Source organism: Watersipora subatra, chromosome 1 (assembly GCF_963576615.1).
Source record: "Watersipora subatra chromosome 1, tzWatSuba1.1, whole genome shotgun sequence".
In the NCBI taxonomy this organism is placed as follows: Eukaryota; Metazoa; Bryozoa; class Gymnolaemata; order Cheilostomatida; family Watersiporidae; genus Watersipora; species Watersipora subatra.
The window spans coordinates 63,682,565-63,826,743 of NC_088708.1; the positions used below are offsets into that span (position 1 = coordinate 63,682,565).

A 144,179-nucleotide genomic window follows, 5' to 3' on the forward strand; every position below is an offset into this window, starting at 1 on the left:
TTTATTTATCATATGGCCAAACTGTACCATTACAACTTTTACAAAATAAATGATAACAGTGTAACAAAGAAAGCCACACATTAAAAACAATATTTGACTCAACAAATCACTGTAATTGAAAGACTCAATTGCAAATCAGCAGATGTTAGAAAGATAATGGGAGTTTACGAGGAAATTTGAAATTATTAGTCAGTCAGTTAGGATAGTTTAATTATATTTCAAACATTTTGTCTAGATGTGATCATGGCTATTTCCTTCATTTGCAGCTTACCTATGACCAATGATTGCAGCTGTCTGCATGATGTAAAGATTGAACGCATTAAATTTTAGCAACCCTTTATTTTTCTAATCTCGTTGCACCACTGATTTCATTTATTCATGTCAATAAATCATCAGGACAACCTGCTACTTGATTGAATTAGTTCTCAAAATTGATGGGAAGATGCGTAAGTTACCCTAGATCTTATTCTGTGCTCCCTGTTGAGACAATAATGGTGTGTGGCAACCAGACTATTTTGAGAAAATTTATGTTATTGAAACTTTATGTTATAAAAAGCGTAAAATGCCTTCAGTAGTCTAATTATTTTATAGATTTTCCTAAACACACCCCATTTAAATTTCAACAAAAAAGCTAAAATTTATTTCCAAATTTAATTACTGTTTACTGCACTTTAACTGTGGTACAAGTATTTATCATTGGTTTAAATTGGCAGTTTATTTTTTTATCAATTTCACTTGGTTTAGGTTTCATGGGTACCATAATTTAAGATAATTTAAGTGGAACACAAACTGTGAATGTTGATTTAAATTCTTTTTTTCAATTTCTTTGCTACACAATTTGGTCTATGCTGCGGATGAAAAAAAAGCATGTTTATTTGTCTAAAATTAAGTCCAAAAAATTCCTTGAAAGTGCTGTTAGTTGATACATTTGTCGGATGACAAGGTTAGAGATTAGGATAAAAAGATGCTTCCAACGAGACTCCAATTTATGACATTCAGATTTGTAAACCTACTAGTAGACACTCTAACACTCTCTAGTTGACCATTGTTATGTATTTCTGAATATTTGTGCACCCACTTTTTCTTTTTGCTTTATCATTACACTTGATGGTTTATCTTGGCATGCTAGACTGGGAGATTACTGGTTTACTATATAATAAAGTATAAAGTATTTATACATAATAATTTCCTTTCCTAAATGCAACAGAAGAAATTTTTATTAAAAAATTAATAGAAAAATATTTTTAGGCTAACATAACAATGAGACTTTCGTCTTTTTAAAATCAAATTTCAGAACTCGTAATAACTCGACACTTTATGTTATTTGAAGTTTCCTATGTAACAATGCAAGAACTTTACATATATTCATTACGTTATGTAGAATTGAGGTAAAAGGTTTACATTATTGAGGTATTTACTGTATTTAACAGCTTTCATTAAATTGCGGATGTATTGCAGTCAAACAATTTGATCACTGAATAATTTGTGGCCCATAGTGTTTGTAAATAAACCTTGTTTATAAAAATACCAAGCATGATAAGTTATAAAATCAAGAATGTTTTACTTAGCTACGCTGCTTATCATGTCATATGTATGCTGTTGGCTAACACACTAGGCATGCTCTTGTTGACTTCACTTTCAGCTTTTATGACAGAAATCTGACAATGAACAGAGAGTATGCTTGTTATTGTCTATGAATTAGGTTACGATAGAGGTACTATTGAACCACCTTTATATGAAACAATTATCTAACACCATGTTGTCCAGCTGAACCTTGTATAGTCAAACATCAACATATGATGCTATTAAATTTATTCAAGTGTACTGCAAAGTTATATAAAGTACTAAATCTAAACTGTGTTTTGCATAAAGGATGATACAAATAGGACAGTGTAAAAATATATATTTATGGATACTTTTCATAACATCAAGAACTGATGAAACAAGACCATTAACCTATGACTAAAACACCTAACTATTTTGGCTAAAGTGTATGTGTAAATGTCGGAATAGAGATCATGATCTCATCAAACTTAGATTATGCGAACTTTAAACTAGCACAATCTACCTACATGTATTTATAATTACATTTGTTTTTGAACCTGATTTTAAATTTTTCTTACCGTTTATCATCACTTTCATTTGCTCTAATCTATTTTTCCCTGTGCCTCATAATCTCTTTATGTTCCTTGATAATTACTAGACCTTTTAGAGGATGAATAAAGACTCGCTCCAACAGTGTTTACCGGTTTTTCCTGTTACTTTTTCTTATCAGTGTTTGCGTGATGGTTTTTTCTCTTTTTGACAACTCCCAGGGTTACATTAATTCATATCAATAGTATCCATGATTTTAGAAAAGACAAGTCTAAAGTATTATTTATTGTTTTGTGAGGGACATTATACTCAGCTCTCCAAACAAGTATTTAATACCTGTATGGTATATGCCTATAATAGTATATAAATAAATTTCAGTGTGTGTCTGTTTGTTGGTCTGTTGTTTGTGTGTCCAGGGGTAGCAATAAAAAAAGAAAAAGCTGTGCACTAGATTTGAGTTCGCACCCTCTAAGTTTGCAGACAGGTGTGCTAAACTCCTAGGTCAAGCGGCTAAATTGCTACACAATGGAACAATTGTTGTCATTATCGTTTGATCATAACTATGCAAAACGTTTGAAAATATGCATAACTATGTTGTGCAATGCATAATGGTTTCACGGCTCACGCTGTACACCACTTTTTATAGCAAGTTTTACAATATAGGCAAGTTTAAATTACCGGCTTAACCCTTTTGCTGCCTTCTAAGTACAAATTTAGCTATCAGCCTACTGCAAGCCATTTAACTGAAAATTGCCGAATTTTAATTCATTATACGTATAAAAAGATTTTCAACTTCAAAATCTATATAGAATATTTTTGTTACAAATTTTATTTTGTAAAGATGTTAACAAACAGTACTATGCAAAAATTTCAATATATCTATACTTTGTGCATTGCTAGAGCTATGCGAAGCTACAACCGCTGCAAAGTGAAATCGGTCCTCTACAATGCTCCTTACTCTTACTAAACCATTATATTCACCACCATCAGAGTTAGTGCTGCTATATTAATTATCTGTGCAACTATTAAAGTCTGAAACTAAATTGGCTATTATGTCAACCCAAGATAAGTAATTCTTTGTTTTTTTAAGTCGGGAGGTAATTACGAAAGCCATAATCACACTAAATAGTGCGATTGTCAAAAAGAACAAATGCTTGTTTTTGAGTTGGAAATTCCCAAACGAAAATTTTAAGTTGCTCTGTGAATTTTGTATATTATTATAGATAAATCTTTGAACAACACTGTCACTACCATAAAAATACTAAAGATTGTTGATTATTTTGTCAACAAATAATATGATTAAGCTACTATGCAACTGCTAGGAAATTCGTCAAAATGTGCATACGGCAGTCAACCATAGATTTCTCATAAATGGGCATGCGGCAGTAAAAGGGGTAAGTTACTCAAATTGGCCACTTTGCAATTTTTGTCATAGGCCTGTTAGTTTATCTAGCCAATGGCAATCACAATATTGGCAAATGTTTATAATCTGTTTTTGTTATCCGTGCAACGCCATGCATTCAACTAATGCTATAAATGTCAAACAATTGTTTCGTAAAATTTTGCGTTACATGCTAAATAATTTTCATGCGGAAGTAATCAGAATAAGATTTTTATCTATACTTACACTCTGCTAATTTCAAGACATATGAAGCATTAATTTTGTAAGTTGCTAAGATTTACATAAAAATCTGGCCATGACTTGAAACGAAAAGCTAAAATAAAGTCTCAACCAGCTAGTCAATAGTGAATGTTTACTCTTACAATACAATTGTTGCTGCTTATGGATGGTGGTTGACCAATCAATCAGCAGCGGTGATAATCTCATGTTTGGAACATTTGCGTGAAACTGATCGTTCCATAAAATTTTAAGTTATAAGGATTTTACTTTATACGAAATGTAAAAAACATGTAAATTGCACAAGCTGTTCCAAAAGTTTTTCAAACTAATTCTTTTGGCCAAACAAAATAAAAAGCTAGACTTAATTTTTTTATGTGCTGGCTGCACTGTAGCTGCAGTTCTATTGGTTTGCATCAACAACTTTTCATATACCTTTTTTGCTTTTTCAATGTCAACTTACAATGATTTAGTTTTTTTAGAGGGAAAAGCAAGGTTTTTCCTACAAAAGTAAAATAACAAAAAACATTTTAGGTGTCTGAAATAAAGTAAAGCAAAAATAGATTTTTACTATAATAAGATTAGTTTGTAACTGTTCGATGTCTATCTAGGCGATCAAGGTTAAGAGAAGAGATAATTTTGGCAATACTCCAACGCCTGACATTCAGGTTGGTGGATGGATGCTGTAACATCTTCACCAATTGATTGCTTTTAAGAATTTCTTCTACATACTTGTTCTTTATGTTTTGACAACACAAATGACTGTCTATCACTGCAAGCTAAAATGTCATAGAATTTGTATGCAAGTGGGTACTTGCAGATACAAAAATAAAGACTACGTTATATGTACGTCATTAATTGACATAAATTTGAGACAAAACTTTTATCTCAAAACTGTGGCAAGAAAAGGAAAATAAAACTAACAACAACATTATCATTACTCAAGTCGAAATTGATAGCTTGTACGGATTAAATATTGCACATTATATGGACTTTTTATGTAGTACAAAGCAAAAGCTTTGCATACTTTTTTTACGTAATTTTACATAATTTGTTATGCCATGTGCAATTTATTTTATAGAAGGTCTACATCATAAGAGCATCTAATTTATTTCTTAACTTATGGGCAGCTACTTATTTTCAACATACTCGATGATCTTTGGTGGCCTAGACTGCTACGGTGATTGTATATATATATATATATATATATATATATATATATATATATATATATATATATATATATATATATATATATAATAGACAGTCAAATGCATAGTGTCTTCTCACAAATGTGACAAGAAAAAAGCAATATTTTTAAAGCAAACTACTGTATTCTCCTTACTCAATTCAAATTTTAGAATTTTCACCGACTTGAAGTTTTATGTTATGTAGAATTTTTTACGCTGTACAAACAAATAACAAACATACATAAAACCCTTTCTTGAACGCTATGGGTCTCTATTTTTCAACCTTTTACAGTGAATTTTTATCAGAGGTGACGTTCAAATAAAGGGTGGTGCCTTATTTTTCAAGCACTTTGTCAGAACTTTTGGATAATAAAACTTAACCTTTTCCCATGTGAAATACATGCCACATTTATTTGGCATGCCTATTCGAGCAGAGGAACATTAACCGTTTACGACCCAAAAGGTTTTCTAGCTTTTGGGTAATCCAACTTTTTTTAGAACTCCATGAGGAAGCTGACACATGTCTCTACCGGTTGATATACTTTGTTTAAAATTAACCTACAAAGATCTTACAGTTTGTGTTGCAATTTTTAGAGCTTTCAAGTTTTGTTATTTTATTCTAAATTTGAAGGCATATTTTTATTCTATAACAATTTTTAACATTAAAACTCTTTTTACCCATTGATATGTTAGCTACAGTTGCAGCTAAAGTTAGCTCTTTATGCACAATAGAATTACGAATTTAGATTACCGCAATTATGCTATCAAATAACAACTATAAATCTCCAAATTTATAAGTTACCGTAAGACCCCTAATTGAACACCATCTCTACTTGAACACCACCTCTATTTGACTGCCACTATGAAAGAAGGCTTGAAAAATAGAGTATCATTCTCTATTTGAACGCGACCTCCTTTTGATTGCCACTTCGACCTTGATTGCCCATTTGACTATTTAAATAGAGGTTGGCTGTGTATTTTTCCAATGGTTCGCCAGAGTTTTCAGAAAATAAATTTAGCCATATATTTGGAAAAGCGAATTTTGCCTATATTTTGTTCGATTTTTCCGGTGGAGCGGTGGGCTAACTTACCTCCAACTTATTAAAAATCTCTTAATAGCTATGCATTGAGAAATCAAAATATTATCCCTGCCAGCTGATATATATTGCTTGCAATTGACCTGCAATGATATTTTTATCTCAGTTTTATATTTCATTCTAAACTTGAAAAAATTTTTATTTTGTATTTATATTTAAAAATTTTCCATAAATTCTCATTGCACTCATTGATATGTTTGGTACAGTTTGCAGCCAAAACTATCTTTCTAATCTTATTTTAGAATACTTTGAGATATGATTTTATTGAAACACTAAATCATGCTTAATTTTTAGCTTGCTTTACGAGACAGTAGATGTTTTTTTCAGGTTGTGTGGCCAAGTAGATATGCAAGCATTTGCAAGTTACAAAAGAATTACTGCTTCAGATTGCCTGAAATTTAGTCACTTCATGTGAATAACTGCTGTATAACAAAATGTTCATAAACTATTTTACATGAACTTGCAAACTTGATTCAAGAAAACTTTAAACATATCACACTATATAGCATAAATTCTTTGAACCATTTACTTCACTTTGTTTTGTGAATGAGTAAGAGTTTGGCTTTAACCTTGAATAGACATAAAATCCTGGTGAGAGATTTGTTCTTGAATCGTGTAAACATATTCTAACGATATATACTGTATGATATCAGATTATCCGTATTGTTGATAGTTACTCATTGATAATTACCTACCATTTTTATTGTATATCAACAGATCACAGTCTGAGCCAAGAAAATGTTGCACTTTACAAAAGTTGTTCTTCGAGCAGCCAATTGGATAGCCAGACTGGATGTGAAAAAGCTGTAGATGGACTCGTTACTACTAGCTTCAGTTCTCAACAAAAAGCTGAGCAGTGGTGGAAAGTTGATTTAGCTGGAGAATACTCTGTGCACAGAGTCAGAGTCTGTCAGCCAAGTGTACCAAGTAGGTTTAACTGACTAACTTCAGATAACATCAAATAAACTAGTGGAAGGGCTGTTGAAAAGTTCATGTAGAAAACTAAACGTTACATAGGTGTACATTTTTACCTGCTTCTATTAGATAGTATCATATTTCTTAATTGTTAATGATTATGTAAAGGTAAAACTTATGTAAAATTTGATTAGCATTTTCTACTGATACGGATTTGCGTACTAAATTTTGTTGCTCATGCTTGCCATATCTTTCAGCGCCCCTATGAACAATGAGAGATTTTGTCTGATTATCTGTTTGTATGTAACTTAGAGTTAGTAAATATTTCTCAGGTATTAAACTAATAAAGATCAGTATCTACTATATACCCAGGCACACTTGCCAATACTCTCATTTGGTTAAAGGTTCACTTGGAAAAAATCATGTTACAGTTTTTTGGTATCAAAAGCTTCACCATGTCTTGCTCTGCTGTGTTGTAGATGTAAAATATGTGGAAATGTGATCAAAAGCTGTTAAAGATGTGGTTGCGTCAAAGTTGAGTTGATCTTAACAGAAATCATTCTTTTTTTCTCAATCAGTTGATATGTGGTTTTTTTTTGTGTTAGGCAATCTTATTGCCAACATATTTTAATATTAAAATCTAAAAAATCTGATCACAGTAAAAGCGCTCAGGCTTAAAAAACATGCCCAGGCTAGCCCAAAATGATGTCACGCGTGATATATCTGTCAATATATCTCGTACTCACATCAGCTATTTGCAATAAAAGTCTAATCCTACACGGCTCTATTGGCACATATTTTATTTTGTATTTGTTCATGTTGACTAAAATAAAATTTTAAATCAAGCTACAGAAACATCATTATGAATGTTTCTAAGGCCTCAAAAAATGATAACTAAAAAATTGTCTTGCTCACTTTCTCCAAATGCTGTGTAAACATTTGAGTACCGACTACCAATTATACCGGTCTACGGTAATACTGTCAAGCAAACTATGTAGAATAAGGTCTTTGTATCGACACAGTTCTGTCGCTACCCACACTAACAATATACAGCCTCCCAAAAGTCTCCCAGCCCACATTGCTCACAAGCCCAGCCCACATGCCCGGCGCCTATCCTGGGGCTGTATATCATTGTCCACACCAAAAACTAGTTTCTTACAACCGTGGGCAAAATAAGCAAGCTGCGTCTTTGAAAAGAATATACATAGGGATAGAGCTTTAAGGATGAGAATTCTGCTGCAAACTGGATTTGAACTCACATTTTCCAGTTCTGCGGACACCCATATACCGTATCCAATTCACTACAATATTCTGCAAATCATGTTTTGCATTATCTACAACAATTTTATTATATAATTTTACATAGTTTCAGCTCATACAATAAGAAAATTTCATCTACTGCAGCAAACTCAAACAAAACATCATGGTTTATGCAGCACACATTCAAGTCTCTTTTTCCCATTTGTGGCAGTTTCTACACTGACAAAGCTTCTTTGGCGGGTGGGACCACATAAACATCCTGTAATCAGTAAAACAAATGCAATAAATTAATGTCATTCATAGATATGTCATTCTACTGCGTATCTACTGAAAGCTTTCAAATTGGGAGTTAGATAGATTGCCAGTGTAATTTAAAAAACGAATAAATGTTTAACAAAGGCATAAATACGCCAAGCCAACAATTCGAAGCTTTGGTTATGAAAGTTAAAGATTTGCAGTGATCAATCGATTTTCTTCACTTTTTACAAATGAGAAGTGAACATCTAAAATCAAATCATAAATCTAATTTACTAGATAAAACTGCCACAGAAAATTTGAAACGAATGTAGCTAGGTGAACCGGAAAAAAATTATAAAACGGTGATTGGTGATAGCAAAAGTTATAATTCTAATAATTAGTACATGTATTAATGAGTACTAAAAATATTACCTTTAGTATATTCATCAATTTAAGCCATTGTATCGCTAGATGCTATGGATTAAAGAGAAGCCGTAAAGAACTCACTGTACATACGTATCTCGCACGCGCAAGAAATTAAATTTTAGCCTCAAACAGGGAAATATAATCTGAATGTAAACTCAACAGTACATCTATAGGAGACTCAAAGTAAAAGATAAATTTACCTTCATTCTCCTATCTTCCTCCGTAGCACTTTAATCACCTGCTGCTCAGAAAACTCAAAGTCAACTTCGCAGTAACGCTACAGTAATTTTTACTGTTGTTCGTCTATAAAACGTGTCAATCGATTAATTCATTAAAGTAACGATGTTAAGTAATTTATTAAATATCGATGTCTATGCGATTTAATAATATACTAAAATCTCTAAATTTGAAATCACAGACAACGTGTTTTACGAGTGATAACATTTATTACGACCTATGTAAAAATTTTGCGTTGATGATTAGCTAATGAAGCAGCCTTATATTTATCGATCGTGGTTTCTTTTCAGATGTATCACTAGTGACGTCACCAAAGAAGCACCCGCTGGAACTTGAGCTTGTTAAAAGGGGGCCTCATTTGAACGCATATATTTCTGGACAAGGTTGGTCTACAAAGACAAAAATGGCCTTAAATTGTAGCTGACGTTTTAGCCTTTTATGGGTTTTAATTTCATTAAATTGACTTTTTTGACGCAACCACAGATTTAAAGGCTAAAAAATGAACAGTTAATCTCCGTCAAAACCGTCATAGTTTAGAATATATTTTCAAAACGGCTCAAATGGGGCGGAGATGAACAAGATGGCTTCTGTTTACACTTTCACGCTAACTCATTTGTCGAAATATTCATGCATTCAATAAAACTATGTCTATTGTTGTTTTGTATCTAGTTCATTTATATTGTAATGCTGTCTCTTTCAGCACCTATATCTTATAACCTACCGTAAAAATTGGTTTATTTTTTAGCTTTAGCTCAAATGAGTACATATCAGTGTCTGATAAACAGGACGAGCCTGTTGGTCACCTGTGATAACTAACATATGCTGCAGAAATTATTCGCGCTGTTTGGCAGGAAGTATGGGTCACATGATCAGATTACGACTAAACGATTAGACCCAAACAAAACTGTAAAGTAGCGAGCATCAGTATTTCATATGGGGTCTTCGGTAAAACCGGAAGTGTTTGTCGTAAACTAGTGCTACGAGAAGTTTTATATTGATTCTTTTATTGGCTTTTCAATTCCTGTGAGAACATCACGTGTCAAAAAAATAACCAAATAGATTAACTAGATCAGAGAAATAAACTGATTCCGATCTACGACGGTTACAAGATGGCGGCGATTAAGTGTTTGTTTTTGAGCTTTTAAGAGTTTGTAATCAAATTTCCAGATATTTTGCACCTTCAACACAGCAGAGTAAGACATGCTGAATCTATTGATACCAAATATTTGTAATGTGAACTTTGTTGCAAGTAAACCCTTAACCAATTCATCAAATTAATGCAAATCAGCTAAGGAATGCTGAATATACAGTACAGTTAGAATTTTTAAGTGGCTCACTCAGAGCTTAAATATAGCTGTATTAATATTTTACCGCATTCATTGACTCACTTGTTTTATTTAGTGAGTTTTATAAATAAGCAAAACTTTCTTAACAGAAGTTGCTCTACAATATTAGCTATTAAATAGAAAACACTTAAGCATTAAAAGCAATCCATCAGCTAATGAAAGCATTTCTAAGTGACAACTAACAGTTAGTGCTTACATCAAATGATAGGCAGTATTGACATACAGGACTGAAAAAAGTTTTATTCATAACTACTGCCAAATGATTGTATTCCAAAAGTTTTGATACGTGAACAATGTTGTATTATCTGAATACCCTCATCATAGACTTTCAAGTAGATGATCGTTAGTAAAGTAGATCTATAGCTCATCTATCTATACAGTACAAATGCTCATGATGGCTGCTGAGAGTCGTTTATTCCCCTCTCAGAATAGTTGTTTTCAATGTTGGAGCATTAAGCTCAGATATGTCTTATCTGAACTCGATGCCTATTATATCTGTCTTTTTGAGAAGGCTTTGGAATGGCTTCTTTGTATGACCTTTGTATGGCCTTTGTATGACCTTTGTTTGACTTTTGTATATTGGTTGATTCTAACATTTGTTTGCTGTTATGCTTTTTTTCATAAATAGAGAAATTCAATCATTATTCCTGGCTTACTAAATCAATTTAAAAACAATTCCATTCGTTTTATCACTTTGCATAGTTAAAAATACGACCTAGCAAGTGACAGGCAACTCTCATTACCTCTCATTGTTTATAAGCCGACTTTTAACACTCGGGCAATGCCGAGTTAAGTTTTAAGCAGTTTCAGTTTAAAGCAAATAAAACTGTTCACTGCTGCACCTTTATCATTACTAAGTTTACATGCAATGGATATCTCAGTCATGCCTCAACATAAGACTTAAATGCGTTCTGGGGTTAATCTCGAAAGTCAATTTACTCGTATATCAAGGCACTATTTCCTAAATAAAATAACTTAATGACAATTGATCTGCTGCCATACTACGAAAAAAACAAATAAAACAAGATATTACGGTCGAGAAACATGTTTTCAAATATTTTAATTCAGTATTTACAATAAGAAAGTTACAAACACGTATTTAGTTGTTAAAATCTGTCACAAAATGTGACATTAATATATACACTACTGTAGTTTTTCACTTTCCAGACAGACATAATGGCCAACAGCAATCTGGGAGAGACTTGGCAGATACACATTCGGTACACTACACTTTTGGGCTGCTACGTAACAGAAAATTTAAATTTAAATTGAATGCAATTAGCTTACTAAATTTTAATTTTTTATAAGCTCGCTTTAGGTTTGTCATTTTGCTCAAAATTCTGCTTTTCTCTTGAGTTTCTCGTGTTTTGGGGCACTAGTATATTGAGGTACAACTACAGTGTTTGATTTGCTATTCAAATACATCCCAGCGTGTTTAAGTTTTATTCCTTCTTAACTCCGCTTTAAAATGGTACTTGCAGAACATGAATGTAGATACTGGCATACATATGTTGTAGCCTTTAAAAGAATTTGTCTGGTTCAACAATTTTGCCCCATATAAGCAAGGTAAAATTTATTGACATTAGATGGTTTCTCTGTGAGCAAAGTTGTGCCTTGGTTGCTAGCCTTGAAGGATTTTATACATTCCAAACACTTTTACAGATCAAATTGTACTTTTAAATTTAAGTATATTTGTAAATTAGTGTCGATATTTCATAATCTGTTTCCTTTTTCACAGTCTACCAACAACCAGCAAACTGCACAAAGGGTTCAATAGTAGAATACATTCGGTAAAGAAAGACATCTGATAAATTAATATACGTGTGATGCATATAAGGTACAAGCAGATAATGTTCCTGCGGTTCCTTTTTCACTCCTGGAAGTCATACCATTTATACAACCTCGGTGTAAATTATTAGCAAATGTGAAAGTTATTAATTCAAAAATGTAAGTCATTGTGAGGAACTTCACTTGTCCAAATCATGTGTTCAACTTTTATAATTTTTTTTATATATCAATCACTAAAACACTTACTGTATATAAATTTCCAAAGTGTAGATGTTATTATAATTTGATCGGGTCAAAATGTGTCCAATCAAAGTTTAAACTTTAGAAAACAACTCATTTTATCAAACATAACGGTTTCCAGTACTTTTTATGATAATGTTTTCTTTGTTTTTTAGTTTTTCATACCTTCGTTTATGAAAGTTACCAACGTAGATCTTTAATAGGATCAGTTTGAAAAGGTTTTTTATGGAGTTTATATTTTATATAATATAAGTGAACTTGAAAGTTTTAGCACAGCCTGAAAGAATGCTCACCTTTGCATACTGTACATTCAAGAAGTGGTTCATACCTACATTTTTAGCCTTATCAGAAGCTTTTGTCACAGTCAAGCATGAAAGAACTGGTTGACTATGAGCTCACACGTTGTAGCAGCTACAATGTCTATTATCTGTGGCTACAGAGCTTTGTGACTTTAAGTGATGTAAACCAAAAACCTTTGAATGAAATTATTTCTTTATTCCATTTCATTCTGCTAAATACATTTAGACTATTAGGTTATTACTATATGAGAACCAATGTAGTTAATTAGTAAACTAGCATTAGTGTAATGGAGAGGTCAGGAACCTTTTTGACTGAGAGAGCTAAAAAACCCCTTGTTTCAAATTTAATTCTAGACGATACATATGTATATTTTGAATCTCTAAACCATGCAATTAAAAATAAAACCCAAAAACTTGCGTCTGTTTGAGCACTTCTAGAGTATAAAAAACTGGCTTTCGTTGAACAACAATGTTCAAATAACACTTTTTTCTTATAGCCCTTTTTTGATGTGAAGGGTTTACCTTTTGATCTAAGAACAACTCGTGTTGTTCCTGTGCAACTTGAGTAGAGCAAGGTACAGACAGCACCAAAACCTCTTTTGCTGTGCACCACATCAAAAAGTTGCATGTGATTATATACTTCTATTGAACCGATGTTATTTTTTAACTTTGCTCATTGTTACTGTAACCTCAACATTAATTTTATTATTTTGGTTATTAAATTACCAGCTAAATTATGGATTATTTTTCTTTTGATTTATCAAAGAGCCAGATGCAATTATCAAAAAAGTCACAGATTGCTCTCGAGCCATAGGGTCCCTACCCATTTTTTAATGAGTGAACCAATTATATCGGACTGTGCTGTTCTATTTCAGCCCAAAACTATGTAGATCACTTTGACCTGAATTTTTAGCAAGTAATTAGCTTGAATTAGCTCAACTTCATGTAATAGTTTTCCTATGGAGTCTTGTTTTTATAATTTAAAATACTGCCATTCTGTTTTGATGAATCGTGATAAAAGAAAATTTCTTTCGCAGAAAAAAAGCTCTTTTTGCAGGGTTGAACATTAAATTTTTATGCACTTCAAATCATTGTGGAGTTTTTTAATTTTATACAGAACAATTAATTTCTATGAAATTCAAATAAGTTAGATCGCATGTTTAAATACTGTCAAATAGCACAAAATCTAAACACTTTTGATAGATTTCAAACTTTAGACACTTTCCAACGTACATAAAAATTATCATAAGAAAGTTATAATATTATCAAATCTTTGAGTGTAGGCCAATTTCTCACTGATTATGTTATGTACTCCAATAGTCTCAATAACAATGCAAAACATCATATGAATCTTCTATTTAGCTAATTTTAGCAGACACAGGTATTTTTGATGAACCTCTTAATGAATCATGTTTCATTAAAACATCTTATCACAATTGCACTAGTTAAATTTGTAACAGATATTCAAAGACATGAAACTGCAGTGCCTGCAGTGGTATTCCTTTAAAGACTGCAGTTGTAGAAGGTAGTGGTGAAGACTGCAGTGGTATTGCTTTAAATAAACATGGAATACTAAAGCATGTCAGATATTCTCACTGTATTTTTAAATACAAACATATGGAATTGATCTAAATGAGGCTCCAAGCATTGAATGCTTTAGTATTTAACTGTTGATTTTAAACATTCCAACTATATCTCTTTAAGGAACACAGAAGCAGTCAGCAATAGTTCTACTGTCAGACCAGCAGTTACCTGTTGAGCCATGTCTCAATAGTTCTTCCCAGTGGACACAACTTTTAGGATCTGCTTCCTGCAGAAGAAGTTTCTACAGCTGCCAAGAATATAGTCCACAGAGGAACTCTCTGTTAAGTCTGTTTACTCCTGTAGCAAGGCATATTGCTCTTTACAGTATAACACCTAATAACCTGATGATTGGAGAAGTGGAGGTGATTGGCCATAGTAAGTAAAAAGTGGTACACATGGTTTTTAAAGGTTTTTTAGATTTTTTGTATAGCAGCCAATATTTTTTTCTGTATATATAATTCTTGCATGCTATTAGGCTTTTATTCTCTGCAAATACAGAGGTCACGGTTTTGAGTATATAATCATACCAGGTTTGAACGTTTGCGATATAAATTTTGCAGCATGACAGCTCATGCGACAGTTAGTAGAAATATAGGAGAATTAGGTTTTGAATTTTTCTGCTGTTTGTATAAACATATGTTGTTTAGTTGGTTTGGTTTTGTGAGCATGTGTTGTTTATTTTACCATAACCATATTCGTATTTGCTAAAGCTGGTACCATCGCCCTTAAAAATGATTCGGCAGAGAAGACTATTTATGACATTTTTGATGCTAATATTAACAACAGCTTGCTACAACAGCACTCTACACCTTCATAATACATAAAAAAGAGAGTAAATGCAAGCATCCTTGTGAGTTTATTCATCTGCAGACCTTATGAGATACAGAAGCATTATGGATTTTTATAGTGTTAATAACTTTTTTAATGTTAAATTTTAGTTACAAGTAAATATGCTGTATAGTACATATAGTTATTAGGGAGTTGTAATATAAGTAACAGTAGGTTATAAACATTTTAAAGGGCTTGAATAGATTAAATGTTTTTACTTTATTTTAAATGGGAAACAATAGTTTTTAATATAAGTTATGTGGACTATCCTAGCTCGTGTCTGGAACAAATTAAACTTGTATCTCAAAGTGCTACCTTTCATTTTTATTCAATATTAATCATACATCAGCATAAAAATATTTTATTGTAAAACATGAACTATGTGCCATTCTAAATACTGCATAACAATGTATTACCGTGCATCTCAATGTAAAATTTAGCTACCATTTAAAGCTGATGCATTTTATATTAAAGCATGAGCGATACTTTTGTGGTCTAAAATTTCAAAAAGTATGCTAGGGAACTTCTGACTCTGATAGAAAAAATGTAATGTAAATTACTACTTTTTATATCGACAGAGAATGATACATTTGTACATAGAAACGTGCATTTATTTTAGAGGAACTTTAATTACCTTGAAAAATTGAAAACATCTACATACCAAATTTAGACATTAAACTTGCCAGACAAAAGGTCCTGTGTCAACTCATCTCATTCTGGTACTTCAAGATAATTGCGCTTATAGTTATTCTCTGTACTTTATCAGCACACCTGATGGTCTCCTACAGCACAATAGACTACCAGGGTACTAGTAATAATAATTGTAAGGATGCCTCTTATTATGCACCAGTGATACTTTGCTTATACCTATTAGTATGGTAACAAACTAAGACACTCAGGCACCCTTTATCAGACCCACTTGTATTGGTAATCTCATACAAATAAACATCATAACACATTGTTATTGGTCGAGTCTCTCATAAAAGAAAAATAATAAAAAATCTTCATCATTATCAACAATCACATCCCTAACTGCAACAACTTACTAATAACGGTTTTACTGTTTTCTATTGGCTATAATAGTGAGGGTTAGCAATAGATGCTGTGTTGAATGTGCTTTAGTTTCTAAGGTTGGTGTCCGACTGTAGAAAAACAATAGAAACCTAATTAACACTGTTGCACACTGTAGAGAAAATTGACAATAGCTTTAATAAAATTGTGAAAATCGTCACTGCGTTGAATTCACAAAAATATTGTTAAAAATTTTCACGAAGGACCACTATCTTTATAACTTGGTTATTTTTGTAAAATCGTTGTGTTGATACGTTTCCTAAAACATACCTAGAGCTAAAGATTTTTACCACAGAACTTATGGCATGCTTTAAGTAGCTTCGGTCTTTATTTATGACTCACTTTTTCAAAAATAACAGCTGTTTCAAAAGGTTTTAAAGTTTTGAACTACATGTAATATATGTCAATGCAAACTAGTCTATTTGTAAAGTAATCTGTAATTCGAGTTAGCCGTGAAACTTGTCATATAATTTATTTTCTTAATACTGCGTATATCTGTAATTATGTTTTGATAGCCAAAATTTAAGATTTCTGCAGTTCTTGTGATCTTATAAGCATCAGTGTGAATAAATATGTTTTGTAAACACTCCATTTTCCACCTTCCCATAGTCAGCTCAATAATAATTTCTTTCTAATTTTATTTAGTATTGAATCTTTTCCACAATTATTATCTCTATAGAAGACATTATTAGTATCATTACATAGGAAGATACCATGTCAGCACGCAGCAGATAGATGTGAACACCCAAGTACAGAGTGGGCAGTCTACAGAACATAGAGAAGCTGGTGGAGCCACATATAAGGTTAGCATGTGCACCAAAGATTGTTAGTCACTGAGTACTCATGTCTATAATAACTTACAATGCCTACCTGTCTAAAACCAGTTAGCACTATAGTTTAACACCCGTTTATCATTCTCTCCACAGCTCTCTGCTTGGCTTTAAAATTGTAAAATCTCAATTTTGCCTATTTCAATTTCACGAAAGCATTAGTTTTTATGCTGACTTTCAACTTTTCTTTTCTACTGAGTTAATTTCTATAGTTTTGTTATTATAATTTGCTATCAAATGCTACTTTACATATGTATGTATATTCTTAAGGGTGCTTGTCATGTGTTAAATATCATAATCATGTTAGTATAAACTGCTACCTAATACTAATTTACATATGTATATTATTAAGGGTAGCTGTCTTGTGTTAGATATCATAATCATGTTTTTATAATCTGATACCAAATACTACTTTACTTAATGTAAAACTTCTATTTGAATGCCACCTTTATTTGAAGGCCACCTCTATTTAAATGCCACTATAGGAGAAAGGTTAAAAGATAGAGTGTATCATAGGTGTATTATTCAATTTTCAACTGTAAACATTTAATTACTTATCAGTATTCACACTGTTAGTTTGTATTATATGTCTTGTATCATATTTCTTGTAAATATTATAATGGTATAATGATTATTAGTTTATCGTTCACCATTTGTTACATCATTTTGTATTATAATTTATGCGGGTTGTTATTTTATCGTTTATTATTCATTAACCCTTTCACTGCCGTATGCGCATATATGTGAAATCTATGGTCGACTGCAGTCTGTGCTTTTTGGCAAGTTTCCCAGCACAAGCAAAGTAACTTAATTTTATTATTCGTTGACAACCTGACCAATAATGTTTAGTACTTTTTTGGTATTGACAGTGTTGTTTGAAAATATCTCTATAAAATTAGCCTAAATTTATGAGACAATTTTAAAAATTTGTTAGGGAATTTCCAATTTAAAAACCAAGATTTTTTCTTTCTGACGTTCAAATTATTTAGTGTTACTATGGCTTTTGCAGGTACTTCCCAAGTTAGAAAACAAAGAACTACTTATGTTGCTGACATTAATGCCAATTTTCATTCAGAATGAATAAAATACTCAGAAAATAAAATAATTGGACTGATTATGATGGTGGTGAAAGTAATAGTTTTGTAAGAGTAATGAATGTTTTAGTGGGTTGTTATAGCTTTGTAGCAATCGTAGCTTCACCTAGCTTTTGCAATGCACCTGTAATAGCTATGTTAACTTTTGTGCAAGGTTCTGTTTGTTAATATATTGGCAACATAAAATTTATAATAAAAATGTTCTAGAAAAAGTTTATAATGGAAAAACATTGCATACATATCATGCAGCCAAATTGTCAATTTTTAGCGAAATGGCTGGTAGTATAAAAAAAAGCTAAATGTGTACATGCATGGCAGTGAAAGGATTAAATTATTTTGTATAAAAATTTTATGCTGGATTTTATGATATTGCTTGTTGCTTGGCAAATTAAATTATACTACAAATTCATGTTGGGTGTTATGTTATAGTTTGTTGTTCGTTAAATGAAACTTAAATTTCCAGTCTTGGGCAGCTAGTTAAAAAATTGAACGCCGTCCTTTTGTGGAACCTCATCTCTAAGTAAACGATATCATCAAATAAGGGTTAAAAATAGAACGGCATGGCTTTCAAATAAAGGTTTTGCAGTATATATATATTTTTATGGTTGATTTTACGTGTTATGGATCATATTATCTTATGATAAACTGTTTGCTTGCACCGGTTTAATTTTCAGAGTTTCAACAAACAGATGTTAAAAATATACAACATTCGCAGGGTAGTAAGCTCAATAAACTTAATGTGATAAAGTAAAACATTTTTTGTTGAAGGCGCCAAGTCAACATAATCAAGAATTTTATGCTGGGCATGCACAGAAAAGAAAATTATTCCAAGAAGAAGTGATACCTAAAGTGAAGAGAGCTGCAGCTGCTGCAGTAGACATCAATAACTGCACAGGTTAATCTTATAATAAACAATTTGTATTACCTTTAGATATTATTTTTAACTCTCGAGATTATTATATTTGATACAACCAGAAGATATTGGTAAGCTTCTATAAATGCATATATTTACTTTGGATACTGAATGCAATTTTGTGATATACACTGAGTACAATTGATGTGTTTATGTAGCACCATCAATGCCAAGAAACCTTTTGAATGGCAAGCCTACCATTGTATCTCACAGTGGCAGACAAAGATTCAAGTATACGGCGAACTGGGAGGTATGTGTCTTACTGTTTGGGTTCTTTTACTTCACTTCTTAATACTCCTTTAGATATTTGACTGTTTTAGCTGTTGAACTGAGCTGTTGAGCTGTTCATAAATAATGAAGGGACATTTACAGTTATTGTCTTGGCTTTAAGCTAATATAAAATTTACTTCTTTAAAAATAGTAGTACAGGAGCTATGAAGTGCAAGATGCGTAAATGATGCGACATCACACAATTTTCCAACGTTTACGCATGTTGCACTTCATAGCTCCTGTACTACTATTTTGAAACCAGTAAAATTTATATTATTTGAAAGCCAAGAAAAATATTGAATTGATTAATTCAAAAAAGTGCTATAATGGGAGCTAATGTGCATGTGTAGTTGGCATCAAATAACTCTAAATGTCTCATCACTATTTATGAACATGCCCTGTTATTACCCTGTTTGTCTAAACCATATTGGTCTAATAATACCTGCTAAGATTTTAACTGACTTGGATAAATGTGCCGTTTGTAACTAGTGAAGGTAATTAATTCATAGCTTTATGATTGTTACTTATTTATCTCTAGAAGCCTGCGGACACAGGATGTAACAGCATAACTCACTATCAGTTCAGATTTCCTACTACTACATCTGATCATATTAATGTTACTACTACTAGCTACACGATCTATGAAGATGGAGATAAGGACTTTACAATTTCTGTAGCAGCTGTGAATGATGCAGATAAGATTTCTGATCCAATAATATCATTACCAGACCATACAGCTGAACTAAGTGAGTTAAATTCAGATTACATGCAAAGCAAGTGTAGGAATGTTTCACTTTATCATTGGCCATATATTTAAGATCAAGCACTCGAATGCCACCTGACTGATAGTTATGACGTTATAACTTTATGGAACTGATGTTGTTAGGACCTGGGTGAGAGTTTAGAATATAATTCAATAATTTAGTTTAGTATTATATCATAATAAAGCTACAGTAATATGATCATGCTCTATTATATGAATAGCTATTTTATACATGTATAGAGTGTTGTCAAGTAGTCAACCCTATACAGAAGGTTAGTCTGTTAGATTAGATAAGAAAGTTTTACGGTCTGAGACAGCACATGTTCCAACTTTAAGTGATGAAATTAATTGGTTAATATTAATTATTTTTAATGTTCTTATTGAGTAACCATGCATTACCTTCCCTTATCTTAAGAGTTCATTTATAAAACCAGTTACTTACGTATTTTGTTAAATTTAAAATGTTGGCTCTAAAACAATGATCTAGCCTAAGTTTTAACAGGAAACAGCTTTTTAAACTCAAATCAAGTCTTCTCCGATATGGAATCCTACCGATTTCTTACAATAATGTTTGGTCTTGAAACACCGGCGTTGCAAAAAAATTACATTAAAGATATGTCATTTCAATTCGATTATGATTATCACACCATCAGCGTTGTTTTAAAATGATCCCGGTCTTCAACTTTAACAATGAACAAACGACCTATATACATGTACTTTATTTGCAAATTGGATTATGCAGATTACTGTAGAAAGTATCTCTGTACAATGCTTTCCATCAGTTTCAATAACATAGACTAGTTTATGCCTTTTTGAATATAGTAATACTGAAAAGCGTATATATGAGCAGGAATGATTGTCACAGTTACTACTTTTTAGTGTAAGTATAACTACATTTTCGTAAAGGATTTGTATTGTAAACAAATACCTTGACTGGTAGCTGATTATTATGGGAAAAAAGATTTTATATTATACATTGCAGACTATGTGCTAGTCTTAACCTAATGATTAGGTTAATGTGCTTTTAAAATACTCTTGTGTATTGTTTTTTTAATAATGATCCTCGATAGATATTCAATGGTAAGATTGTAAATAACAATAAAGCAAACATAAAAACAATATTTTTTTGTTTTTAACGCTAATTTTGTTAAAGTTTTATCATTTCTAAATAATGTTTTCATTTTTAAATGAAATTGAAATAATATGTTAAATATAATATCTAGCAAAGTATTTTTTGTTTAGTATATAGTTTACTACATTATACTAATTGTTTATTTGATTTTAAACTAATTATGATTTACACTTACCATCTAGATACTAATTATTATATTAAATATAATATTTAAAAAAATGAATAATTCTAGCAATATTACTATTAACACTAAATAACCATATTAAAATATCACTTAGGCTCACCTTGGGTCAGCACAGCCCTACTACCCACTCGGCTGGTTTGGCAGGTGCATATTCTATTTGGCAGTGGCTTTGCTTGAACCAGGATGGTTAGCCGACAAGTCTTTGGATTCTCTATTACTGGCTGTGGCAAGGGTAGCTGGTTTCACCACCTCCAGCTAGTCACAATCTTTTTGGATCTTTGGTGCCATGAAATTGGTTCGTGAGGGTGAACTGGCACAACTTGAGGCTTCTACTCCTAAGGGTACTCTTCTATCCCTGGGCAAATTGTTCAACTATAAGAAACGGAAACTTATATTAAAAATGTCTTAATACACTCATCATTCATGATATTTGGTAAAACACTCGTGAAAAATTCGGCAACACGCAGCAAATGTCAAAAAATGAAAAAAACATATTCTACAGTTCTTAGGTATACCAGTGGCTGGTATAACTAGTGCAATGGGTGTGATGTCGTTTAGGTAGAGCTACAGCATTCACCAATGAATGCTGGGCAGCACTCGTTCAATAACCCTTTGAAAGGTGGCTGGGGCAGAGGTTGGCCGAAAGGGTAAGACACTCCATTTTTAGAAACCTGAAACAGATCACGACTGCTGACTTCTTTTGTGCATTGACATTCAGCAACCCTTGTTAGTAGGCACTGACCAGATCCAATCTACCGAAAACTTTGCTGCCAAAAACGGCACTGGGACTGTCTTCATTCGAGGCAGGAAATAGGCATTATTGTTGGCAGCTGCGTTTAGTTGCCAATAGTTGACACAGAATCCTCATATCTCATTCATTTTGCACCAACACCACAAAAGAGTTTCAAGCTTCTCCGCGCCCTTCAATGAGCCATTTTGCAAAGTATTATACCTAAAGCTCGACCTAATATTTTGGTCCAAGCCTGTGAGGGATCGATATATTGGCCAAGCTCTTTTTTAATAGAATAGAGTGGTCCACCTCAAAATTTTAGCCATCATCTTCATTTCCTGTGCTAGACATGGTCTAATACCGTGAAAGGAGTTTGGTCAATCATTAGGCTTGTTTCGGCTGCTTGCAAATTTTCGTGACTCTTAACAGGTCCTCCAGGTGGGTAGGCTCTCCTTGTTTTTTGTGCCTTTGCATCCCAAGTCATTTAGCCCAGTTCAAAAAGGGGCTGATCCTTATTCACGTAGTGGTCTTTTATTCTCATATCGTTACCGGTCGTTTCCCCAGCTTGGAGTGTTAGTGGCTGAATAGTGAGATAAAGCACCGCGTAGCTACGCTTCCTTTTGGCCCAAACCAGTCCAAGCTACTACCTAGCAAAGAACTCTCTGAGCAGCTATCTATTAGTTCTAACATGAATTAGTTCTGGATGATGACCCGGCATGGCATGGCCCTTTCAGTTCAGATTAGTGCCAACCAAGTTCATTATCACCCGCAACTTGCTCAGCAGCAGCCGCCTGTGTCTATCCAAGTTAGTGGTCTTCTGTCCACATAAGTTAAGGTATATTAAAACTCCATAGGACACTGGTGAGCCAACAAGAATGCCATCATCAAAATTATGTTTTCACTGATGAGCCCACCACAAAGACCTCGTTGGTCTTGACATTCTAGAGCCATGATATTGGTGCCTAAATTATCTTGTGAAACAGTCACCATGTTATATCCACTAACAGGTGTGACTATCGCTCTTTTACATCTGATCTTGTCTGCCTTGAGTAGTCGGTCAATAATTCTCTCACTCAGCAAATTTATAGCGCACCGCATCAATGGATAGATCGCGGATTTAGCTTTTTTTGTAAGAAGAAACTAATTAAATGAAGCTGATCAAAAGCATGTGTCCTGGTCAGTTCTGCCCCGCTCTCACCTCAAAGAGTCGTGGAGCTTTTTTGAGCTCGCTACGTCAAAACCAGGCTTTTGGTAGAGCCATCTGGTCTTGAGGTGGCTGTGCCTGTTTTTGCAACTTTGTAGGTAGGCTTCCAGCAAACCACTGGTTTGGATTTTTCCATCTCCTGTTGGTCCAGTACATTCCGGGCAGTCCCTTCTGGGGTGGTATGCTTTGGCTCTGGCAGCTCATTTTCTTTAGCAGGGGTAGTGTCTAGGGCATACACTTCAATGTTTCCAGAGGCTCATGGAGTTGTAGTTGAGAATGGCTACATCGGTTGGTTTCGACACTACTTCACCCTTGCTCCTAAAAGTCTTTCGGACCAGGTTTCATCCTAGATTCATGGATTTGGCTAGTTCGGTCATGAGTGGCTGGAGCTTTTGTGAAACGAATAGTCAGCATGACAGTGGCGGCTCCTAGCTGCTTCTCTAGTTTCTTGCATTTTTCGTTTGGGCAATCCAATCATACATGTCCTGTCTTCCACAGTCCCAGTGTAGAATGGGCTCTGCTGAGACTGCCTTATCAGTGTTGTGCTGCTTGTTCTGCAGTTGTCAGACTTGTTTGGTTAGATGTAAAAGTGCAAGTTGGCTAACAGTTTGGCTCTGTTTTACCAAGATTTGCCTAGCTGGTTCCCCCACCACATACCTGATTTGCAATTGCTAGCATTGTCTGGTTTTGATCTAAAAAACCTTTTGTCAGCCCGCATTGCGTTAAGCAGATGACATTGCATGCATAAATTGTTCAATGTGATGCTGGACATCTATTTCACCATGTTGGTTTGGTAGGGTTCTAGCTGATTATCGTCAGTCACTCAGGCTATTCGTTTTACATAGACAGCATGCTTCTAGAGTATGGATGGTACACTTCTCTATATAATTTGGGTTCTGTATGAGCCTGCCTAAAATATTCACCGAGCCAAACCCTAGGCACTTCAAAGACAGCTTTGTTTTTATCGGCCTGATTGCAGTTTTCTACTTCCACATTTATTCTTCCTTGAGGGGCAAGAGTATGGTGACCTCAGGCCACCAGTTGACTTCGGTTACTTTTTGTCGATAACTTATGATGTATTCTACAATTTTGATAGCTATGTATTGAGGCACTTTAAACTAATGAGCCTGAACCAGAGTTTGAGACATCATCATCAGCTTTTTCAATTTATTGGCAAAGTGGTGCCTGATGTCCTTCCTTTACGAGCTTACCCTTACTAGGTTTAAGGCTGAGCTGCCTTACAACTGGTCCGGAAGATGTGTTGCCTTGGGTTATTCTTTTTTTGGTTTTTCTCCTGCTGCCACTTTTAAGGGAGTTGTGAAAAGTACATCCAGGAATTTTCTTGTGTTGAATTGGGATTTGAGTGATTCCAGTGTTGTCACCAGTGTAAAGATTTGCCATAAAGTTTTACTGCGTCTTTTAGAACCAGCTACTTTGCTCAAGAATAAATCATATATTTGTATATAAATATATTATTTCAAACACAATCAAATGTGTGCGCAATTCAATCAACTGTTTGCTGTAGGGCTTTCTGCTGTGTCGATGCCAGGTGGTCTCCTTATATAGCAAGAAATCCCTACCTTGTTCTTTTTTTATCACCTATCAGTCAGCAAGCAGGTATTGTCAGCCGGTCTTCTCAGTGCTACCATACTCTCGGCCAGGCCAGCAAATAGTTTGGTTTTGCTCATCATCATAGTATGTCTATTTACATTGTTGTTTTCAATTCTGCGTGGACCACACTATTCTAGAAAAAGGCTTTCAAAGCAAATATTTTTGTAATTTTAATCACTTTGGTTATTTAAAGGACCAAGGATTGGGGTCAAATATATTGCAATGCTTCAATATGAATTTTCAACCGTTTGACTTTGGTTGTACATAAATTACGCTAGTTAATCTTTTAAATCATTTCATGAACAAGTAGGCTTTTAGTCAAACCTTTATTCTAGTAGCAAATTTTTATAAAATTAAAATACTTTTGTGGTTTACCAACATGCTAAATTGGTACAATATGTTTTTAAAGCTTTTGTCAGCTGTGGAATTTTAGCAATAAAAATATATTATAGTCAGCTCCATTTTATGGAACTTTTTTACCACAATAACTGTCAATTAATATTGTCTTATTTTATTAGACCCAAACTATCTTTACCTATTTTGTATAACAGAGCCACAAATAACTCCAACGAAAGTAGCTATTACAACAGATAACTCGTCTTGCATTAAAATAAGTTGGGAGCCGCCGCTATGGCCAAATGGAGTAATCACAGGCTATCAGGTTGGTGTACATATACGTACTTGTGTTTTCTAAGTAATTTTAGTTGTACTGATCAGGTTAATATGAGACATCAATTGACGGTTATTGATAATTCTACGTGACAATTTTTATTATTTTTATCAGAAAATAAGGAGTGAGTAAGAGCATTGATGTTGTTTTTCAAGCTTGATAAATATATTTTACATTGTTATCAGGTCCTTTACAAAAACCTTTTCATGAAACCTCTACAAACATTTGGTATTCATCTATTTAAATTTCTCAAAGGTACCGCTGATATGCACAATGTATTGCATATGCATTCACGATACAGAAAATGAGTTTTTAGTAGTTTAATAGTGTTTATTCATTGCATTTATAAAGAAATTTTATTTATTAGTATACGTATACTATCAGCCATAACCATACTCATTTTTTACAAATATATAGCATTGTTGTTGTTAGCATTCACATGCAACACTGGATCTGTGATCAGTTTCATAAGATATCAAGAAAATTCTTTCATATTCTTTCTATGAACAACTTGATTCGGTGTCAGTTTTCTAAGATATCAAGAAAATTCTTTCATATTCTTTCTCTGAACAACTTGATTCAGTGTCAGTTTTCCAAGATATCAAGAAAATTCTTTCATATTCTTTCTACCTACAACTTTATTTGGTGTTAGTTTTCTTTTCAGACTAAGAAGCCCAGGATGCATGTTTGGTAGCACTGTTAATAGTTGTAATTTAAAGTTTTGTTTAAAAAAGTTTCACTTTTAATACTTCATAGTTATTAGTTTACTTCATCTTCTCTGTGATATATTTTCTTTGATACAGTGTGATTATAAAATGAGATTAATACTATAGTGCAGTATACTATACAAGTACAATACAAGTCCACATTACAAGTACAGCTCAAAGAGTTATTTACGAAGCCCTCCATCATTGCATTCCACAAGTTATTATTTGTGCCACTTAGTTTATTATTTTGACTTGGAGAAAATATAAACAACACCAACTACTATGGCAAATTTTAAGGTGCAGCCCCACGTAATGATTTTTGTTTGTTCTGACTGGAATCACAAAATGAACGAAGAACAGCATTATTTGGCCTAAGTTCACAAAATTATCTGAGCTGCGCATGGCCACCAAAATCGTCAGTGAAATGTTTTTAATTGGCTAAACAAATTATTAGCGAGCAAAATTCTAGCAGCTTTTTGCAATTTATCTAATCCGAGGCACATAATGCGACACACAAGAAAATATTACAGCAATTCGCCATAGTAAATATGATGCATCTGTCTTGATTGTGCTAAAGATAGCAACTCTTTTTACCACATAACTTTTGCTGCTAAAAAAGAAATTGCTATTATTAAAAAAAAACATTTGTAGGCATAGCGCCCAAATAATAAAATCCACAATAGCGCAATCTAAGCAGTTGCATGGCGTGTACTATATTGAATTGCACTGGTACTTTTATTGTGTGTCATAATACGTGTCTTGGTCTATACCATTTTTAAAAGCTGCTAAAATCCTGCTTGGTAATAATTTGTTTACCCCATTAAAAGTGTTTCGTCCAAGAATACGGTGGGCGTGCACAGCTTAGATAATTCTGTGAATTTTGTCGAATAATTTTGGGTTTGTCGTTCATTTTGTGATTTCAGTTAGAACCAACAAAAAAGTCGACACATGTGGCCGTACCTTTATGCTAATAAACACACTGCCATTTCAGTATAAACCCAACACAGAGAGTAGTACTACATGGACTGACATTGGGGATGTGAGGAGTATGCAAATATGTCAATACACACCTTATGAAAAAGTCCTGTGTCAGATTAGAGCTAAGAATCGTAAGGGGACGAGTGATATAGCAACTACGAAAGAGATAAGAACCCTGTGTGCAGGTAGACAACTCTTACTAGCAACATAAGGTTGTATTGCAAGCAGGTTTAATAAGCTTTAAATGGTCAACATCATAAAACAAAAAGTATAACTGATTATAGAATTTATACAATGTAGATATCAGTTGCAGTTGAGAATAGTATTTATTTGTTGTTGTACCAGCTGCTAAATGCATTTATTTGTGACAGTAATAGCGAAACAAAAAAGTAGGTGTCTATTAGCTGACCAGCCATTATGGTAATTGACTAATGGTATGCAAGTATTATTCACTGTTATAAACTCAAAATGCTTATGTCATTCTTTTTTGTTTAACATGCATTTTGCAAAAGGTTATAATACACATAGTCAGCAAAAACTATAGTGAGAGCAATTTTATTTGTATTTCCAGCATCATCAAAGCCAAAAGAACTATCATTTGGAGAGCCTTCAAATGTTACACAAGCTGGTAGGAGAAGACTTAGGTATACTGTAACATGGGTGGTGAGTTGCTTCATCGTCTGCTTCTCAGCCAATTTTTATTGATGTATTATAACCTACTTGAGATCATGCCACAGTTTCGTTTTACTTCAAGTATAGATAGTCATCATTAAACCATATTCTCTCTTAATGATGTGTCGAAATTATTACAGCGTGTTCAAAATTGTGGAGATTTTCCAACGTATTCATAAATAAGTTGATTAAAAGAAATATGTTTCATAGATGATTAATTTAGCTATGAATGTATAGATATTACAAATGTGTGCTAACTATGTCACTGTTTTATGCATTAACAATATCAGGTGTTAGGTAATACCTGCCATCTAGGCGCATACGGTCCCGATGTTGTAGTGGAGACATTATAATACTAGATTATATTATTGTAATTATATATAAAATTTAGGTACATAAAAATACTCGATGGAAGTAGCAAAGCCAAATGAGTAAACATAGAGAATAGGTTAAAATACATAACAATTACCTCTATGTATTATACTGTAGCCGAAAATGTGTTTACTACTTATGCCAACTCAACAGCCAAATTGAATAGAAAAACTTAAAACTTGTATTTGATAAAAGTTTACATGTATTAATAATAAAACCCAGTGGAGATTATAAAAGAGAAAAGGGGAAAAATTACAATACAGAGTAAATAACCTATATGTATGAAATGGAGGTTCAGAGGCACGTTTGTTTAATACTGGAATATACGAGTGAGAAGGTCTTCAGAGTATAACCTCCTAATTAAGTAAGAACTACCTCTATAACAAATTGTGCTATATCTCAGCATAGTTCTATGATATAACAATATACTGAATATGCAAAGAACTAAATTTGTATAGTATTGATACACGTAGATTTTCTCTACAAACAACTTCTAATAACAAGTTCTTCAAGTTTAACAAAATTAGTAACAGGAAGTAACAAGATTAGATTGCTTGGTGATTAGAACTAGCACCAGTAACTGAAACGTTATATATTTTTTGACTACCTACATTTTATAGCCTCAATAACAGGTAGTCTCAATAACATGTAGCCTCAATAACATGTAGCCTCTATATGGTATAGCCTCAATAATATGTAGTTTCTATAATATATAGTCTCTATAATGTATAGCCTCTACAATATATAGTCTCTACAATATATAACCACTATAATATATAGACTCTATTATAATGTGTAACCTCTGCAATATATACTCTCTACAATATATAACCACCATAAAATATTGGTCGTATAATATGTCACGCCTAAAATTTATGGCCTCTATAATATATAGTCTCTACAATTATTATTATTAACAATTATTATTAATATATATTGCCACAATAATATATAGCCTCTATAATGTGTCAAGTCTATAATGCATGGTCTCTATAATTTATATCATCTATAGTGCATAGCGCTTGCAATATATAGCTTCTATAATATATAGCCGTTTTACTATATATGTAGCTTCTATAATGCTCAGGGAAATAATATATAGAATATAGATACCCTTATATTTTGTTTTCTCTCCGAAGTGCAGCAAACTAGGAAACATCATTTTAAGACTAACTAAAGGACCCTGGTATTTAAATCAAGTTTGGGAGCTTGCACCGCCTTGGCAATTAATTTTTTGCATAATAAAGCAAAGCATTTACCTAAATCATCTATGTTATTTAGAATTTACACCAAAGGGTGTTTACATTATAAGATCATCTGCTGTGTTTTATATTTCCAACATAATTTTTTTTTTTTTTATCTACTAATCAGGACCATATAGGAAAATAAAAGAGAGGTTGGTTTATAAATCTCCATTAGTAAATTGAAACTCCAATCTGAATTTATGATTATATTGATATATTGCTGAGAATTTGCAAGACATCACTAACTGTTGCTGCTAGTTTCCTTCATGGTCGGTCATGTTACATGTTTTATATTATGTAGAAGTTAATATTTTTCTAGTACTTGATTTTCTGTTAATCAACACAGGAGCCAAGTGAGGCAAACTGTGAAAGTATATCATCATACAATACCAAATACCCAGCATCAGGCTCTCCTGTAACACCCAGACCAGTTGCCAGCAGAAATGTATATGCAGAGGGCAACAGACTAATAGAGTTCCATGTAACAGCTGTAAATAATGAAAAATTTGAGTCAGCAGCTTCTCTCATTTCCATTACTACTCCAGTAATACGTGAGTTACATTATAATCACAAACCTTTTTGGAACTTATTTATATAGTGCAGTTGTGTCCTGTGAGCCAGCTCACAGCAGAATGCATACCAAAATAAACTATCATGGAAGTTGAATCACCTGTTAGCTTGGCTTAAATTTGGCATTGTCTAATTTCAGGTCCACAGTTGTCTCCAGCATCTTTTAGCATCAGAGTTGATAGTCCACATTGTGTGACCTTTTTATGGAATCCTCCACAATGGCCTAATGGACCAATCACAGGCTACCAGGTAGATTATTGTGACTGAATCAGGCAGTCAAGCATTTTAATCTCTACATAAGTCGACATAGTTCTGATAACTAATTATCGATACACTACTTATATATTACATATTACTGTATTCCATGTTTATTGTGTTGTAACCTCCTCACCTCAGCTCTATCAGATTTGCGCTATTGCAGATTGATTCTTTTTACTGCAGCTGGTGGATTGCTTTAAATTGCCATCAATAACACACACACTGTATATCCTTGCATATAAGCTGATTCTAGAATGCAATAACGTTATTAAACTAAGGGGAACGGCTTATACACTCATAACCCTGATTAAAAAAGTAAATATGTTTTACGCTAATTTAATTTAAACAGCTACAACTCGAACCATGCTAAGCAGGTAGATTTACTTGAAGTTAGTTTTGTACAGTAGTGGCTGCTTGCAATTGAAGAATTCAAATGTTCATTGAAGAAACATAAAACAAATCTGGTTCATTTAGCCTTTTTTGCCCAGCTCTTTTCCTCAGAGTAAGAACATGTGATTCCAAATGTACATTGTAGCTGCTCTTGTTTGAGGATAGTTCATTATGATGGCAATAACAGTATGTGGTTGGCTATACACATGATCGCTTGTGGATTAAGTGTGTAAAATTTGTCTGGTATCACCCGTAAATGTCTCACATTGTTTACTTGCAATTTAAAGCAAGGCAATAGAGGCATGAAATGACAATAATGGTTACCACTACCATTAACTCATTTGCAACTAAATAAATTGTTTACCGACAATTGAATATTTGGTAAAAAAATATTGGACATTCACATGCATAAGCTGTCATAACATTTGACTAAATTAATTACCAGAAGATTTTATATCATCTGATGTCACAAATTTGTTGCAGAATGAACTCGGACACTTTTTTGTCTTTTCCATGCTATTGTGGTTGACAAGTTGAGCTAATGACACTGTTTAACATAAATACCGATTGTCACAACTACTATTTCCCAATAGATAATCGACAGCAATGCAGTGATCTACAATTTTTAAACTCACATAGCTGTGATGAGTGTGATCGTTGTGAGGAAATAGCTATAAAAAGTGTCTTCGCAATATTAAATGCCAGCCTTAGGTTTCAACATGCTTCCCATTGGCTCAGTGTAGAAGAATGATTGTTTCATGTTGATTAGGTGGACACGCAATGCGATAGGCTAATTATACAACTACTCATCAACCAGAAAAGTTTTGTTCTGAGCTAAAAACAGTTGTTTGACTTTCGTAACCATTCATTTTGATAGGTGTGTATGGCGTGTTACGATTTGTAGGGTGTCTTATATGCAAGCATATATAATTTCTCTTATTTCAGGGCTGTTTTCTATAGTCAGCTTTTTATTCAAGATACATTTGTAGGTTGGCATGCAGGGGCATATTTTACAGTCACACCCTGGCTGTCAAATGCTTTTGATAACATCCAAACCGTTCAAAATTTTTACATCTCGACTTGACTTTTACATTTCCGACTTGACCAAAATTCTAGTTTATAGCTAGAAGAACCTGCTGTACTTTAATACAATGATATTATAATTATGATATAATTGGTAAAAATGAAAAAAAAATTAATATGCTCTGCTGTTTTATTTCTCAGTTTTTGGTAAAATAAATTACTGTACCCTTTCCACTAAAGTTTTTGTGGCCAAAGGCTACTAAGATGTCGATATGTTGTTGAGCAAAATATTTCCACAATGCATGATAGCAATATGATATGCTACCTAATGTTTACCTGGGCTAAGTAAAGAATTGACAGTTGGTTACATCATTTTATGTCATGATAGTGTTTTTGATAGCACATTTAAGTTGTGCTTTGTAGTTTTTATATCAAACTGTTATTTGTTAGTGCTACATCCTATATTGGCTAGTGATGGTAAGGGCAATAAAAAAATTGTTTACTATAGAAATAGGTCCGAAAATAACAGAATAAATCAAAGACAGGTGAGATAGAAGAAACGTCATTGGCAGAAACAAGGAAAGCTATCGGTTGGTTTAGAAACCTATATCGGCTTACAGTCGATGAAATCAAAAATGTAAATTATATAATGTTTTTAAACAAAAAACTCCACCATCCTCCTTTCCATTGTTTTTACTTCAGTCTCAGTAATAATATTATTGAAAACATCCTATGTTAGCCCCTTTTGTTTTTCATAAGTTTTATACTGCCTAATCAATCATCAAATATTGCTTATTGATATGTTCTGAAAATCTTTTGATTTTGATCAATAATTTACTTGCACTTCTCAATATGTGTTTCTATCTGTATCATATTTCATATTATAATATTTATTATGATAATTTTTGATAAACGGCCTTGTCATTTTGTTCATTTTACTTATAAACTGCTAGCGGCTAAATGATAACTCATAACTAAGTCATAAACATAAGCCCAACACATTTGTAGTGAACACAACCCTGTTGTCTTGCCAAAAAGGGCAGATAAATAATGAAACTTGAAAAAAGTAAACAGCTATTAAGATGAATCTCCGGATTATGTCTCAAAATCGTTACTACCCATAATATTCCTACATTAGGCACTTTTCCCTTTTATAATAGTAGTACATCAATTGACAGTACAAGTCATTAATTTCTGACTGAGACTTCTGTTATCTTTACAGTGACAGTACAAGTGTAATGAAGAGGATATATGCAGCGCAAGTTTATTCATAAAAAAGAGTACTGTCCAAAATAATCTTATTGTGACAATATATTGAGCACATTTCCTTTTTGTCATTGTAGTACAAGTGTAATGATGAGGGTTCATGGACAGACATAGAAGACTCTGTAGAGAAGAGAGAGTATCAACTCTGTCAATTCTCTCCATATCAAGTAGTAGAATGTGAACTAAGAGCAGTGAACAGTGCCGGAAATAGTAACTCAGCTACTGCTCCTTCAGTTACTACTAACTGTGATGGTGAGTCACATCACCTAACTTTTATAACGTTTCAGAGATTTTTTATCTTGCGCAGTGTAGACAAAATTGCAAAATATTCTACCTTAAAAAATGTACTGAAGTATAAAAATATATCACTTCAGTTAACAATATACAGATCAATTTTTATGAAAATTAAAATAGCCATGAGCATAATTGAGCACAAGTCAATGCAATAATAAATAATGCAACACATAAATAAAAGTGAATCACTGCTTAGCACTTTATAGCATAACTTTTTACAAAATTACTCTAAGGAAAAATCAAGTTGGGTGAGAATTAATTAGAGATATTAATCAATTGATATAATATTATTGGTGTTATGAGTAATTACCAGCATATCAGCCTTTCATTCATAAATAGAGTCATTTTACCCCATAGATATATATACCTAGATTGGCCAATAGGGAAAAAGCCTGTCAGACCAAAATAGCACGACGCAACGTCACTGTATCACTATGTTTCCATGATGCGCAGTGCTTCGGAGTTGCGCTATCTCCGAATCATGGAAACAGCGTCTTCGCACTGAAATCACTGCGCACTGATCAGTGCGAAGCCAGTGCAAATTCGCAGCAAGGAAACAGCGACTGCGCAGTGGCTGCGCATAGCTGTAATGTCGTGGAGACGGATTCTTCGAGAGCCATAAACTAGTACAAAGGTTGTCCTGCTAATCTTGTTTTTTTACTATTCTTTCGATCTTCTTTCACCTAAATTTAATTATGATCTGCATTCACGACGATGATGAGGTGATTACTTTCCTGGACTTTGTTATCGATGCCAACACTTTTCGAAAAATAGGTGGCAAGTCCTAAATTAACGTTTAAATAATATATTACTTAAAAATACTTATTAAAAATATAATACTATGTAAAAAGTGTGTTAAGATTTGTAAAACCTTGTGAATGTGTATTGTAAATAAAAGTATAATGACGACAGAATCATAAAAAGACCGTTTATGACATTCGGTATCCGTGATCATTTCTATTTCTCCATCAGGCGATTCGATTTATACAATTTCTCTTCTCTGGCTAATTTGCGGTATTTGCTGAAATCCACTGCGCAGTATGGAAACGTACAATCCCCTCGACTTCGGAGGGGGCTGGCTTCGCAGTACTGCGCACCATGGAAACATAGTGAATTGTACCTCACGCTTGACTGCACTGCTGTTTACAATGAATCTAATGGGAAGAAGGTAACAAAATTACATTTATTTTCACATAAAAACCTTCTTGTATACATAATCCAGTAAACTAAAGCAATTCTGTGATAATATCTGATAACCACCATAGATTAAAACTATAAAAGCTATGAATTGTTGCACACAAATCATGGGCCATCATGGCTTTATTTGCAACCCTCTCTTATCCCCATTCTCTCTTTTCCCCTTCTCCAAAGAATAAGTTAGAAGGGGAAAAGAGAGAAGGGGAATGGAGAGGGGAGGGGAAATAGCCCACCCACTCAAAGAGCCAGACCTTGGCTAGGTAAATAGACTAATATGCTGAACTAAACATGACTAAATATGATGAGTATGCAAGTATGTCTGAAGTCAAAAATGAGACAGAATGATGATTTTACAGCTGGCTAGGTCACCAAAGCTGAAGTGTAATGATTGTATCACTAGCATCGTGGATGTTACCAACGTTGATGTAAACCAAGCAACGAATTCCCTAATTACAGTTAAGAATCAGGGTGGTTTGACTTTGTCTTCGCCTGTGGTGATTGAGGTTTGCAACCACAGCGAGAAAGCGACAAGAGTGTTGCTTAGTAGCGCTGGATTGATAAAAAACTTTGCCAGGCTAGCTCTAATTGCCACCACTAAGAAGCCAGTCACGAAATGACAATACCAAGTTATTTGTACAATATTCATAAGCAAGTTAAAGGTTGACTTGCAACAAAATTCACATTACAGTTATTTGGTATCATAAGATTCACCATGCCTTACTCTGTTGTATTGTAGGTGTGAAATATATGAGAAGGTGATTACAAGCTCTTAAAAGCTAAAAACTTATACAGTCATACTTCAACTTACGAGCTTAATGCGTTCCGAGACTGAGCTTGTATGTTAATATACTCGCATGTTGGTGCAATTTATTTATATATCGAACAATTAAATATATATTGCTTGGTTTCCATACTCTAAAAATGCAAATAAAACACTCAAAACAAGATATTGTAACAGAAAGAAGATGTTGGTTATTGTCATAATTTACCACATGCTTTCAAAAAGCAACAATCAAAAAATAATACAAGGAAATGTGATTATTTAAAATGTAAAATTAAATACATACAATAGCAGCTAATGCTAGCATTTGCGAGAGAGGGAGATATAAGTTATCCTCCATTACAACAGTTGTCTTTGATAAATTTGAATTTTATCAATGTCTTAAAAGACAAACTCTAATGTTGGTATGGTATTGGCCTTCAATCTAGCTTTTTTCCCAATACCAGGTGATACTTGGTAGCTTTCACTAGTGAAGTGGTCTGAACAAAGTACAGAAGATTTACTTGGGGTCCACTGTTCTCGTCTCACTGCTTTAATCCAGGCATCCTTGCGATCAGCAGCAGTAGGAAAACTTAACAAGTAATAAAAGATACATACAATTAGTGGTGTTTTTTGCTCATTGGATTATTGATTTTTTGTCTTTGAGAAGTGTAGCATTAACTTTGTCAAATAATGGAAACTTTTAAGCCTGATTATAGCCAAAGATAACCATGCTCCAAGTCATGCTCATGTAGTATGTTCATGAATTCTCCCAACGATTAGCAGGGTGAATGTTTGTTATATTGTCCTACCTGTGGAAGCTTTTCTCTGGGCATTTTCTTGGATAATTGGAACATCCAAAAGCAACGCAGAAATTCTTACTAGTCCTTTCAGATGACTGTGAGCTTGATGAATAATGGTGAGATCGCTGCCAAAATAGCAATGAATATGAATTCCATTCTGACTTAGTGATTTATAGCAAGATGGTATCCAAATTAATGACTCAAGCATCACAAAGTAGCAGTATTACACAAGCAGCTCCTTGGGCAAAGTTAAGGAAACCTTCCAAGAGAGAGTCAATCAGTTAATGAATCAAACAAGTTGAAGTTGATAGTAACTTGACAAACAATGATGTCTGCTGATTTGATTGTCTTCAATAATTTTTTCAAAGTGTCAAATATGGGGAAAATATGTCCACTATTGGTATGAAAACTGTTCTAGTTTTTACTATAAAGCCTTACAGCTGATATTTAGGAGTTCCAAGCCTATCTTTGATATTAAAAGTAGTAAAAATCTCACCTTAGTAGCAGCTGACACACCCTTCTCAGCTTCAGCCATTGTAAACTAATGATGAATCTTGCGGTCAGTCAAGCGTAAGGTACAATATGATTACGTTGCGTCATGGCATTTAAGTCTGACAAGGCCACCAATGGGGCTAGCTATTATTGGCCAATCTAGGTATATATATCTATGTTTTACCCAGTATCATACTATTGAAATTGTGTTTTGGTTATTGACTAGAATGAACTTCCCTGACAGGTTTTCTACTATCTTATTAGTTTAATACTGAGAGGGACTATTTTAATTTTCAAGGATCTGTTGTACTTTTCTTTGCTTATAACGTTGATTTTAAATATTGAGTGATGTCAAAAACAGAGAAAGAAATATTTCTATGTTAATGCTATGCTAGGTTCTAAGCTTATGCTCAGTGTTTTTATTGATTTTACCCTGATGTAGTTTTTTGATTTTTGCTACAACTTGCATATCTTTTGCAAGTTTGTATTTTTGTATTTGGGTAATTGTATTTGTGTATTTGTATATTTGTGTGTGTGTATTTGTGCATTTTTGTATTTGTGTATTTGTGTGTTTGTGTATCCGTGTATTCGTGTATTGGTGTATTTGCGTATTAGTGTATTTGTGTATTTATATTTGTGTATTTGTCTTTTGGTCTATTTTTTGTATTTTTGATTTTTTGCTACAGCTTGCATATTTCTTGCATATCTCATAGCTTTTGACTCATTGCAGAGCTAACAAGCTTCTTAACCATTTTGAAAAGTTGCATCTCAAACACTTATCATTCTTTTGTTAACTGAATTGATGAGCGCTTTTAAAAAAAATCTCCATTCACTATAAACAATGACTATTTGTTAATATCAGACTATATAATCATGCAATGATTAAACGGTCATGTGAATTTTAGTATTTTGTTTACAGCTTCAACAGCACCACGCGACGTAAAGTTTAGTAATCCTGAAGAGAAATACAATGGAAACAGATGGAGACTTAAGTACACAGTGACATGGGAGGTAGACTTCTATTTTTACTTACAGTATAATGATAATGTGTTTAGTCCGAGTCTAACCTATTTTATAGTATCAACTCACAACATGGCTTTTATTGTTTGTAATGTCAGTATTTTGGCTTATTTAAAACAATTTGACATTTCTTTCAGCTCTTTAGTGCTTCTTTAGCGGCTCCTAATAGTTTAAAGGTAATGTTTCAAAATTAATGAGCTTATAACCATTCCTTATTTATTAGAACATCATGGAAGTCAAATCACGCTCCCTTAATATGATTAAACTGTATTTTGCTATTAAACACTCACAAAGAAAGTCTTCATACAAAATAATAAAGAGGCATAAATAAAGTCATTAGGTTTTCAAATCATTCACCGGCAGTTGAAGTAAATTTGCTTTGTTATGTCATTAAATATAAGGTTACAAAAACAAAGTGAAAACCTTTTTGTATTCACCGAACATTAAATGATGTATAATAACAAAATAAACCTAAAAATGGGCTATATATAAATTTGCTCTATAAACATGTAACATTTAAGCAGTGTCTTAGCTTTATAAATACTATATATATGCGTAACTCAGAAATTAACACTTGTTGTGAAATGTGATCCACTGAGAGTTGAGCCTAGGGATGAGCTAAGCCACAATATAATATATCCCGGATTGTGCCGCTATAGCGTATCCCTTGCACCGGCTGACTGCAAAGGAAGAAACGTTGAGATGGATGGAGGTGATAGATTTAAGAAGTGTCTTAGCCTTATAATAACTATATTTGAGTCATGATTAGACTCATATATATATATATATATATATATATATATATATATATATATCATAGACTATATACATATATATATAATTTTCTCTATAAACATGTAACATTCAAGCAGTTTCTTAGATTTATAAATACTATATATATGCGTAACTCAGAAATTAACACTTGTTATGGAATGTGATCCACTGAGAGCTGAGCCTAGGGCTGAGCTAATCCGAGCCGGGCTGTGCTCAGTCAGGCGGAGTAACAAGGTGAGAGTTAAACCAGTCAGAGCCAAACCGAGGCGAGCTGAGTAGAGCCAAGGGGAGCTAAGCTGAGTAGAGCCAAGCCAAGTTAAAGCCGAGTTGGGTCAAGCCCAGTCAAGTAGAACGAGAGGCGGGGCCTACTCACTATATAAACCTGAACATTTATGCTAGAGAGCAGAGCTGTTCTGGGCATGTTCATTGCCTGTTACTTGAGCATTCTTGTACAATTTATGAACTAAGCAGAAAATAAATGTATGAACTCATGCACCGAGTCTTGTACTAGTGGAGGAAAGTGAAGGTCACACAAAACCTTTACACTGGTGGCAGCGGTGGGATAATTACGATCACAAGAAACACACTACCACGAACCTCGTACTAGATCGCTGGATTTCTGGATGAACTTTCTACTGCCTTAAAAGCGGCAGCAGAAAGAGACCCAGGCAACACGAGGCAAGGGCCTGCTCAAAAAACGGCAGCACTTCTCCTACTGGAAGAACTTTCTGGCAACAGGAAGAAACCCAGAGAGAGCTGTTTAAAACCCTACAAACAAGAGCGGACTCAGAAGATGCAATGCTCTAGGAAAAAAGCAGAAACCTACTAAAAGCTACCAGGGCCTGCCTAAAAACTGGCAGCGCTGTTCCTATCGGAAGAACTTGCTGGCAACACGAATAAACCCAGAGAGCTGTTTAAAACCCTGCAGCAACGGACCCAGTAGATCCACTGCTCTAGGAACAGAAACCTACTGAAGGCTCCAACAGGACTTGACTGAGAAGGCAGTACTGCTCCTACTAGAAGAACTTCCTGGCCACAGGAAGAAACTTAGAGAAAGAGCTGACGGCCATGGACTCAGTAGACGTGCTGCTCTAGGGAAGGAGCAGAAACCTACTGAAAGCCCCAAACATGGCCAATAGATGGACACGAAGCGCTGATCCGGGACCCGACCAACCATTCAAAGCACTAGAATGAGTGCTATTGATGCTAAGGGCTCAGGAAGCGGCACCACGCTTCATGACTCCCCAGTATACAGGAAAGAGGAATGTAGAATATTTTATTGCTCGCTTTTTGGAGGTAGCCAACGCCAACCAATAAACGGAAGGAGGAACACCGTTACACATCCAAAAAGCACTGGGCAAACAGGCCGAGAACTGTTGATGGGCTGAGGACCAGGAGGCCATCTTCAATGCCCTCCAAGCAAGATTCAAGCTATCCGCCAGACACGCACTACGCCAACTTGACCCCCTTAGAAGAGAGGAAGAAATGTCGCTTCAGGAGCATGCTATGGAAGTCAAAAGGCTCGTATGCATTGCCTACGGAGACCTGCCAAAGCGTCACCAAAATAACATGGCCATGAAGATGTTCTGTAGCTTGCTAAGGGGCCCTGCTCGACAGCGACATATGTTGGCCGTACACACACCCACTCTAACTGGCGCTGTGCGGGCTGGAAATGACTACCTCCAGCTTCAGAGAGGCGAGCGCAAACCCACCGAATCTTTGACGCAAGCCCTGGAAGGAGGATCCTCTGACCAAGTAAACTCGGCTGAAACCGACATCATTGGTCGACTAGCCCGGCTAGTCGAATCTCTCACAGAAAAAGTGAAATGACTCCAGGAGAGAGTTCACACACAGATCGAGAGAGGGAGCCAGACAGCTACACTTTGCTAGGGTTGTATCCAGCCAGGGCATGTTTGAAAGAACTGCCCCCGCTACTCGAAACTGGCTTCGGGAAACGAGGGGAGGCTACAGCAGTAGCTCCGGCTACTGACTGTACCAAAGCCAAACTACCTCGGAGACGTACCAAACCAACACGGGATTCGGTGAGCGCTGGTGGATGGTCTCAACCAGCAATAACTAGATTGAGGGAATTTCATGCACAGAAAGAGCCTGTGGAGACACGAAATTATTATCAGTCTTTGAGTAAGGCCACCCCAACACTTTTTTGATCCTAGATGCTGCCTACGCCCCTCTGAGCGAGCGGCAAAGACGTAACCAAAAACGTAGGAGGGTGACTACCAAATACCCTTTACCCGAAGCACTCAGGATCAATCTCACAAGCCTGTCTTAAAAGCAACAGGGCCGGTATCTTTCCCATCTCAGGAGTGGCAACCTAAGGAGCCGGGAGTCAACCCCGGATGCGGGGGGGGGGGGGGGTCCCAAAGACTAACTTTGCCTCATTGCTAGGTGAGAGTACTTCAAACCCCTCAGAAAATTCCCTGAAGAACACTGCTATGGCGCAAGTCCTCGGCCGACCTCACTCCACCAGCTATTTCCTTCCGAGAAAAGTGAAGGGGCGGCCTATCCAGTTTTTCCTGGACATGGGTTGTACCACGAACTTGCTAAATAAACAGGTTTTTGATCGACTACGTTGAGCTGTAGGAGACCAGCTCGAGGAGAGCACCAGCCACGGCCTATTGGCTGACGGGACATGACTCCCTTCTATGGAATAATCCGGTTGAAAATTTGTCTGGAGGACGTCAGGACGGAAGAGGTTTTTGTAGTCAGTCGTCTAAGCAAGGATGCCATACTGGGAATGCCATTGTTCATAGCCCATCAGTGTTCTCTCGAGTTTGAACAACCAGTGGTTCGAGTGGATGGCAGGCAGCTAGTCTGCATTGACCAGCATTGATGACGATTACTGAGCAAAGTGCAGGTAATCAGGGGATGGTGGTTCCAGCCCGGACAAATATGGCAATACATTGTTGCATCACCATGCAGAATTATTGCCCTATGGGGCTAATTGAAAGATTTCCATACGGACCCTCAGTGGCAAGTAGCCTAAATCAGCCAGGACCCAAGGGACAGGTCATCACCCACTGTATGAACACGACAGGGCAGCCATTGCCCTTCTGGTCTGGAGCCACCATTGGCACATACACGGGGGTGGATACCCCACAGGTCGAGAAGTACAATCCCTTACTATACGAAGCCAGTTTGACCTCAGCCAATGAAACGCCGGTTCACCTTAAGGAGTTGTTCCAGTTGGCCAAACCGCACTGGGAAGGGGCAAGTCAGACGGCAAGGTTGAGTTGCATACCAACTCAGCAACCTGCTGAGTTGGTATGCCACCGAGTTCAGTACGAGTGATGACCACGTGACCACGGAAGGTCCTCTGAGGTAGACCCCTCCATTCCACTCATAGAGGCCCTCGTCCGATTCAGCAGTCCCCCACAGCCTCGAGCCGAAAAAGGTGGCAGGAGCTGAAAGGCAGGTCTAGGACCTACTCAAGTGGGGGCTCATTGAACCAGCTAGAGAAGCCTGGAGCACGCCCGTGGCGCTGGTCCAAAAGAAGGACGGGAAATGGCGGTTCTGCATTAATTATTGGCGGCTACACGCCATCACCGAGCAAGATGCCTACCCCTTACCCAGGATCGACGACAGCCTGGACGCGCTGTCTAGGAGTCATTACTTCAGCACGTTGGACCTGGTGAGCAAGTATTGGCAAGTGCCCTTGGATGCGAAAGCACAGGAGAATTCAGCCTTCTCAACATGATCTGGTTTGTGGATGTGGAAGGTGTTACCCTTCGGATTGACATCCCCCCGCCACCTTCCAAAAGTTCATGGAACGCGTCTTAAATGGCCTCCACTGGATAACGCTGTTGCTTTACCTCGATGAAATCATAGTAATCGCACCAAATTTTAACACACAAGTGAACCGGCTGGAGGAGGTCTTCCAGAGACTCCACAAAGCCGGATTAAACTTGAAACTGTCTAAATGTGAACCGTTGAAACCCCAGGTCCGCTACCTGGGTTACATAGTAACCCAAGACGGAGTCTCTATGAACCCAGACAAAATAAAGGCAGTCACGGAGTGGCCGAACCCGCGCAGAGTGAGGGAACTCCAATGGTTCTTCGGGACAGTCGGCTACTACCGACAATATATCTGGAGTTTGCCACTATAGCACATCCCTTGCACCAGCTGACTGCAAATGAAGAGTTCTGGAAATGGATGGATGAGGAGCAGGTTGCCTTCAACAAACTGAAGAACAGTATCAGCACCACCCCGATCGTAGGCTACCCGAACCCCCTGAGGCAGTATATATTCGACATGGATGTCAGTAGATGTGGAGTAGGGGCCGTGCTGTCCCAAGTACAAGAGGGCTGCAAGAAAGTTATTGCCTATTACAGCAAAACCCTCACCTCCTCGGAGCGCAATTACTGTCTCACTTGATGAGAATTGCTCGCAGTGAAGCACTTTCAGTCCTATCTGTATAGACAAGAGTTCCTTTTACGGACAGATTACGCTCCATTCCAATAATTGTGTAGGAGGAGGGAACCTTCGAACCAGGTGGCCAGGTGGCACGAAATCCTGGCAGAGTTTTGCTACATTCTGGAGCAACGATCAGGAACTCGCCACGGAAACGCAGATAGGCTGAGTAGGCAAACTTGCGAGGACTGCAGGCAATGCGTGAGCATTGAACAGAGGGACGGAGGCTCATCACGGAAGGAGTTGGCACGGAAGCAGAGGCCGTTATCCGCGTGAGTACTGACCAGTTGCCTGAATGGGACTCCTGCCCTTGACGGAGCGGGATTGACCCTTGGCAACGTTATGTATCCCACGGTGTCGACCGGCAGCTCGCATGAGACTCCTACCGTAACAGTGGCGGGTTTGAACCTGAGTGCCGGTGGTACCCTCGAGGAGCTACCAGCCCCGACAGGGAAGTCAGGACAGAAGGGCGAGCTGGCAAGGTTACATGCCATCAGACAGGGACTGTTGGCCATTATTAACCGGACAATCGCCACAAGAGAGGAGGTATCAGCATAACACTTGGAAGTCGGAAGCAGACAGCTGGCTATACTGTATCACATGCAGGGCTCTTTGCGAATAAGACAGGACCGTGCTGGAAGCACGCGTGGCCCTGCAGGGGTGCCCGCGGACAGATGGTGCGCCATTTGTCCGCCGGCCATGTGGGAAACCATGGCATGACAAACGCACGCACTGGCTCATTCTGGAGTAGGAAGGACGACAAGCCGCCTCCAGCTGACCTGGTACTGGCCCGGATTTACGCCCGCAGTCAGACGGCTCATCAAAATTTGTGAGGTGTGCCAGGCCGCAAAGCATAGAGGAAGCTAAGAAGGCCGGAGGAAAATGGAGGCTCTATGTCGAAAGACCCTGACAGACGGCGGCCATGTACAGTTCACCCTCAAGATACGATTACCCTGATATACGATTTTTTCACCTTACGAAGTCAAACATTGTAATATCTTCACCTCGCTATACGAATTTTATTTCACCATACAGATTTGAGAAAAGTTTCGCCCGAGTTAAAATTTGGCCGACGGTGTGCTCATAGCACACGGCGAAATAAAAAAGACACCGAAATATAGTTTGCCGAAAACATTCTTAGAATGTTTAGAAGAGACACAATGATCGACTTCTCTCATGTCCGGGTGGAAAATTTCGTGTAAAATACACAAGCGAGAGCATATATTCATTTGTAGCGTTATTATAGCTTTTGCTATAAACTTTCAAGTCAGCATACGTATATAACTACAACTATCTACATTTAATTCGTTATCTATGGAATCTGAGCCCGATACAAACGTTACAAAACGAAGGAAAATGATTTCTATGTCAACAAAGTTGGATCTCATAAATAAGAAGGGACCCGTGTCAAGGAATATGATCGCAACCAATCAGCATTTGCAATTATTATTAAAACAAGAACTCCATTAAAGCAAGCACAAGAAAGAGCTTCCGACTGAAGATTTGAATGAGCTAGGTCATGCACGCAATCAGCATCCAAAAGGAGCAACCATTTAGTAAAGGCGAAGATGTAGAAGATACAGAAAGTCCCACATTCGCAGAAATTTTCAAGTGTTCAATTTACTGATGTGGACTGTTACATTAAAACAATGCATGTATAATATATATTATTTATCTCTTGTGTGGCATGCTTTTCATATTTTATTCATTTTGTTTCCTTTTGATTTTATGTTTTATTTTATTGTTTAACCATGTCTTTGCATGTGGGCTTGTTATCTTCTACGTGAATACAATTCATCGTATGTATGTATGTAACTCATATAACTAGCTACTCAAGATAGTTGACGCATCCAAATTACTTTCTGAAACTTGCTAAAGGCCTGTCCCCCATAGGGTATAAATACGTACAAACTTTGTATGTATGGTTACATTGATTCTTGTGCACATTTCATACAAGACAAACTACTGTACCACATTCTCTGGATCCTTTTACAAGCGCTAGCTAGCAATTTTCTGCATTGCACCATCAATTTTTTCGTAGAAAAAGTGGACAGGAATAGACAACTTCTTTTAGCCTGCTAAAAAATTCCAATTCATTACGTTTCAAATTTATTTTCAAGTATACAGCACCACAATTAGCATTGATATGTTTTTGCCTCTTCTCTGCTTTACCCACTACATGTACCAGCTAAAGCCACATTACTCCAAAGGTATGTACGTCCAGTATAGAAAATATAACTTTATTTTTCATTTCGGTAGCCATTATATGGTCAAGTGTGCGAGAGGCCGCTTTCTATAACTGCATCGCTCGGCCTTATTGATTTAGGTTGAAAAGGTTTCAACCAGATAGGCTAAAGTTTATAGTGAAAGTGAAGATAGGAACTGCTGAAGGATAAAATTTTGTGATAAAAGGTTGACATTCATTAAAATAGTTAAAAATACATACTAAAACTTAGTTTTAAGTGTAGGCTTAGCAAGCTAAACTCACTTGAAGTGAATTCAAAGTTTATGTTATGCATACCTTTTGAAGGCAAGAACTCCTTACCGTACGTACTACATTTGGTACACACATTACAATTTTGCGTTTTATTGCAGATCATAACCATTAAAATACACTAAATGCAATACAGTTATTGTAGGTAACTATAATTACTAGATTTAACATACTATTTTGTTGCTAACTCTCAATATGTACACATTTTTATAAAGAAATTGATGATTTTCACCAGGGGGTGTTTGCATTGTATAATTACAATGGTCTCTATACCCCGATATACGCTTTTTTCACCATACGATGCCAACCCTGGAACAAATTAACATCGTATTTCGAGTGTTCACTGTATTTGGTTGGGCCATTTTTGGCCAGTCCAAGGGAAATAAGTGGGTGCTGGTCTTCACCGACCACTTCAACTGATGGCAGGACGTGCTGGCGCTGCCTGAGGCCACGGCATTGGTGGTCGCAAACGCACGGGACGAGCGGGTGTTCTGCTACTTGGGGCTTCCAGAGCAGATCCACATAAACCAGAGAGCTCAGTTCGAGAGCCAACTGATGGCTGAACCGTGCCAACGCTAGAACATGGAGAAGACACATACCACTCCTTACCACCTACAGGCCAATGGAATTGCCGTACGGAATAACCGAGGACTCGGATATTCCTTGAGGGCATTACTCCTGGCCCGAGGACTGGACGAATAAGATCTGTTACTTCCCCAGCTGATGAAGGCATACTGAGGCATCCCGCACTCTGCAACTGGAGAAACAGCCAACATGCTGATGCCGAAACGAAAGCTGAGGTTGCCGGACCAGCTGGAGAGTCACCCCCCCCCCCCCCCCCCCCCCCGACCGAGTTCTTTCCTGCCCACGAGCATGCCTTCAAGATGCAGCAAAGGCTACAAATGGTACACGAACCACTACGACAGAGCCAGATAGAAGTGAGATAGGAAGATTGAGAGGAGACACCGTTGTACACCCCAGGCAACTGGTTATGGCTCACAAGCAAACGCCGGAGACATGGAGAAAATCTTAAGCGGCAGGCAAAGTTCGTGGGACCATACCAGGTCTAGAAGGCAACCACACATGTCTGGTGGAGCAACAGGGCCAGTCTTCCACTTAGAGCGAGGCAAGGCTGAAGCCTTTCTAGGCTTGTCCAGAGACTGTGACAAGCCCCAGCCACTGTGGAGCCAAGGAGGGGCCCTAACATGAAATGAGTTTGACCCAGCAGGTCGGAGGAAAAGCCGGAGAAAGTCAGGAGCAACCCAGTGCCAATGATGCCGCCTCCCAACTGGGAAAAATTGTTGATGGAGGCCGCAGAAAAGCAAAGGCCGGAGACAACTACCTAAGAAAACTTGGCCAGACCGGAGGAAGACGAGTGCCAAAGACCGAGTTCAGTAAAAATAAATCCGGTCCCACTAATAGAAGAAGTTTCGGGAAAAGCGGAATCAAACCCGGAGGAGGCCAGAGAAACCGCGACTTCAAAAATCCCATCAACCCCAAAAGTCCCATCAGCTCTAGTCCGGCACAATGCGAGACCGGCCCGAACCACTAGAAAGCCAGAACAGTACGGAGATGGGTTAGGCTTCTCCGTTGAATTGTCGAAAAACGGTCCGGAGGTCGAACTGAAAGGCAGTAAAACGGTTCTCACAGACACGACCAAAGCTTTCATTTTAAAACACTCGTTTTCTCTGGACAACGTTAGGGCACTCGAGAAGATGGACAACGATGGTAACACCTCTCTACAGGATTTATTGACTTTGGTCACAAGTAGCTTGAAAGAAGCTGAAGAAGCACTGGGTGCACCAGAGCCGGTAGGTGTGTCAGCGATCAAGGGAGATCAGGAGGGGAGGAGGCGACTACCGAGGTCAGCACGAGCTGCTCTAGAGAAGCTGTTTCCAAAGCAGATGAGGAAGACCTGGACAGAACCCTGACAGGCGAGGAGGTCTGCTAGGCGGCTAACATAAGCTCTCTCCCAAGGTCTAGATGGGAGACTGTGGTCACCGATGGAAGGAGAGTGTTGTGGAATTTTATCCTCTGAGAGCTGAGCCTAGGGCTGAGCTAAGCTGAGCCGGGCTGTGTTCACTCAAGCAGAATAACAACGTGAGAGTCAAGCCAGTCAGAGCCACGCCGAGTCTAGCTGAGTAGAGCCAAGCCGACGTGAGCTGAGTAGAGCCAAGCCACGCCAAAGTCGAGCCGGGTCAAGCCCAGCCAAGTAGAACGAGAAGCGGGGCCTACCCGCTATATAAGCCTGAACATTTGTGCTAGAAATCAGAGCTGTTCTGAGCCTGTTCATTGCCTGTTACTTGAGCATATTTGTACAACTTATGAACTAAGCAGAAAATATATGTGTAAACTTATGCACCAGTCATGTGCTAGTGGAGGAAAGTGAAGGTCACATAAAACTTTTACTCACTCAAGAATTCTCTAACCAAAGTTAACTAAACAGACAAGTAAATGGCATTCTTTCTCCCCAAAATAGGATAAAGGATATATGATGAATCAATGAATTGTATAATTTATCAGAAAATATTTGATGAGTTGCTAAACAGTTCAATTGAAAATTTGTCTTTCAGAAAAATGTTATTGTTAAACTGTAGGTCTAGTAGTTATTACAACTAGTGACAGGCTGCTTCATATTTCATCCAATATTTTTGGAATCGTATTCTAAATACGGGAAATGCACCTTTAAATTAGTTGAGCCTTTTTTGTGAAAACATATTTTAGTGTTACTTTGCATTTTGATTACAAAAAACTTCATGCAAACATAGATTAGAGAAATGCTAACATATTTATCTGTGTTGTTGATGAATTTTAGAACTTATATTGTTTGTATTAAGTCATATTCCATGTTTATGGTTTTGTTTTAGAAACCTACCACTATAAATTGTGAAGCGATCACACTATACACAACTAGATATCCATTGGCTAGCTCAGAACCAGTACAGACATCAGCTTTGAGTAGAGTTGTGTATGCAGACGGCGAAAAGGATGTATCTTTCTATGTCTATGCAGTGAATAATAAAGATCTTGTTTCTTCAAATAGTTCTGCTACTATCAGAAGCGGACCTCTCAGTGAGTGAAGCTCTTAACACTGTAAGACATGCAAGTCTGGTGTATTCAACTTTGGCTACTACCTCTAAGAGTTTGTCATGCCACTTGATGCTAAAGAAGTGTTTATGTTAGATGTATGCTAATAAGAGTACAGCAATGTCTTCTATACACTACATTGATTATGTACAATAGAAACTTGTAAGAAACTTGCGTTTATTTGTGGCTAGTCTCACGCTTTGGTGTAGGTTTAGTCTGTGTGTTGCTGACTTTATTATGTCTATTTATGTTAGGAACTAGCCTACTTAGCCATAGATTAGGTTCTTACTATTTCAATAAATTTATAAGCATTTAAGAAAGATGAAAATTGAAGTTGGTTGAAAATCAAAAACACAACTTGCATTCGCACAATGGAAAAGCTATGATGTCATATAGAATTACCTACATAAGTTGTTACTCATTACAATCACAATGGTTCACAGTTGAAAACTCATAGTTGAAAAATCTTTGTTTATAACATTCTATGAATTGGAAACTTGCCAGAACATGTTAGATTCTATTGTACACTTTGAGGTTTAATACCTGCTTATGCTATAGCAAGTAATAGCAGTTTATGTATGTGTTTATGAATTGCAGAACCCCAGGTAGCTCCTACTGAACTGTCTATCCAAGCAGACAACTCCTCTTGTGTTACAATCAGTTGGAAGCCTCCGCAGTGGCCAAATGGAGTAATCACAGGGTATCAGGTAAAATTACAAGAAAGCATTGTGAAGTATAATTATTCATTTTCTGTGTCACTTTGCATTTTATCTGATATTAACATATTAAATGTATTGCTAGTCAATGCACCCTAACACACCTTTTTCTAACCTTAGAATATTACAATATAATGCATTTTACATATGGCAGTGTTATAGGTAGCTTAAACAACTTTTTATCTGAGGTTGATAATGATCTTGATCACACACCTTCCATTGAAACTTTGAATTAATTTTTGTTTTAGTTCTACTAATTGAAGCAAACTTTTATTCATGTACATTGATACAAGTTTTTTTATTAAAGTAAGGAAAGTAAATTTTTGCAGAAAATTGTTTGCTTTATAATATTTATAGATTAGAATTTATTTCGTTAAATACAATGGTTGCTACAAATTTGAGCAATTATTATATTTTTACTCATACAGCTGTAGTCATGTATCCCCGGTGGTATCCAATGCTTTAGCAATTGTTTTCTCCTTGAAACTTTTTATTGAGTATATAATTTAATCTTTTTTTTACTATTTTAGTGCAAAACTAGCGGATAAACTAGCACTCCATGATTTGGTATCGGGAATAAAAGTAGCATACATACTCTAAATTTGTTTATATTCAGTATAAACCCAACGCAGAGAGTGGTACACAATGGACTGATATCGGAGATGTGAAAAGTAAACAAATTTGTCAGTACACACCGTATGAGAAAGTACAGTGTCAGATTAGAGCAATGAATAGTGCAGGGAATAGTGATACAGCAACTACAGATGAGATAAGAACTGACTGTACAGGTATGAAACACTAGCAAAGATTGATTACCGAAATATAATTCTGTTTGGCAACACGCTACTTCATGATCAGATTTTGCTTCCACGAGTAATTTTTCTTCTAATATAAATACAAAGAGGTGTATATGCACACTTTAGTTAATTGTGTATAATCTTGTTGCTTAAAGGTCATAAGTTCCTAATAACATTTTTACACAAAGTTTTTGGTTTATTCTGAATGTAGCAGCCATCAGCTTTCTTGTAAGAAATTAAAACTTACTTTTGTATTTAGCCATAACTTTAAATAATTACAATGTGGACCATTCATAGCAAATTAAAATTGGCAATGGTTAAAATTGATATAACTACCACTTTTAATTATTTTTTATAGTTTCTCATATTCGTTCCGGTCAAATAATTTTTGAGCAATTAACAGATTATGAATTTTAAACAGCATCTATTTATCATGGTAGTACATTTTGAATAAGTTTACTACCAGCATGGTTTCACAAGATTTTGTTTTTTATCACATTTTCATGTGGATTTTGGTGACTGAAGCTAACATGGTATGTGGGTGGGACAAATATTTTATTTTGTAAACTGTAAAGCTCTTTTGGCAGCAATAGAATTATTATCCTAAGTGTCATTAGAGGCTGTCCGATAATTGCACTTTTTACAATTTCACTAGGAAGACCCATATAAAGTTACTGTCTAGTTTGTTGGCAACCGTGTCATGTTTACATAAGCTAATATAGCTAGTTTTAACTGAAATTTAAAATCAAATGTAAAAGCTCAGGCATACTTGAAAAATTTCAGCCAAGTCTAAGGTGTATTCAACTGGCATTCTGGTTGATGCTAACAAGCAAATTTTAGTTTTTTCATGTGTATCACAGTAGACGCTCATGAAACCTAGATAATCAATTCAGGAACGTTTATATCATAGGGATTTTAGGTTATAAGAACATTAAAATACATGTGAATTGCCTAATCCATTCTGAGATCTTTTTAAACTCACCACTTTAGCCATGCAAAAAACGACAAAATTCACTTAACTCTTTTAATTTGTCGGCTCTTCCATAGTTGCAGAATTATTGATTTGCGTCATGAGCTTTTCTCCTTTTTTATGATTAATCTCACTGGTTTTATAGACCATGATTGCGGTAAATTTACAACAAGTTGATGGGAACTGCTTATTTTCGGCATTCATTTCCAACAATTTGCTTCTTTTTCTAAACAGCAAAGTCTATTTCGCAAAGTGAAGCTGATAACGACACATTTGTATGTCTACAATCAGGCAGTACAACAAAATATTTTTACTATAAAAAGCAGTTCAACCTGTTCGTCTTCTATCACTATCCAAGGGTCAAGGCTAGGATAAATATAGTTTGTAGGAGGTATACCTCCTACAAAGACTTTGACACTTATTTTCCATTCCATTTTAGTTTGCAATTTGTAGTGCTTACGTGAGCGCTAGAATTTTGCCTTCAGTCTGGTTTAGCTGTTACACTCAATAAATTGAAATAATATATGGTTTTAATCTGCTTGAACATTTTTAGATATACAAGTTTGTTTGCTGAGGTTACATAGTGACTGCCTAGTACCAAATTGATTTTGTTTGTTGATTTTGAGTTTAAGGCTTTATCTTTGTGAAGCCAGTCTATTCATGCCATCTTTTGCCAACACAAATGTTGAGTAGATACGAAATAAATTTGGCAAATGTTTTTTGTAAACTTTTAGTAGCTTTAACATTGTTTACAGCACCAACATCACCGGGCAGTCTCCAGTTTGGTAATCCTGAGGAGACAAACACCGGCAGCAAATTAAGACTCAAGTACACAGTGACATGGATGGTAGATATATTTTTAGCTGATCATCCTAATATTTCCTCTAGAGCTGCTTCAGCCTATTGCCTAAAATAGAGTTTTACCACCAGATTGCAAAGGGTTAAATTATCTGTTGATGAGTTCACTTAACAAAACATGACACTACTTTGCATTGCGTTTTGCAAACGATCACCTGGCTTTTTGTATTTTAATTTTTAACTAAACTTGTGAAAATTAACCTTTTGATAGTTATTTTTCTGTTAATCAACATAGGAGCCAAGTGAGACAAACTGTGAAAGTATATCATCATACAGTACCAGATACCCAGCATCAGGCTCTAATGTTGCACCCAGATCAGTCACAAACAGAGTTGTCTATGCAGATGGTAACATACCGATAGAGTTTCATGTAACAGCTGTGAATAATTATAACTTGGAGTCAGCAGCTGCTGTCATTTCAATTACTACTCCTGAAATGCGTGAGTTTTTTATGTATTATTGTTGTGGTACACTAGCTAGTGTACGGTAGTCAAGATATCAAATCAAACTTTCATGGAATTTTTCACTGCTTGATGAGTAGGCTTAAAACTGACGTTGCCGTATTGCAGGTCCACAACTGTCTCCAGTATATTTTAACATGAGAGTTGACAGTCCAAAATGTGTGACCTTGTCATGGGAGCCCCCAAACTGGCCCAATGGACCTATTACAGGCTATCAGGTAGATCATGTGACCCCGTTTAGATGCTGACGCAGTCAGATATGCGAGCATTTGATCTCCAAATAAGTTTACAATAATTTCTGAAAATTAATTATTACTATACTGCTCATGTATCATATCCTGAATCTATTCAGTGTTGTTCATTTACCCTCAATCCTTGGTTTCCGTTTTATCAATTCTATTAAGCAATATTTGCACTCCAGCTGTTGGAATGGCTTACAATCAATGACATTAAGAATGTAAATAGTATACCAAAGAGAACCCAACCCTACTCTCCTTCCTTCTATAGTTGTTCTAGACTCAGTTAAAAGTAAGATTAAAAATGTCATTAGGTTCGTAATCTTCAGTTAATTCTCACTAGTTATACTGTCTACTCAGTTATAAGACATTGCTGTTGGTATATTCTGAAAATTTCTTTATTATGACCAATCAGTTTCTTAGACCTTTCAATGTTTTTCTCAGCATCAACTTACTGGTCATACCATTTTTTTTGTGGTAGATGACTGAGTTGTTCTTATATCAAAGTCACTGCGGCTTGAAGGTAGAATCAATGGCTACCTTTTTTTATCTTTGGTTTAGTAGCTGGTAGTTAAATTTTAACTTGTAACTTGCATACTCAAAACACATGTAATCGACTCACTGATCTTTACTCATGGGAAAGGCCAGCTAGATTGTAAAATCAACATAAAAAATGCATTGATTTTTAAGGTAAAGCTCAAGTTAATTCATCAAAAGGATTACTATCCAGTATAATCTTACTAAGACAATATCTTGAGCACCTTTCCCTTTTTTCACTGTAGTACAAGTGTAAGGATGAGGGTTCATGGACAGACATACTAGACTCTGCAGATAAGAGAGAGTATCAACTCTGTCACTTCTCTCCATATCAAGTAGTAGAATGTGAACTAAGAGCAGTGAACAGTGCTGGAAATAGTAACTCATCTACTGCTCCCTCAGTTACTACTGACTGTGATGGTAAATTATTTTAAGGTTCAGATGCTTTTTGTCTTGTACAGTATAAAAGAAAATACTAAATTTTTTATTTTACTTATCAGAATATATCGTCATAGTAAAAAAACCTCAGAAACTCTGCTGTATATCTTAGTTTCAAGTGTAAAGTTGTTTAACTACAACTTACATATTTAATCTTCACTTCTATAAGAAGCTATTGCGTTTCTCTACTCGCTTGCAAAACACTATCCATCTCCTTCTTAAGATGAAATAAGGAATGTTAAAACAAAATTATAACTTTTTTTGCAACCCATTTCATCCAGGAAAAATCAATGATTTTTGATAATACCCGAGCATATAACCATGTAGATGTATGGTATATTGGTTAGAATGCCATGTGACTTTCAAGTGTTTTGTTCACAGTTTCAACAGCACCAGGCAATTTAAAGTTTAGTGATCCAGAGGAGGAAAACAATGAAGGCCGACAGAGACTCAAGTACAAAGTAACCTGGAAGGTAAACCTTTTTTACAACTGAACATTGATATCCACTCATCTGAATTATTTTCGGATATTCCAAAAACCTGCTGCTTCACTAGCTATAGCCTTTTAGCTAACTTTCACACATGTTTGATTGTTTTGCAGGAACCCGACGCTATCAATTGTGCTGAAATAAAAAGTTACATAATCACATATCCTAAGTCAACGTCAGAGTCAGAGTCTGTACAGAATTCTGTCTTCAACCAAGTTGTCTACGCTGATGGAGAAGAGGAGATTACTTTCTCTGTCTATGCAGTAAATAATGCTGACTTTGAATCCGTGGTCAGGTCTGTCATCATAACAAGCAAACCCCTCAGTAAGTGCAACAAACAATTTTATTCTAGCTGTCCTTATTGTCTTATAAAGTTTGTAAATGTTCACAGTAACTGCACAGAGCTGTTTGGTAACACATAATGGGCCACAAATTATCTTCCAGGCTAAAAACTTTGTAGTAGTTGCTAAGAGTTTATAAAATATTGACAGGTTTGATTGTTCATCTCTTACATTTCTGCATATTCTGAACAATGATTATTAAATGTGGACACCAGTTGGGTTTAAGCTCAAATAAATCATCCAACCGCTCGGAATTTATCTGCAAGTTTGCTTAAATGGACTGAAATCTCTTTTTTAAATTTCTATGCTTATAGTCAGCTATTTGTTTCATTATATTAATATCATGTTTCTTTTATTTGTATTCAACACTTTTTCTTTTGAAGTCAAACTTTTAGGAAAAGATTTAACAACTTTAACTTTGCTAAAATACCCATCATTTTACTTTTCCATAACAAGCCATCATTATATTACTTTGATCATACCAGGATACCAAGATCTGTTCCTTCTATAATAAAATTATTTGTCAATTAAGCCAGCAAAATTTAACTATAGCTTGCCACTAAACTTGTATACTGCTTTGATGAAGTAAGTATCGAAATACTTGCAGATGTTTACTAAATTAGACCAATAAATATTTGGATTTTCCATATTGCTCAGTTAATTTTACAAGTTAAATATATACTTGACTTGTTTGTGAAAAGTTAGTGTGTAGCTCTGCACGCTGTTCATAAATGTAATCTGATCCTCTAACATCTAATATCAGATTTTTGTTGGTATCTAACATTATAGCTTAGTTTTCTAGCTTGCCGTAACACCAAACATTTACCCACCCCAAAGCATCATGTGTCACCAAACCATGTTTGTCAAAATCATACCAAGAAGAAACTTATAAAGAAGTAAATTGTGGTGATTTATTATTTATAGACCTGGTAAAAAGTTTTAAAATAGCCTTCCAAAGGAAATTCAGTTGTACGCTCTGCTTTGAAAGTGTAATATGTCATCTAATTACTTTTGTTGTTTGTTTAGATAGGAATGTACACGTGGTTATTTATTATATATTATAGGTAAATATTTTTAATGTTATTTTTAGTTTCCCTATTTCAATAATTATGTACCATAAGCCAGGTGGTGCAATTGTGTGTGGCTATGAGCCATGAGTTGTGGCTTTAGGAGGCTTTGTATGAAATGTTTCTGATTAGTCGGTTGTTAATTAATTAGGCCATCATGGCTCTAATTACATGCAAAAAACACTTATTTGCTTGTGTTGGCATAAATATTTGTGTTGAGCCTAAGGAATATATTCTTACAGATCACCCTGTGCCGAATTTCACTTTGCAAAATTATTTTATTAATACTTATTTTTACAATTTCCCAACCATACCAGTTGTATTACAGCTACCTAGGCTTCACAAAATGTTGATCAATAAACTTCTGGTAATTATCTATTGAGTAGTAGTACTTATGATGGTGATTATTTTATTTCTAACAACAATTCTAATATTGCAAGCTGTAGTAATAGTAATAACTGAGTATCTGACTCAGAAAACAATCAGTCAGAGGCAATTGAAAGATTAATAAAATAGCCTCAAATGCGCCGTCAGGATTGGCTATTTCTTAACAACCATTTTCTGTAAACTAGCTAACCAAAATTCTGTAGTCATATATAAAGACATATTTTGGTAGTTTTCTAATCGATTATGTATTTTTAAGGTCAAAAGAGAATAGCCCACTTACTTTTCGACGCTGAGCTAAATAGGTAACTTCTTTTTGCAGATAGTCGCTTATATTGTATACTGGTCTTCCATATAGGATTAATAACTACTATGACTATGATACAGAGTCACGTATAATTCTACTTTATACAGGACCACAAATAGCTCCAACTAATGTATCGGTACAAGCAGACAATTCTTCATGTGTTACTGTCAGTTGGAAGCCACCGCTATGGCCAAATGGAAGAATCACAGGCTACCAGGTAAGGCTTGTTATGATGCATTCTTTAGTAGTTAGATTAGGTTAACATATTAGACGGATGTGCTCATGGCTTGAAACTGAACGTTATGAACATTAACAGTCATTATGGGTAATAACCATTAACATTGCTGGTGCTTATTGGTATATTGTCAAACCAGTCCATTACCTCCATGGTATTTTGCTAAACATTGTAATATATGCTAGTTAGTGTACTTCATCGTTCTAGTATTCATGTACTAGCATTCATCATAATTGTTGTGATCGATGTTGCTTGACTATCTTAGAGCAATTACAATATAACACCCGAGTCTCTGCATCAAAATACAATCTTATCCTAGCTAGTGAACAAGATATTATACTCATGCAAAAAAGTCTACTTTTTTTAACTCTACTTTTTAACTCCAACCAAACAGAGCAGAAAAAGATTGGTGTAACTCCTTTGATATCGCAATGAGATTGTTTGATTGGGGGTGAACTTGTGAGTTGGTTGGAATATTCTTACTGAACAAGATTACCCAGAAATTTAGTAGCTCAATTGTTTGGCTTATACCAGAACAACAACCTAAGGACCCTGAGAGACACTACGAAAACATAGAGCTAATGAAAAAGAACTCTGTGCCATCTCTCAAAACTGCAGCTTATGCCTCACCATAAAACAAATAAATAAGTAGCCAATTTTCTGGCTGTAACACTGGACCTGAGAAACGGAGCATATGCATCTTACAGCCAGCTAAACAACGAGCTAAAACATGAGAATAGCAAGTTCAACTAATCTCCTCCTCAAGCCTCCTTTGCAACACACTGGATGTATTGAACAAATGGCTTTGCAACAAGACATGCAACGCAAAAGTATTTCACCAAGTGATCTCAAAATGTCATAAAACACTAGAAGAAAATAGACCCAACTTTACAGTACAGCAAACACTCTTATAATTTATACCTCTGATAATGTAAATTCCAGATTATGTAAAAAAAGTATGTGAATTTTTATTTAGGTGTAATACGACATAAAAAATTCCCTATAACATAAAGTGTCACGTCGATTAAGTTCTCAAATTTGATTTGAATATTACTCTATCTCGCTACATTTGCAATAAAAAAATTGTGTGCGTATTGCGTCATATCTATTATATATATACAGCTTTCTCGACATTGTAATTCGTCGCGATAGTTCATCAGATGTGTTGACAATACGGAGAACAGTTGCTACACAACTGCTGATAAACACAAAGTTGATCGAATAGTGCAAGTGTTGCAGCGTCGGTTTACCAATATGAATGTTGACGAGTTAGAGTATTATCGAAAGTTCTCTTTTATCCTAACATTGACTCTTGGGTACATGTAGACCAGTGTCGTATAGTTTCACAGAGTCCCGTGACCAAAAGCCAGAAACAAAAACGCTTGATTCCAAACATACCTGATCAAGATACGGATCTCTAATGGAATATTCTTACCTCGCTCTCAACATCTCACTCTTTTGCATTTACATTATTTTATTACAAAAAAATCATTTTTAGTTTCTTGTAGGAAATTTTGTCCTTTTTCAAATGGTGTATAATACAACAATCAATTTCAAAGCGACTGCCCATGGGAGTAATTTTTGTTGGTTAGTGTTGCGGCCTCTCCATTATAACTTATATAAACAATAGTGGGCGTGGCTTGCTTGTTTGGAGCCCGCGAGATCTGATATGCGCATCCGTTAACAGCAAATTTATGTGAAGTTATACAGCTCTGTACTGGCAGAGTCATATAGTTTTACAAAGTCTTGTGACCAAAACAGGAAACAAAAACGTCCGATTCCAAACAAACCCGATCGACATACTGATCTTTAATGGAATATTCATACCTCGCTCTCAATACCGCTCTTTTTTGCATTTACTTTACTTTTTCACAAAAACTTTATTAGCAATTTTTTGTAGGAAATTTTGTTTTCTTTCAAATGGTTTATGATACAACAATCAATTTTAAAGCGACTTATAATGGGTGTAGTTTTTGTTGATTAATTTTGCGGCCTCTCCATTATAACTTATATAAAAATAGTAGGCGTGGCCTGCTTTTTTGGAATCGAGCGAGCTCCCGTATACGCTTCTGTTGGTCACGAGACTCAGAGAAACTATACGGCTCTGCATGAAGACGGCGAACAGGTCATACCGCTTTTTGTTATCAAAATAAATTGTTGTTTTGCTTTAATGTAAAATACTTTTTGTTAGTTTTACTTTGCAGAATAGACTTGGTTCTTTAGAAAAAATGAGCAAACCATTGTAAATGAACGTCGAAGATCTGCACTACCAATCAACTTATTGTAAAAATTACAACAATTCTGATCAATATCATGCTCTATAAAACCAGTTAGATCAATAAAAAAAGAGAAAAGTTCTCGAGGCAAACCAATAATTCTGCAGTTGCAGTACAGCCCACAAATTAGAAGAGTTAAGTCAAGCTTTTTTGCATGGTCAACGGGAAGGGTTTGGAAAGATTTTGAAAAGGATTAGGCAATTTACATGTCTTTTACTGTTCTTATCCTTAATTTTTTCGTGACGTCATTTTATCGTTGTCGGCCATTTTTATAGACAATTTTATCGTTAAACACACAAAGCTTTTGCAATGAACTTTGGAAAAAGATGCTTTTGTTTTATTTTATTATAGTATCAAACCAACACCAAAAAGTACAATTAAATAAAATAAAAGCAATCGTCTCCTACCAATATGGCGGCTTTTTCTTGAGTGAGCGCATGTGCAAACGGCTTGATGACGTCAAAAACAATGATGGATAGTGTAAATTACCTATAACCAAAATGTTCCTGGAATGGTTTATTTACGTAGTAGGAGCATCTACTGTACGTTAAAAAGATTAAACCAAAGCTGACAAAAATCATTTAAATGGATGATTATATGGTTCAATCTTCCTTATGGTAAAAGCTATAACTCTTACATTGAGAAGCAGCTGTTCAGATCTAAAGTCAAAGTTCACCACAAACAACAAACTGTTCTAAGCTCTTCAAAAAATGCCATAAAACGGACTGGTTGTTGCACATAATATGTGCAACTGTAATATGTTATATTATAACATGGAGGCAATTATCAACAGCCATAAGAAACAACAGGTAAATGAAAAGATCAACACAAATAATCAACAGTGTAACTGGAAAGAACCCCGACAGTGTCTACTCAGAGGTAAATTTTTGACCAGAAACGCCATATACCAGGCAATCGTTGCAACCAAAAGTGCAAGGCAGCCAGTGCAAAGTACATTGGATTGACGTCATCAACATTTAAATACAAGCATGCTAACCACAAGTTGTATAGTTTTGTTGTTTGTATCCTTGAAATTGACAATATAGCTGAAAGTTAAGTATAAACTGTTCTTAAAATTTCAAACTATTCACAGATTTAGCTTCATTCCTCTCTTTGGTCACACTTAGTTTAAATTAGGTAATTACCTGTTAGATAATTAGTTTGTCTTAAAGCTTAGATAGGTTGCACCAACTGCTATAGCTGATTTTTATGTTATGATTTATTTCCTCTATTTAGTATAAACCCAACACAGAGACTGGTACTCAATGGACTAACACTGGAGATGTGAGAAGTGTACAGATCTGTCAATACTCCCCTTATGAGAGTGTTCAGTGTGAAATTAGAGCAAGGAATAGTGCGGGAAAAAGTGATACAGCTACTACTGATGAGATAAGAACTGATTGCACAGGTACAGACATCTGTTCTAAGTGATTGTTGATTACTGAAATGATTTTATTGCATGCCACCTTACGCATGCCCCATAATTAATCTTCTTATAGTTGTACTTACACTATGTTTTCAAAAGGCAAAAATCAAGTAGGAAAATTAATAAAATGAAGCCTCAACATATAAACTTGATCTATGCCAGTAGTCCTTTGTATAAATAACCTGGATGTTGAAAAATATTATTGCAACAACACGCTGTAGTTGGTTTAATTTATTTCACATCTCAAAAACTGTATGAATGTTGTGGGTAACATACAACATTAAGACATGTTTGTTATATAAAACCCTTTAAAATGGTTAATAGAGAACTAGCTTTGATGATACATGAGAAAGATGGTGCATAGTATGTGGTGGTGATAAAAGTGTGAGTAGTAGGGTCCGAGCTAGTGTGAGTTTAACTTTATAAACTCTAAATTTATTCGCTATGCTTTATTTTGCGAAATATAACACACTTTTATCTGTTTCACAATAGCCACTGGCTCGCTTGATATAATTTTTTTATAAATTGTTTTATTTATTAATTAATTGTCTTTTTCATTTTTACACTCTTCTTGAATTCTATAATTTTATGATAATGAAAGAAAGTTTTAAACCACTGTTTAGTATCATTCCAGCACAATGAAACCAAGCTATAAGAATGACATCTGCAAACATAAAGGCTAATCTTTACGAAAGTGCAATTTCTGACAAGCTGAGCATCATATGTTTGGAATTATTTCAGACAAGCAAGCACAGTCGTCTTTGCTCGAGTGAAACATACAAGCTGAATTTTTATTTTTTTCTAGTAATTTTTTAATAAATACAACAAACAAATAAATAAAACAAACATGAATAAGAAAAACAAATCAAAAAGAGTTTTTTAATCTATCATCTTTTTTAATAGAATTAAACAAAGTCAAAACTTATAAATACTTTGTTATTAATACACCAAATAATCAGGATAGACCTTTCTTGTAAACCTTGTTTTGTGACCTTCTAGTTGAAACGTACATGGATAAATTAATTGGACTTCTTACTTTTAACATTTTTTGAGAGCTATTAGAAGGAGCATCCATAAACAGTCATGCAGTTATGTCCAATTGTTTATTGAACAATTGTAAAAAAATAAAAGTAAAGTTCAGGTAAATCATTAATGTACAAAATTTAGCTAAACACTTGTAGAAAAATTTAAAGTAACAGTCAGGAATAATCAATAATTTGATATACTCAGTTATTGAATTGATATATTTATTTGTTATCTTTTTGACACTTATGGACTGGTTAAATAAGAGATTTAGAAAAGTTCTGTAGGCTTTGAAAAGAATATTATGAAAGTAATGGAACATTGTTAGAAGTTTACAGTGAAAGTCATAAGTGCTATTAAATGTATCTTTCATTTTGTGAAATATAGTGTTAAATTTATCACTTCATACAGATTGCATGAAAACGTCTTTCTACTATTTTTGAGGAAAAATAAAGTTGGAAAAAGTAAATATTTTGTAGCTTTCTAGGATTTATTAGTTTTGTGTCAAATCTTCCATGAGTAACAGCCAAAGTTTTTGTAAAAGAAAAAACACAAGCCCGCTCTCTTCTTTTCCTTTTATTAATACCAAATTTTAGGTTTAATACAAACTATTCTTATTTTTTACATACATCAAGTTGAGAATACTTTTGTCATGTTCTTATTTTCACCGCAATGTTCTTAAAGTATTGAAATATCTAAAAATATCTAATAAAGATATCCAATCCTTTTTGCAAAAATGTCAAAATATCAAGGAAAGATCACAATTTTTTTCAAAAAACAGTTTCTTTTCTGTTTTTCAGTCAGAATATTACATTACACCACATATCTAATGAAAATTTCCAAAAAATTATCAGTGTTTTTCATGCTAAAATCATGTTAAAACTGGCTCCATTTTTAATAAACAAATCAAATTTGTAGGAAGTTGATATCAATTATAGGAAAATACTATAATTATTAAGAATTTTCTAAATTAGTAGAAGGTGAGTTTTTATAATAGAATATTCATAACTTTAAAAATGCTGCTTGACTAAACGTCGCATGAAAATATTTAGGTGTGATCGTTTCATGTTGCTTTTAAAAAGATTGTGTGTTAAGATGATCATATATTAATGCTTGACTGTATCTTATAGCTCCAATTTTATGTGAAATAAGTTTCAACATGTTATAGTTAATAGAGAACAAGAGTCATCTGTATATCTTGTCAATGAGCTGTTTCATTACTGAAGGCTACCTAGTGTCCACCTATGTTTAGTTTTAAATTCAATTTAATACAATACTAGATAGTTAATGATAGGCACATTGAAGATATGCTGATAAGTAAGAGTGATTTGATTGTAGCCTCCTCAGTACCTCAAGATGTTACTTTTGGACAGCCTAATATAGTTCAAAGGAGCGGTAGGGATATGTTGATGTACACTGTGAAATGGCAGGTGAGCTATTCTGATCTAAAATGCAGTGCTACTTGGTTTTTATTAATCAAACATAGACCTTAAATAGACCCAACTTTAGTCTTCAAGTTTATTAAGGCCATTAAGTGAAAATTTATTTGTATCAGTTAGGTGTATCAAAAGTTTGAAGACCTTTTGGGATAATTTTATTAATTTGATTTATTTAGTAAGTTCTTTTATTAAATGATGATCGACGTATAAAGTTTATCACAGTTGTTAATTAGTCTTTCAACCATGTTTCAAGTATCTTCATGTGAACCAATCTGTTAACATCATGTTATGTAGCTTAGTCCTTCACATTTTAAAGTCTGTCATAGAACTATCTTCATGTAGACCAATCTACTAACAATATGCTATGTGTTTAGGTCGTTTGCATGTTACAGATTGCCATTGAACTGTCTTCATGTGAACCAATCTGCAAACACCAAGTTACTCATCAGTCTTGCGCATAGAATGACCAGTTTTTTAATTCATAAGTTTTGATATAAGTTTAGCATTGATAACTAAGAAATTCGAAATCATTTCAAACAATGTTTTTAAGCATAGTGTCGACTTCCTATCATAATAAATTGGTATGCTAACCATATACATCGAGCATTGTTGATCATACTACCCACATACAGTTGTATTTTAAAGTATAGGTCAAAGTTTAGATCTGAGTTTATAGGGGTGTGGCTATCAGTTAGTATAATTTTTATTACGTCCCATTTTCAAATTTGACATTTATGTGTGCAACGTATAGGTTAGTGTATACGACCTTCAGACTGTATTTATGATGATTGTTTTTGCTCATTACAGGAACCAAAATATATAAATTGTGAAAGTGTAACATCCTACAATACCAGATATCCCGCCTTAGATTCTAATGTAACATTCAGATCAGCTACAAGCAGAGATGTCTATGCAGATGGTAACAGACCAGTGGAGTTTCATGTAACAGCTGTGAATAATGATAACTTGGAGTCAGCAACTGTTGTCATTTCAATTACTACTCCTGAAATACGTAAGTTGTTAATGATGAGTTATACATGTAGTTAGAGAATTGTTTGTATCATCAGCTGATATATGAGGTAAGCATAATAGTAATATTATATGAATTCACAACCACAAATGAGAAGATCTGGTAAATTTACTGTTGAGTAGATTGCATTACCTAAAGGCTGGTTCACACTGCATATATCGCCACATATCAGCAAATATTTGGCGTTCATTGTCAATTATGTGAACAATAAATTGATGACATCGACAAAGCAACGCAAATATGTCAGGAAAATTAGCAGCTGTCCAACTTTCCCAATATTTTGCACAATATTAGCATTTTGTACAATGATATCCATTTTGGCGATAGCTCGCGGTCACTAGTAGTGTGATTTATTTCTTTTTTTACATGATAGTCACTGAGGAACTAGTATTTGATGCAAGCACACAAAAACAAAGAGGCTTCTTCGGGAAAAATAAAATAAAAACCGATAAAACTACATCTTGTAGTGCTTGATGATGCAAGCTTCGATGGGTTTGTGGTAACCTGAACATTGTTATCATGAACAGTCATCAAACTATTGTGACGTCAATGCCAAGATATGGTGATGTAATGTGAACCAGCTTTAAGAATGTCCAAGGGCTTTGGTCATCTGCCATCATGTATTTGGATTGTTCTTGTTGGGGATTTGTGATAGAGAACCATTTTTACATTGCATTTACACAGTTACACGTCAGGGGTTCTTGATATGTTTGACTGCATGGCTTTTGCCTATTGCTGATCATGTAGTATTAGATGACAAATACTGCAGGAGATCAGTTCACATTAGTTTCATTGGTATTGCCTATTGTTATCAGAATATAGGTGAGTCTTTGACATTTATTAGTGAACTATTATTACATGAACTTGTAAATTATTGCATAATTTAAGTTTTGCTATCCATTGACAGAACAAATGATTAGGACATCTTATGGATCCTTTAGTCAAAAATGTGAGACCTCTGATATTGTGCCAATTAGTTATGCATGAAACCAAATCATCTCAAAACTGACCTTGTTAATCAGTTTGACCAACCATAAGGACTAAAATCATTGCTTGTCAGCCAAGTGGTCAGCAATTGCAAGTACCGCAACTTGCAAGGGGGAAATGTGAGAGACTGAAAGGTGAAAATTTAGGAGTTATTAACAACTTCTAAATTGTGTTGGAAACAGTTTGTTTCAAAATGGTTTATTCAACTATCACAATAGTTCCCCTTGCATGTTCCTGTATCAAAACTTTAACTTTGAATAAGAATGAGTCTGGAATGTTCTATTACAGGTCCCCAGCTTTATCCCAGGTCTTTTTACACAACTGTCACCAGTTCAAGATGTGTAACCATTTTATGGCAGCCTCCTCTATGGCCCAACGGACCAATCACAGGATATCAGGTTAATTATGCGTGGTCTAAGAGTATTTTAGATTAATATGTGTGTTTATGTTGGTTAAAATGTATATACGGTTACACTATAACTCTTATGTATTGAGTCTGACACCTTATAATAAAGTTCATCAAAGGCTGCTCCAGTTATCACATTGTTAAGGCAAGGTCTGCAGGTAATATTTCAGATGCCATGAATACATATAACATAAATATATTTCCCTATCGTGTGCCTACATTATTACGCAATGTAGGATATTTAAGTTTTGTAAAATCATGTTCTGAATTACTGCAATTTTTATAAAAAATTGAAGCTGTTCTTTTCATGATCTATTCATGCTCGTTGACTGAAAGATTAAACCTGGTTGTTGTCATTTAGTAATCATAATATCAACATAATTAATTTTTTTAAGTTTTCAAAGTTATTTGAGTTTGTTTAAATTTATATTAAGCTTCAGAGTTATACAGTGTAGATAGAGACGATTTTCAAGGAAGTGATTCCCCTTATTGTAGCTCTAAATCAGTAGTTCTTAACCTTTTTTGCCCAATTTCCCTCTTTCCAAACCTAAAGACAGAACTTCCTCTCCTCCCAACTCTTTCAAATAATGCACTGCAACTAGATAGTGAACTTTATTTACATATATAACTTAAATAGCTATATGTACATGTATATATCCATTTATTACAGTCATATTTACATGGAATATTAAAAATGAATTTATATTGAAACTCAATTATCTATCATTGTAAGACATTCAGCAGACTAGGGCGATTTCTGAGTTTGTTTGGAGCTGACCAGAATTTTGATGTTAAGAGTTGTTGTAAATAGGGCACACCGTAGGTCAGCTTTTACTTCCAGACGGTTTTTAGATTTGCTCTTTATGGTTAGCATTGCTGAAAATGCTGACTCGCAAAGATATATGGAAGCAAATGATATGAGCATCTTGAAAGCGGCCAGGCTTATGTTTGGATACAATTTTTGGGCCTGAACACAAAAGTGCTCTATTGATAGCTCCTTGAAGTCATCTTTCAATGCAGAGTTGTTTGTCAGCTCCAAAAACTCCTCCTGAAGCTGTTCTGAGATCTCGTGGAGATTGCGCCTGAAAGGGTCTTGGGTTAGGCTCATCAATTGCTCTTTCCTAAAATCTAACTTTGGAAAATATCTCTCAAACTCTGCTATCAAGCTGTTCACGTGATGCTTTATGTCGGTTAGCAAAGAAGCGGAAGAAGCTGTCTTATCAACTAATGAATGCAGAAATGGAACTGAAACTCTTACAATCCCAGTAGCCAGTCTTTCCACCCAGAGTTTGAGCTTGTCCTTGAATGCATTGATACTATTAGTTACATTCAACACATTTCTGTCTCTACCTTGCATATTTGTGTTCACTTCATTGATTGAGCCTTCCACCCTCATTGAAGCCAGTAGTTTGGGTTTGTTATGAGTTTTCAAGAACTTATTGATCTCTGCTCGTAGATTGAAGAAATGCAGAAGCATGTTACCGTTTGATAACCATCGAACTTTGGTGTGGAACAATAGTGATGAGTGCACAGCATCCATATCTTTGCATAACTTGTGGAAGAGACGTGTTTGCAAGGCAGAGCCTTTGATAAAGTTTACTACTTTAATCACTGAAGAAAGGTGTTCCTGCAATCTTTTGAGAAGAGGTTTTGCTGCTAGCGCTTGCCTGTGAATAAAGCAATGAGTACTCACCAGTAAAGGATTATTTTCTTTTACCAACTGTGCAAATCCAGCACGACAGCCAAGCATGGCTGGAGCACCATCAGTGCAGCCTCCAATTAGTTTGCCCCAGTCCAGATGTACTTTGCTGAAGAAGTCGTTAACCAGGTTCAAAACAAGGTTGCTAACAGGTTCATAACAAGGATAAACGAGGTTGCTAGCAACATCAGTGAACTGATCAAGTTGAATGGCAAACATGGGAGATGACTTGATCTTTTTAATTACTTGCCTCTTTATGTCCGCAGACATATCATCGATCCTCGATTTCACTGTGTTGTCTTAAATTAAGTCGATAAATCAAATATCTTTTGAGCGGCTGTGTCTCCGAGAATAATCTTAGTACACTCCAGTAGACAAGGTTTAACTAATGATTCACCAATGGTGTGTGGCTTCTAATCTCTGGCGATACGGTAATACAGAGCATAGGATGCCTCGGTAGTGACCTGTGCCTGAATATAAAAGCTGCCAGTAGAATCTAGTTTTTCCCGCTTGAGTTCTCTCTCTTCAGCTTCAAAGAACGGCTTTGATTTATCCATGTGTTCTGCATGTTTATTTCTTAAGTTTCACTTAAGTTGATGTGGTTTCATGGAGTCGTTAGCGAGCACTTTCATGCATAAAACACATTCTGGTACTTCGATGCCATATGGGATACGCAATCAAAATATTTGAATTCGTTCAATATCTACATGAGCAAAACATCATACATATGTTAGGCTACAGAGCAAATTGTCAAAATATTATACGTTTATGCAAACCAAATCGGTAACTGAACAATTAATATTGCAGGTATGTATATATATGCATGTAGTGTAGCAATCTTACTTTTCCCAGTGTTAGATCTTGGCTTTGTTGAAACTACTGAAAATCATTCACTCCTCGCTGCCCTTCATATAAGAAAGATTGGTGCCACGGAAATCCCATTTGGCAAACTGCCAAATTCCCCGCCTAAAATCCCAAAGTTTTCCCCTGGGGTGAACTCCCCCTGGTGAAGAACCACTGCTCTAAGTGTTTGTTCAGTTAGAAAAAGGCAAAAGAACGTTTCTTAGTTAATATACAAAAATAAACATGCCAAATGAAAAATACTTTTCGTAATTTGAAGTACTCAGTTTTAGTGGCGTTTTCTTAAATTGGTAATTTTTTATTTAATTAATAATAATTTGGCAAATCTTGTACAACAATTTCCCTTCTGCCATTGTAGTACAAGTGTAATATTGAGGGTTCATGGACAGATATAGAAGACTCTGCAGCTAAGAGAGAGTATCAACTCTGTCAATTCTCTCCATATCAAGTAGTAGAATGTGAACTAAGAGCAGTGAACAATGCTGGAAATAGTAACTCAGCTACTGCTCCTTCAGTCACTACTTACTGTGATGGTGAGCTACCTTAAGAATCCTATAAATCTATATATGTTTGGTATTATCATAGTTGTCAATGGTATCTTATTTTCTAATAATGTCCATCTCTAAATTTCATGTTGATGCTGTTGCCCTGATGACTTTGACTATAGATTAATGTTGTTTTTATTCCATGGCTAATCTTTAATATAACTTTATTTTTATGGCTGTTCTCTTTGACGTTATAGTGCCACTTAATATACAATATCATGCATTTTCATGTTTTTTATTGCCTTTTAAATTATGTTTATTATGATAAACAGAATTTATTGATGTTTAGAATTAATCAGATGCACACAAAAACTTACAAGTAAAATTTAGCTGATTGTTCTATTATCATAAAGTATCATGTCAGTGCTTGTAAAGTTTGTCTCAGAGCTACTAAACACTCTTCATTCATGTTGGGATTTTCTTTTGGTTACAGGTAGTCATTTATTAATCTATTATTATAGTATTGTATGATGAATGAACAAAAAATTTTGTAGATTCTACAAAATTAGTAAGTTTGACGTCCTGAACTGGCCTTCACTTAAAGGCCTTAGTTTTCAGTTCTGTAGGGTACACTTTTCATGTTGCAATGTTTCCAAAGTGGATCAGCTTTAAACACTTTGATTTATCAAATAATATTATGTAGTGAACTTCGTGATAGAAGTGAAAATACATCCACATTAAATGGTTCATGCGGTACTCCTTCAGTCAACTGCTGGTGTTTTAGTTTACTGTAGTTGCTTAATGTTTTATATCTTTTATCTTAATTATTTGGGCTCTCTGCAAGCTCTTAGTTATTCAGTGATTAGCTTTATGGATTAACTTGAAAGAATTCAGATTTCTTGTGGTTGACCTTTGTACTATTAACTGTATGATGTAATTTATCATGTTGACAGTGTTATGGCTGACTGTAGTCTATTGCTATCAATTCTCTTAATCAACAGCTAAACAGCAATTGTTTTACATTACTTACATAAATAGCTGTTGGACTACCAGGTTTTTAACTATATTCTATTATCTAATTTTTAAAATATAAGTATCTATAATTTTCTAGCTGCCCTGCTATCATCGGAACTGACAAGCAATAAACGCTCAAGGATTTTTTCCCTCGTCAATAATCTGAGTATCAGATACATATTTCTACGATAATATTTTTTACTAAATTTGTCATCACACCCACTACTATTTAGCATTTTAGCGTTTTGGTAGAATAACTGGTATAGAAAGAGTGATGTAGTTGTCATAGAGCAGCTATTTTTACTGGTTAGTTGAGTAAGTGGGATTTGTCTTGCGGAAACATGAAACTGTTATTTTGCTTATTATACAGCACCTGTTCTACCATTTGAACTATCAAATTATGTCACAGAGAGCATTTACATACCAAAAGATGCTCATTATCACAGAAGGAGAATTATCATGCACATTCCCATAAATGTGAGTAAAATTAACTGAAAGTATCTCGATACACAGTCTAACTGTTTTGTAATTGTAGATGCATAACTCAATTACAGACATGCTAATAAAAAAAATTTTTTTCAAAGTTTGTTATAGTTGTTTTAATTTCAAGGCAAAAAAAATGATTTGAAAGCTATTTATTTTCATGGAAGTTTCATGTGCAGGAAAAAGTGATGTCTTAATTTGTTTTCATGAGGAAGTTTTAGCATGTGAACAATAAATGTTAGTTAACCTTCCAAATGTTGCCGAGTATATGTAATGTATCCTGGGCACATCTTCATTTGATCTTTTGAGCATGCTGAACATGTTATCCATAGATGTTAGCCACATAATTATAGTCATTTAGAGATCATTGTAATAACTAGCTGCAACTAGCACATCATGTGAACTTTTATTGTAGGACATAACAGCTAACTGCAGAGATATTACACTCAGACAGTATAAACTACAAGGATCTGTTGGCTACACATTAGACAAACAGCCCATAGATGACCTGAATGCTGTTGCCAACTATACTATTGTGTATAGTGCTAGGAATGATGAACGATTCAGTATTACTGGATCTCTTGTTGTAACTACTGGAGAACTTGGTAATTATTTAATATATTTTTTCTCTAGTTACTTATTTATAAGATTGTGTATTGATCAGATGTTGCTACAAAATATCCAATAATTCATTGGCTTTATATATTTTAGACATGAAAAGTTGAGTGGAGTTTTGCGAATGCTAGTTAAACTCTGTCAATATTTAACTCAAAATTCCGTTGTCGATTATTTGCCAACTAATTGGATTTCTGGCTAAAAATAGCCTTGCTTCTCAATCAATATTTCAAAGTGGTCAAGGTCAATGTACAGATTTATTTGTTGTTATGACAAACAAAAGAAGTTATTTCATTACAGATAGTAAATCTGTTTCAATTTAAAACAATCCTTGGATTAATTACTTCTAAAAATTCGGAACTATGTATCAAATATCCCACATAGATTGTTAAATTTCCATCGAAAGAAGATATTGTTTTTCTCTTTAAAATAAAGCCAAATTAGTTCAACCAAGAGTTTTGTTAAAAACTATCACTGCAGCCCGGAGTTTACAGTAACAGTAACTACAAGCCTTAAAAACAAAATTATTGCAACCAGTTTAGGAATTCAATGCAATGTAAAATTAATGGCTTTTAAATATTAAACTAATTTCTAGCCTAATAAATTGGTAATATTCAGAGAAAAGAGCTGCTAATATACTTACTTTGTTGTTCTAATTTTTCTGTGGCAGTAAATCATAATGTATGTTGTAACAGGTGTTCATAGTAGCGGAGATCAGACAATCATTGTCAGATCTTGTCCACAATATTTGAAGCTATGAATTGTGAATAATGAAAGGTAATTCAATGAAATGTATTTATAGGATGTTATTCTTTACTGATTGCTTATCATGGCAGAGTAGAAGTTAAAAATCAAACATGAGCATTCGGAGATTAAGCTGATTGTTTTGCAAGGTCCTCATTGGCTGATGATTCAGAATTGCCTGAATAGTTAACTGATCTGGTTTTTACCAAATATCATAAACTGCTTCTGAACATGCAGCTTCAACTAGTTTTATATTCCTTTTGCTGTTTTAGCAAATTATTTCTATGCAATCAAATGTAAAATGTATATCGTCGGCGGATTGAAGACTGCAAAACACTTTTCATTGCCCATATTGACAGTATCTCAAGTTGCATTTAAATGCAACACATGATGCTAGTCTAAGTCTGAAGAGATGTGGCATTGTTAAGATGATCAGCAAAAAGGCAAATTTAAAACATCTACAGCAACAGACTTGAACAGTGGATACAAAGTTGAACATTGTGACATCACTAGATGATTTTTCAGAGATTAGCAAATAGATCACTGCTGCCAGGTCTTGTAACAGGAAATTAACAGGAGCAACTGATCTCAATTTGCCTTGGTCATGCGCGATCACACCTCAAATGTGATTGGATAGTATATTAATAAGCATTCCTATGTTCTACTTAGATCACTCATACTTTAACATTTAATTTACTTAAAATATAATTCTAGTTTCTGTAATAATTTGTGACAACTGCTGATTTTAAAAAGCTCATTTATTGGAAATATTATGTCGATCATTCGTAAAAAGATGATGCAATGTTAGCAGATGTTGTGTTTATAGCAGCTAGTAGTGTTGCTATTATGATTAGGTTTACTTGTTGAGGAATTATTAGCAAGCTAGTAGATTTGATTCGATGAATAATTCTCTTCTTGCACTGATCACAACGCTAAATAAGCAAATAGTAAGTGAGTCTTTTGTATCAAAACTATCACAAGTTCATCTACATGCTCCACAAAGAAACGAACCAGTTGAGTGCGAGGCTATATACGTATACAGTTTTTCAAATATATTATACAGTCAAGAGTAGTGCGCATAGAAATAACTGCATAGGATGATACTTCCAGTCGCTCTGGTCTTCATTGCTTCTGCGGGCGGCTCCTTTTATACGTATCGCTCCTAGATTGGCTCCATCCCCTTGGTAGCATGATTGACTCAGCAGCTGACCTGAAGTATTGCCGGCAGTCGTGTTGCTTGTTGATTCAGGGCTCAGCCCTGTCATGGCGCCGGTTGCCTCTTTGATATTGCTCGGCAACTGGCTTTGGCCCAAAGGTTCTTCTGCCAAATATTCATTTTCTTTGGTATGATGGTGCTTGAAAGATAGTTTACGATGCCTGCTTACCCTAAGGTATAATTTGCTAGTCTTATTAGCCATTTTATATTTGTAGTTAACATGTTAATTTCAGAACCAGGACCTGTTAAGGTTATCACGAATCCATTTAACTTGAGCTGTATCAGTTTGTCCTGGACTAAACCTCAGCAACCTAATGGAGTTATTACTGAATACCAGGTACTCAACACAAGCGGTGTCTATATGGGAAACTTTATTGTCATTACTGTTAGTCTACACAGAGCTAAGACTAATGTGTTTAACCTTTATTATGCTGTTGGATAAAACACTTATTTAAGTTCTAGGAAGTACTAAACCTCAGCAGCCTCACCATGCATATCAGGGAGTACTTGACAAGTGTACCAAACTATATGGCAGTATGACATCATTTTTACCACAAGACAAGATATCTGTGAATCAATGCTGTTGTTGTACTATTTAGGATATGGTTCATTGAACGAGCAAAGTTTTTAAACCACGAATTTTTAAACAAGTAGCGCAAGACCATTGATGGAACACAATGCATTGATCTCTCATATGTTAAAGTAATTTAGTACCATAACTAACCTTTAAAAATGAAAAATGTAAAGTAGCATTATATTTCATCCTGGCATTAGACTAATTGCAGTTTATAAGCATCGATATACGTTTAATGTAAAATTTATAATTAATAATTTAATTATTTTGGTTAGCAATCCTTTTTGCAACAGTAAGGAAAAGTTTTCTCCTTGTGCATATGAAAAGTAATATCATGCTAAAATAGTTATCTGCATAATTGAGCAGCACTGCTATACGCTGATAATAAAACATATATTTCCCAAATCTGTGAGCCAAGTCATACAATATATTCCACTTTATTCTATTAGGCTTTGTATGAAGTTCAATTTCATACTGTTGGGCGCTGAAAATGCACAGTAATTGGAGAATATAGTTTTGGGTCATTTGGGTCACATTGGTTAGTGTTGATTATAATTCAATTCTATAAGCTAAATAACTTACTAGTATTTTCAGACTGTCATAGCAAAACATTCTAAATCATTATCATTGCACTACAAAATGCTCAATTTAAATATTGCTGCTGTTGGCAGTTATAAACTAACAGAAATGCCTTTTAAACACTAGGCTACAGTTATGATCGGTTAACACCATTCATTTTAAGCACATTTTTCTATTTTACTTAGGAATGTTTTTTGATAATTGCTGCCCTTTACAATATATTGTGACAGACAGTGTTTGTGCATGCGAGCATGTGTGTGTGGGCCAAACTAAGCCGAGCTGAACCGAACTAAGCCAAGCTGAGTCCAATCCAACCAAGTGGAACAAGAGGCAGGGTTCCCTGCTATATAAGCACGGACGTTTGTAGTAGAGGACAGAGCTGTTCTGTGCCTGTTTCATTGCTTGTTGCATACTTTTCACTGTAACTACTTATGAGCAAATCAGAATACATGTATATACCCTTCACACTGAGTCTTATGTGGTGGAGTAATGGCAGCGCACAAAACCTTTACAATAGTGGCAGCAGTGGGATTAAGACGATCCCAACTAAACTCCACTACGAGACTCGTACTGGATTACTGGATGATTGTTCTGCTGTTTTCAAAGTGGTAGTAGAAAGAAACCCAATGACACGAAATAGGGCCTGCCTCAGAAATGGCTGCGTAGCTCCTACTAGAAAAACTTCCTGGCAACAGGAAGAAACCCAGAGAGAGTCGTGTAAAACCTTGCCTGCAGCAACGGACTCAGTAGAAGAACTGCCATAAAAAAGGGCAATATTCATATTTGTATACCAATGGAACGGTCATTAACTCTCCTGTTCGGGGCCACTATCGGCACGTATATGGAGGTAGACACCCCGCAGGTCAAAAATAGCGACTCCTGATTGTGTGAAGATGGTTGGACTTCAACCGAAGGTGTGCCGGCTCACCTTGAGGAGTTGTTCCAGGCAGCATAACCGAATTGTGATGGGACAGGCCAGACGGCAAGGCTGGCTTTTTTGCTGAGTCAATATGCCATCGTGTTCAGCACGGGTGACGGCGACGTAGGAAGGACCTCTGAAGTGGAACACTCCATTCCACTTAAGGAGGGCACTCGGCGGATCTGGCAACCATCTCACAGACTAGGTCTGGAAAAGGAGGCGGGGGTCTAAAGGCAGGTACCGGATTTACTCAAGAAAGGTTTTATTGAGTCAGCTGGAAGAGCTTGGAGCTCCCCGTAGTGTTGGTCTGGAAGAAGGATGGGAAGTGGCGATTCTGCATAGATCACCGACACTTGAATGCTGTCACCGCGCAGGATGCCTATCTCTTACCCAGGGTTAATGACAGTCTGGTCGCTCCTTCTGGCAGCTGATGCTTTAGCACACTTGACCTGGTGAGTGAGTATTGGCAAGTGCCCCTGGATGCTGAGGCCTAAAAGAGATCAGCCTTCTCGATCCGATCTGGACTGTGGAAATGAAAGGTGCTACCCTTCAGGCTGACCTCTGTCCTAGCCACCTTTCTGAGGCTCATGGAACGCATCTTACACGGTCTTCACTGGAGGATGCTGTTGTTATACTTCTACGACATCATATTCATCGCGTTGGATTTCAACACGCACCTGCATCGACTCGATGAGGTCTTCTAGAGACTTCACAGGGCCGGACTGAAGTTGAAATTTTCCACATGCAAGTTACTACAGCCCCAGGTACGCCACCTGGGCCACATAGTAAGCAGGGATGGAGTCTCCATAGAACCCACTAAAGTAAAGGCGGTCGCAGAGTGGCCAAACCTATGCATAGTTAAGAAACTATAGCGGTTCCTCAGAATAGTCAGCTACTACTGACAATACATCCCGAAGTTTGGCATGATAGCGCACCCCTTGCACCGGCAAATGGCAAAGGGAGAGACTTGGAAATGGGTGAAGGAAGAGCAGATCGCCTTCAACAAATTAAAGTACAGCAGCAGCTCCATCCTAATCTTGAGCTATCCAGACCCCCAAAAACACTATGTTATGAATACGGATGCCAATGGATGTAGGGTGGAGGCTGTGCTGTCTCAAGTGCAAGAAGGCTGCAAGAAAGTCATTGCCAACTACAGCAAAACTCTTACCCCTTCGGAACACAATTGCTGCGTTACTAGAAGCAAGTTGCTCGCAGTTGTCAGGCAGTGAAACATTTTCGGCCCGATCTGTATGGACAGAAGTTCCTCCTCCGGACCGATCATGCATTTTTTCCGATGGTTATGCAGAAGGAGAGAGCCCTCGAACCAAGTGGCCTGATGGCTCAAGATCCTGGTGGAGTTCCGGTATACCCTGGAGCACCAGTCAGGAACCCGGCATGGAAATGCAGACAGCCTGAGTAGGCAAGCCTGTGAGGACTGCCGACAATGCTTGAACAAAGGGACAGAGGCCCATCATGGAGGGAGTTGGCTTGGAAAAAGGAGCTGTTAGCCACATGGGTATCAACCAGTTTCCTGGATGGGACTCCCGCTTTCGACAGGACGGGATTGGCCCTGGACAATATCGCATACTCCGGGGCGTCAACCAGTAGCTTGCGCGAGACTCCCACCCCAACTGTGCCAGGACTGAATCTGAGTATCAGTGGTGTCCCCGACGGGCTACCAGCCCCTCAGGCTGAACCAAGACCAAATGGTGAGTTGGCAATACAGGCAACAGGGCAGGGACCAATGGCCTTCATGTATCGTGCACTCGCTACAAGAAAAGAGGTGCCAGCGCAACACCTAAAAGTAGGGAGCTGGACAAGCTAAGCCGCATGGGGTTCCTTACGCATTTGAAAGGACGGCGTGCTGGAGGCACGTATGGCCCCGCAGGGCCACGCTAGATTGTGCGCCATATGCCCGCCAGCCGTGTGGGAGACCGCGGTGTGGCAAACCCATTTCCTGACCCACTCTGGGTGGGAGGGACGACAAGCCACCTCCAGTTTACCTGGTACTGGCCCAGACTGGCATCCACTGTCAGACAGCTCGTAAAGAGTTGCGAGGTGTGACAAGCCGAAAAGAATGGAGGGACTAAATAAGCCGGAGGAAAGTAGAGGCTCTACGCAGAAAGGCTTTAGCAGAAGGTGGTCGTTAATCCAGTTGGGCCACTCCAAGAGAAAACAAATGGGTGCTGGTCCTCACAGACCACTTCACCCGATGGCAGGACGCGCTGGCGCTACTCGATGCCACGGTATCGGTCATCGCAAACGCTCTGGATGCACGGGTGTTTTGTTACCTGGGGCTACCAGAGTATATTCACACAGATCAGGGGTGCAGTTCGAGAGTCAATTAATGGTCGAACTGTGCCAACTCTAGAACGTAGAAAAAATGCACACTAACCCATACCACTCACAGGCCAACGGAATCATAAAGCGGAATAACTGTGAGCTTGGGGATTCCCTCTGGGCAACAATGTTAGCCGCCCAAGGGCAGGATGAGTGTGACCTGTTTCTGCCTCAGCTGATGAGGACATTTCGAGGCATCCCCCACTCTGAAACAGGAGAAATGGCCAATACACTGATGTTGGGATGAGAGCTGAGGTTGCCGGACCAGCTAAAGAGTCACCCTCCACCAACAGCGTTCTTCCCTACCCACGAATATGCACTAGGAGTACCGCGAAGATTGCAAACCATGCATGAAGTGCTACAACAGAACCAGATAAAAGTGTGGCAAAAATACCAAAAGGAACTCCCGCTGTACGCCCCAGGCGACTAGGTATGGCTCACAAACAAGCACCAGCGACGGAGGGAGGAGAACTCCAAGCTACAGGCAAGATTTGTGGGACTATGCCAGGTCTTTAAGGCCTGGGGCAACCACACCTACATAGTAGAGAGACAAGGCCAGTCATCAATTCAGAGGGAAGCAAGACTTGAGCCCTACCACGCCTGTCCGGAAAGGCTTGAGCAGGCCCCGGCCACCCTAGAGCCATAAAGGGGTCCTAACATGAAAAGAGCCAGATCAGGCAGACCGGAGAAAAATCCGGGAGAAAACGAAAATGACCCCCTACCAGTAATGGGGCCTCTCAACTGAGAAAAACTGCTGATGGAAGCCCCAAGAAATCAAAAACTGAAGACAGCTCTCACAGAAAACCAGGTCGAGCCGGAAGAAAGAAGGGACCAAAGATCGAGCTCAGTAACAACCGATCCGGTCACACTCGGAGAAGTTCTATGAGAACCGGAGTCAAACACGGAGGAAACCGGATTGGCTTTGACACCGGAGTTCCCATCGAAACCTGTCTGACGTAATCCAAAGCTGGCCCGAACTACTAGAAAGCCAGAACAATACAAGAATTGTGTATCATACTCAATGAGACCACCAGAAAATGGTCCAGAGGTTCAAAAGGAAAGCGGTAAAACGGCTCTCACAGCCGCTACCAAAACTTTCTTTTTAAAACATTTGTTCACTCTGGAGGATATTAGTATGCTCGAGATTATGGACAGCACTTGTGATACCTCTCTTCGGGATTTATTGACTTCGGTCACAATTAGCTTGAAGGAAGCTGGAGAAGTGTTAAATAGGCCAACACCGGCAAATGTGGTGGCCTACAAAGGAAATGTTGGAGAAACAGGCACCAGGCAAGGAGGACTAGGCCACTCGGAACCTGCCGTATTGGAGCTGACTGACAAAGGAGTTGAGGCGTTATTAAAGGAGACCTCGATGGAAGACGTGGAGGAGGTCAGTCGGGTGGCTGCTATAAAGACAGGAAAAAAAATGATCAAGCCATCCTACTCAAATTTGACTTCCTCCTCTCCGGCTAAGCCACTCTGCGCTAGCACGCTCGTCAGAGAAACAGGACAGAATAAGAGTCCTCCCGCAAGGAAACCCATAGTGAGGACGGTCAAGTATCTGTCTGCTTGGACTACCGCGAGAGTGGAGGAGCAGATGCAGGGAGGGAGTGGCCGGACCTGCCAGTTTGCCACTAGTCGCCGGCAGATCACACTATATGTGCTTCGGCACTATGCCATGTTTGTGTACCTTTGTGAATGGCAACTTGGGTCACTATAAGACAGGTCTTGTTGGCTTGTGTGCTGCGTGGTGCTAACCCACCACACAGCACACAAGCCAGAGGAAGTCAACCTAGTGGTCTATCTGGTCGATCAGTATATGTGGGAACAATTCTGTCAAGGGAATACGCAAGGTTCTCTACCAATAGTCACATGCACCCTCACTACCAGAAGGGAAATGCAACGCAGCCTACGCAGAGGAGCATAGCGGACTGTGATACGGTAGCGTTTCCCAGCCGGGACACGTCCTGTTTGGACCAGGCTGTATCAGACAGCTCAGAAATGGTCCACCCACCGCACACTGGCTGAGGTGGTAGGCCAGGCACCTGCCAGCCAGGCGCTCTTGCAAACCCAGCGCAACAGAGCCTGACTGTCGTCACAGGATGCACAGAAATGGAAGAAGGTCGCCGAGGCCATGCGGAACCTGACGTACAGGGAGAAGTTTGAAGGCCAAGAACACCAGCTTCTCCTCAAGGAAGTAGAGCGCCTTTGCTGTGGCGCTCACCAGCAATAAGCTCTGGCCCAGCTAGCTTTATCCCATGATATTATTAGGAGGCCATAGTCGCTAATGGGGGGAGTGTGTGATGCACTGTCTGTGTAATTGACTGTGTGTGTGGTAGACCGTGTGTGTGTGTCTGTGCGTGCATGCGTGTGTGTGTCCTGAAACAAGACGAGCCAAGCGGAGCTGAACTGAGCCGAGTCCAGTCCAACCAAGTGGAACAAGAGGCGGGGCTCTCCGCTATATAAGCACGGATGTTTGCAATAGAGGGCAGAGCTGTTCTGCGCCTGTGTCATTGCTTGTTGCATGCTTTTCACTGTAACTACTTATAAACATAGCAGAATACACACATATACTCTTCACACTGAGTCTTATGTTGGTGGAGTAGTAAAGGGCAGCGCACAAAACCTATACGATATTTTGTATTATTTTCGATTTCAATTGAGAACAAATGATATTTTTACTAAGCTATGTATATATCTAGTGTATCATAGTTGTATAACCTGTGGCCAACATAACACTATGAAATCCTGTCTTAAAGGTTTTCGTATCTCAATCAAATTAGCTTTAGCACCTTGTGTGTGATTTATTATATTAATCTGAAAGCTGTAGAATAGACACCAGCCTATTCATCAGTTGTTTGGAAATAAGTGATAATAGTCTTGAACTTGAAACTTGATTTTTAGTTTATAGTTTTGCATATCTATTTCAATTATGATATTTTGGTATAAAGCAAGTCTCACCATATCTTACTGAGGTGATAATTTGTAGCTTTAAAAACTATTATTGATAGAATTAATTGTACATATTATCAGAAATTGATCTGAGATTCTTCATGTCATTAAAGATAAGTTAGCTGAGTAGGCTTATTATAATTTTAAGATATTTGTATTGCTGGTAAAACAGACTTTTGTGTTGATATAATTGCAGTAACGGTTTTATTCTGATACAGTACTTTTTGCAAACATATCTGTTGAGGTGTTCCAGGACCGACCTCATATGTCAATTATTTTGCATCACAAATCAAACTTTCCAAAATGAAATTACTAAATACAACTTGATCCATTCCCACTTTCTAAAGAAAACACTTCAGAGCATGATATTACAATAGAAAACTCTTTTTACTTGTTGCAATTCACCATGCCTCGGGGGTGAAATAAACAAATAAAAATAGCTAACACAATGTACCTGATATCTATCAAGTAACAGCTCACAAAGTAACAGTTATCTAGCTAATGGTTTTGATATGTAATACCCTAGGACACTTTTATTTCGCTAGTATCTAGATTCGTGAGTAGCACACAGAGTAAAATTTTGCTGCCACTTAATTTCGCGGCTCCTATGAGTGCGAAAATATGGTGATGTGAAAATAAATGCAGTGAAACAAACAGATCAGAATCGTTAGGTCTAGTTCGCTAGTGAGAAATAATTTTTAATTTGGGACTAGTTTGTATTTGTAAACCGCAGGTAGAAATTTGTGGACAAGATCGATAATTCAAATTGATTGCTTGCTGCCATTTGTTTCTTGAACTATCAGTGATGTCTAGGTCCCTCTATATGACGATTTTATTGTGGATATCAATAAACAAAGCTATTTCATTCCGCGTTTTCGCTTGTTCATTATGATAGTTAAGTTTCGCTCATGAGAATTCCGTGAGAGGTTGACTCCGCGAAAACGTGAAAGTTAGACGTCGCGAATGCATACGTATCCTAGGGTAACACGCAACATTATTATGTGCGTTGCTGTATGGAGTTCTTACCAAGTTCTTATAGAAAAAAAATACATGTCTCACTTTGCTGCTCATCTGTGTAAACCTTTGCTTATAATTCAAGTCATAAGCCGGTGTTGAAGTGTTTTGGCTGTCTGAACATAGTTCTTGCTAATTTTGCAGTATAGTTATACAGTTTCAACATCTAAAAACTGCAGTATATACAGCTATCTGTGTTATTCCAACCACACTGTTTTACATAGGTAGCAGCTTTGCAATCTCTGTTAAAAATGAGCTTTGAAAGTTTCTGGTACTGTTCACATTTACCGTGGTATCAGTAGATACACGTTATTCACTGTAAGTTTTTGCCCTAGACACTTACAGTTTGTTTTATATGACTCTACAGGTCTGCTGTGATCATTTAAATCCTATCTGCTATAAGCATATTTTACTTTTACTACAAGTACTTTTCTTTAATTTTTAGTACAGATGCAATGTTTTCAATTCAACTAGCCCAAAATACACAACCATCACAGTCCCGGAGGAACTTGTGTTATGCGATTATCAACCTGGTGATTTGGTAATTTGTGAAGTGAGGGCTTCTACAGACGTTGGATATGGACCATCAGCTAACAATGAAACTTCAGTATACTGTGGAGGTAACTGCAGATAATGATTCATAGTGCTACTCAATACAGCTGTTATTATCTAACAACTTCAACCCATCTATTTTTGCAATATAAATCTGCCTTTTGCTAGTTCCTGGAAAGGCAATGGTACAAGAGACGCAGATGGTAGTTTATAACAATGGAGAGATGAGAGAGCTGATTAATATGAACTTCACATGGATGGTTTGTAGACTTTCTGTTATAACGAAGCTTAATGCATGCTGGCTTGCGGGTTTTTTTGCCTCCAAAAAGAGAAAACAAAGCTTTTCCGATTCCTCATTACGACGTTTTCCCCATCATGTGATTTCAACAACAATGTCTTTCCAGAATTCAAATTACAACAGCATCACTCGGTCTTTCTTGTTGAGTTAGTTTGAAAATGTTTTTAGTAAGGTTAGCTAAAGTTTATAATGAACGCAAAGCAAAAAACGCTAAACCGAAGTCAGATGATTAAAAATTGAAATGACAAAATTTAAGACCAGTAAAAGATTAAAACTCAGCTTTAACTGTGTGTCTAATAAGCCAAGTTCATTTAAACTAAATTCCAGGTTTCGGTTACGTAGTAACACAAAAGTTTAGTGTACCAAACGTCAAGTCTTGCTGTCAAGTCTCTCAGATTGCCGTTAATTGCTACATCCGTTTTGAAGATGTACTGGCTAACGTATAATATTTAAACAAATTGCTTTAATAAAAACAGTTTGGATATAAAATTATAATTTTTTTTGCTAGGGTCTGCATTAGATAATTAGTATAAGCTCTTATGCCCTTCCCCACAACATTTTTGCCTTGCACTCCCAACACTAAAATTGCTTAATGTTGTTTGGCGGTGGTTCACTGTAATGCTTTTGTGAAGAGTTCTTACTCTGCTATTCTATTTGTATTAACATTAAGTATTGTGATTAGTTCCTACTACTCAGCAATGACTCAATACTTTACAGCCTGTGATACCAAACTGTCGTAGAATAGCCAACTACAGCATCTCCCTGTTCTATAACAATCAACTTCTCAAAACTCAAATCAATGAAGCAGACAAAAGAGATTTTAATGTAAAGGGTCTTTACCCTTATACTAACTTCATCCTTCTGATATCAACCACAAATGACGAGGGATTCAGCAGTGACTCTTCATACCCAACATACACACAGGAAACATGTAAGCATTGGCTTTTGAATTTCGAGTTATTGTAGTTCCGGTAGTTCAAACTTATGTATTGTACTTGCATTTTAATACATTTCGCTTCATAGTGGGTGAGTGTAACTTTTATGTTTCTCATTCCTATAACTCATGCCTTTTATACAAATACAGCTTTTCTCATAGCAGTTGTCGATATTTATTAAAGCATTGTAAAGTTCTATTATGTTTTTTTTTTCAAGAGTTGACATATCTAACCAGTACAGTAGCTATCTAGCTCTAGCTGCACATTGTAAATCAGTAGGACTAATATCACAACAGTTTTAGGTTTTTATTGAGGCCTTATGAATTTCTATGTTGCTGGGAGTTAACAAATTTGCCTCTTATTTTTCTTTGTAACTGTTTGAGGTATTAGCTATGTAGATTTTGCTGTGTGATGTGTTATGGTATTGTTACCCAGTTGGTATGGCAATGTCCTGATCGGTAAGACAATTCTCATAATTTTTATGGCATGTATGTATCATGAAACAGCGGGTACAAACTACAAAATTGAACTTGTGACATTGCTAAATAATTTTTCAGAAGTTAGCAAATAGATCACTGCTGGCAGGGCTTGTAACAGAAAACTAATTGAGACAGTTATTCTCAATTTGCGCTGGTCATGCTCGATCACACCTCAACTGTGATTGATTTATTTATTATTAGACATGCCTATGTTTTATATAGATTAGTTTTACCCAGCTGGTATGGCAATGCCCTACCTAATAAGGTAGTTCTCCTCATTTTCATGGCATGTATTGATGATGTGGAAAATAGTTGCTCGACTTAACATGACTTGTACAGAAAATGAAGGAGCTCATACATTGCTCACATTCATTATCTTCTTAAACCACTTTGACATTACATCTTTATTTGTGAGAAGATGTTGTAGGGTTACATGGTGAGTCTAGTTATAGCATTCTAGCCAGAGTGTTATAACCTAATAATAAGATATATTATGGTTGTTTAATACAAATATAAAACTAGCACTTGTTTTAGGACTTTAATAGTACAACTAGTGTCTGTGAGAGTTTAATTACATGTATGTTCTGTTACATAATTATGTTGTTACCATAGCTCCAACAGACTCTCCATATCTCATCCTTGAATTTTCCTCTTCGTGTGTTGAACTGACTATTGGATCTCCAAGGTTAACAAATGGGCTTCTTCTAACATATAGTGTAAGTATTGCTTATAGTCATGCATAAAATATTAACAACTGAACTACTGGTTTGTTGCACAATCACAGTATTTTCACTTTCCAGTATATTCAAATAGAAGTTAAACCTGATGATATTGTATGACAGTATACTGATTCTCAGCAATGTACTGAAACTCTAAGGCTTCAACTATGTCTTATTCTCATCTTCCTACAGAATGGCTGCGTTGAACTTAGTAATTGTTAAAATTATATAACTTATAAGTCAGCTGTAGTTTATTGATCAGTCGACTAGATGTAGTCACTCAAAATTGTAATTATGAAACTAAAACATATTCTAGCATTATATTTAATAAGTGACCATAAGCAGATTTGCTACTATTGAGGCATGCAATGATTGGCTGAGTTATACATCGTTTCAACCAATCGGGGCTAAATCTCAGACAATTCATGCTGATACATTATCTTTCTGCAGTTGTACTGTTTACACTGAGTGATAAGTGCAGTGTTTTGAGAAGAAGGCTTCATAGACCATAATAAGTTGTACACAGCTTTTATTATTTGGCTGCCTATGCGTCTATAGTGTATTATACATTGTTACTTACATCGCCACTTAGACCCCTTTATTAGATCGTTCATATTACAGGTTTGTCATGATTAACATTTAGTAACATCTGAACCAATTGATATCTGTTTTTTGTTCATAAATATGTTTTAGTACTCTATCTTCCATGTAAACTAACTTGCTTTTTATGTAAAAATCAATATGAGCTCTCGAAATCGATTGTAAAATAATTATAATTCTCATGAGCAGTACAGCTGTCAAGACAGCCAATCACAGTTGAGAAACTCTACATACTCTACACTCGATGCATCAAACATCACAAGAGACTCATTTCCAAAAGTCTGTGGATTTCTGCCTGCTTCAAGAATCACCTGCAGTGTCTATGCATCAAATACAGCTGGAGATAGTCCAACAGCTAATGTCATAGGATACACTCAACTCCAACGTATGTTGATTGCTATTTTACACACTCTTTGTCTTGTTTAATGATATGTAGGTTTAGATCTTAACTGGGTTCTTCGGCAATACTTATATGGTACAAGTCTAGCTGTTAAAGTTTCTGTATGCATTAGATATGTAGATAGCAATACATTTAGCAAGTCGAAATGCAGCCCTTGTGAACAATATTATCTCTTACTCATAAGTTATATACATAGTGCTAACCTAGCATCCAAAAGATTAGCATGTGAGGAACTGCTATTTAGCTCACGACATAATATAGGCATCTAGTCAGAGTAGTACTATGCGTTTCGGTTTTTCGACATCCGCAATTCATCTTTGATTCGTATTTCTTTGTAGAGCCAGTTGATTTTTTTACCAGATGCAGAAATAACAACACCGTTTGTATTGCTGCAAAGACGAGCTTTTACATAAAAAATTGCCTTTGAAATTAGGTCTATATTGTTTATCATGCGCTCACTTAAAAACACGAAGTTGAGAATAATTCTACGACGAGTGATATTTTTCTACTTGCTGGGATCGTATGGAGACTATTGCTGGTGGTTTATAGCATATGTAGAATCAGTGTATGCAACTGTTCATGCGTAATACTCCTAGGAATTATAGCGATCACAAACTTTTGCTCGAAGCGTGCTAGTTAGTTTCATATATTTAATAAAAGTGAGCTGTGCTCAAGCTAGCTTTGACTCGTTGTTTAAAGAAAAATGGCAACTATATAATATATGAAGAATTATAAACAAATAATGCCATTTTTACCAAGTTTTATTCTACAATTTTGTATGTTTTGTCATGATAAACATATACTTTCTTCAAAATATACTGAGTGTAATTTTTATTTCAGTGAATCTCCGCTTTTTTGAACATATTTTGTATCAAAAAATTACCACCTTTGGATTGCAGTGAATGGGTCAATGTTTATAGTTGTTAACTGAAAGTCAATAAGTTAAGATTATAACTGTAAGTAATTAATAAAAAGTTAAGTTAAGAAATTACTAAATTCCTAATTGTCATTCCCAAATGTGCTATCAACAACAAAAGTCTATAAGCTAAGGATTGTTCAGTTTGATCAACTAATGTTGATATTTATTATATATCGTTCTTTATTACTTGCCTTACTTTCCTTCAACAACTTGTGACGCTAGTAACTAAAACAATTTGTAGCGACCACAAGTATCTACAATAGTCAAGGTGCTGGGAAAGTGAGTGAAATCTGCATGTCTAGTTTATATAGAGACTACCATGCTACAATGGGAGCGGTTACAATTTTTTGTATCTTGTTGTGTTCATAATGATACAGATGGTTTAGGTACAGTAGATGTCTACCAAGTAGTTTATGTGCGTGTTTGTGTGCGTGTGCGGGCATGTGTGTGCATGCACATGTGTGTTGAGTGTTGTGTGTTAATCCATGATGATTGAATAGGCATTATTAGAGGTATTACAAGGTATTACAAAGAGCTGGATTATCTTGGATGTAGGATTGTACTGTGTAACGCTATATTGTCAAACCCTAGAGGGTTGAACACAAATATATTACAATTGTTGTTGAATCATAAGATCATGAATGAGCAAGTAGATAATGCAGATCTTTATCAATGCAGCAAAATGAGTGAGTATTAGTGTACATTGCTATATTAAACAATAAAATCAGAATGACTTGTTCTTGCTATATTACCTAAAAAGTATTTATGACAAACTCGGCAGGTTTAAGCTTCATTCACAAATGATCCAGGCATCACATCTTTAAAATGCCAGCTTTTTGTTGGTTGGTTTTGCACTGCAAATATATTTAAACTGTAAGAAATTACAGTTTTAAGAGCAGATAATAACAAAACAATTTTGATGTTCAACCCCTTGTTCAGTGAGGTTCTTGAGAATGTAGCACTTTACCACAGTTTTATTTTTGATTTCAAGGTCATCATAAATTGTGAATATACTATGTTTGTGCACCTAATTATTTATCTTTCTGTCAAACTCAGTCAATATGTCCTATTTCTCAGCCTAATCCTCTTTTTATTTTTTGCAGTTGCCGACGCTTCAATCACGCGAACAGAGCATCTGGTAGCATTCTCAACAGTCTCAAAAGGATTTTCTCACACATCCATCCTTCTAAAACCTGTAGACTTGATAAATGTACTTAGAAATGAAAGGTACGTCTGTTATTGCTAACTACTTCTTTGTTGTAGCATTCTATCGGGAAAAGTGTTAAAAAGTGGTGTATTGATTAGAAAAAAATGAAAGATTTCCTGATTTTTTGATACAGGAAAGGTTTATTGACTGAATACTGTCGAGTTTCTCAAGTGTTGATTTTTTAGTTACTACCAGATAATTGTACAAGCCCCTGGAGAACTGAATAGAAAGAGGAAAAAGAGATATGCTATATTTAAAAACAGCACATGTGACTCTGACAGTCTATACAGCTATGAGAAATCAGCTGAGCTTAGTATGACCTGCTACATAACTGCAGAGATTCCAGGTTCATCGGTGACTGATGATGGGTTAACAGTGAATATTGGAGATGGGCAAACACTGAATAATTACTATAATGCTCCACTTGAACCTGAGACTAACTATACCCTTGCTGTTGGTTTAGTAGTCTATCCTGAGGTGAGTGACATGTGAGATGTTAAAGGTATAGACAGAACTATGAGATTTCAGCTCAAGTCTTTTAACATTTTATCTTGATGTAATTCTAAGGCATCAAGAGGTTTTTTTTAGAAATTTGTTTTCTAAGTATTTTTAGGCCATTTCACACTTTTCCATGTTATTGCATAGTTTTACTCTATGAAATCATAATTGTTTCTATTAAATTACAAAATACTTCCGATTACTGTTCTACCTTGACTAATGACCATTTACTCACTAGTTATTTTCTTATCTATGCAGGTTTTCTATTTATTGTTTTTCTATCTACATATTGAATCTGTTGTATTCAATTTTGCATCTTTAAAAATTTGAGATTGTAAACAATATTTGTGGAATGTTAGCGCTCTAGTTTATGACATTTGTGTATGTCTCTGTTCATTCAAAGTGAACTGGCATAAACTTAGGTGTATTAAACTGGCAGAAGTAAATTACTATGACATCATCAAGTGTTCAAATTAGCAAAAGAGTATTTTCAATTAGTCACCCGTCCTTGTTATACATTTAAATATTAAAACAGTTGGGGAATTTAGGAAAATGCTTTCAAAATATATTGAAGCTTTGTAGCCTTTTAGAGTGTATCTCTTTCACCAATGTGTAAATTTGGAAAATATCTAATTTTTATAAGGCGTGAGATGCAGAAGAAGAAATTTTATAATCATAACCATTAATTCTTGTTATAATCATTTCCCAACCTACATGTACTTTGATTTTGTGTTCAATTTGAAACTAACTTACCGATGATACATGATAAATGATAAAGAGATGATTATGTTGATGTGACAAAAAACTAATTGTATGATATTATATAATTATATATTTGATATATTGCACAGGAAGGCCAGTTCATCACATATTACATGGAGCCAGTTCAGTTTCACAGTAAGTATCCAAGTAAATAGAAGCCCTGTGTCGATAGCTCCTCATAGTACATTAACCATAGTGCATGTCTTAGATGAAATAAGTTACATTGATCACATAGTTCATGCTTTTAATAGCATTTAAAATAGTTATACCACTATAAGAATCGTGTAAGAGTTTATTGCAAACAAAAATAAAATTACAAAATTCAAGTATTAAAGTAGGTCAATAGAGGTGTAGTTTCCTAAATTAGGTCTAGTTTAGATAGTAATTGACAGTTTCAGTTGTGTTATTTTAGTTGGCTTTTAACTTCGTGAAAGTGTGTCATATTTGCCAAAGACACTGAGCAGCTTTTTACCTGATGTCTGATGATTTGAAATTTTGGGTTTTTAGTGTACCACCTCAGTATTAACTATCATCAAACAAAATTAACTAGCTACTAAGCCCTCTTTCCACTCTTTGCTCAGTTGTCCCAGTGGTGCTCAGCACGAGGCCCGTGAATACTAACCTTTGTACTATGATGCTTGCATTTTCCCATCGGATTGTAATTGACACCTTCAGTTGTATTATTTTATGTCAGTCAACTTCACTCAAACATTCCATATTTAAAACATCTAATCTACTAAGGACTAAAAAGCTTTTGATTATCTAGTGTAATGAAGTGAGCATTCCATAATGGCATTTTAGTAACTGACTGATTTTGACTCTGACGTGCTGAAGTGCCAAGTCATTAGTGCATTAATGTTTGGCTGATCTTTTCATATCAAATCAACCACATTGTTTGTTTTAACTTACATGTATATTTGAATATAAACACTTTCAATTGTTGAGTGCAAATTGTGTAACTTCCTTGGAACAATCCAAAAACAATAGTTTTGTGGGAACGAACTGTGCATTTGCACACACAACATTTGTGTGTCTTGTAAATGAATGTGAGTACACTTGTCACCATCCAAACTGCTCAATAAATGGCACTTACAAGGCATATCCTCATCCTCACAGTTGCGCTTATCATTAACAGTGAAACAAACTTTCAAAAAGCTTTTGACTATTTTAAAGAGTTCTCTTAACAAAATTTTTGTAAAGAATTTGGTAGGATAAACAAGTTTTTATTTGCCCTTGGATCATCGATTCTGTCATTTGTTTGAAAATTAAATACAGAGTAGCAGAGAAATGCAGAGATCTAGTAAATAATCACTTTAAATTATAACTCAAATGGTATTGGCAACCAGATACAAGTTACAGATTCTCAACATTAACAGTATTCATGTTAGCACTTCTCTATTATAAGATGTAATTTAATCATAACATGTCTTCTGTTAAGCCAATGCTAAATATCAAACATAAATTTTAAGGCATAAAGTTACATTAAAGTATTTTTGATAGGCATGTGATATCTAAGCAGCCATTAAATGGTTGTTTGACATCCAAAGATTTCAGTTTTGATTTGTATTCATAGATCTATAAATATTTATTTATGTAAATACTTATCTTTATTTATAAATTTAATTTTTGCAAATTTCACAGGTTATCGTGAGATTGAGATTACTGCAGCAGAACCACCTACACAGCTTAACATTGGAATTGGTGTTGGAGTATCCCTGGCAGTACTCATTACTGCTGGAGTCGTCATATTCTTTCTCTATCAAAGAAGGTATTGATAAATAGTTTTATTTCCTAATAACATGATTTACATTTTCAATAATGTCATAAGCAAATTTTTCCATGGCTTCTGTAATAGAGCATGTGTTTGACTGGTGATGCAATTACTAAGGAGACCAAGATTAAGTCTTTATTTGGTAATAACTGATGAAGAGCCATGCATTCAGATGCTACTAGTAATGTTCAAGTTTAGTTATGAGTGATAGTTAATACTTGGAACTCAACCGCATATATCTGTGGTATGAGCGACTGTCAATCATAATACTGTGTCCACTACTTACTTTGGGTTTTCTATCAAACTGATAAGGAACACAGTCAAATACAATTCACAGCACTGTTTTTGTCTTTACAAAAAATTTTTCTATTTTGATTAAAGACAGGCTGCCCACCAGCTTGTATATGATGGGAATTTTGTCAAGTTGAAAGTTGTCAATTTCCAGTTTTTTGTTCAAAAATGAGAAATTGACGATGATAATGTTTTATTTTGTATCTGGTTACATTTGCACCACATTTGTAAATAGGTGGTTGAGGCAGCCCATTCATAATACATGTATTTTTAAATGAGACTCATGAGTTCCATTAACTAGTTCCTTTAATGACTTTTATTGTTTTAACAACTGCTTGAATTTCTTTTTGGCATTTTTCTAAATTTAAAATCTGCTGAACATATGTCTAGTGACTAGGCAGTTCTCCTTGACCAGTTTAAAATCGGCTTTAGAGAAGTTTTGTTGAGGTTATTGAAGGAAAATTCCCTTTCAGGTTGCTATCAATTATTAATTTCTCCAGTAACCAAAACACCTCATTGAACCAAATATGTCACTTTTCTCAATGATATATTTTACAGACGCCTTAGAGTCTGGTTTCTCAACAGCTGGGTAGAAGGGTAAAACTCCCAGATGTATTTAGCCCATCCCATTTATTTAACCCTTTTTAGTAGTCTATTTAGGAGCACAGGTTGTATTATAGACATTTAATAAATATGCATCGAGAGGCCAAAAAATTTCTCTACATAATGATATGTTTTGCTAGCATTCTACGTATGCAAATACTGTATATAATCTGAGCTGTAATTAATTTGAGATTGAAAAGATTTATTTATAGTTGCTAAACTTGAACATATTTTTGGTCTTTATATATTGACTGATGCTGTATAAAAGATGATCAAACTGATTCATGTTTATATACACTAGAAGTTGAGTTATGAACCTCTACCGATTGCAAGCCCAATCTATAAAACTGCATTAAGTTATTTAAGATTATGTTATAAATTAAGAAATTTATAAAATAAATACTAATCTATCATAATTATGTTAAAAAGCAATGAAGTAGATAATAATCTATCATAAGTTATAAATATATAAAAGATATAAATATATAAAAGCAAGTGAAATTTACAATAAATACTTATAATAATTGTAAGAACTGAAATAAAACCCGTTGAATAACTTTATTATGTATCGTAAGCTTGTGCACTGCCGCTACATGTATCAGACTCCTGTTGCTGTCATTCACTACCATTTTTTAAATTTCCAAGTTTATTTTCCACTGTTTTCTAACCTAAAATATTTTCCGCTGTTCAACAAATCAATACTAGCACCATATTTTTAGTCAAGCTAGTATTTGATTTGGTCATATCGAATGGTTTTGCAAAGAGGAGAAGACAAATCACACCCTGCTAATTCCAAAGGATAACTTTATTACAGCAGCACAGGTTATATCGTGTTAACCAAAGATGAAAATTAGTTGCTATAACAGAAACTTCTAAACCATCTCAATAATTTTAATAAAGCCTATATAATCTCAAATTTTTTGAATTTATTTTGAGGGCACAAGAAGATAACTACCAGTTTTTGTCGCAGCCTAGAACTTTTCTTGGCTAAATCACAATTCCTGGGAAGTACCCTGCTTACCATATCGCAGCGTGCCAGTAGTTTCAAAACTATTTACAGTAGTAAATAGTATGTGCATGTCCATTAGTTACATTTTGAGCAGTTCAACTACACTCACATCATATGGCTCATTAGCCAGTGTTGAGATGGTTTCCTGCATCATCATTTATCATATATATTAGTTGATAGAAAAAAAAAACAAAGTATAAAGTAGAGTTGAATGTCTCAATCGGAAACCTTGACATCTGATATTTTGGTATGTATACACAGTCTTGCCACTAGCCTATATCTATATTATGTAAGTTGGACAACTGTATTAAGCTAAAAAGCATACCGCTGTCATTTAAATTGCGCCCTGGAAGTCTACTAAAAATGCCTTCATGTAGTTTCTACTTCAGTCATGTTCAATTTTGCTTAATACTCTTCTGTTTGATTAAAATTTTTATGAAGAATATTTGTAACATATGAGCATCCTTTTTGTGCAAATCATGTAGCATTTTTTACCAATCTAGAGTGGATAGATGTCCAGCAGTGAGCAAACCACTAGTATATCTGAAGTTTTATATTATTAGAAAGCCTTCGCCGGATGATTCTGATACAGATGACGTATCTTTGAGCCATCTGGATCCACCACGACCTGGAGAGAATAGACCTCCAGTGCCAGGTAGAACTTGTTCTTTCACTGCGTGTTTGTCGCTTCTTCCAACAAACAAAGCATTAACTAGCGCTGTAGGTTTGCTGGTCAGTAGATCAGTCTGAACAGAACTACTCTTCGTGATCACTGAGATGTGGTGGGCTTTAAGAAACGACGGTAACCCTTTGCTTTAACTGCACCAGCGAAATCTTTCTCTGTATTCATGCAGGTAGCTTAGCTTTAGGCTACTCGATATGCCTTGACTAGTGTGTACAGGGCTTCATTTGGGAATACAGTAAAACCTTGGAAAACAAAGTTAGTTTGTTCTAGTGTTAGCTGTGTATGTCCAGTTTTGTATATTCATAAGTTGAAGCAATTGCATGAGACTGTAATTGCAAACTACTTTGTGAGTCTAAATGAATATTTTCTCAACTGTCAACAAGTTCATTTGTAGATGGGATTTTAAGTTGAGATTGAACAAGACTTTAGTTTGTCTTTTAGCATTACATGTTTATTTCAATCATGTGATTTTTATATGAACAGTATTTGAATTGTATTTCTACTATTGAATGCCCGACGTCGCCCGGGTAATAAAAGTATTTGCACAGAAAATTTATTTATATGCAACATATAACAGCAGCTATTATTCTAACTTCCAAACTTCATTTCATGAGAAAGGTTTCTTGGGCAGTTTGAAAAATATTAAGAGAAAAAATAAAACAATTGTAAAGGTTCACTAATTTTGTAAAACAGCTGTAACTTTCCAACTTCATACCATGCAGAAAATTTTTTTTGCAGGTCAAATAAATTATGAAATAAAATAAGACCACTATAAAATTTTTTAAATGTAAATGTGAAATAGTTAGCAAGTAATAGCTAAATTAAGTCTGTTTTGCTATGATTACAATAACAGATGACTTGGTAATGATACAATTAATAGTAACTGAGAAAAAAAAATCCTGAATATGTTAAATTAATAATAATGTGTGCATACAAGCTTGTGTGTATAAAAAAGGTATAGTCTATATTAATGACTTGCTAAGGAGTGTTATGAATGGATGGTGTTACAGGCTTGAAACATTAACAGGTCTCTTGTTACTCTAAAACTAAACCTTAGCAGCTCATGTATTTTCAACATAAACTTTCCTCTGTATAATAATTAATTTTACTATGTCAAATTTGACTAAAGCGTATTTGCTTACTCTAAATACATGCTTGAAGAGTGAGGTACTAGTATTTGTACCCAGCAGTTCATTTCTTCTACATGAATGCTGAGCAATTTATAGGTGATGTCTAGTAACCCCCTGATGTTAACCGGTGTTTTATCATCAATTATTTGGTACCTTTCCCTGTTAAAGTCTGGTTCAGTTACATTTACTGTCTTGAGACAGTCTCAATAAGAATCCCAGCTGTATAAGATTACTAGCTGTGCTACCCCACATTGTGTGAGTAATAAAAAGGTCTTGGAACTGAAAATTGATTTGTATTTAACAAATAACAACATTTTTCATTCTAAACTTTGTAACTACATATCATGAAAAAAGTGTTTCGTGTAGTTGAAATAAATTAAAAGGAAAAATAAAAACGACTGTAAAGGTTTTCAACTTTTTTCAAACAACTGTAACTTTCTAACTTTACAAGTAATAGCTAAATTAAGTCTATTTTGCTACAATTACAATAAAAGATGATTTGGCAATGATGCAATTGATACAAACTGAGAAAACAAAATAAAATCCTGAATACGTTGAATTAATAATAACAATTCTTGCATAAAAGTGTGTGTGTATAAAAAAGGTTACTGATCCATCAAAACTTTGAATACGAATATACCGGTACCTCTCGATACTGGTACAAATGTAAAAATGAGATATCGTACTGTTTTTGTCTGAGCTAATGAAAAAAGAATTTTGAGGCTTTTTCTACGGAGATAATACAATTTTCCTATTGTAAAAAATTGGCCTGACCGCAGATATAGCCAATGAACCTTACAATTAACCGAAAATAAAAGTTCAAGAAAACACGAAAAAGCATTGTGTTTTATAGTGTTAACAGAACTCATAGTTTCAAATAATACGCCATGTAGCGTGTGCATACGCTATATCATGTATGATCGTGCTTTTAATCATGTCGCCTTGTATAGCTCAGTGGTGGAACATGTGGATTTGAGACTTGCGGTCACAATATCTGTAAGTTCAAATCCATCATAATGCCATATTTTAAAATCAAAGATTTTAAGAGCTATAGTTAGACACACATACATACACACAGCCCACAAACTTTGAGAAATATATATGATAGACGAGCTGTGCTACCCAGCATTGCCCAGGTATTAAAAGTCAGTCTATAGCCAAGAGAGGTAATAAGAGTTGCCTGCTACTTGTTATTAGGCTGGCACAATGCCAATGGAAAATTTGAGCAAGCTACTAACATAGACCTATTAACTATACTAGTATTCTTATTAACTAGTATAGTAAATAGGTCTATGGCTACTAATAAGAGCTATGGTTTTTACTGACGTTACGCAACGACTTTGCGTCTTGACTGAAAGCTAGCGTATTTGCTCCCATATAGTGACATATATTGCGCTGGCTGCGAATTTATCAAGCTCGTGTGGCTTAGTTAATAAGGCAGTTGGCAGCATAATCAAATCTTCTGTTTAATGGAATCTTTATTCAAAGATTTTAATAGCTATAGCTGGAATGACACACATACTTTGAGAAATATATATATATAATTGGAAAAATATATTACATGTATAAGATATAGATCAGATTAATTTTCAATGCTTATTTGCGCCATATGAGTTATGAATAGCTATATGTAGAACTATTGCTCACATTTGTAGTAACTTTCCTCGGGTTGATTTTTGTTCCAACTAGTAATAGGTATTAAATGATTGTCACTATGGTTTGCTGGTTAATGAATCAGGTAGCAACTATAGCTCCAACAGAAATCAACATTTCTGTTTTTAAACTGTTTTGAACTATCTTTTTCAACTGTTACATCTATTCTTGTCTCAATTAAATGTATAGGTATTTAAGGTTTTCAAAGGTAGCATCAGTTTTCTTCATCAACAATTTAGTTTTATACATTCTCTAAGAACAAGCAGTTCATCACTGCAAATATAGTTAGGGAATACTAATCAATGTGGGTACTTCAAATTGAACTTTTTCAAATGATCACCTGAAGACAATAGCTCCTGAATTTTTTCACAGTTTCTAGCTTCCCTTATCCTAAAGTTTAACGAAATCTTGTAGATTTATTAAAATATTGGATTTAGTAGTATTATTTATAAAGAGAATATAAATCCATCATATCTAGTAAGACCAGCTGATAGCTATGTAGTTTAGTGTTCAACTTTTAATCAGGATTAGTATTGTTTTCAAACAGTCATATTAATTCAATTATAATTTTGGTTAGTAACTTGCTATGTGAAAGAAACTGCTGCTCTTTCTACTTTCTATGGAGCATTTAGCTGAAAATTAAACCATCTGTTTCTTGCAAACAATTATTGTCATACAGCGTTCAACCCATCTTTCACATGTTTAACTAATAAACACAATCAATTCACCATTTTATCTAGAAAAGCCTGTGGGCTTACCATCAAGGCCAAGGCCGGCTCCACCGACCCCTGCTTTTCCTACAACACAACCGATATCACTGTCTCATCTCACAGACTACATCACGGACAAAGAAGCTATTTTCTCTGAATATAATGTAAGCTTATTATAAGTTTGGTGTATTTTATTTCGCTGATATGAATGTTCTGGTCTCATCAAGTGCAAACTCAAAAACTCATCAGTTGGTACTAATTTGATTTATTTGACGTGATATTAGGACGTTCTGAAAAAGATGCCAAAGCCAACAATGAATGTAGCTCTGCTGCCAGAAAACCGCGGAAAGTGTAAATACATCGGTCTTTATCCAGGTAAGAGTTTTTTGTTTTTTCTTTAATTTTTCATCTTTGTTTAATGGTAAACTATACATACAGTACTACATTACAGTGGTAAAGGTTTACTATAGAACCAACATACTATTTGTCGCACACATTCTCACCAGGCATTTCATAAATCACGTTGTGCTAGTAATGCCTGCATCGTTATTTAACTTAAATGGTTATACGCTTTGTCTCACCAGCTTCCAAATAGGTTGGTGTTTTTTCAGTAAATTCAGTAAGTTTGAAAAAATGTGAGTTTTTTATTAAGTATATTGTTTTTTACCCATAAATATAATTTATTTGTATCAGCAACTCTGCTAATGCAGTTAATTTTTAACAAAAAGTTGCCATATTATGTATTCGCACTTTCCTGACCAAAAATTTTAGATAAACATACTTTTTGTGAATGTGTTTGTTACGTTTTAGAATTGGATGAACCCAATACTTCTTGAGCTTCCTTAAATTTTAAATCATTTACATTGAAACAAAACCAAAACTTGTCTCTTGTCATCAGGTTAAATAATTCCCTCTTTCAGACACAACTTATTTAAATCATGAGATTCCATTTATTTAGGAGTTTATTGTTAACTGCTGAAGTCCTTGTTTTTATTGTGATCCAAAGTTTGTTTTGTTGCTTTCAACAAAACATGTTGTGTCATGTAGCTTATTGGTGATGGTTATATTAAATTGCGTCTCAATGAACTCCTCAGGTGCCCAACATCTGAACAGTTACTGGTTTTGGTTGTGGGTTAGTAACTATGGTTACTTAGAGATGAGAAGTCAATCGTTGTTAAGGCTTGTTGTGTTCTTTCATAATTGTATCCATTCTTTTTTTTGCTTACAAGGAAACTGTCTGGCTAAGGTAAGAGAAGTTAATAAAACACTTTCTTCGGAAGAGCATAATAAATCTTGTTTTCAGTTTATGTTGTCAATTTGATTAGATCTAATTTAGATATTCTCCCATAAATTTCAGAGGATGAACACAGAGTCATTCTAGATCGAACAGATGATGAGGAGACGGATTTTATTAACGCTTCCTTCCTTGAAGTAAGTCGTGAGTACTGACACTGACTGTAGATAGACTTTCATTGCAATGTCTGACCTTGACATGTAAGTAAAGAAGTTCCGCTATTTAAATGAGACATAGTTTAACTACTTTCCTTATCGAACTGGGGAAATTACTACTGTAATTGGCCACCTTTTCTATAGCTGTGTATATAAAATAGCATTTTCTGTTGCAGGGCTATGAGAAAGGAGAGTTGTTCATAGCCTCACAAGGTGGGTACATAAAATTTTAGATATAATGCTACCTAGGCTCCAATATCCGGATAAAGTTAGTATTATGAGAAGCTTATCATAAATTTTAGTTATTAACGTTTAACTGCAGTTACTGGCAGACTTTTAGTCTTACCAGATACATATACTAGCTTAATGGCTAGTGTTGCATGAGTAATAAAGTTTTTTTAAAAGTCAACATCATTTACGATCTAGCTTTTAAATGAAGGTGTTTGTTTGTTTCTGTGTGTACAATAAGTTGAATTAAGTTTATGCCATATATATTAATTTGTTACATATATTTTTAGCACATTAATGAAGTATGATTACATTTTTTTCTTGTAAATTAGTTCAAGCATGAAGTGTAGGTGTTTTAACCAATGGACTGGTACGTGTGTGGGTGCGGGAGTCGGTGCATGCGTTTAGCAACTAATTAAACAAATTAATTACTAAACAAATATATAAGCATTGTTGTATGAATGTCTCTATAGTAGACAGGTTGAAGTCAAGAGCTAGTAATACATAAGTGCAACCCATAAGATCTATCAAATATTATATTAGCTTGTCAGCTAACAGATTGCTTTTTATTGCCCATCTCATAACTCACTTACCACTCCTTTTCCAGGGCCTCTGGAAACCACAATCGATGACTTCTGGTTGATGATCTTTCAGCAGAGACCTAAGGCTATAGTTATGGTGACAAATACGGTTGAGATGGGCAAAGTAAGTTGCATATTTAGGTTTTTTTTGATCTTGTCAAGAAATTGTGTTACTCAACTGAATAAATATAGCAGCTTTCAATAGAAGTAGCTAAAGGTTGACACAGTGAAAACATATCAGATATGCACAGCTTAAGAATTTTTAAACTTTCGAACTTGATTTCATAACAAGTTTTATTAATTTTTAATAAATCTTGCAAGCAATAGATGGAGGACAGTTTGAACATTCTATTGCTTCAAGTTACATTGATTGTTTGAGTGTGTTTACAAGCTGATCTCAGCCTCGAGCTTAAACATTTGATAAAATAATGTTTCAAGCAGCACATTTCACACTGTCCTTGCGGCTTCACTTTTATCCACTACCCCTTTGCTTGATGTGGTTGGTAAATACTCGGCATATTCTTGTGTTTTGGTATTGTTTTCAGCACAAATGTGAACAATACTGGCCAGAGGATGTAGGTGGAGTGATGAAGTTCAGAGACATCAAGGTGACACTCACTACCTGTGATATTTGGGCCGATTATGTAGTCAGGTCTCTCTCTGTTACAAAGGTATTTATGATATACTAGTATTTAGCTGGAATTATTGAATCTTAGGAGTTTTCTGTCTAGACTTTCTTAAACATACAATAATACTGACAATATTTGTGAAGATGCATAATTTCGATAGACTAAAAAACTTCTCAGCTAAGTATCAATAAGTGACCTTATAGATCAATGGAGTTCCAAGTTTCAGGGCAACTGATAAGGGATTTGAACAATTTCTTATTTCCTGTAGGGAGGAGAAACATTTAAAACCAAACAATTTCATTTCACCTCCTGGCCAGATCATGGTGTGCCAGCAGAAATGAGTCCATATGTGACTTTCTACAAGAAGGTCAAAGAAGGTACTCAGCATCTCACAAGACCCATGCTTGTTCACTGCAGGTAGTATCGCTTTTAAGAGATGTCAATCACAGCCTAGTTGCTTTGTGTGCATGTCATTGTTGCTCGTGCTATGCACTTTGTGCTGTGAATGCTCTCAAACACACATTTATTCTACTACACCATTGTTCTGACTATGAACATAATTATTACTTGTGATGTTGCCCAAATGCAAGTGCTAGAGTTACTCAGTCATTTTAAATTTTTTCTGGAGCAGTCAAAGCTATTCAGTTACTATACATAAGCAAAAGTTACAGGCAACGGACGTTACTAGATATGCACTTGACTATGGCAGTTTTCATCTTATTTTGCTTTAGTGCTGGAGTAGGAAGAACTGGTACATTTATATCCTGCTGGAATCTACTAAAGGAGGCCAAGAAGACGCAAGCAGTTGATGTACTAGGATGTGTGACAGCTATGAGACTTAGACGACCATGCATGGTGCAGGTCAAGGTCAGTATAAAAGATTTCAATTCAGTAATTAAACTTTAACCTTGAATTCCTTTTATATAACATATAAATATACATGTCTATGTATTTTATATATTATATTTGTCAGTCACATACATACCTTAATTTCTATCAGTGATAGTGTCATCTAGTGTTTGAGTTAATCTCATTCAACTTTTTATAATTTAACTGCAAAAATTGTCATTCATACAAAAACTGTATAATCTTCTTATTCAGTCAAGAGGAAAGGTATTTTGTGAAAAGTGGAAGATTGTAGGTATTAGATACAGTTTTAAAGCAGATGTGGGTAAAACTGTATATTATCTGAAACTCTTTCCAAACATTTTAAGGTTGCTTCTACTAATTAAAATAATAATTTAGTATGGCATGTATAATTGGTTATTTCACTGTGATGCAACCTAATTTAATTTAAATGTAAACACGTTTTGATATTTTACTTTGATAATATTTTCTAATAAAAATAGGTAGATGGCAGTAAGTTGTATTACCACAATATTTGAGGAAGCTGTCTTTTTTTCTCTTCCGCTCTGACTTGGTTAAACATTCTAGCAACCTGGATATTAGCAACTGTTTCTGCTGTTGTTTCATAGTGGTAAAAATAGTTTCATAGATTAACATGGAAAAGAGTTTAGTTTTATTGACAGAAAAAATATCTAGTTTGTAGGTAACAGTGAATATGAGGCTCATGAATATCACCTTCATAATAAATGCCGACATAGGGGAAGTCACCCTGTATGTAATGTAGTGGCCATCATCTATAGCAATAGTTTTCAGTCTAACGTAAATAAAAAAATACTACAAAGTATGTCAATTTCTACTTAGAATCACCATAACATCATTAAGTTCCCGCATCCAATGTGAAAATGCGATCAATAGTATCTCAAAAGTTTTTTAGCTTTGTTTCCAGGTTTTGTAAATTGGCACAATGTACGCTGTTCTCGTACACCTGGTTTGATTTGGTTCCCAGGCGATCCAAAAAAATTAAATGCTGATTTATATCTTCATTTTATAGTTATTAGTAAGACGTAGTGGTATCAGTGATGGTATGGCAAAATTTAGCTTGATCTTTTAACGTCAAGCCAAGGATTTAAAAAGCATATGTGCATATATAAGCATCCATTTATCACAAAAATCATCAAAGATGCTTAGTAGTCATTGTGAGGAAAAAGAGAAAAAGATGCACACAGATGGTCTGAAATGAATAAATTGAAGTGACTGGAAAGGCTAACTGTAAATAAAGCAATAAGAATAATGAATGTAATATAAAGCTCAGGTAGCCTCGGTTACACTATTCCATATCACACTGCATACTGTTCTTTCCTTTTAACTATATGGCTATATGTCTGTTTGCCTGTCTTTACCATAAAGACAAGATGAAAATAAAAGTTTATTTTTGATGGTATTGCCACTTCGATTAATTTAGCTTTTTGCATTTAGTTTTACATAGGTTTAGGTATTGCGTTTTATGTTATGAATCATTACCTGAGGGTGGAAGTATTTATCTCTCAGTTTTTGAGCAGTAGAAAAAAAATAAGCGGATTGCAATGTGTTATTACACAAGAGAATTTGCGCCAGTTGCTTCTAGTAAGGAAATTTGGTTAAGCTAGAAGTGTTATGTCTAGAAAAAATTAATCACTAGTGAAGTCGGATTATGTGCAATCAGTAGGTTCTAGTTGCAAACACAAAGCGGTTTTGAAATATTTTTACTTCCATTGAGGAGAGCTTAGCCGAGTATTATCGATTCGGATCCATCAGTAGTTAGAATTTTTTGTTGTCAAATGACGCTCTCACAGCAAAGTCTTCACACAAATTATGTGAAGCAAAATGGCATCGAATGCATTTGTATGTTACCATTTCTTTGATTTGGAGTGGAAGCAACTCTGAACCCATTTAAAGCATGAAAACACAGTGATTATCTATGTGATCTGAGCTAACCACATCTGAGCCCAGTGGCAAGGAAACTTTATTGGCTTGGGCCAGCCGAGTTGTTGATATCAACCTAAGGTTGGAGGATGTGAAAAGTCTCTACTGGTAGCTTTTTGGGTGATTCAACCCAACTCATTGTTCACAGGTCATGAGTTCTAAACCACTAGGACACAGTTGCAACACGTGACTGGAATGTTTAGTGACTCAGAATCATGGACAAATAAAAACTTCACTTCTTTTGAGTGGAGACATTAGAACATTTGTTGGTTAGACTAGCTTTCCATTCAGGGTTATATTTACGCTTATTCAAATGTTTTTACAGGAACAATACTACTTCCTTCACTGTGTCGTTGAGGAGATTCTGAAGACTGAGACATTTGCATGCGCTCCACTGGGTACAGAGGCTAAACTCAACTTCTATTACGAACAAAATGGAGGAGCTAATGACGCTATCACGGCTGAGTTCAAGGTTGTTTCATATGTATAAACATCATAGCTGTAAGGTTAAACTAGTTGGTGTGCCAGCATCACAAGGTAAACACATATGGACCAATGGTGCACAGTCTATTGGAATAACCTGACTAGTTTTCTGAACTAACTTGACCGGTAATAGGCTATAAGGTAATTTAATGTAACAAAGGCTACATGATTCACTGTAACTTTAGTGGCAAACAAAAAGGGTGATACAGAAAAAGGTCAAATAAGTAAACTTCCTATCATACTAATAGCAAGACTGGGGATTCTCAGAATTTGTTTCATTTTCAAATAGATAGCCTGCAGGTGGGTGTTTAATAAACTGGTTTTCAGGAACCCGTCAAAGTTTTGAAAATAAATATTTCTAGTGACCTGGACCAAGGCACCGAGCACATATATGTGTGTGAAGTTTAGATTAAATCAGTAAAAATTGTTAAAAACAGTGTTTACACAGACTAGCAGACACACACCTTGACTAACTGGAATGGAATATTTTATAGATGTTATTATGTCTTAGAAAAGATGGTTGAAGCCCTCTTGTTGTGTAGTTATGAAAGCATTTACTTACTAGTGTTACTATGTTGTATGTATATATAAGTTAGAATAGTGTGAAGCGGTATATGGTGAAGCATTCGCATACAATGTTAATTTAATCCAAGAAGTGTTTTGTGGGCTGTAACAGTTGTATGTTGGAGCAATTGTTTCTATAAGAAGGCACAGTATTTTATTTAACTCACTCTACATCTTAAACATCTCATAATAAATTATTCATATAATTAAACAAAAATTCGAACAGATTATTTCTATTAAACCACATAAAACTGATATAAATGGCTAGTTTTTAGGTAAATTTATCATTAAACAAACGATAATCAAACATTTTTCTATGGTTTTGTTACTATAAAGACACACAAAGGAGCCATAAGCTTTGCAATGCTTTAGGTAGGAGGTAGAGATAGTAGTAGTGCTGGGACTGTAACTTCTCTCATATAGACGATGTAAAATATTAATTCACTTTAGCTGCATTATTTTTATTGTTATGTCTATTAAATTTCCACTAGCTTCACTCTCTCTTCCAAAACTAAAATTTTTTGTCAACTTCTGTTAAAATACTTGCCTGTAGGGTCACATGTTTGTATATTGAGGTGATTGTTTGTAGAGGTTTTACTGCATACTAATATTGTTATTGTAGCCTGTTCTACAGTTTTCTATAGCCACCATGTTAGACTGCTGTGAATTTTTTTTATTAATTTAACGTGCTGGTAATATCATATTGGGTAGAAAGTTAAAATCTAGCCATTTCCATTAAGTAGAATTATCTAGGATCATTGTTACCTTCGCTTACTGTTTGTTAAAATTGCTTATTGTAGAGAATAGAGATGAGACTTGCAGCGATGGGTCAGCGAACTTTTTCTGGTCTGGAGGATGACAATCGAGATAAGAACCGTTCTATGCAGGTGCTGCCAGGTCAGTTGTACAAACGGTGTCTCCATATTTTAGTATCAGTCTGTTCAATACTCAGATTTAAGGCCTGAGCAGTTAGAGTGAACTAGTCTTGCTGTATTGAAATTATGACAGGACATTAATATCTCCATGGTCTACTGCAAGTAGTGTATTTGTTCTCTAATGTTTAATTACATGCTTATTTATTATCTGTATACCTCATGTAACAAAAACATCATTTACCTCATATAAAAATAATTTTCTTGCAGTAGAGTTTTGAGTAGAAGTTTCATATTTATAAGTAGTAGACAAATACTGATAATAAACACATATATAGAGTCCTGGTTATATTAATGCTAGTTCTAACATAGCCGCAACTAACATACCATAAGTACTAGAAACCTGTGAGAACAAAATCTTACTTTAGCTCAAAACAATCCTTGACATTGGCAGAGTGTAAATAATAATTAAGTATTTGTTGTGAGCATCATCTTTCATCGTTGAAAGACATTTTCAGATGTTTCAATTTTTCCTAACTTCTCCTTCTTCATATATTCATATAGGCTTCCGTATTAGCCAAAACAGAGGCCTTAAACTAAAGTGGTTTAGACTAATGTTGGGACATAAAGCATGGGACACACATAGATAAATTATTTTCTGGGTATAAGGAAAAACATGCTCGAAATCTTTCATTCATCTCTACTCATCATTGTTTATAATCTTAGCAGTAAATACTATAGCCTACCTCCGGCGAATGCGTGATTTTAGCATTGGGATTTATAACATCTTATATCTGCCGGCTTGTATCGCTATTTTATGCAGCATTTCACAGCATCTGGCAAATAACTGTCATTTTATGAGCTTAGATTACCTGGTAAATCAGTGAAATTTTGGCAGATGTAATTCAGTTTGTTTTTCCATTGTTTCTCTTAAGTTGTGATCTTTTTATCAAAAAAAACTGCACTGTTTTTCGTTAAACTCGTTCCACAATTTCAAAACCTAAACTAGTTTGGGCAATTACACACAGCACTAAAGTAAATGTGTTTTAAAAAGCTGTGTTAAAACTCAATGTTAAAAACTACATTATATGTAACAAAAAGTTAGTAAGATAATGGTCAATAATTCCTAATAATTAATAAATAGTTTATAGTAACTTTAGTCTAAAAACATGTGAAAAGATGTAAAGATATAGCAATGCCTAGGTTTAGAGGTAAAGGTGTTGATAAAATACTGTGCTAGACCAAATAAAAATTCAACAAATCTATTTTAGGTACTTTTTATTGTTTATATTTTATTTTTAGTGTTCCAGAAATTTTGATGTAGTATATTAAAATTACTTTAATTGTAGAAGAGAGTAGAGTATTGATTGTAAAGTATTTGATAAAATGTTAAATTGTACACTAAACAATCATTACATTGAGGTGATCATCAGTGGAGGTTTGATTATCGATTAAACAAGCTCGTGACGGAGCAATATGCCTATCTAAAACGTAGTGTTACACAGTACATGTATTAAACACAATGCTCACATACAAACATGTATTGTTCGTGGAATCATTGTGCAACCCAAGTATTGTTCCTTGCATCATCAGATGTGTATTGATGCCAAAACTACTTTATACCCACCCACACAGCTTCATTTATTGAGTGTAAATAGTGTTCTACATGCAGGCAGAGTAGTATAGCCAAAGACAGGCATCTGTTTCTGCATGCTTATACAATGCTTCTTTGTATTGTAGATAAAAGTCACTGTGTTTACATCAACAGTGGAGACTACATAAATGCTGTACTTCTTGATGTAAGTATAATCATTGTATTTATTGCATTAGAGTACTTCTTTTTATTATGTATAGTAATAAAAGTATAATTTATGCTCTTTGTAGGGCTACAGGTTTACTAAACAAATAGTATGCACCCAGTTGCCACTCGCAAACACAGTTGCTGATTTCTGGAGAATGGTGGAAGAACAAGAGATAAAGATTGTGGTTCAACTTGAACAAGAGGTGAGTTGCAATGGTTGGCCTACTGGGTAACTCAGTTTCTTCCTTTACTGTCTGGTCCCTCAACTCTGTCCATAATTTACCATATTAGCAATTTTTATTTCAGGACACACAATTTTACCCCACTGACGATGGGGAAGTCCTTGTCTGTACCAACTATACCATTCATCGGCTGGCCATGGAGACAAACGAGCATTTGAGTTTCATCTCATTGGCTGTTACCTGTACCTTAAGTAATCAGGTATTTCAATCTTTTACGCTTTTTTAATCTTTCTGAGCTAAGTGACAGTATATTTCAGTTCATGAAATAATTAAAGTACACTGCACTTAGTTTACCAATTAACAAGCCCTAATATTCATCTACATGGTGATACCTTTCTTTGTAACTTAAGGTTCAGCATGGTTATTATCATTTACCAGAAATATTCACCAACATACCCTTCGGCTTGTTAGAACTTGATCAGGTACTTGATGATCACACACTCCAAAACATTTCCTTCGCCAGCAACCTTGCATGCATTGCATCAGTATTGATATTTGTCAATGATTGCGGAGCACAATGTGTGCCATTTATTTCATTTCATATTCAGAGAAGGACAGTATCGGTACTGCTGACTAAGGAGTGGAACAAGAGAGGAGACATCAATGAGCTGCCGAATCATGTTGCTCTGCTTCACCACCTGGAAGCACTGGAGAAGTTGCTAAGGCAGAATGGAGATGGGAAGTTTTGTGTTGCTGACAAGTATGTTTGACTGAGACTGGGTTTTGGTAAATTTTCTAAGAATTTTGCATGTTGCATCTCTAGATGGCCAAGTAAGCGATAAGCCACTTTTAAAAACAGCATTGCTAGGTCTGTCTTGCCAGCTTCACTTAAAAAAGTTTTTAAAAGGCTTGTCAAAAGTCATAGAGAAAGCGAGGCAAAAACCTCAAACCATAAAGTGATAATAAAATACGAAAATGAAGACACAAATAGAATTAGGTTTAGTGCAAGAATAAAACTTATATTCATGTGTCTGTTCAATAGACTAAACTCATTTAAGTTGAGTGTGAAGTTTTTCATGTTACGAAGCGCCACAAAAGTCTAGCCTACCAAACGTGCTGCCATCAAGTCTATCTCTCACTGCTGTTAGCAGTTGTGTCTGCCTCGATGGTAAGAACTTTATAAAGTTCAGTACATAGTAATGTTACCTTTCACTGCATATCATAACCACTAGACAAGTCTTTGTTACTTTGTGAGCGTAGGTCATGAATTACAACATTTGAAACATGTGTTCTATCATAGTATCCTGTTATATGTGTTTTTAAAGGATGTAAACAGGCTAATTTGTATTTAGTCCACATAAATGTATATATAAATCTCAAAGTCCATTATTCGGTGTGCCCAGCTATAGCTATTAAAATCTAGGAATAAAATATTTGCTTCTTTCTGGATTCGATCTCAGAAATCACCAGGCGATAATCTAACCAATTTAGCTATGTGAGATGCAATGAAGATGCAATGAATTCATTAGGTGATATGAGTTGTTATCTCGGTTAAAATACGCATAGCACTTTGTGTTACGCAAAGTCACTAAAGTTTGCTCAAGGCTCTCATTATTATGTTAAGCAATACTAGCTTACTGAAAATAGTCATTGGCAATGTGCCACGCTAGTGGCAAGTGGCAGGCAACTATATTACCTGCCACTGTTTGTGAGCTGTTTTTAATACCCGTGCTACGCCAGCTTTGGCTAGTTAGTTAATGTATATGAAAATTTTTTTGAGATGAGAGAACATTGACACACGAGCTCAGTACTGGAACCCGCTTTGAGTTTGAGTGAGGTTGTATTATTAGTTAGTTTGATTATTAGTTAACCTCTTTATTGTTAGTTTAATATTGAAAAATAATTGCAGGCTTGGAACAACAAGGTGTGGCCTTATTGTAACTGCATACAACGCCCTGGCTAAGCTCAAGACTGAACAGGAAGTAGACCTCTACAATACAGTGCTCATGGCAAGGTGCAGAAGAAAGCAATTTATCTCTACCATTGTAAGCACTCTTTGTTTTTACAATGGTTTTGCTTGGTGTAAACGTAAAATAGTGGAGTTTGTTAAGGTTTCCTGATTGTACCACGAGCCGGAATGTGGCAGATCATAGCGCAGGGTAGCTGATTTTACTGAAAAGATCTCTAAAGTACGAGCATCCATAGATCTCAGTCTAAAATTTGTGAAGACCAAACATTAGTTGAAGGTTCATCATGTCTAGTCAATCATATAGTATAAACTATATTAAATGCCGAGTTTCTAAGCTGTGCATTAAGTTTCAAATTAGTGACTTTTTGAAACACTTCTTAAAATAGGTAGTGTTTTGCTTGAAATATATTACAGAGGATAGTCTAGTTCAATATAAAACAATTTTTGTTTAAAATAATTAGCCATAACACTTTTGTAGTTCACATTTGTAAATTTATGCCTCTATTTTCACTATCACTGTTCTTATTTTAAATATTAACGGACATTTGTTCTGTGTGCATCAGTACAGTAGAAACGCCTATAACGTATATAATCAGTTTCGAGATTTTTTCCGCTATGAGGATTTTACGTTATACGAATAATAAAATACATGTAAATTGCCTAATTCCCTCCAAGATTTTCTCAAACTCACCCTTTTTTCCCTTCAAAAAGAAAAATGATAGACATAACTTAATTATTTAGTGGCTGCATGGTAATTGTAGTATTATTCGTTTGCATCGATAACTTGTCTCCTTTTTTAGATCCCTCTCACTCAGTTCATGGTCCATGATTGCAGTAATTTTAAAAGAAGTTATGCACAACATGAATGTCAAGTTATCTCAAGCTTTTCTCATTTTAAACAGCAAAGTTTATTTTGCAAGAAGAAAACAATTAAAAATTTTTATGTGTCAAGTAAAACAAAAATATAACTTTACTATAAGTAGAGCGGTGTCAATCTGTCCACCTGTCTATCCGTCAAAAAGAATCAAGGTTATGATAAGATATAGCTTTTGACGATACTCCAACACGAGACATTCTGATTGGTAGACCGACACTCTAACACTGAATAATTGCTTAGCAACTTAGTATCTGTGCTTTATTGGCACTCCTGGCGGTTTCTCGCAGTGAAATACACTGCCAGGGTAATAGTATATATATATAACAAAGATAACCCTGTACATCATTTTTTCTCTCAAGTGCGGCAAGAGAGAAAGTGATATTATAAGATCAACCACGAGATGTGTGTTATTCAAACTGAATTTGAAAACCTGGGGCGATTTCACAGCTTATGTGAATTTTTTTTACGTAGTAAAAAGCTAAAACTTTACATAAATTTTTTACTTTAGGTAGAATTTACGCTACAAGAGATACATGTTATAGTGGCGTCTACTGTATATTATAAAACAACATTTAAGTTACAAGATTTAGGTACACGGAAGAAGCTGCTCTTAAAGTATAATTTAGGTTATGAAAAGTAGAAAATCTAATGAGTTTAAATATTCTGTGATGTGTAACTGATTTAGAATAGCCAACAAATGATAAAGAAAACAATATTCAAATATCGAAATTAGATTATTGAACAAACATTTCAGTTCACGCTTTCAACATTTGTACAGAACTAGTGTTGTCATTAGTCCCCAGAGCTTTCAGTTGCAATCATTTTTATCACATGTGAGATATTTTTTGCTATGATCTCTATTAAGTGGTGAGGGCAGAGCCATAATTAACTTAAAATAGGGTGAGAATCTACTGTTTATCCTATAAAGACTTACAGCAAATAATTTTAGGCATTTTTTATAAAAACATGTAGTATCATTTTCAACAGCTGAGGTATCGCAAAATTTTTATTTCACCACCTTACTGGTCCTTCGCAGGGAATGAAATATTGTAGAGTATGTTTATTATAAAAGGACCAGAGGTTTTGAGAAAAAGAACCATCTCAAAAACAACGATGCACAAGAATTGTAAACAGTGATTTGGTTGGTTGAGCTAACTTTTTGTTCATTGAAGAGGATTTCATAAACAGTCTAATAAGCTAGATTGAAATCTAACTATAGGCACACCATATGTCTCCACACATAAACTTACCATGGATATAAGCTGACCCTAGAATAAGAGCCTTGAAAAAAGGGAATTAATAAGGATTCGTACATAAGCCAAGTCTATAAATCATAGTACGCCGTATGTACCTATTAAAGCAAAAGGTTGCAGAAGTAGACTAACTTTTGTAGGCTTAGTACAACAAGTTTGTGATTGGTGAATAGTTGGATAATTAGCCTTTCTTGTTTCTGCCTAATCGAAAGGAAACAATCATCTGTTGTGTAGAGTCAATGGAAAACATATTTGCATGTCACGCTGACCTTGGCTTTGCTTTGCAAAAACACCTTTGTAACTATTTCTTTGTCGGGATGATCAGACGCAAATTGTAGATAAGATATAATTGTTGATTATATGTTGGTTGGACAGTAGTAGTAGTGACAGCAAGTATTTATTTTTAACAGTAATAATAATACTATCAGCTATAGTAATAGTGATAACTCATCTGACTAAGAATATGCTCAGCTTGTCAACCGCAGTAGTATGAAGAGGACAAAAAGTGTCCAAACCCATTTTGCAACAAAATTGTGGCATTTTTTATGGCATCAGATGTCATCAAATTTTATGCTATTTAATAAGGTTAAATATTATGACAACTCATATGCACTATTGTCAAATAAAGGTTTTACCGATTAGTTGACTATCTCAGTAAAAGATTTATTTTGTAGCGAAAGAGCTAGTGGTAGTGGTAACCATTATTGTTGGCATGTTTCTATTGCTGTTAGTTTAAAAGAAGCAGCGTAAGACATTCATTTTCTTTCATAATCAGACATTCCTTCAGTAAAATATTTTAACTGTACCAGTGATACTATTAATGCATTTGCCTGTGAGTCGCGTAAAATTCAAGCGATCATGTATATGAACAACTACAGACTTATTGCCGTTATAGCTGTACTATTATCAAACAAGATGTTTTTCGAAATGAGTGTGCAATCTCTTACCGTGAGAACAAAAGCTGAACAGAAAAAGGCTACGAGTAAGTTACACTAGTGCACTGGTTCTGTTGATTTTGATTTTAATGTTAATAATTAATCTTCACACACAGATTTTCTTAAAGAGCAAGCCATTGCTACTGTACAAAGCTAGCTGTATGTAAAAGACTGCCAGCCGAATGTTTAGCACGCAGTGAGTTGTAGTTGTTAAAATTAACTTATTAACTTACCATGATGTCGGTTCATTGCTTTCAATCAGAGTCATGCGCGTATAAACCGGACCCATTAGTTTGGTAATTGTTTTGCGTTCTAGTATCAGCTTATATGCAGGTATATGCAGGAAACCAGAAACTGTTAGAGACCATTTATATAATGTAGCAACAATAATTACTTCAAAAACATGTAATTAATGAGTCTGCTGAAAAGTTAGTGAAATATTTGGCTGACCTGACCTTGCTACAGGAATTATTTAGGTCAGTCAACTAATGTATAGTCACTTCAGTAACGCTTATCTCTGACTAGAAGTAGTAAACCACTGGTTACCTATTGCAGGAGGAGTACATGTTTCTCTATGACTTGCTAAAGCACTACACAGACTCTTTCTCTGATTATGCCAACTTCAAGTAAGACACGAGACCTCAACTGCAGAATGCTGCTCCACAATCAAAAGCTATATGCGCCAAAGGACAACCTATGCTGACTATAGCCTGATCTTACAATATCTTTGGTTGCTGACTCATAATTTTAATATTTTAGTATTTTTTATCTATTGTGGTTTCTATGGTACAAGCTTATTATCATTACTTAAATGTCTTATGCACAAAAAATCAAATTTAACTGTACACGCAAATTCCCTTCAAAAAGAAAAAAAAAATCTTATATCTACATATCTTATTAGTTTTCCCATGCTATTCATGCAACTCGATAACTTTATGCTTGTCATGTTCATGTGACTCTAACTCTATGGTTGTCATAGCTTATTCATGTAACTCTATTATATGTGTGTGTTAACGCTTTTCTCACCTAACAATAAATACAAATGCTTCCCTGGCACAAACTCCTTGTGATCATCAAATAATGCCAAGGTACCAGAAGATGATAATTTTATTCATTCTACTTTAAGGTCATGCTTAACAGCTTATAAAAATCAAGGTCTGATATAATCATGATAGCAAATAAAATACATGAGTAAAATCTAAAGACGGCACAGTATATAGTAATATCATCTCTATGACTTGAAAAGTGTTCAGCCATTACCAGGACGGACTTGCTAAAATATTTTAAATTAATTAAAATTTTAAAATTATTAAAAGAAAATAAATAGAAAAAAATTTCTACATTAAAAACTTCGAAATTTTCTTAACATATTCTATCAAATTTAGCATTAAAGCTACATTTAGTCCCTCCAAACAAATACGGTAATGGTTGTAGCGCTCTGTTGCCATACTGAGTCTGTCCTGTACTTACAATCAAATAGTGTAGCCAATCATCAGTCACTGTCAACCTGATCCGGAATGTTCCATGGCTTTTGAGAAAACTTCTCAAAGGCACTTGTGGAAGAGCCTGGAATGAGGAAAGCATAACACAGTCTATTACGCTATTATTAATTACAAGAGGAGCATGGAAGGATCTGACACATGATATCATAAAGGAGTAAACTAATGAAAAACAAATGAGTATTTAGTAAAATCGTATGGCCTACTGATACACAAGAAGTTGTCCACTCATGCCATTGTTGTGTTTAAGGTTATTCAGTCATGCTAAATCTGTTAAATCTAAATGTTCAATGAGATTAGACTAGTGCTGCACGATATCTTTGCATGTACATTCGATTATTTGGTCTCAAAATATATCGAAAATCGAAAAATATCGAACGTTGGAGTTGTCTTCTTTCGATATATAGTGTTAGGCTTTAACATAAGCGCTATGAGATATGACATTGCTAATATTGGTTGAAAAACAGGAGTTGTCACCTCGTTACAATAAAGAGAATAGACAACTCCATTTTTGCAAAATAAAATAAGTCGATATTTCCATCAAATATCGGCTTCGATATTCATATCGACTTGAAAACTGACCAATTACAAAATCATCCACTGAAATATATCGTCATATCGAATTATATCGTATTATCGTGCAGCACTAGATTAGACTGAAAAGGTATACTGTATTGAGTGAATACACCTGGTGTGCCAGGAATAAGAAAGTGGCTGTACTTAGATTCAAGGTTGGATGGCCAGTATTAAAGCACCAAATCAAAGAGCAGAGTAAAAAGTAGGGGGTCAAACGCTAGATGTGATTATAACGTTTTAAAGATGTAGGAGGCAGAAAATCAATGGAGAAGAGCTTGATTTTTTATGCAGTCCTTGTACTCAACTGCTCCTATAAGCTACCCACTAGTCAATCAGCGGTGAGATATACCTCTATGTTGGCGAGGTGGAGATATTCTTTACATTTGAAGGCCTCTCATACAATAAACCGATACACCTTAAATCTTTTAGTATTGACATTCTATTGTTTCCTGAAGTACGGTGAGGGAGATGTTGATTTACTGATGCGTATTTATTGACACTTGGCGTGTTTTTTTTCCTTTTTATACACTTGTTCTACTATTCATATATAGATAGTAGACTTGTGCTCGATATTGCCAAGGAGTGGTATTGCGATTGTCTAATATAGCTCGAGTGACATTCCTGCTCAATGATATTATGAGCTCATTGATACTTCACACTACAAATTGCGGCCTGTTACAAAAAACTAGCAGTTATCTTGTATCATTGAGTCATATTATAAACAGAAACATCTTGCAATATAGAAGTCTTTTACACAGTTGCAGCAAATTTGAGAATATTTCAAGCGTTCATCTTCTTGTACCTTAAAAAGCTTGTAACTTGAATACACACGAATGAATGGCCACAATTTGAAAAACATCTACAGCTAAACTGTGATCCATGCGCCATAAATCTATTGCCTTCTATGGTCCATGTGCCATAAATCTATGGCCATCTATGGTCCATGTGCCATGAATCTATGGCCATCTATGGTCCATGTGCCATGAACCTATGGCCATCTGTGGTTCATGTGTCATGCACCTATGGCCATTTATGGTCCATGTGCCATGAATCTATGGGCATCTATGGTCAGTGTGCCATGAACCTATGGCCATCTATGGTCCATGTGCCATGAATCTATGGCCATCTATGATACAGGTTCCATGAATTTATGGTCAGTGTGCCATAAACCTATGGCCATCTGTGGTTCATGTGCCATGAACCTATGGCCATCTATGGTCCATGTGCCATGAATCTATGGTCATCTATGGTCAGTGTGCCATGAATCTATGGCCATCTATGATACAGATTCCATAAATCTATGGTCAGTGTGCCATAAACCTATGGCCATCTGTGGTTCATGTGCCATGAAGCTATGGCCATCTATGGTCCATGTGCCATAAATCTATGGTCATCTATGGTCAGTGTGCCATGAATCTATGGCCATCTGTGGTTCATGTGCCATGAACCTATGGCCATCTATGGTCCATGTGCCATAAATCTATGGTCATCTATGGTCAGTGTGCCATGAATCTATGGGCATCTATGGTCAGTGTGCCATGAACCTATGGCCATCTATGGTCCATGTGCCATAGATCTATGGCCGCCTATGGTCCATGTGCCATGAATCTATGGTCATCTATGGTCCGTGTGCCATGATTCTATGGCCATCTATGGTCCATATGCCATGAATCTATGGCCATCTATGGTCCATGTGCCATAAATCTATGGCAATCTATGACCATCTATGGTCAGTGTGCCATGAATCTATGGCCATCTGTGGTTCATGTGCCATGAACCTATGGCCATCTATGGTCCATGTGCCATAAATCTATGGTCATCTATGGTCAGTGTGCCATGAATCTATGGGCATCTATGGTCAGTGTGCCATGAACCTATGGCCATCTATGGTCCATGTGCCATAGATCTATGGCCGCCTATGGTCCATGCGCCATGAATCTATGGTCATCTATGGTCCGTGTGCCATGATTCTATGGCCATCTATGGTCCATATGCCATGAATCTATGGCCATCTATGGTCCATGTGCCATAAATCTATGGCAATCTATGACCATCTATGGTCAGTGTGCCATGAATCTATGGCCATCTGTGGTTCATGTGCCATGAACCTATGGCCATCTATGGTCCATGTGCCATAAATCTATGGTCATCTATGGTCAGTGTGCCATGAATCTATGGGCATCTATGGTCAGTGTGCCATGAACCTATGGCCATCTATGGTCCATGTGCCATAGATCTATGGCCGCCTATGGTCCATGCGCCATGAATCTATGGTCATCTATGGTCCGTGTGCCATGATTCTATGGCCATCTATGGTCCATATGCCATGAATCTATGGCCATCTATGGTCCATGTGCCATAAATCTATGGCAATCTATGACCATCTATGGTCAGTGTGCCATGAATCTATGGCCATCTATGGTCCATGTGCCATAAATCTATGGCAATCTATGACCATCTATGGTCAGTGTGCCATGAATCTATGGCCATCTATGGTCCATGTGTTATAGCGTACAAAATGGTAACCTGAGTTCTTACATACTTCAACCACTCACAATTCACTTTCATGATATTTATTGCAAACATTACGAAAGCAGCAAGTCAGAGTTGACTAGCAATGGGCAGCAATGAGAGTTGACCTTGAACAAGACCTTGAACAGCAAACTTATCACAAACGTAACAAGCATACCCGGCTGTTTCACAATTGCACCTACCTCTCTAATGATCTTTAGCTAACAAATTGGGTAGGCAGTTCTATGCTGCCAATTAATTGGTCATCTACTAAATGCAATGAGACTACACTAGCATTCATCATTTAACTTGTGTGTCATTTTAAAGTTGTCTCCAATTTTGTGTTAATTTTAACTAGTTACAAGACTAATTCTTCGAATGACCTGAAACTTTGTTGCTCCGTGCGAAGAACTGTACTGTATAACCTGATATATTAAACACATAACTGTATTGTATCACCTGATATAATAAACATATCTGTATTGTATAATCTGATATAATAAACACATGGCTATATTGTATAACCTGATATAAGAAACACATGACTATATTGTGTAACCTGATATAATAAACACAACTGCATTGTATCACCTGATATAATAAACACATAACTGTATTGTATAACCTGATATAATAAACACATAACTGTATTGTATCACCTGATATAATAAACACAACTGTATTGTATAACCTGATAAAATAAACCCGTAACTGTAATGTACAACCTGATATAATAAACACATAACTGCATTGTATAACCTGATACAATAAACACATAACTGTATTGTATAACCTGATATAATAAACACATAACTTTATTGTATAACCTGATATAATAAACACAACTGTACTGTACAACCTGATATAGTAAACACATAACTGTATTGTATAACCTGATATAATAAACACATAACTGTATTGTATAACCTGATATAAAAAACATGTCCTGTGATCCCGTTTTAATAACATATTTAAGTGTTTTTTTTCAAGATACCATTTTCTTTTGATTAATATATAAGTAAAACTTTGCTGCTAGGGAAGAAAGGCTATTAACATTATTTTTAAAACATCCTTCACCTGTGTAGTAGAATTCGCTTGTCTTGTTCTAGCAAAAAAGGCTATTATGGCCGTTTGATGCTCAACTTTGAGTTATGCAGAGCGCAAGTTTTGTCTAAATTATGTACAGTAATACTTCGACTTACGAGCTTAATGCGTTCCGAGACTGAGCTCGTATGTCAATTTACTCGCATGTTGGTGCAATTTATTTATATATAGAACAATTAAATATATATTAATTGGTTTCTATACTCTAAAAAATGCAAATAAAACACTCAAAACAAGATATTGTAACAGAAAAAGCATGTTGGTTATTGTCCTAACTTACCACATGCTTTCAAAAAGCAACAAATAAAAAACAATGCAAGGAAATGTGATTAATTAAAATGTAAAATTAAATACATACAGTAGCAGCTAACGCTAGCATTTGCCAGTGAGGGAGATATATGTGTTATTCTGCATTACAACAGTTGAATTTGATAAATTTGGATTTTATCAAAGTCTTAAAAAACAAACTTAAAAGCAAACCTAAAAGCAAACTTTCATTTTTCGTACTTAAAATTTCTTCGGCGTTCATAGTTGGAAGTTTCTCGCTGGTTAGCTAATTTTTCCTTTGTTTTCGCTTTCACGACTAGCCGGCCATTTTAAGATAAACCTATCTAAGGACGTTTGCCTTGGTCGCTCTTTCAACGTGTTGCAACTAGGACGAACACTGGTGTCGTCACAAAGGGTTAATGCACGACCACTAGCCAACTTGTCCGAAAGTCTATTTTTGTAATTTTTATAAATAGCACCGGCCTTTTCACATAGGCATTTTTGCCTTTATTGAAACATCGTTTCAGTTACGCTGTCACCAGCCAATTGTTTATCTTTTATCCAATGTCTGAGCAGTCTCTCCATCAGCGGTCGTGAAGATCGCTGCGTCGTTTAGAAACGCATTATGGTTAGTCATTTTGCAAACTAAATGCCCTGAATATAACCTTTCGGTTTGATAATTGTAAATGTTTCTTCTATCATATTGCTGAGCCAGATCAATCACGCATACACATTTCGCATATTTTACAATAATTTTCCGTTTAATATCAATTGTTATCATTTGCTTTTTCTTTCCATTATCTTTCATTTTACTGGCAAACTTTCGGTCTATGCACCATACTTTTAATTCACATAATTCTGCACTGAAAATTGCGCACAGAAAACACGGTACAAAAGTATAACCTGAGTAGTTGAAAAATACAGAGTGATGCTGTTCTCATAAAACACCTCCGGCATACTTTGCAACTGACTCACGTGCTCGTATCTCAAACATTGCTCGTATGTTAGTGCTAAAACTTGCTTAAAAGCTGGCTCGTATCTCAAGTTTCTCGTACGTTAGAGCACTCGTAAGTTGAAGTATTACTGTACTTGCTATGAATGGAATGCTTTGTTAGAGCACAGTTGCTGGCTTTTAGTATAGTAAAAAAGTATTGTTATTAAAGACAACTTTGGTTGTTGAAGCAATGGAATTCATAGAACTCATAAGCAACTAAAAACTTAAAAGAAAAGACAGCAGAATTCTTCAAACACGATATAATTCAACTTGAATTTGAACTTTCCTTAATGTGAGTGAAATTTACTACAGTTAGCAGAGCGCACAACTCCTAGAACTCAACTACTATCAGTTGTGAGGTGATGGAGGAATGTTACATCTAGAAATTCATGTGGCACCATTGTTCAAGTAACTGATCACATATAGCACCGGTGATAGGTAGAAATTACGGTGGTAGCGGCTGTGAGATCTCAATATGTGGTCAAAAAAGATCGCAGCTCGGCATTACAGCCACGAAACTTTGCCACGAAATGTAAAATAGCAACAACATTTTTAATTTGGAAAGATTTAAAATGCCTTATCTTTCACAATAGCAGTTGAGTGGACTCGTGTCTGCTGATTGCATATCTAATTCCTGTTATGGCTTCATCGAAAATTATATGCATCAAACAGCAAAATCTATTCACAGCTGCCGACAGAATTCTAATCAAAACAGTTGATTTTACACTATGTGTGTCAGGAATTCTCGTACACTTTAAATAGTATCAAAATCAAAATAAGGAAGTGGACAACTCCTGAAGTAGTACTCACTAGGCAGGTCTCGTTCCGACCTCGCTGAGTATTTAGGCTGTTGTCCTCTGTGTGAGCTGGCATTTGTAGTTCTTACAGGACTGGAAACAATTTCGTTAGTTTTACAGCTCAATGTGTAGTCAGCAGCAGGCACACCCTGAGTATTTGGCTTGGCCCAGTCGGGTCGGCCTCCATATATCTTTTCCTCCATTGTTTCTTCGACATTTAGCTTCTGCAGAACAAACAGTAAGAGGTTGGCTGCTGCGCGTGCATGAACAATAGCCTACTGAGACAATAAGAGTGTATATATATATACATATATATATACATATATATGTATATATATATATACATATATATGTATATATATATATATATATATATATATATACATATATATATATATATATATATATATATACATATATATGTATATATATATATACATATATATGTATATATATATATATATATATATACATATATATATATATATACATATATATGTATATATATATATATATGTATATATATATACATATATATATACATATATATATATATATATATATGTATATATATATACATATATATATATACATATATATGTATATATATATATATATATATATATATATATATAGACAAAGTGGACGCTGCACAGTTCGTTACAGAGTGCTCAATGATAAATCAGAGCTAAATTATAAAATATTTATAAGTGGAACTTCACTCTATAAGTTAAACATTTTATTACTAATAGTTTCATGTGGTACACTCAGTATCACACTCTTCAGATAAAATGTCTAAAATGAATTTCATACTCCAGTATTAAATACGCTGTTATGCAGAGTTAGATAAGCTGATAATTGGATGAGTGATAAATTCTTTATTATTTACAGACCATCATTAGGCACTCTCAATAAACGTAACGAGCTATTATCATCATGCAGACATTCATCTAAGTTCTTGCTACGTAATTGTATCACTTAACTATTTGGCTTTTGGCTTCTGTACACTCATCCAATTATCAGCTTATCTAACTCTGCATAACAGCGTATTTAATACTGGAGTATGAAATTCATTTTAGACATTTTATCTGAAGAGTGTGATACTGAGTGTACCACATGAAACTATTAGTAATAAAATGTTTAACTTATAGAGTGAAGTTCCACTTATAAATATTTTATATATATATATATATATATATATATGTATATATATATATATATGTATATATATATATATATGTATATATCTTCTCATTCTCGAGTTTTAGACTCGAGAATGAGAAGTGTGCAAGTTTAAGGAGTTGAGGTGCAAGAAATAACGGTGCGTCATCACCCCGGCCCTCAGCCCAACAACTTCTAAAGTGAGTACCGCAGGCAAGAGTGAAGGGTTAGATATTAATAAAACAATTAATTGCCAATCATGCTACTGCAAACAGACTTCAAAAATTGTAAATCTGTCCTTGGCTATGCTGTCTTACATACATTAGCAATATATTGTGCTCAGCTCATGTGTCAGAACAACCCACAAAAACAAGCAATGAAAGATGCTAAGGCTAAGCTAGCTTTTAATAAATAACACATCTAGCCTGTGATACTACCTGAGGAGCAATGGAAGAACGACTGGTGGCTGGTAAACTCTCCATATCAAACTGTAACAAGATTATAAGCAAAAGCGTGTCCAGTGTCATCTATATGAAATCTGTGAATGCAGAGAAAAAGTGCACGAATGCTGAAACTGAATGCCTAACATGTGTCTAGATATGATATCAAGAGCAAAGGTGGTAGAAGACCAAGTTGTGATGAACCACCCATCATCTACCAAAGCTTGCTGAGTATCATGTGATGTTAACTTTTCTCACACTAGCTAAACCAGCAAAAATCTACCAATCAGCTTTTAGTGTTGATCGAGAAGTTAGGGTAACTAAAAGATCCTTCACCGAAACTGTAGCAGGTTCAATGTCCTTAAAAGATCCATGATAAGTCAAGTTTTGATCTCCGTCAAACAATCAGCAGTCCAGCTTTCACTAAAATCACTGGATGCGTATGCTTAGCATGTGTACTCACATTCAGTGATTTTGACTTGGTGTTGAGTTCATGCTTCCCTGTCTTTGTCTTACTCTTAGCATTGGCAGCAAGGCTCGCTGACTTCGGGCCAGACAAGCCATGTTGTCTCCTAATAACAACAAACACGATTCATGCAGGTGAATGAAATACATCAAATAGTAAAAGCTAGAAGACTAAACACACATTGAAATCTGATCAAACAGAATAAGACTGCTACTAATGCTGGATTCTGTACGAAGTTGTTGAAAATCACCATAATATATTCATCTGCAAAAAACACAGATGAATTTGCAGATGGGCATATGTTTGACAGAGAAATGGTTTTGCTAGAATTAAACCGTGTGCAATAATTCTATATATACATCAATAAATGAGTATTGATTGGGATATTTGATTATCTCTATTAATAAATCCCCCATTGTCACTGTGTCTGTCTGTTAGTCTGCGGGAACTTTTGCATTTCCATGTTTTTTGGCTGATTTCATTCAAACTTCACTTGCTCCGTGCCTTCAGCCAAACCGCTAAAATATTTGGTTTCCTATTGTGCTAGGACCTGAGAACCAGCCTCTCAAGCACCCACCCTCAGGGCTACCTGATTACAAATGAAACACCCACCCTCAGGGCTACCTGATTACAAATGAAAGCGATCTATCCTGGTCATCATCAGCGTAATGCAAGTTGTAAATAACTTTTACTCATCAGAGTTGCTACTCTAAGTTTTACATTTCATATTGATGTAATTGTGTAGTTAGTGTCTGGCAGAGGCTTCTTAGTGCGGCATAAGAACACAGTGAATGTGGATCTATCCACTTTGTTCCATTCAACTACTGTGGCTGTATTCTGGCCATACCCGCTTATTGTGCAGTCATAAGTTATGATGTAAGCTATAAATTGCTTTACATATTTTGCATGAAATTTGTTTATCATTTAAAACACGCCGGTATGGCTATTTCTTTGCATTTGTTATAAGGCCCAAAATATACATAAAAAGGCCCAAAAAAATACTTGCAGAAAAAATTGGTGAAACTTTTTAAAGTTGATCATTATTCTACTGACTGCAGCAATAAGCGTCCAATAACCACAACTCCAATTTCTACAAAGTGTTCGTGTGAGCAACCCATCAAAGATCAAGTATGTCGACTTTGTACTCTGTTTACACTCTCTTGCAACTTTATTCGTCGAAATATTTTCACAAATATATTCCACGCATTCAATAAAACTATGTATATTGTTCTTACGCGTCTGTTTTATCATCATTGTAATGCTGTCACTTTTAGCACTGATATTTTAAAACTTACCATAAAAAATCGTTAAACTTTTTAACCCTTTGACCGGGTATAAGCCCCCCCAAAAACAACCGAAACTCGTGTAATTTATATTTGGAAAATTCAAGAAATTTTGTATTTTATGAATATACATAGCTCGAACTGAAATGTATTTACATATGTACTTAAAATTTACATAACATCTATTTAATAATGTACTGCTACCAAAAAAATACAACAAAGTACAATTGTCTATGTGTGGAATGCTTGAAAGCACTCCTTGCGGCAGAGTCCAACGCCACAGCTTTTACACCATGTAGTTATTCGTGTTCCTTTGTAGCCGCTAACCCTGCTCTTGCTACAAACAGCACAGACTTTACGTTTCTTATCTGGAATTGTCTCACAAAAATGTCTAGCTGTAAATCTTGACTGCATGTCACCCAAGCTTGGTCTACCAACATGCTGTCGACTTTCTTGGTAACCACCGAGCAGGCCTTCAATTACCTCTACAATAAAGTTATAATGCCCCATTGGCTTTGTGATGTTGGGATTTAGCTTATACATAATATACGCATTTGTCATTGTTCTGTCCAGGAGATGGAAAAATATTTTTTTCCAGCATTTCATGGTTCTTCGCTCAGAAGCATAAGCATCGGTCATTTGATCAGCTACGTCAACACCACCCATCCCACCATTGTATTCCACCACCACAGTTGGTAATGTTTTGACTTGACCGTTCCAAAGCGTCTTCTCGCATGTCTTTGCAGAAGCGTGTGTAGACAGCATGCGTACTTGCTTCCTGTCTACCCAAGACAATGCCATGATCTGGCCATTTCTCATTACATTCATTTCCCCTTTGGTTGTCAGCTTAGCATTGATGCCGTCAGGCAGACCTCGGCGACCTTTGCGTACTGTGCCAGTCACATATATTTGCCTTTTGAGCATTTCTTCACAGAGAACACGACTAGTGTAATAGTTATCTACTACCAAATGATGATGTTTGCCACTGTGATTTTCTAAAAGCTTATTGCAGACATCGAACGGCTGCCCTTTGTCGGATACTTTGAGTGCTGATGTATGATAAACGGTATTATGCACATACCCGGTCTTTGAGTCGGCAAGATTGTATTCCTTCGGGCCCCACTGGTGGTGTTTCTTTATGCGGATGTAGTTGACTAGACAGTGACGGCCTTTGAAACCTACGATTGTTTCATCTATGGATAATACTTTGAAGAGATCGTAACCTTGTTGCCACCTAGCTGTCAAATGTTCCAGAACTTTCCTGTACTTGTATTGAGGATCATAACTTGCACTCGAGCGTGGAGGCTCATTATAACTGTCAGAAACATGTAGAAATCTGAGCATGAGGTTGAATGTGTCCTGCTTCATGGTCTCTCGGAATACTGGGTGGTTTTGGCTGTGATGTTTTCCATCAAAGTAAGCATTATTATTTGGAGCTTTCCACAATCCCTTGTTCAAACTCAGTCCAATAAATGCCCTTAGTCGCTGTACTGTTGCATTCTCCCATAAATTCAGCTTAGACCGTGCCTGCAGTACTCCCATCTTTGCATAAGTGTACTCATAGTACTTATTAGTTTCTGCTGCTATGAAGTCCCACAAACTACTTCCACCTTGATTGACAGGAAGGAAAAAATAATCAAAATATTCCACCGGTAAAGTATCAGCAGGTGGTGTGAAGTTTGGCCCGGTGTGAGCAGAGAAATCGTGGAGTGATGGAGGCTTGTCATTATCTAAGTCAGTAATTGTTTTCCATTGGCTTAAAGTCGATGTGGTTGCAGTTACTTCATCTTCTAGTCTCTCAATATTATAATCCTGTGTATTAGTGCTAGTAGCACGGTTATTCCTTGATATAGAGCTGCTGCTACCACACAATGTACTTCTATTTACAACGGCTTGAGTGGATATAATATCGTCATCGTCTGAGCTGCCGTAACCATCACTTTTCTCTGTATATTCAAAGTCTTCAGAGTTAACATCACTTCCATCGTTTGAATCCTTATCATATTGCTCTGACAAAAGATTGCTAACGATCGCAGGATCAAATAAATTTTTACTTTTTCATTTGGAACGCCGTGCCACGATTTGACTGGAATTTCCAACTTCCATTTTTTCGAAAGCGTCACGAATTCGTATTTCTTTAGCTTATAGCACAAAACGACGCCTCTCAGATAATCGTTTCAAATTAAATATTTTTAGATAAATATCTTACCGATAATATTTAAGAATTGCTAGCGTTCATATCCTTTATTTAACGTTACTAGGCGACTGCTTTATAAACGTCTACCGAAATAGACATAAATGTCGTTTCCCCACGCAACCGATAAACGACATTCCGGTCGTTTCCCCTGTCAAAGGGTTAACCTTAGCTCGAAGGAGTACATATCATTGTCTGATAAACATGACGAGCCTGTTGGTCACTTGTGATAATCGAAAAGTGCTGCAAAAATTATTTGCGAAGTATTGGGTCACATGATCAGATTACGACTTGACGATTGAATAATGCCGAAACAAAACTGTGAAGTAGCGAGCATCTATATTTGATACGGGGTCTTCGGTAAAACACGAAGTGTTTGTCATAAACTAGTACTACAATAAGTTTTGTATTGAGCTTTTTATTGGCCTTTCAATTCACGTGAGAACATACATGACAAGACGATAACCAAATTTCGTGGTTTTACATCATCGAAATAAAGATATTCCAATCTACGGCGGGTTTCGTTTTTGAGCTTTTAAGAGCTTGTTATCACATTTCCACATATTTGGCACCTACAACACAACAAAGTAAGACATGGTAAATCTTTTGATACCAAATCCCTGTAATGTGAATTTTGTTGCAAGTCAACCTTTAAGCAAATTGATACAAACTGATGCAACATCGTCAAACAAAGACACGAGAAATTATCGATGATTTTTGTTGCTTTTGAAAACCATATTGCATACGTGTATCATTAACAAAAATGCTTGGAATATGAAAATTCTCCCAAACTTTAAAGATCTGGTTGCGTCAAAATGTTGATATAATGAGATCAAGATCAATAAAAGGCTAAAACATCAGCTACAATTTGATGTCATTTTTGTCTTTGTAGACCAATTCTGTTCAGAGATATATGTGTTTGAATGTGGCCATCTTTTAAAAAGCTCACATTCCAGCGGGTGCTTCTTTCGAGACAGAATTAGTGATACATCTGAAAAGAGTCCACGAACAATAAATATAAGGTTGCTTCATTAGCCAATCATCAGCACGAAATCTATATATATGTTGTAATAAATTTTATCACTCGTAAAACGCTTTGACTGTGATCTCAAATTTAGGAATTTTACTCTATTATTAAATCACATGGACATCGATATTTAATAAATTAATTTACATCATTACTTTAATGAATTACTCAATCGACACGTTTTATTGATGAACAACAGAATTGTAAAAATTCGAGGTGGAATGAGACAGGTTTTTTATTTTCGAGACGAGACTCGAGACACTGTCTTGTAAAAATTCGAGACTCAAGACAGTGAAATAATGAGCATTTGGTGATGATATCACAACACAGTACTAGCGTACTTAGTATATATAAAATTGATAAACCTCTTTTTAAATTGAATTTTCACCTGGTGTAAACGATTTGAATACAACATTTTAATAGTGATATGCATGTAATTTTTGTAAACAAAAGTGACACAAACAGCTCTAAAATACCGAAGCTATATATTCTAAGAATATTGAGTTTGATTGATCATAATTATTAAAAAACATATTGCTTTGTACATGTATATTTTTAACATCTATTGAATAAGTTTTATATTTAATGTAATGTGTAATGAAACCGATAGCCGTCGCTCTACAAAGAAATACCGCAACTAAAAGAACACACGATAACACTTTCATTCTTATCGTTTCATTAATGTTAAGTTTTGTTTGTGTATTAACTGTAGTATGTGAATTATATTTAAATTGTACTCATGAAATTATATGAATTACTGTATACATGTACATGCGTATTCTTATATTGAACTAACAATAACGGCATTGTTAACCGAACACAGACTATGGTCGACACGGCCTTCTGTTTGTTTCTCTGTGTCCGGGCAAGTTTTACCCGCGATTGGTAGTATATAAAAGAGGCCCGAATTTTATGAAGGGTAGTTGGTGTTTAGACACGATAAAATACAGACATTTTACTTGCAATAGTCTTATTATCCGAGGATTATCCGAAGAGTAATTAGATAGGACCCGGTATCTGTTTTAAGGACACTGAACCGAACTACAATATATTAACAGGGCCGTTGTCCGGACTACATGACTAGACTCGGTGGCCAACATAATCAATAGCAACAGGTAGTAACGGACCGGGTATAACTTTAAAGGCAGTTGCCCGCAATCTATTACAATATATGGAGTTGCTGCTACCGCAAGAAGCCATGTTTTAACAACCGTGCGCAGGCGCTTTAGTTCTGTATCCTGTCTCGAGTTTGGCAATAGTCAAGTCGAGACGAGACCGATACGAGACAGGTCGATACTCGAGACGTCCCGTGTCTCGCTCCACCTCTAGTAAAAATTGCTGTAAAGTTACTGCAAAGGTGACTCCGAGTTTTCTGAGCATCAGGTGGTTAAAGTCCGGCTGAGGAAGATAGGAAAATGGAGGTAAATTTATCTTTCACTTTGAGTTTCCTATAGATATACTGTTGAGTTTACGTTCAGCTTTAATTTCCCTGTTTGAGGTTATAATGTGATTTCCTGTGCGCGCATGCAAGATACGTATGCATGGTGAGTTCTTGACAGCTTCTTTTTAATCCATAGAATTTAACAATACAGTAGCTTAGATTGATGAATATACTAAAAACAATTAGTGCTCATTAATACATGTACTAATTAATAGAATTATAACTTTTTGCTATCACCAATCATCGTTTTATAATTTTTTTTCATTTCACCTATTTATATTTGCTTCAAACTTTTTAGGCAGTTTCAACTAGTACATTAAAATTATGATATGACTTTAGATGTTTACTTCTCACTTGTAAAAAGTGAAGAAAATCGATTGATCAATGCACATCTTTAACTTCCCAAACCAAAGCTTCGAGCCGTTGACTTGGCGTACTTATGCTCTTGTTAAACATTTATTCATTTTTAAAATTACACTCGCAATCTATATAACTCCCATTTTGAAAGCTTTCGGTAGATACGCGTTAGAATGACATATCTATGAATGACATATATTTATTGCATTTGTTTTATTGATTGCATGATGTTTATGTGATCCCACCAGCCGAAGCAGTTTTGTCAGTGTGAAAACTGTCATAAATGGGAAAGAGAGACTTGAATGTGTGCTGCATAAACCATGATGTTTTTTTGAGTTTGCTGCAGCAGATGAATTTGTCTTATTGTATGAGCTGAAACTATTTGGGTAGCCACGAGTTGTATAGATACTTTTTAATAAGAGCTTTATGCCGAGATGCAGACTTTTTTGCTTGTAAAAATTATATAATAAAATAATATTGTTGAAGTTAATGCAAAACATGATTTGCAGAACATTGAATACATCATAACCCCGTTGACACCTGTGCTGAAATCTTGTCTAATAGATGGATTTATGAAGTTCAATCAGAGCGGCATGGACAGACACTTTGGCATAGTTCGACCATTTGTTTAGTACTTGAATCAACTACCGCAATCAAACGTGGTCAGTGATTTTTTTTTCAAATTGATACTAATAATGACTCGATAATGTTGACAATACAATGTACATGACTTTTAGGGATGTAGTTGGTTTTGCCACATATTCTTTTGAAAGAAGCGGCTTGCTTATATTACTTAGAGAGAAACTGATTTTCGGTGTGGGGAATGATATACAGCCCCCCCCCTAGGATAGACGAGAGACATCATGTAGGCGGGACTTTTGGAGGCTGTATATCATTAGTGTGAGTAGCGACGGAACTGTGCCCATACAAAGATCTTATTCTACATAGTTTGCTCAAACATAATTACCGTAGACCGGTAGAATTGGTAGTCGGTACTAAAATGTTTACACAGCATTTAGAAGAAGCTAATATGACAAGTTTTTAATTATCCTTGTTTGAGACGTTTGAGGCGTTTGAGACATTGGTAATAATGTATCTGTAGCTGGATTTAAAATTTTATTCTAGCCAACACGAGCAAATACAAGATAAAATATATGTCAATAGAGCAGTGTAGGACTAGACTTTTATCACAATAGCCGATGAGAATACAAGAGATAAGAGACAGGTTGTATCACGTGTTACATCATTTTGGGCAAGTCTGGGCATGTTTTTTTAGCCTGAGCATTTTTACCGCAATCAAATTTTTTCGATTTTAATTTTCAAATATCTTGACAATGAGATCGCCTAACACAACAAACAACATATCAACTGATAGACAAAGAAAAGTACTTTCTTTTAAAATCAACTCAAATTTGACTCAACCACATCTTCAGGGCTTACTAAAAGATTATCGATATTCAAATCGAGTTTGAAAACTTGCATCAATTTAATACTTTATGTTATATAAAATGTTTCTGTAGTACAAAGCAAAAAACTTTCTATACTTTCTCACGGTATGTGAACCTACGTTATAAGAAGTATATGTTATTGAAGCGTCTAATGTACTGACATTTGAAACACTGTCTATTAGAAAAAAATTTATACCAACTCAATCAGCAGAAATTTTACATTTGATGATGCCAAAAAAATTAGCATTGCGTTGCTAATTAATAATGAAGTCAGACATTTTCCGGCCCCTTTTACTACTACAACAAGTAGCAATTAGTAATAAAGAGTCAATTTTTGATGCAATCTCGGTAAGTGGGGTTAGATCGCACGGATTGAATATGCGTAATAGCGATAGCAAGTTAGTAAACTCAATACTCCGTGCGTGTGTGGCGTTTTTAAAGTTACCTTTATTTAGACCTATCAAGTATGATTTTTCAAAGTCAGAACTCTGCTTAAGTAATACAAACTTAAAACAGCCCAAAATTGCCTCGCAAAGTCTTTGCTATGCAAACAAGAAATAATAAAACATGACGTCGCATAAGTCAAACGATCGTATTATTTTCATTCACCCGATTAGTAATAGAGATATAAATGATACCTACAAAGACTGCATTGGCAATTTAACTGATGCAGAATTAACTGATAAAAAGGGATGTTTTGATGTAGATAATTACCTTTTTTAATCGATGCCGAAGATGGTTACGTAGAAAGTACCGCACAGTTAGAAGGCATTAGAGTTCAGACTGCATTGAGAAATTTCATTCACGAAAGTGAACGTCACGCTGGTAATGAAAAACTTGACCTTCATAAACACTTTATTTTTTTTAATATTCATGTAAATTGGGTTCAGGAGGTTCCAAATGTATAACTTAATTTGAGAACAATGAAATTAGTCTCTGCAGATATGCTTGCCCTGAACTATCTAGTACTGAGTTGGATATTGCTATTTTAGCAAAGACTGAATGAGAATTTCATGCTAGTAAGCACACAGTTACTACAAAAAGAGCTAGTAATCCATTTAGAGAAAAAGCTAAAACGGAATATAAACGCCATAGTAAGCCAGTATGCAGACTTATGTTTGCACATATGCACACTAGTGCAGCACGATATCTTTGCGTGTCCATTCGATTATTTGGTCTCTAAATATATCGAATATCGGAAAAAATGGAACATTGGAGTTGTCTTCTCTCGATATATAGTGTTAGGCTTTAACATGAACGATATGAAAGGATATAAGTTGACATCAGTTAATAAACAAGAGTTGTCCCCTTTTTACAATGAAGAGAATGGACAACTCCAGTTTTGCAAAATAAAATAAGCCGATATTTTGATAAAATATTGGCTTCGATATTCATATCAATTTGAAAACTGACCAATTATTAAATCATCTACTGATAAAAAATCGTCACATCGAATTATATCGTGTATTTGCGCAGCACTAATGCACACTATACGCCTCAACACACTGGACAAGATTGTAAATCACTACAAGTCAGTCCAGTCAATTATTCCAAGGAAGCTAAATCGTGGAAGCAAAACAAATACCACATATGAGCAGTCCGTATGCTTTCAAACATTCATGAAAAATTTTCTGCAACAGCGCAGTTTAGTGTTACCTGGTAGATTGAATGGAATATCCAGAGAATTTAAAAAAGTGTTGCCTTCACACATGAATAAAAAATACGTCTACAGACAATATTGCTAAGCAAGTTCGATTGGTGAATCTTTGAACGTCAGCAGCTAAAGTATTACACGAGTGTGGAAGTTGCTGTTCCCTGAAGTACGCTGCTGTGTAAACCCCTGTCAGATCTGTGCTGAACAGAAGACTGAAGAGAAAGTAACAGTGAAGTAGCCATAACCAGCAACATATTTTATCTTTGATTTTGACTCAGTATGAATCATTACTAATATGGAGCATTACTAATATTGAGCAATACTCATGGAAACATTTTAATTTAACTTTTTGGATTTAGAATAAAGTTTCATTGTTTTGCTTACAAAGTGAAAGGTATTTTCATGTTACATGCTACCATATCCTTGTCCAATAACAAATTAATATTTTTGCAATCTACAAATTTCGTTATCAACTTGTAGCTAATATTATCTATAGACATGAAATAATTAGAACTTTCCAATTTAAATATTCAGATTCAGCATAAAATTCTGTCCTATATAATCTATGTATTTGTGGAATTACAGCTAAATTTAATAGTGGTTGCTAACATGATTCTAACTGTAAACAAATAGTTACATCACTCGAAACTTTAAATGTGATTATCTCGGATTCACATTTCATCCGTTTTAAAAAGATCCCTGTAGACTTTTGACTATAAAGTCAGTTCTAAACAACGTAAAAAAAAATTTTCTGCAGAAAAAATTTTAAATTTTCCTTTGTTAAGTAGAGCAACTTTCGAAATTTTGATAATTTACAATTTAACTCCACTATTTGAGATTATGACCCATTTATCTACCATTTACGAAACCTTTGTTGCTGTAAAGCGACTGACATGGCTGGTCTTTGCGAAAAAGAAATTGTGAGAACAAAAATAAAGCTTCCGTAAAGCAATGAAACCAAGATTGCCATGGACTGTAAACATGTTTGTTATTAGTTCCATGCAGGCAGACCGATGTTTCCTTTCATTCAAATACAAATATGATAGGCTACTCATTAATTAGCAACGTTTTTTATGCCGTCTTGTGTAAGAGCTATACTTGTGCGGCTCTTGGCTATATGCATACATTGTGCTGAGCTGCACTGTGCTGATTGCTATACCCACTAGTTAAAGGACTAGGGTAAAATCTGCTTGTCTGACTTAAAAATGTTTTCACTCTGAAAACCTAAGCAAAAATCAATAATAAATTCAGTTAAAATTTGCAAAAATGGTTAACATTTCAACAAATATCCTCATACTATAGCTCTGAGTGTGTCACAAATTGAATACAGCAACATTGTCTGATATTTTATTTATACATAATTTAAATAATAGTTGTATAGACAACTCCTTACATTGATATTTTGTATCCTGACTACCGCTTTACTCATTTTGTGGATTTAGAGTGTTATAGCCTTTGGGTGTCTCAAGCTGCTCAATGTAATGACTACAGTCTCCAAAACCCACGGCAATCATTTGTAAAAAGTCTAGACTCAATAGAAGTAAGGGACCAAGCAACTTACCCTTTAGTTTCTCGCAACAACTGTAGACACGATGATGGGGCAGGGAAAGGGGGACTATAGTTTGGTATGGAGAGCTCATCTTGGTTATCAAAATCAACAAATTTCTACAAAAGTGGAAGGCTTGTAACATACTATAAGAAAAAAAATGATGAGTACTATGCCAGAACCTAATCACTATCCGTTTGGTTTGAGGACATATTGAAAGTGAAATACTATAAAACTTGTAGTTGAATGCTACCTCTATTTGACTGCCAATATAAGAGAATAGTGGAAAAACAGAGCGCCAGGGCGATCAAAAAGTAGTTTTACGATATGTGCCAAGTTATTATCCTTATGTTTATCAAAACATAAAAAATAGAATTTTTGGTATCAAGTCTAAAATAAATTACGATTGCACTGCAATAAACCTCAACCGAAACGGAAAAAATTCAAAGCAACAGACAAACGGCAACAAGATACCAAGTCATAAATATCAATTGTAAAAGGTCAAACAAGTTCCATACAGTCAAAATCAACACACAATCTAGTAAAGACAGTTAGATATACATGTATATGCCTTTTGCTCGGGTTATAGTAAGGAACATATAAAGCATTCTCCAGCGATAACACTGGTTATATTGAGTCAAGAATGCAAAAAGGTTAAAAAATATCAGAAGTTTATAGTCGCCCTTTACTAAAACCCCATAATAAGCTTTTCAAATGTCTTAATCACCGACACCTTAGCCGCCGTAATAAAATCATTGTCTCAGAAACAAGCAGGTAAAAAACATCCCACGCTATCATACTACTCAAACATACTAAGGGAGGTGGATAAGAAATGTAGCACAAGCGAACAAAGGTTATACACTACAACATTAGCAATAAAGCACTCTCAAACCCACGATAGAAGTGATTGATCGGCTTTCAGCTAGATGACAGACAACGCCAAAAAGCGATGAGGATGAAATAATACACAAGGAATTTCTTTGCTCAACAAATGAGTAGCATGGAACCTGAGACCTTGAGATAAAATATGGTGAAATGACTAAAATATGGAAGTGAGTGCAAGTAGGGGTACAGGAACAGTAGTATGCTACATGGGTGGTCTTGCTCCCTTTGCATTTAATGGTTGTACTCAATAACCTTACATGCTCTTTTAGAGTACAGTCAACCTGACACGCTAGCAGCTGAATTATCTGGTAATCTTATTTCAAAGGAATATTTCTAGTATAAAATGGCTAAATATGCATTTATACTTTGCCGTATTCTAGAAAACCACCTAAAATAGCAAAATACGATGAAAATAGGTTTTTTACTTGTTCAAATTAACTACCTGCACTCATAAGGTAACAAATTCAATGGTTATGATCTGCAATAAAATGTAAAAGTGTTTTGTACAGCACAATATGGAGCTGTAGCATACAGTAGCAGTATGTAGCAGAGCGTAGCAGTCTATATACAGTAGCAGTACACAGCAGTCTATAGCAGTACATTGCAGTGCATTGCAGTGCATAGCCGTGCATAACAGTCTATAGCACTCCATGTAGCGGCACATTGTATGGAGTTCTTACCGTTTAGACAAACGTAGCGGCTAATGGCTGTGAGAGAAACTTGATACAATACGCTGGGTAAGCTGTAAATTGTGACGTTGCGTAACATAAACTTTAAATTTAATTTAAACAAGATTAGCTTACCAAACACACATTTAAAGATAAGTTCTAATCTTTTAATAAAGCTAATTCTATTTTTGTCTTCACTTTCATTTTTATATTATCTTTTTCCGGCTTTGCGCTTTTTGGCTTGCTTAAAGTATCACTTTATCCAGACATTTTAAATGTTTTTCAAACAGGTCTGTTGAGAAAACAAGTGATGCTGTTTCCGTGACCAACCTCTCTATCCTTAGACACTTAGCGGAGGCATTAAGAATTGTCTTCCATGTTCATATCTCAAATTTGTCAACGCAAAAACTTGCTCAAAATTTGACTCGCATCTCATGTTTTTTGTAAAGTAGATGCACTTGTATTTCGGCGTATGAATGTACTACGCTTAGCTTTTAATAAATATGTTTCCAGTATAAGGTGAGTCATGAAATAATGATGAACATGTGCTTGATGGATATGATACTACTGCAAATGTTTTTACGAGTTTTTAAAAATGAACCTCTTTAATTTTAGCCCGAATAATTGTGAATTAGTTTTTCTTTCTGTTTGACGACATTTGCTGTAGGTTGCCTGAGTTTCTTACTAGTGCTTTACCAAATACCATTGTATTATGAGCGCATTTAGATATCTCTATATATGTATCTATATGTGCTCATATAGATGTACAGTCAAACGGATAACTACCCCACGAATAGCTCGGACACATTACTAACTCGAACGGATTTGTTCGATCTGTTCCCACGCGACGATAAATTGCTTTAGATAACTCGAACTTAGCATCATTAACAGCAAACAGTTTTCTTGCCCAAAGATTACCAAGACGGTTGTTATCACTTTAGAATATCACTTTATTCTAAGCCATAGAGACAAACATGAATTTTTCGTAGTTCTTAGGCGTCATTATTACCACCATCGGCAAAATATTTTCACCTTTTTTAACGGTTTGCAAAAGGTCTAATTTTACCAAACATCCGCTTTGCGATGGCTGCTCAAAAGCAAGGGAAAGCAGATAAACATAACTTTAGGTTGACTTGCAACAATATTCACATTACAGTTATTTGGTATCAAAAGATTCACCATGTCTTACTCTGTTGTGTTGTAATTGCAAAATAAGGGCAAACGTGATTACAAGCTCTTAAAAGCTCAAAAACAAAATGTTAATAGCAGCCATCATGAAAACTCCAAAGTTTGGAATCCCTTTTTTTTCGACGACGTACTCAACTCGACTTGGTTATTGTTTTGACACGTGATGTTATTGCATGAATTGAAAGGCTACTGAAAGTCTCAATATAAAACTTATCATAGCACTAGTTTTTGACAAACACTTCAGGTTTTACTGACAAACCGGTATCAAATATAGATGCTCGCTACATTACTGTTTCGCTTCAGTTTGGTCTAATCATCTGCTCGTAATCTGATCATGTGACCCATCCTTCTTGCCAAATAGCAAGAACACTTTCTGCAGCATTTTTCGACTATCACAGGTGACCAACAGGCTCGTCATGTTTATCAGAGGATGATACGCACTCCTTCGAGCCAAGGTTAGAAAATTAAATGAATTTTTATGCTAGGTTTTGAGATATCAGTGCTCAAAGTGCCAAAATTACAATGATGATGAAATAGACCCATAAGGGCAACAGACATAGTTTCATTGAATGCATTAAGTATATTTGTGAAAATATTCCGACAAACGAGGTTGCATGAAAGTGTAAACAAAAACCATCGTGTTCAACTACATCCCAATTGAGCAGTTTTGAATAGGGATTTTAACCTACAGCGTTTTCGTGATGGCTGCTATTAACGGTTCGTTTTTTAGCTTTTAAGGGCTTGTAATCACATTTCCAGATATTTGGCACCTACAACACAACAGAGTAAGACATGGTGAATTTTTTGATACCTAATAACTGTAATGTGAGTTTTGTAGCAAGTCAACTTTTAAACTAAAAGATGCAAAATTGTTCTCGGTTAAAACGCTCAGGAGAAAAATAAGTCTTTTTTCCTCAGCGTTTTAACCTCGATCCAGTTTTGCGGATTTTAATCTGAAAAGGTCCTGGCAGTCGCATCACCTAAAACAACCAACAAATGTCAAGTGATAGAAAATGTCTATACTTTCTGATAATTTCTTTTAAAACTTCTCATGAAAGACCCTTTAACTTGCAACAAGCAATCTATTTGTTTTTATTTATATATATAGTTTGTATATGCACATGTATCTACTGATAAATACTTGCACTTGTGACAGTGCCCTAATAACTCGATCAGTGTTATTAGGGCACTGATCGAGTTATTAGGTTTGGCACTGTTATTTGGTTTATTAGGCACTGACTCGTTTGGTCCCATAAAGTTTGAATTAGCCACAATTGACTGTATATATATATATATATATATATATACATATATATATATATATATGTATATATATATATATATATATATATATATATATATATATATATATATATATATATCTATATATATATATATATATATATATATATATATATATATATATATAGAAATATATATAGACCAACAAATTGTATCTGTTTCTGTGTATTCCTTGTTGTGCATGCCCATCTATAGCTATTAAAATCTAGGAATTAACCATTCCGCAATCTGATGGATTTGAACTCTCAGAGATTGCTATGGTAAGTTTAAAATTCAGGCGTTCTACTACTGAGCCATGCAAGGCGTATTGATCTAAGTGGATATCATATGTTTTATAACGTATGTACATGCTAATTATTTTAGCATTGCGCCCACGCGTTACGACGCCCTTATAAGAGATAGTTTGGGGCCTAAATATATGTAACACGATGCTTTTTCGCCTTTCTTCATTAGGCCTAATTTGTTCCACACCCTGATATCAACCATAATTTACTTCAAAATTAAAATTTGATGACTTGTCTGCTGTTTATATACATAATTAAAATATACACGTTGCTTACCATGGCGTGTTCAACATTATCCGTTATGGTAAAAACATCTTCGCAAATGGATTATTGATACAATTTTAGTTACAAGTTGGAAGTTTACTAAAATACATACTAAAACTTCCTTCAAGTATGGGTCTACTGTTTAGTAAGCTAAGTTCATTTAAGTTAAATTCAGCGTTTATTTTACACATCTGTCTCAAAGGTAAGAACTTCCCACGTCGTACATTGTAATTTTATATTATCTTGCAGTTCATAACCACAAAATGCACTAAGGTCATTGTAAGTACCTATAGTTACAATTTACTAAGGTTAACATATTGTTTTATTACTTTTTCAATGATGATGATTTGGATGATTTTTAACAAAAGGTGATTGGATTAGGTAATTACCATGGGTTTCCATTCCACTCTATGTATGTCTATAGCCTACGGTATTTTAGCATGCCAATACTGGCATGCAAAAGTTGGCTTGCCAATTTTTCCTTAAAACAAATTAAAATTGTATAGTTGTATACCAAATAACTTTTAATTGTAATTGTAGCAAAACAGATTATATTTAGCCATTGCTTGCTTATGATTTCCGTTTACATTTAAACACCTTAACATTTTTATTTTCCCTCCTAATTTATTTCAACGAGACACTCCTTTCACGATATGAAATTTAAAAGTTAAAGTTATTTGAAAAAGTTTGAAAGCCGGTATACAGTTTTTTTGTTCTTTTTCCTAATTCGTTTGAACTGCAAAAAGTACTTTTCTCAAGACATGAAGAGAAGTATGTGTTTCTTTTTTGAAAGCTATAGCATGATAAATGTTGTATATGTTAAAGGTTGACTTGCAATAAAATTCACGTTACAGTTATTTGGTATCAAAAAATTTACAATGTTTTCCTCTATTGTGTTGTAGATGCCAAATACATGGAAATGTGATTAAAAGCCCTTAAAAGCTCAAAAACGAAAAGCTGCCATATATTGGAATCTCTTTATTTGTCTTACGTATTCATTACAGTTTGGTTATTGTCTTGTCACGTGATGTTCTCACAGGAATTGAAAGGCCAGTAAAAAGCTCAATATAAACTTATCGTAGTACTAGTTTATGACAAACACTTCAGGTTTTACCGAAGAGCCCATATCAAATATAGATGCTCGCTACTTTACAGTTTTGTTTTGGCTTGGACTAATGGTCAAGTCGTAATCTGATCATGCGACCCAATACATCAGCAATAATTTTTGCAGCACTTTTCGATTATCAAAGGTAACTAACATGCTTGTCATGATTATCAGACAATGATATGTACTCCTTCGAGCTAAGGTTAAAAATTTTAACCCTTTAGCTACCGCGGGCTTACGGCTGGAAATTCCCCAGCGTACCAGTGCATTTACTATAGCGATTTGAGCCTTCGACACCACTGCGTAAAAACTGCATCAATTTTCTTCAAACTTGAGGTAGTTACATAAATTAACATGCATCGGAATCCTGAGAAATTTCTCTACAAGCTGATACTTTTTTAATGTAGTTAGCTTGCATTTGCTTACCTGCAAGAGTCGCAATTCGTTGAAGCTACGAGTTTTTTGTGTTAGTACGTCATTTTCAATTGTATTTTATGTTCACTGAAAGCAATTGGCAATGTGGTATAAATAATTCTTGCATGGATTCATATGTTCACAACAATTTGCAAAAAAATTTAGTCGTCCAAGAGCATTGAAAGCGGAGTTATGAGCTCCAATGTATAGCGGGAGCGCCATTGGAAAAGCTCGAGACGCCATGCCCATAAGCAGTGCGAGACAGTCATCCGACAAGGTTGCTCCAACTTTCGTGCAAATTGGCACAAAACTGCAAACGAATATGCATCTTGAAGCTGAGACATTTTCCTGCAGAATGAGATTTTTTCCTCCACACAGTTTGCAAAAACTTTGCAGCTAGACATTTATATATGCGCAGTTACAATTTTTTGCTCTGAATTTTTATGCATTTCTTGAGACTAGATTTATGTAAAAAATTTGCATCTAAAGTCATTGCACAGATTCATGTGTGCTGCAGCAAAGATTAACTGGATGTGTGCAAGAAGAATTGAGTCGTGAGCCTATATTCACACATTTGGTGAAGCAGCAAAAGACAGGAAGCAACATTTATGAGCAGAAACAGCAAATCATGGACTGCTAGATTGCAGAACAATATGAGAACTGAACTATTTGATTAGACTGCTGCTCTGAAGATGGCAGTGTGGAACAAATACAGCACATCAATGCACAAATAATACAATAGATTAGCAAATGTATGTACAAAAGCTAGCAATACAAATCAGTGAAGCATTTGCAGAAACTAAATAAAATACCATTTGTAAATAAATTTAGCTAGCATGGTAAGGATCAAAACATGACTCGCACAGAGATATTCCAAAAGTGACTCCGCTGCCAGTGCATTCAGCTTGCTCATCGACAATGTATACAGACAATTGGTGCACATAGCCAGAGACAGCAACGGAAAGCAAATAACATAATTCCAAATTTAGATCTTTTAGACGGAATATGCTGTCTGAAGTTGAGCCAGCCTTTCCATGCCAACAAGCTTTCATCTACAAATATAAATTTATCAGATAGAAAAACAGGATAGAACCAGTCACATGTCATGGCAAAAACATTTTTTAATTTGAACAATTTATTGCCAGCAGGGTCTTCAAAATTGTCAATAAAGTGTAAACTTGCTTCTAATTTTCTTTCAATTTATAAACTGATTAAAAATCAGCATAGATAATAAAGGAATGTGGACCAGTAAGGCAATAGAGTAGGCTTTTTGAAAATACCTATATGCAAAACTAAACAAGCAACTCGCCAAATATTTATCATCAACAGGCTCCGAAGCATCGCAATGTTTTTGAAGGCCATAATTATTCGTTTCGTTAAATAAAACATTTATCATGGCCGATGTTTAAAAAGCTTTGAATAATAAAAACACTTACCTGATTAAGAATTCAAACTTGTACTCTTGCCAGGCTGTCAGCAAAATGTAATTCTTTTGGTTTTAAATTAGCTCCTCTTTGATATTCGCCATTATTCGCCGTTTCAATGCCGGCCGTTTCAGTCTCACTTTCGCAATCCAATTCATTCTGTTGATTTTCTTTTTTACTTTCATCGTCTTCCTCACATTTTTCTGGTCTAAAATCCTCTTCTTCACTTTCAAACCAGTCGGTATCTTCTTGTAAACGAACCTTTTTAGCAGCGCCTCAAATATCGCGTCCTTTCATGATGATCAGCTTTCCATAAAGAACGTTCAACTTCTAACAACGTGTTCTTTTTGCACATGCGTAGAAGGGACTAATTATTGCTTCAAAATAGTAGTGTGATATCTTTTAAAACTCCTAAAAATATTAATTAAAAATTTTAGTTCCGTTTTTAAAATAAATAAATTAATTTAAAAAATACGTATCGAAGACTCAGATCTGACGGGCAATTACGGGTTTGGTACGCTGAGACTGCGCTCTCAGCCCGTCAGATTACGGGAACGGTATTCAAAAGGTTAACGACTTTTTTACGGTAAGTTAAAAGATATCAGTGCTAAAAGTGACAGCATTACAATGTTGATAAAACAGACGCGTAAGAACAATCGACATGATTTTATTGAATGCGTGAAGTATATTTGTGAAAAGATTTGACGAATGAGATTGCATGAAAGTGTAAACAGAAACCATCATGTAACAACTACGTCCCATTTGAGCCGTTTTGGAAAGCGAATCCAAACTACGGCGGTCTCAAGTGGCTGTGACTAACTGTTCGTTTTTCAGCTTTTAAGAGCTTGTAATCACATTCCCATATATTTTGCACCTACAACACAACAGAGTAAGACATGGTGAATTTTATGATACCAAATAACTGTAATGTGAATTTTGTTGCAAGTCAACCTTTAATGAGTAGTACATTTGTATAGCTGTATAGACACTTTTATATAGGCCGCAGAACTCAGGACGGTGCTTTTTAACACAGCAGCAATTTTGCTGTTTAAAAAGCGTGTTAACCGGAGATTTCGATTAATGCACCCTGGCGGTGAAAAAAAAAACAGAATCGCCGCACCTTTATATAAGCCGCTTGACTCAAATCGTCATACAAAAGTAGCTGCTAATAGTCTGAAATTACGATATTTACTACTCATATTAGTTCAGTTGGCTTCGTACGACCGAACAAAAAAAGAAAGACAGCTCTATAGTTTAATTACTGTCACTACTCATATTAATTCAGTTCGCTTTGCATGACCGAAATTCGTACGACGATAAAAGGAAAGACCCCTCTATAAGGCGGAAACGCAGATAGACAGACAACGAATGCCGTTTATATAGTAGATTTGTAAATGCAAGTAGAAATTCATATTATTTCACTTTGCAGGTACAATCACAAAAATATAGAAGAATAAAGAATTAAAATTGTAACAACGCCGCACTACTCTATATCGTATTCAATTTAGCAAGTGGCATTGACTAAAACATTGTAGATATCTGGTGTTTTATTTGTACATGCTAATTTAATACATGACTCCAGAATAGTCATTATGATAATCAAAATACAAATATGGTTTTTTTAATTTCATTCATTTGTTCGATGCGACTCATTCGTTGAGTGGTCATAAATGAATAATTTTATGATACTAACAATAATTATCCAATATATTTTGAGTCATGAAATGATGTTGAACATAGGCTGAATGAATATAATAGGCCTACTAATGTAAATGTTTTAACGAGTTTTTAAAATCGTACAACTTTTTATAGTTTTAGCCCAAATAATGGCAAAATACTGCTTTTCTCCTGTTTGAAGAGATCAGCTGTGGGTTGACCGACTATTTTACTAGGGCTTTACCAAATACCATTGTATTATGAGCACATTAAGATGTACTGCTGGACTGTTGGAATATGGATTTTTGGACAAATACCCCAGGGTTACTGACAGGCATTGACCAGAACAGCCAGTGTTCAAAGGGTTAATTACTCATGCTCAGCACTATTTTGTACTTATAACACAGATCAGCCACAAAATAATAAGGACAGCACAATGCAAGATGGGTAAAGATGGTTGTGGATGAAACCATAATTATTACAGACGGGGAGGGTATTTGGCTGCACCCGAGGACCAGTAGACTTCGGAGTACATGACTAGAAAACATTGAAATCAGGTACAGAGGCTAACCATGACACCAAACCATAAACATATCCATTTAAACGTTATGAACAGTTCTATTTGATTGTCAATTATATTTTTTAGTTTAAAAGAAAAACATTTTCTTATTTAGGCCTGTATAAAATAACTTTATACTTATTCTTTGTTATTTTTATTATGAAAAACCATGTGTAAATTTCCCATTGGCAATAGTAACATTAATAAAATAACAAGCAAAAAAGGGGTACCTACAAATGCTTAGTCATCGCAGTTTGTTGTCTAAATTAGAAATCTCAAAAATGATAGCCAAGAGAGAAAAAATTGATAAAAGCATCACATAGTTCTATCCTATCAGTACATACCTGCAGCAAAGAGCATGTCTGTTATCAGACCATCATTATGAAAGACAACTTCAAAATCTGCATGGAGAAAAGACAATTGTCGATTAGCAAAATCAAGACTTACAACAAAAGAATTATTTTCTTTGAAATAGTAAGCTGCTACTGTGAATGTTTATATAATGATACTAAAATATCATTCAACAATATAAACACCTGTGGCAAAATATTTTCCTCATGTCTTGCGTCTTTAATGCACTTCACAAAGCATTGCTAGCATAACTGAAGCTAGCTCTTCCAGCATCAAAGTGTCTCAGATTTCCCTTCCATTTTTCTTCCACCTTAAATCGTTATACTAAAAAGCAAGCCACTACTAACTTTTGCCTTGCAACGGCTTTTTGGTAAGAATACTGTACAAAATAATTTTTTACGAGTATTAAAATATAAATTAAACACTCTTTCAGAATGCAATCTTAAAAGCTTTTTCTGTAAACAATTTTTATTTACAATGTCGGTATGCTGTTTTAAAGTCCTTAAAAAATGTATAAGTTACAAAACATACTATTTGTGCTTTCGAGGCTTTAACATAAAGCATGTACCCAACAAGGGAAAAACAAATTACCAAGGGAAAACATCGAACAATCTATTATCTGCCAAGACATTATCAATGATGGCATATTTCGACTCCTGCAAATCGCTTGACATTTCTCCTGACTGCCGAGGTTTTCTGCGACTGCTCAGTTTTGTGAGTTCCTGTCCCTGCTTATCCTTTTCAGTCGTTATAACTTCCTCTCTAAGCATTTATAAGAGCCAGTAAAGGTAATGGATGCCATGTAAAGTCTCTAGCAGCTATTTCTGCCTGACACTGCACCATTTACTAGCATTATTCATGATGATAACTTCGAATGAATGTAAGTGAAAACTTTGTAATAAAGACAACCTCTCTAATATCAGGTTATTGTTAATAAACTCTGACCTTGCTGTCAAGAGCATCGATGGAAGCTATTCTTATGATTAAAAGTGATTTTTTTAAAATCTACATACTTTATATAAAGCTTTGACAAAAGGGTATACATTTAAGTTGAGTTTTTTCAATGATGAGATATCAAGAGTTTGAAGTGACAACTACACATGGCTTGTACAGAAGCACAAAGTAAAAGATCAATATGAGCACATATTTACGATTAGTTTGCAGATTTACTTGAGTATATACTGCAACATTCCCATATGATCAATATGATAAATGGTGACTGATACCTGAACCAATTGCAAAAAGCTGTTAATCATAAACACACATTCAACAATGAAATTAATGTGTGGTGTTGTTTGAGGAACTTTCCAGTTTTAGCTAAGTAAGCACTGAACACCCACCATATCTTAGATAGTCATAAACAATGTGAGAAGATTGAGTAGTCTGAAAAAGTTGATAATCAATTTTATTAAAACAAATTAATTAATATTTCAATCAATGACCAGTCAAAAGCTGAGCTGCAGTGGTAGCCAAGTAACTTTTTTATTGGCACGTCGCCAATTCATATTTGCTCCATGATATGTCAATGATTCACGTCATAACTCCATTGTTATTAGCAAAACAACATTACTTGCCCATAATCACAGACAAAACTGGGGAATCTGACTTTAAATTACAGCTTGCGTTTCTTAAAACTGCAGGTTGTGAAGTCAGCAAGTAATGAGCTTTTCATAATAATTCCTCTCTACTCAGGCTCATTTATTAACAAAGCAGAAGATGGTGATTGAGGTCTGCTTAGTTATTGCATCTTTTATTTCTAAAGCCTCATTATGATCGCCTTGATTTTTATGGGTATTTAGTTCTTAGACAGTTAACACATATGGAAAAAGTTAGCTTGACTGTTCAAAAACAGAAACGTTAAACTAATGTTAGGCTGAAATGGCTCAAGCTTTTATCTAAAATCCTAATTTTTTTATTATTTTGGATGAGCCATATTCCTAAACCCTATAGTCCCAGCCTCCCAGGTAATGTCCAAGTTTCATTGCAGTCAGATCTAAAACAAAAAGCATACATACCTGCAGCCTTCACTATCTGTCCCGTTTCTTAAATAAGGTTTTATCATATCCGTATTGGTCTCAATCAGAAACTTGCTGCTTCATAAATCTTCTGCAAGTCAGTGTGTTCCCCATTAATAATAGTCGCTCTAAAAACTGACTAACGCAAGTTGGAATGAGTTAAATTGAAAGCCACTAGCTTAGTCCAGACAAATTTCGTATTTATTGCGTTTGAAGCCGGCACCGGCTACGCAAGTGACCATGCATGCACTCCACCATCACACAGTCACGCGACTGCAACCCCTACAGAAAGAAATGTCGTTATCAGCACAATTTATGCATGCAGGTTGCTACTTGCTACACAAATTGCTTACTTTCTGGGGGTGGGACACAATGAGTCAGAGATTAAGCTGCAGTGTTTGGTCTGAACTAGGCCTCACCTCACCATATGTAGACAGATTAGCATGCTTTGATTATTTCAAGATAAGAGAGTTTCAAACAATTTACAACAGTTTACAGCAGTTTACAACAATTCCTAAAATTGGTAACACGCTTTTCAAGCTGTTGGCATGTGTAATGCATCCATGACCACTGCTTGTCAATGGCAGCGGTTTAAAAACACTGCAACATTACGTGACAGTGAAATTAGTTTAATATATGCTCTTTTTTAGTTAAAAACATGTGAGTTTTTAGTAAACACATAATCTTCACAATTTATTGAAAGCATTGTACTAAAAGGATCGGAGTACGTACGAAATTCAAGATGCAGATTTTAAGTGAAAACACATGGCAAATGCCTTCTGCAGAAGCCTGGCACCCCTACTCCTGCTTGTCGGCTGCTGTTAATCTCTTTCATCATTTATTGAGCAGGAGAAACTCCTTAGATATTGCATAACTACTCTTGTAGTGAGGGTCTGTGTAAGATAGAGGTTGAACACATTCATATAATGTAGCACTTCCTTTTCTCTATCAGTGCCACAGTTTAAGCCTGGTTTCCATATCAATTGCCAGACTCCGGCTGTAAATTGCGCAGAAAAACGTTTGCGACGCTAGGCTAGGCATATGTTCACATATAAAGCTGTATTGCTAA

The 144,179-nt window shown here is 35.4% G+C and overlaps 3 protein-coding genes across 3 annotated transcripts; 2 read left to right on the forward strand and 1 right to left on the reverse strand.

Moving 5' to 3' along the window:
• The first annotated feature begins 47,089 nt into the window (after window positions 1-47,089).
• On the forward strand, window positions 47,090-64,880 carry LOC137390212 (receptor-type tyrosine-protein phosphatase delta-like). Its single transcript, XM_068076523.1, has 16 exons — window positions 47,090-47,185; window positions 48,242-48,446; window positions 49,059-49,168; window positions 49,794-49,965; window positions 51,700-51,791; window positions 52,038-52,242; window positions 52,372-52,481; window positions 53,282-53,456; window positions 53,856-53,947; window positions 54,076-54,257; window positions 56,113-56,278; window positions 59,809-59,980; window positions 62,360-62,451; window positions 63,268-63,472; window positions 64,306-64,312; window positions 64,766-64,880. The coding sequence occupies exons 1-16, from the start codon at window positions 47,090-47,092 to the stop codon at window positions 64,878-64,880; spliced, it is 2,196 nt and encodes a 731-aa protein (XP_067932624.1).
• Window positions 64,881-65,628: 748 nt separating this feature from the next.
• LOC137390220 (SCAN domain-containing protein 3-like) lies at window positions 65,629-66,852 on the reverse strand. The gene has a single exon (XM_068076533.1). It carries the CDS (start codon window positions 66,850-66,852, stop codon window positions 65,629-65,631), a length of 1,224 nt encoding a protein of 407 aa, XP_067932634.1.
• Window positions 66,853-77,433: 10,581 nt separating this feature from the next.
• LOC137390230 (receptor-type tyrosine-protein phosphatase alpha-like) lies at window positions 77,434-110,860 on the forward strand. Its single transcript, XM_068076546.1, has 29 exons — window positions 77,434-78,092; window positions 78,182-78,353; window positions 78,514-78,609; window positions 80,824-80,998; window positions 81,099-81,190; window positions 81,946-82,159; window positions 83,255-83,358; window positions 84,151-84,346; window positions 86,384-86,507; window positions 86,673-86,964; window positions 87,837-87,882; window positions 89,389-89,515; window positions 91,985-92,076; window positions 95,630-95,763; window positions 95,884-95,974; window positions 96,957-97,030; window positions 97,225-97,261; window positions 97,884-97,981; window positions 98,403-98,528; window positions 98,755-98,903; window positions 99,218-99,353; window positions 101,620-101,766; window positions 103,142-103,238; window positions 104,954-105,012; window positions 105,098-105,217; window positions 105,321-105,455; window positions 105,805-105,956; window positions 107,106-107,241; window positions 110,786-110,860. Exons 1-29 carry the CDS (start codon window positions 77,434-77,436, stop codon window positions 110,858-110,860), a joined length of 4,155 nt encoding a protein of 1,384 aa, XP_067932647.1.
• Window positions 110,861-144,179: the final 33,319 nt, after the last annotated feature.

What these genes read in the sequence shown, in the direction of transcription:
- LOC137390212 (XM_068076523.1), top strand. Translation starts at nt 47,090, where the DNA reads ATGGACAACGATGGTAACACCTCTCTACAGGATTTATTGACTTTGGTC. An exon ending in GAGTAATCACAGGGTATCAG is followed by an intron (nt 49,169 to 49,793) that starts GTAAAATTACAA and finishes GTTTATATTCAG; the next exon opens with TATAAACCCAACGCAGAGAG. An exon ending in GAAGAATCACAGGCTACCAG is followed by an intron (nt 56,279 to 59,808) that starts GTAAGGCTTGTT and finishes TCCTCTATTTAG; the next exon opens with TATAAACCCAACACAGAGAC.
- LOC137390220 (XM_068076533.1), bottom strand. Translation starts at nt 66,852, where the DNA reads ATGTCTGCGGACATAAAGAGGCAAGTAATTAAAAAGATCAAGTCATCT.
- LOC137390230 (XM_068076546.1), top strand. Translation starts at nt 77,434, where the DNA reads ATGAGACCACCAGAAAATGGTCCAGAGGTTCAAAAGGAAAGCGGTAAA. An exon ending in GGCTTCTTCTAACATATAGT is followed by an intron (nt 83,359 to 84,150) that starts GTAAGTATTGCT and finishes TCTCATGAGCAG; the next exon opens with TACAGCTGTCAAGACAGCCA. An exon ending in TTAACGCTTCCTTCCTTGAA is followed by an intron (nt 97,031 to 97,224) that starts GTAAGTCGTGAG and finishes TTTCTGTTGCAG; the next exon opens with GGCTATGAGAAAGGAGAGTT.